The sequence below is a fragment of the Mercurialis annua genome, linkage group LG3 (genome assembly GCF_937616625.2).
Source record: "Mercurialis annua linkage group LG3, ddMerAnnu1.2, whole genome shotgun sequence".
Classification (NCBI taxonomy): Eukaryota; Viridiplantae; Streptophyta; class Magnoliopsida; order Malpighiales; family Euphorbiaceae; genus Mercurialis; species Mercurialis annua.
In genome coordinates, this window is record NC_065572.1 from 52,092,321 (window position 1) to 52,236,499 (window position 144,179).

General features: G+C 36.7%; 10 protein-coding genes, 2 long non-coding RNA genes and 1 pseudogene across 13 annotated transcripts; 2 read left to right on the forward strand and 11 right to left on the reverse strand.

Annotated features, from left to right (window-relative positions):
* Window positions 1–349: 349 nt before the first annotated feature.
* On the reverse strand, window positions 350–1,249 carry LOC126672614 (E3 ubiquitin-protein ligase SINA-like 10). The gene is made up of 3 exons (XM_050366567.1): window positions 1,190–1,249; window positions 924–1,082; window positions 350–829 (listed from the first exon to the last, which is right to left on the reverse strand). Exons 1-3 carry the CDS (start codon window positions 1,247–1,249, stop codon window positions 350–352), a joined length of 699 nt encoding a protein of 232 aa, XP_050222524.1.
* Window positions 1,250–3,944: 2,695 nt separating this feature from the next.
* Window positions 3,945–5,282, reverse strand: LOC126672615 (uncharacterized). Its single transcript, XM_050366568.1, has 4 exons — window positions 4,601–5,282; window positions 4,398–4,543; window positions 4,320–4,334; window positions 3,945–4,235 (listed from the first exon to the last, which is right to left on the reverse strand). Exons 1-4 carry the CDS (start codon window positions 5,280–5,282, stop codon window positions 3,945–3,947), a joined length of 1,134 nt encoding a protein of 377 aa, XP_050222525.1.
* A 7,270-nt stretch (window positions 5,283–12,552) lies between these two features.
* Window positions 12,553–14,095, reverse strand: LOC126672830 (uncharacterized). Its single transcript, XM_050366782.2, has 2 exons — window positions 13,402–14,095; window positions 12,553–13,103 (listed from the first exon to the last, which is right to left on the reverse strand). Exons 1-2 carry the CDS (start codon window positions 13,565–13,567, stop codon window positions 12,553–12,555), a joined length of 717 nt encoding a protein of 238 aa, XP_050222739.1. The 5' UTR covers window positions 13,568–14,095.
* Window positions 14,096–14,116: 21 nt separating this feature from the next.
* LOC126672829 (probable apyrase 6) lies at window positions 14,117–24,535 on the forward strand. Its single transcript, XM_050366781.2, has 8 exons — window positions 14,117–14,806; window positions 14,931–15,043; window positions 15,535–15,639; window positions 17,375–17,429; window positions 19,878–20,036; window positions 22,536–22,633; window positions 23,381–23,577; window positions 24,135–24,535. The coding sequence occupies exons 1-8, from the start codon at window positions 14,242–14,244 to the stop codon at window positions 24,403–24,405; spliced, it is 1,563 nt and encodes a 520-aa protein (XP_050222738.1). The 5' UTR covers window positions 14,117–14,241; the 3' UTR covers window positions 24,406–24,535.
* Window positions 24,536–24,704: 169 nt separating this feature from the next.
* LOC126672828 (geranylgeranyl diphosphate reductase, chloroplastic-like) lies at window positions 24,705–26,464 on the reverse strand. The gene has a single exon (XM_050366780.2). The coding sequence runs from the start codon at window positions 26,353–26,355 to the stop codon at window positions 24,985–24,987; it is 1,371 nt and encodes a 456-aa protein (XP_050222737.1). The 5' UTR covers window positions 26,356–26,464; the 3' UTR covers window positions 24,705–24,984.
* A 17,182-nt stretch (window positions 26,465–43,646) lies between these two features.
* Window positions 43,647–44,322, reverse strand: LOC126672616 (LOB domain-containing protein 24-like). Its single transcript, XM_050366569.1, has 2 exons — window positions 44,170–44,322; window positions 43,647–43,850 (listed from the first exon to the last, which is right to left on the reverse strand). Exons 1-2 carry the CDS (start codon window positions 44,320–44,322, stop codon window positions 43,647–43,649), a joined length of 357 nt encoding a protein of 118 aa, XP_050222526.1.
* An 813-nt stretch (window positions 44,323–45,135) lies between these two features.
* LOC126671809 (protein KOKOPELLI) lies at window positions 45,136–46,944 on the reverse strand. The gene is given in 3 exon segments (XM_056104945.1): window positions 45,136–46,331; window positions 46,334–46,481; window positions 46,574–46,944. Coding segments are annotated over 3 exon segments (1,314 nt in total). The 5' UTR covers window positions 46,655–46,944; the 3' UTR covers window positions 45,136–45,246.
* A 1,333-nt stretch (window positions 46,945–48,277) lies between these two features.
* LOC126673668 (GDSL esterase/lipase At1g71250-like) lies at window positions 48,278–50,541 on the reverse strand. The gene is made up of 3 exons (XM_050367896.2): window positions 50,079–50,541; window positions 48,924–49,550; window positions 48,278–48,725 (listed from the first exon to the last, which is right to left on the reverse strand). Exons 1-3 carry the CDS (start codon window positions 50,317–50,319, stop codon window positions 48,493–48,495), a joined length of 1,101 nt encoding a protein of 366 aa, XP_050223853.1. The 5' UTR covers window positions 50,320–50,541; the 3' UTR covers window positions 48,278–48,492.
* A 131-nt stretch (window positions 50,542–50,672) lies between these two features.
* On the reverse strand, window positions 50,673–52,961 carry LOC126673667 (F-box/WD-40 repeat-containing protein At5g21040). Its single transcript, XM_050367895.2, has one exon. The coding sequence runs from the start codon at window positions 52,458–52,460 to the stop codon at window positions 50,877–50,879; it is 1,584 nt and encodes a 527-aa protein (XP_050223852.1). The 5' UTR covers window positions 52,461–52,961; the 3' UTR covers window positions 50,673–50,876.
* A 29,302-nt stretch (window positions 52,962–82,263) lies between these two features.
* On the reverse strand, window positions 82,264–83,414 carry LOC126674587 (uncharacterized). The gene is made up of 2 exons (XR_007639572.1): window positions 83,329–83,414; window positions 82,264–82,496 (listed from the first exon to the last, which is right to left on the reverse strand). It is a non-coding gene; the product is annotated as an uncharacterized LOC126674587 (long non-coding RNA).
* A 5,886-nt stretch (window positions 83,415–89,300) lies between these two features.
* LOC126674586 (uncharacterized) lies at window positions 89,301–90,492 on the reverse strand. Its single transcript, XR_007639571.2, has 2 exons — window positions 90,407–90,492; window positions 89,301–89,574 (listed from the first exon to the last, which is right to left on the reverse strand). It is a non-coding gene; the product is annotated as an uncharacterized LOC126674586 (long non-coding RNA).
* A 4,412-nt stretch (window positions 90,493–94,904) lies between these two features.
* LOC126674460 ((+)-neomenthol dehydrogenase-like) lies at window positions 94,905–97,141 on the reverse strand. Of its 2 annotated transcripts, XM_050368906.2 has the most exons (6): window positions 97,060–97,141; window positions 96,909–96,947; window positions 96,592–96,835; window positions 96,320–96,397; window positions 96,040–96,225; window positions 94,905–95,516 (listed from the first exon to the last, which is right to left on the reverse strand). In XM_050368906.2, exons 2-6 carry the CDS (start codon window positions 96,938–96,940, stop codon window positions 95,139–95,141), a joined length of 918 nt encoding a protein of 305 aa, XP_050224863.1. In that variant the 5' UTR covers window positions 96,941–96,947; window positions 97,060–97,141; the 3' UTR covers window positions 94,905–95,138. The 2 variants fall into 2 exon arrangements, with proteins under 2 accessions (XP_050224863.1, XP_050224862.1); XM_050368905.2 differs by lacking the exon at window positions 97,060–97,141 and having other exon boundaries at window positions 96,909–97,052.
* A 775-nt stretch (window positions 97,142–97,916) lies between these two features.
* LOC126672617 (uncharacterized protein At4g17910-like) lies at window positions 97,917–105,707 on the forward strand (annotated as a pseudogene).
* Window positions 105,708–144,179: the final 38,472 nt, after the last annotated feature.

Consider the following 144,179-nt stretch of genomic DNA (forward strand, 5'->3'; position numbering starts at 1 on the left):
AATTTCATTTCATTAAATATTCAAACATTTCAGAACATTTAGAAAAAAAATACATAAACAAGCAGGAACCCTGAACAAGAACACAAATCTCCCACTTGACCAAAAATACATAAACAAGTGATCCTCTTAAGACAAAATACATAAACAAGAATGGATAAACAAGTCATCCTCTTAAGCAAGCTCCGGTGCGCGATAAACACAAAACTCCATCTTGATCATACCGTCATCGAAAAATTTGTGGTCACTATCAAGAAGGAACCCTGAAAAAGAACGATAGTAATTGCTGGTGCCTTAAATATTCTGGGTAGCACTGTGAAACTTGTGACTTGAGTTGACATTCACTTTAATTTCATAGGGGCAGCATCCAGCTGCTAACGGTCCAAGACAACACATTGTCAGAATATTTCCCATAAGAACACGTTGTGTTGTTCAGAACAAACACAATGTCTGTGTTTTCCTCTTGGAGAATAAAGAAATTATCATTCAGCCAGACAGAAACAAGGAATTTACGACCAAAAACAAACGGCTTCACAAAATCTTTATGCATCACTTTACAGTGAGCATAAATCATTTCAGAGGTTCCATTGACATTGTAAACTTCAATGGGGCATGAACACTCTATAAAAGAACAGAACTTTTCGTGGTTGATCTTATCGGGGTACCTAACAGTTTCTGGGCATCCATAATTCTTGAACGAGCAACAAACTCTCAAAGACTCAGCAACATCTTCCAGAATCCGGTTCCTCATTCTCCTGATAGGCAGGGTGCAAGAATGGCACTTTTGAGTCTTCTTCGAGCATGCGTTGCATGTTGCATGCCCATTTTCACACTAAATATAATTATAGAAACAATACAATTACTAAACAATACAATTACAGAAATAAATAAGAGTAAATGGTAAAGAGAAACAAATGGGTACAAACCTGAATAATTGGAGTTGTAAAGGGTTCACAGCATATTGGGCAATCCAAAAGTTCCATATTAAGTGAAGACACAACAATATTATCGGACATCTTCTGGTTACTCTGAGAATAAGAACAATTTGTGTACTCTGAAATGCTTGAATCAGTTGCTGTGGTAGCCTATTTAAATAAGTTAGCATCATGACTCTTCAATTTCTTTAGATGCCCTTTGTGGATGTAATTAATTAGTGGTTGTAGTTAACGAAGAGGCTGCATTGGAACAATACAACTGATGGAACAGGTGTAATGAAAGGTTTCTTGAAAAACCCATTTCTAATCTTTGCCATTAAGTTTTCATTTTTTTTGCGGTTTATTTTTCTGTCAAGTCTAATATAGCCCTTGACATTTCAACCAATTATGAAAGACAGTACCTGAACTTATATTTTATAATCAAGTAAACCCCTTTTTCATTGAACAAGGGTTTAACGACAGTACTGTAATTTAAAATTTTGAATCACACACAGTTTTCATAGAAAGCAAGTTTAATGAGTTTAACATAATACAAAAAATTATTGGAACGCAGTTAACTAACAACACTGTACAAACACAAGCCATTGTCACTTAACAAAAAATGCATCAATTTTTCTTGAAGCAAGCAACGGCTAAACTGCAACCGGCAACTGCAAAAGCCACAAAAAAACCAAGCTTCATGATCTTGTTTTTCCTCTCCATGTCTGAGCACTTAACTTCCATCAGCTTGACGTGTTCCTTCAGAGTCTCTATCTCCATAAGTTGCAGACCACTTTCCTGCATCATAATCACATTTTCTCCGTGGTACATCTCATGAGACTTCTTCAATCCCTCGAAGGCCTCATTAAGTTCCTGCAGTTCGTCAGTTTTAGCTACCACATGAGTATGGACATTAACTAGTTCCAGTAGAGCGACATTGCGTTCTTCAGTCATGGTATTAAGCTCACTTTTCAACTTCCTGACCACCGTTATCTGATAGGCCATGTCGTTATCGACTCAGGCAAAAAAATCGCATTGATTCTGTATAGTGTAGGTCAAACGACAGTTAGATGGCAATAACGGAAGATTAAGTTTAAATAAAATACGTACATTTCTCTTAGAGCAGCCGTAAAATCTAAAATACTTACATTTCTCTTAGAACAACCGTAAAATCTCCGTCCTGGATTTCGTTCAGTAGAGGAAATCTGCAGACGGCATGGAATTCCACAATCGCACACAACTTGTTTAGCTTCTCCTTCCATTGTCATTGTGTCTTGGAACTGGAGATCTATGGGAAGGCTGGTAAGAAAAAAGAGAATGATACGAGGGTTTTCAGAAAGGGGTTGAGTGTTGAGTTGAATTATGTGTTACACCTTCATTTATGTAGGGTTCAGATTTGCTTTTTGTTGTCAGGTGTGACAGATGTCCCTTTTTAAATTAATAACGAACCTTTAGTGTTTTAATTATGAAGGTTGAGTACCTTAAGTGATCTTGATTTAAGAGATTGAGGTACGAAGGTGATCTTTCAGTAAAAGGTTGAGTACCATATTTGTTCTTATAATAAAAGACTGAGGACCGTGGCTGATCTTTAAGAGAAAGGATAAGGACCTTAGGTGGTGATATAAAAAGCTGACCTTATGGTTGCTAAAAAAAAGACAAACATTAACTGTTTAATACATCCATTCATCAATTCAAATACATCCATTCCAATACATCCATTAAAATTCTAATCACAATGTAAAACCTACCTGCACACCCTAACAAAATACTACCTATGTGCACCAAAATAATTAACAAAATAATTAGCACTATACCATGTTCCAGAACTACGTGTTTTTGGATCTCTTCCTCAAGATGTTCATGTATCTAAAGGGAACATCTTTAGCTCTTCTCTTTCCTTTTCATTTTTCAGTTTGCGTTGGGATAGGTTGGGACGGAGCTCCATCTTCAACAGTGCTCCGTTGGCTGTTGAAGGCATGCTCTTCTGCATCACCTGGGTGGTTCTGGTTGTTCTGGTCTGGTTGGCCTTGGTCAGCAACCGGAGGTTCCACCTGAACTGCTTGATCCACAAATGGAAAGGTGTCACGTCTACTCGGTGACCTATGAACGACTTGACTTGTACCCTGCCATGGAAAGACACAGACCAAATAAAAATTTAATGGAATAATAAACCAAAAAACTAAAAACAACAAAACCACACATTCACTAACATCCATCATCCAGCGGAGGGTGACTGGAGCGTCATGAAGCACATGTTCTCTTTCAGCAGACTGACCACCAGGCTCTCTTTCAGCTGGCTGACCACCAGGCTCTCTTTCAGCAGACGGACCACCAACTTCATGAGTTGACTGACCCCCACTTCTCTTTAGGCAACCCCTCTTATTGTGTCCAAATTTGCCACATAAACTGCAAGTCATTCTCATATTTCCCTTCCTTGGCAACTTTGCCCTACTTGCAGCGGCTTCCTTGGCTTTTTCAACCCTTTGTTTCTCTAGTTCCTCCGCCTCCTTTTTTCTAGCCGTTGGTATTCTGCCCCTCTTCTTCTTATGTACTGGGGATGGTGGGAGTATGATGTTGAATGGCTCAGGGTCTGTTTCCCACATGTCTGGCCCATTCGTAGGGTTGATTACATAGCTGTATACCTTCTGATACGTAGCTATACTGTAACAGTCATCCACAAACTCTTTAGGCCGTTGATTATTTCCATATATGCATGGTGTAGCATGCGAACATGGGATTCCACTAAGCTGCCACCTTCGACATGTGCATGTTCTGTTAGCCAAATCAACCACGAACTGGCCCCCTGGGCCCTCTACCTGCCACTGAGGGCTACCACCAGGATCTACGGTGAACTTCCAACCATAATCAATGATTTTGGCCAACTTCTTTCTGATCTTTGGACACAGCTCACCCTCTATATTTCTCCCAAACTTCTGCTTGTCATTTATCCTCTTCATAAGCTGAGTCCTTATCATTTCGAACATTATCAGCACTTGCTTCTCTCTTGCAGCAAGTATGTACTTGTTGAATGCTTCAGGCAGGTTTGTTTAGGAGGACATCATATTTGACTTCCTCCTTGAACAGCGCTCTACACCAGTGTTTCATGTCCCTCTCTTTGATCCATTGGAAGCCAGCGTCATGTTTGTCTTCCAGAGCTTTCATTTCTCTATCCATGGCTGCTTTATATGTTGATGTTCCAATGTTCCAGATGAAGGGCTTCATGTGTTGCGTGTGAAACGTGCTCCTGAAATTGGCCCACAAATACCTCCAGCAAAATCGATGCTCTGAATATAGGAACAGCTTCTTCACAGCATTCACCAAACCCTGCACAAACGCACGAAATATAATCACCCATAGAATCTATAACACACCCTATAGTTTGTAAATTATTCACCAAAGGACCCTGACCTTAATGTAAAAAAGCTAATACAGCACATTAACATTGATCACTAAAATCAACTAAGATTGTTCACCCATGGAATGTACCTTTTGTTTATCGGACATGAAAACAGTGGCATTCGTAAGGTGCAGATCAACTTGAAGTAGCTCAATAAACCACATCCAGGTGTCTGTGTTCTCCGTTTTAACCCAGGCATATGCGAAGGGGTACATACAGTCGTTTGGATCAATCCCTGTTGCAGAAAGAAGTTGACCCCCGTATTTACCCTTCAATCAGCACCCATCCAGACAGACAATCTGTCTCATCCCATTCACGAAGGCCTGCTTCAACCCATCAAAGCATACATACATTCCCTGGAACTTCCCCCTTGCTTCTTTAAACTCCACCGTGCTGCCTGGGTTGGTTCTCAAAACCTCCCTCTTGTAATCATACAGCTTCGCATATTGCCGGTCCTCATCACCCTCCAATTTGTCCAATGCTGCCCTTCTTTCTCTTCTTGCTTGCTGAATGCTTATTGATTGTTTTAGCTCCGTCTGAATCTTCTTCACAAACACTTCAGACTTATATTCAGGATCGTTTCTAAATTCTTCTAAGTACTTGTCGGCGAGGAATGCACTAGTCAGGTGGAAGTTTTTACTCACTTTAGGACATGAATGGCACAGATCAAGGGTCTTCACTCGGAATGTGTTGTCATCGGGATCTTTGAGGTGCAGCTTTGAGGCAAACACATAAAACGTACATTTGGTCTTTGAGTAGCACTTTGCCCTCACTCTTGTTATCTTATTAACAGGAAAGTGTAGTTGGTACATGTGGTGTATCCCCCACTCACGGCAGGCCTTCTTAAACTGCTCCCTGTCATTGAACAACATCCCAACAGAGAAAGTTGGACCCTCCTGGTCGTGGTCTTCATCAAACACATTAAAATTCTCCCCCCCCATCTTCTTCTGAATCTGAAATAGATCTATTGCCATCAGACTCTATGTACTCCGAATCACCACCTACAGTGTCCTAGTGAATGGTTCTGTCAACACCACCAGACTCAAATTGGATTTTACCTTTATGTCTCCCACCAGCCCTGTTCTGCGAAGCACCAACATCCTCTTCATTCTCTCCATTCTCTTCATTCTCTTCATTCTCTTCAGGCAACTGACTAGTTGACCTCAACTCGGTAGTCAAATCTTCATCACCATCCAAGATGTCATAATCAGGATCCACAATGTACTCATCTAGATCATCATCTCAATCTTCAACCCATTCCTGTGAATCATGATGCTGTTCTTCAGTGGGCATCGGTGGCTGGTCTTCACTTCGCCTTTGCGGCAGTTCCCTGTTCTGGTCCTCAAATAAACCCTCAAATGGGGGATGATGTTGGGTCTGGAAGAAATTGTCAAATTCCACATCTTGAGTTTGTTGAGTAGGACCCTTATCATGCAACCCCTCTCCCTCAGCCATGTGCGGCCCATCGTCAGCCCCCAAATCCTGAGCTTCCTCATGTGGCCCCTGAATTTGAACTTTTTCCTCTTGTGGCCCATGCTGTTGGCCATGATATTCCTCGTGGGGTACATTTGGTTGGACATCTTCACTAGCCCCAACCCCAGCCCCAACCCCATTCACTTGGCAATCTTCAGCAGCCCCATCCCCAGTCCCAGCCACAGCCCCAACCTCAGCCCCATTCACTTGGCAATCTTCAGCAGCCCCATCCCCCTTATCATGGCAATCTTCATCAGCCAACTGAACGCTTACCTCTTCATTTAACCCCTCACCAGCAACCTCATCATTCCCAGTATCAGTTTGGCCCAAATAATCTGCCCCTTCATTTCCCTGAGCCTCCATATCTCCCTGGACCGTAGAAGCCCCTTCACTTATGTAATACCCCGTAAGTTCAGGTGCCGTTTAGTACAACGTGTCCGGTAGAGAAGGACCGGAGTTACAGAACTAAGTATATTGGATATTAAAGAAAAGGATAATATGGAGTAGGACGTAATTGTTTATGGATTGGAATAAGAAAATAAGGAAAAATATCAAGAAAAGTCACAAACTAGAGTTCAGGGACTGAAGTGGTAATTTAACCAGTTAAGTCCGAAAATAGAATTATTTCGCCAAGATCCGCGAAATGTTTTATAGTATTGGTGGTAAAAGTTTCAGGTCAATCGGAGACCTTTTAAAATTTGGACGCGGATTCATTTTGGGCTAAATTGTCAATTTTGAAGAATTCAAGGACCAAAGTGCAAATTAGCCAATTTAGCCTCGAGAATAGAAATTGGAAGATTATCGACGGAAATAAGTATTTTTGGAGTAGTATTATTTATTGGGATATAAATAATACGTAGATAATCGAGTTAAATGAATAAATAACCGTTTAGTTAAAATTGAAAGTTTAAAAGAGAAATGGTTTAAGTTAAAGAAATGAAGGATTAAAAGAGTACATTAACCAAGATATATATAAGAATTCCTTAAGCATAAGGAAATGAGGAAAGGATCAGAAGGAATGATCCAGAGAAGAGAGAAAATGACGATCACCGTCGTTTCGCCGCCGTTTCGCCGTTTCTCGCCCAAATCGCGAGTTCTTTATATCGATTCGTTCAGAATTCGATTCTCTATCATCGCTAAGTTTCAAATCAAGGTAAGTTTGGCGTTTTTATTATGAGAATTGATAAATAAGGGTTAATTCGTTTTAACGAATTAAACGAATCGTAATCGCGTTTCTATTGGCGTTTTTGATGATATTTGAGATGGTTATTAATGGAAATCGTGCTAGAATCGACTTTGGACGTTTAAGCACATCGGAATTGGCCCGGGGAATGAACCCCGGGGCTGCACATCGGCAGTCGTTTGCTGCACGAACGTGCAGTACACGTTCGTGTAGCATACTGCACGAACGTGCAGCACACGTTCGTGTAGCAGACTGCACGAACGTGTAGCACACGTTCGTGTAGTACACTACACAAACGTGGAGCACACGAACGTGCAGCGTACTGCACGCTGCACGAACGTGCAGTACACTGCTGCACGAACGTGCAGTCCCTCGTTAGTAGGAATCGATGATTTTGGCTTCCAGAGCCCTGACGCGACGCGGAAACTTGATTACAGACAGTTTCAAGTCGCATAATCAATCACGATTCGATTGAATATCAAAACATAAACTAGGACGTTTAAAAGAGAAGTGTGAATGAGAGATTATCAAAGTTAAGAATCGTATTAGAGATACGATTGTGTTAACCTAAGTTTATAACTTAGGAGTTTGAATACTAAGCCCACGTTTATGGATTAAACGTATAGGTAACTCGATTAAGTAGCTGACGTACCGACAAGCTACCAAGCCATTTAGCTGGAGAGGGCACGTGATTGGACAACGCATGGAGCTTACGCTTGCGGGATTATAATAATGCAGTTTTGGATAGCGATCGCAGTGAGTTAAACTTTACTTTGAGTATTATTACGCAATAGATAGTTTTTATATTATAAATATAATATTAAACTACATCGCATGCTATAGTATTTTATCGATAGAAATGAATTTGTGCATCGTATTATCGAATATATATAGATTGTGAAAACTAGTATATGATCCGGGGGAAACAAGCTACCTATTGGGTGTCAATAGGCTGTGTGATCACCAGCGTCCGGGTAAGTCATAGATAGAGATTTCATGGGTCGTATATCATACTTGTTTGTGCATGCGATACAGAGCCTATCTGGTTGAACTATCCCGGGGCCTGTATCTGCGAGTCGGCTGGTTGAACTATCCCGGACTCATATCGATCGATCGTTAGATGTTGTGATAATGTTCATTATGCATACTAAGGTATTAGGGTTTCGATCGGATCAAATGCTTGAAGTATAATATGTTTGTATATATGTGTTTTGTTTTAAATGCGATGCTATTTTCTATAATACCTTAGTAATGTGTTTTATCACTCAGTATTTCCCCAAATACTGACCCCTCACATTGATGTTTTTCAGGTGTTAGAGTCGGATCAGACAGACCGTCTTTGGTGTGCTGGGTACAAGTCCCCTTGGTGCTGCAGTAGTATACGTGTGACGAGTCTTAGCCTAGTATAGTTAGGTCTTATAGGTTGTGTACGTGTATAATGTTTGTTTGATGTGACATCTTTTGGTTGTCAGTTTTTGTATTGATCGATAGATGGGCTAGTACGTACCAGTTACGGAAGTGAAATGCCCACTATGATTGTATCGATGATGTGTTTATATATGATGTTATGTTATGATTGTAAACGTGTCTTTCTTATTATATGTCTATAGGATAGTTGTGTTTGCGTTTCCGCGAAAAAGTTAAAGTGGTTTTAGGCTTGCTACGGGTTTCGGAGCTACCACTCCCATTCCCTAGCGCCGGTCTCGGCTCAATAATTTGGGTCGTGACAAGTTGGTATCAGAGCAGTTGGTCCAGTTACCTCTGCTAATATATGATTTGAGTGCAGTTAGTCCATGATACCATTGCGAGTCTGTGATTGATGTTTGTTTGTTCCTAGGTATTAGGTCATTAGACTAAGCTAGGAACTACTGCAGCTATAGAATTGAGCCATGTCTGATCCAAGTCGTTTGTATTATTTGTTTTAAGATCGAGCTGATTGATTGTGAATTTTTGATTGATTGAGAATTCTTGTTTGTTTCACTATGATAAGTATGATCGATGGATTGTGAAATTCTTGTTTGTTTCTTTGCGAAATACGTATATGACGTATAGATGGTATCGGAATCGAATTATCGAAATGTCGAGATGTGCATGAAGAAGAAGTATGAAGTTACAGAAGTGGAAGAACCTACCGTGTACAGAGTTTAAAGGTCTAGAGAACTTACAAAACTCGAAGTTTAAAACTTTTTGAAAGTTGTTTGTGTAAACGATTTTGAAAACATAGTTGTGCCTAGACCCGCGATAGTCATCGATAAGTGCCACGACATTGATAGAAGTGCATCACTACATATATCTGTACATACATCAATAGGACATGCATCATATGCATTATGTTCGGACGAAAAGGTGAGATGTGGCAACTCTTTGGGGATGAGAGACGTCATCACCCTAGTGCACAATTTTGTTAAAATGAAAATGAAATTTGATTTAAAGTTCAAGATGAATCGTTTTATCGAAAGAGTTTTGAAAGAGTTTTGTTTTCATGTAAGTATACCTAGACCAGAACTCTGTAACGGAAGTGAAGTGCTCGCGAGCAAGCTGCGGTCAAGACCAAGAGGCGAATGAATACGTATAGTTGCGAAAACATAGACGTTATGCTTCTAGGATATGAACTTAGTTTCGAAACAACGCGCTAGAATATAGCTAAGACCGTGAATACGCTGGACAGTGATATGTATCCGATTAGTGGTAAGTTAGAAAGTAAGTATCTCTTTGACGGGATGTCAAAGATCTTAGATGACGATATAAGAGAAGAAGTGGATATGAAAGATGAAGTTTATATACGAGAAGTGAATAATAGATGTGCGTGAATAGCGGAATGAAAATGATTGGACGGTGAACTAGGACGTTCATACTGTATGATATAAGTATGAAAATGGGATAGTCGAGTATAGAAATCAACTTATAGTTATGCTTTGAAGATAGAAGATTACCCTTATGATAAGATGATGTGAATATTGCGTGATATTAGAAAATCGTCAATGATGGAATGACGATATGATTATACATTTTGGAGCTAAAGATGTTAACGATTTAAGATAAATTAAAAGGTAATATGAAAATTCGAGGACGAATTTTTATAAGGAGGGAAGAATGTAATACCCCGTAAGTTCAGGTGCCGTTTAGTACAACGTGTCCGGTAGAGAAGGACCGGAGTTACAGAACTAAGTATATTGGATATTAAAGAAAAGGATAATATGGAGTAGGACGTAATTGTTTATGGATTGGAATAAGAAAATAAGGAAAAATATCAAGAAAAGTCACAAACTAGAGTTCAGGGACTGAAGTGGTAATTTAACCAGTTAAGTCCGAAAATAGAATTATTTCGCCAAGGTCCGCGAAATGTTTTATAGTATTGGTGGTAAAAGTTTCAGGTCAATCGGAGACCTTTTAAAATTTGGACGCGAATTCATTTTGGGCTAAATTGTCAATTTTGAAGAATTCAAGGACCAAAGTGCAAATTAGCCAATTTAGCCTCGAGAATAGAAATTGGAAGATTATCGACGGAAATAAGTATTTTTGGAGTAGTATTATTTATTGGGATATAAATAATACGTAGATAATCGAGTTAAATGAATAAATAACCGTTTAGTTAAAATTGAAAGTTTAAAAGAGAAATGGTTTAAGTTAAAGAAATGAAGGATTAAAAGAGTACATTAACCAAGATATATATAAGAATTCCTTAAGCATAAGGAAATGAGGAAAGGATCAGAAGGAATGATCCAGAGAAGAGAGAAAATGACGATCACCGTCGTTTCGCCGTCGTTTCGCCGTTTCTCGCCCAAATCGCGAGTTCTTTATATCGATTCGTTCAGAATTCGATTCTCTATAATCGCTAAGTTTCAAATCAAGGTAAGTTTGACGTTTTTATTATGAGAATTGATAAATAAGGGTTAATTCGTTTTAACGAATTAAACGAATCGTAATCGCGTTTCTATTGGCGTTTTTGATGATATTTGAGATGGTTATTAATGGAAATCGTGCTAGAATCGACTTTGGACGTTTAAGCACGTCGGAATTGGCCCGGGGAATGAACCCCGGGGCTGCACATCGGCAGTCGTTTGCTGCACGAACGTGCAGTACACGTTCGTGTAGCATACTGCACGAACGTGCAGCACACGTTCGTGTAGCATACTGCACGAACGTGCAGCACACGTTCGTGTAGTACACTACACGAACGTGGAGCACACGAACGTGCAGCGTACTGCACGACACGAACGTGCAGTACACTGCTGCACGAACGTGCAGTCCCTCGTTAGTAGGAATCGATGATTTTGGCTTCCAGAGCCCTGACGCGACGCGGAAACTTGATTACAGACAGTTTCAAGTCGCATAATCAATCACGATTCGATTGAATATCAAAACATAAACTAGGACGTTTAAAAGAGAAGTGTGAATGAGAGATTATCAAAGTTAAGAATCGTATTAGAGATACGATTGTGTTAACCTAAGTTTATAACTTAGGAGTTTGAATACTAAGCCCACGTTTATGGATTAAACGTATAGGTAACTCGATTAAGTAGCTGACGTACCGACAAGCTACCAAGCCATTTAGCTGGAGAGGGCACGTGATTGGACAACGCATGGAGCTTACGCTTGCGGGATTATAATAATGCAGTTTTGGATAGCGATCGCAGTGAGTTAAACTTTACTTTGAGTATTATTACGCAATAGATAGTTTTTATATTATAAATATAATATTAAACTACATCGCATGCTATAGTATTTTATCGATAGAAATGAATTTGTGCATCGTATTATCGAATATATATAGATTGTGAAAACTAGTATATGATCCGGGGGAAACAAGCTACCTATTGGGTGTCAATAGGCTGTGTGATCACCAGCGTCCGGGTAAGTCATAGATAGAGATTTCATGGGTCGTATATCATACTTGTTTGTGCATGCGATACAGAGCCTATCTGGTTGAACTATCCCGGGGCCTGTATCTGCGAGTCGGCTGGTTGAACTATCCCGGACTCATATCGATCGATCGTTAGATGTTGTGATAATGTTCATTATGCATACTAAGGTATTAGGGTTTCGATCGGATCAAATGCTTGAAGTATAATATGTTTGTATATATGTGTTTTGTTTTAAATGCGATGTTATTTTCTATAATACCTTAGTAATGTGTTTTCTCACTCAGTATTTCCCCAAATACTGACCCCTCACATTGATGTTTTTCAGGTGTTAGAGTCGGATCAGACAGACCGTCTTTGGTGTGCTGGGTACAAGTCCCCTTGGTGCTGCAGTAGTATACGTGTGACGAGTCTTAGCCTAGTATAGTTAGGTCTTATAGGTTGTGTACGTGTATAATGTTTGTTTGATGTGACATCTTTTGGTTGTCAGTTTTTGTATTGATCGATAGATGGGCTAGTACGTACCAGTTACGGAAGTGAAATGCCCACTATGATTGTATCGATGATGTGTTTATATATGATGTTATGTTATGATTGTAAACGTGTCTTTCTTATTATATGTCTATAGGATAGTTGTGTTTGCGTTTCCGCGAAAAAGTTAGAGTGGTTTTAGGCTTGCTACGGGTTTCGGAGCTACCACTCCCATTCCCTAGCGCCGGTCTCGGCTCAATAATTTGGGTCGTGACAACTTACATATGGAATCAACCATGACCCCCCACTTTCTGAAGGACCTTCACCAACATCCTTGGTAGCCAATGGTTTACTCCCAACAGTCTTGGTAGCCAATGGTTTACTCCTTACTTTTTTCACGGGAGTGGGATACACATAAGCTAAATCGTTGGGGTTCGGTATCTCCTCAATTACAACATGTGGGGGCGACGGGGGCGGAGGGACTAAAGACTCAATGTCTTTAATTGTCAGTTTTCTAACATAGACATCCACTTCTCCATCCCTCTTCCCAGCCCTTGCCATTTCCATGACATCGTCTTCGTGATTTATCGGTCTCATCCAATCATGAAATTCCTTGTCTTTTTCATTCCAATAATAATCAACTAATCCGTTAACTTTTTCTCTTTTCACCCATTTATCTAATTTCCTCATAGACATATCAGACACAGAATAAATGCCGGTGAACACTTCCCCATCATGGTAACCCCATTCCCCCAATTCCTCATTAATGTGAAGGTTGATTTGAAAAAATTCTAAACCTGGTGACACTGCAAACAGATAAATATTTAAACACACCATCAACCATCAAGAAACGCAAAAAGGATAGTAAATGCCAACCAACAGAAATGTGAAAACAAAAAACAAGTCGTACAAAGATTAAACAAATCAAACCAACTAGTGGTCCTACAGCAGTAAACAAACATAAAGCAACTTGTAGTCCTATGTCCAAAAGCAGTAAACAAATCAAAGCATAGAATAACAAACATTTACAGAAATCAAAGTACTATGTGGTCCTACAAAAATAAAATCCACAAAAAAAAAAAAACAGGGTAGAAATTGACATACCTTCCACTACATCGTCACTATCGCTCTCATCCATTAAACCCCATCCAGGAGTTTCAGGTGGTCCCGTTCGTTCTCTTTCCTTTGATTTTCCTTTTCCTTTCTTTCTCATTTCTGTAATTCCTTCACTATAAAAACCTGTGACAGAGAGAGCATAAATACACCACATTAATCAAACCCTAAACCACATGAACCAGACAACAAGAGTAAAAATAAATTTTTCTCACTCTAAATTTCTGTTTTGTTCCTTCGTTATTTTTTCTTCTTCACAATGCAAGAACACGGAAAGAACGGAAGACGAACAGGCAATCGAAGAAACAATGGTGGTGTGAAAAGGAGAGTTGGAAAAGAAAGAGAGGGAAGGAAGTGTATGTCAGAACGAAGATGAAAGAGAGAGAAAAGATACCGAGCGGTTACTTTTTTTTTGATTTTAAAATTTAAAAAGTCAACCTGCAACTCTGAGGGAGGAACTGCTGATTCTGACAGAGGAGAGGTCACGTGGGTCGATAGATGGCGAGAAAAAGGCATGCAAACGATTTAATCGTTGGCGGCGTCGCGATTTTAGGTTTTTTTTCTTTCTAGAAGGGCCGTGAGTGGCGCCGCCATTAAGGTCAGGGGGTTTAGGGAAGCTTTTGAAAGGTCAGGGGTTTAGGGAATCTTAGTGCAAAGGTCGAGGACCGTCCATGATTAGGTATAGTTTTAAACATTTAGGCGTCAACGAATGAAAAAGCACAAACACGCTTAACGGGACGACAAAGTGAAGAAGAAGAAGAAGAAGTGAGTGAGTTGTTCCTTGTTCCTTGTTCTTTGTTCTTAGTGATTAGATCCAAATGTGAAAAAGTGATGGTTCAGTCGAGAACTTACTTCCCACCGCATCGTACACAGCTGCATCCTCGAATGCACATAAACTCCCTCTCTTTGCAAACCTCAAATAAATGTAATACTAAATGCCTAATCCTCCTCATTGCTTTTCTAACCATACCCTTCCTCTTCTACCTCTTCTCCACCGCTCAAAAGATCCACCACTCCCCCAAATTCTCCCACCCCAAATCCCAATTCTTCTCCATCGTCATTGATTCCGCTCGTTCCGCCTCCCGTATTCGGGTTTACCAGCTTTTGTCCGAAGGCCTTCTGCCTTTTGGGAATGGACAAATGCCTCTCGCTGTCGGCTCTTTCAAGGTTAGGCGGGGATTGGCGGAGGATCCTGAAAATGCAGGCGGTTTGATTAGTGGTTTGCTTGAGTTTGCCAAAGGCCGAGTGCCTAAAAAAGAGTGGGCCGATAGCAAGGTGCAGCTTTTGGCTAGCGGCGAGGAAGTGGAGAAATTGGAGATGGTGTTGGAGTCGTGTAGAGGAGTACTCAGACACTCTGGCTTTGCTTTTAAGGATGATTGGGCTACCATTATTCAAGGTCTTTTACTTTTTCTTTTCTTTAAATGTATTACACACAATATTATTCCTGTATGGTTGTATCATTGCTTGGCTTTAGAATAAGGTTGATGATTTAGAATGCCTGTTTTCTAATCATATTACAGACAAAGAAAAGGGTGTCTATGCATGGGTAGCGGTAAACTATGCTCTTGGAACCCTCGGAGACGATCCTCAGAAAACAACTGGGATAGTTGAACTTGGAGCCACTTCTTTGCAGGTCCTTTTCAGTTTTAAATATATAATTAAAATTTAGAAATAGTGTTTTTCTTTTTAAGTTTTTAAATTTGATGCTTCTCATTTTGTTTTCCTCTCCTTGTAGCTTAATTTATTGTTAATCATTTTCAGGCAACTGGCAAACACTTCCTTGAAATTTGTATGCTTAGATTTCATATGCTTCTCCCATGACACTTGAGTTTGTGGACATGCCAGCCTTCCCCAAGGGGCAGGGATTCTTCCTATTCTACTTGAACATTGCTATTGTAAATTTGATTTTGCACATAATAATCGATTTTCTAGACTATAAAATCCAGTCTTTGCCTCATCATAGCTGTTTGCCCAAATTGAAAATGTCACATTGTTACTTCCATAGCATTTGCATAAAATGGTAATGATGAGTCAGTGTGGTGCATCATACCTATATGTGTTTTCTGTTTCTTTTGGATATCTGCTAGGCTAAATTGGAATTTGAATCGTGTTACTAACATGCAGGCTACATTTGCTTCAAAAAGAGCAAAAAGGCATTCCTTACATGTGATCAAATTGGCTGGAGTTACCTATAATCTTCAGACACAAAGCTTTCCAAAATTCAGCCAGGTGTGCCCCAAATATATTCTTTTGCTACTTGCTGTGCAAAATATAGACTTCTCATCTTTCTTTTATGTTTCTGATCAATATTTGAATTTTTTCCAAAACCATTTTGCATTTGTGCTGCCTAAAACAGTTAATTTAATTATCTTAAGTGAAATGGTAGCACAACTGCCATCAGGCAGTGAAACTTAGATTATTTAGTGGAGACTTTCAGCAAAACCTACAGTTCTTTTGCATGTTGGTGTCCTTTTAATTCATATTTTCTTGCACTTGCAAAGGTCACTTTTGATGGTGACCATCAATATTAGGCGAACCTGTAGGCAAGGAGGTGTCTGACCTATTTTTTTTTCATAATTCCTCTTCCTTGAGTATTTGTCTTAGGGGTGGGCAAAAAAACCGGTCAAACCGATTAACCGAACCGAAACCGGAAAACCGAACCGGAAAATATGGTTAACCGGTTCAACGGTTTAGGTTTAGGTTTTGATTTTTAGTTTTCATGGTTAATGGTTTAGGTTTAGGTTTTGGATTTCTAAAAACCGTGGTTAACCGGTTAACCGGTTTATATATATATATATTCATATATTTTTAATAATTAATAAGATATATTTTATGATCTATAAAATAATATTGATTTTATAATATACACAATAAAATCTAAATATAAAAATATATTGACATATATTTTATTTAGGAATATTTATATATTTTAGGAGATTTTATATATGAAAATATTGTAAAAGAAATTTGTTTTCCTTATTAAAATATTTACTTAACAAAAATAGGAATATTTAAATTTATAAATAGTAGAAAGTGGACGTGAAGAACACTACAAACAATTCAAAAAATACAAACATAGCTTTAATATTACTCGTAAATTATTTGTAAATAATAATAGTTTTAAATATTTGCATTGATTTAACTATTTATAAGATAGTTTAGATTTATATTTTTTTAATATAATTTGAATTTCTATAGTTTTTTTTTTGTTTGCTAAAAAATCAAATAGAATTAAAAATATATCTTTTTTTGTCTTTAATTTTTCTAATGGTTATATGGTTAAAAACCGCAAAACCGAAAAACCGAACCGTTTTTTATGGTTAACCAATTTACCGGTTAACCGTTTAAAATTTTAGGTTTAGGTTTTTAATTTTAAAAACCGTATTACAATGGACCGGTTTACAAATTACCCTCATGGACCGGTTAACCGGTCCATGCCCACCCCTAATTTGTCTAGCTCAGTCGAATCTTGGGAGGCAGAGAATGCTCTGCTGACTCATTTCGTGTTACTCTGCAGTTATTCATCATCACATGGAATGAAAGTTGCGAAATGGAGACCACAGTAGAAAATTATTTAAACTGATTCAAGTCATTAGGTTATTCTGCAATTTCAATAGTTCAGAATCGAATCTCGTACTATATTTACTGCGTTTATTTTCCACGAATATACTGCAGAATTATGTCCTTTTTATTCTCTATAATTTGACTACTTGAAAATTTGGGCCAGTATGGATTTAACTGAAATCATTTTATATATACAACTGTCAAAATGTACATCATAGGTTAGTTATTTTACAATTAAGGTTATTTATGCTAGGTATATATTATGTTCCTCTTTCTGGTTACATAATGCTGTTTGTGCTCGGCAACAACCATAGGCATGTTGTGTTTTTCCGAAAGATGGAAAGTATCAATAGTTTTGTGGAAGGTCCTTAACCAAAATATGACTTTTTGTTTCATGCAGGATGCAGCGTGGGACACTCTGAATGAGCTTCACAATTCTAGACAGTTGATATCCTGTAAGTTATATGTGAAGTTATTCTCTTGCAATACTATTGGATGGAGGTCCAGTTTGTGGGCTCCAATTCGACCATGCACTAGCACTGTTAAATATTCTCTCAGTCTCCGTCCCGTAAAGATAGAAAAAAGTTGTGCTTTCACAAGAATTAAAAAGTTAGTTATAATTCATTTGTGATAAAATTTCTAAATTATTCTTTTATTTTTTTAAATAAATCAATATAGATCAATGATTTACAAAAACCAAAGCCACTACATAAATATTATCCAATAAAATTTATATATTCACACATTGGAACTATAATTCAATAAACATTGATATGATAAAATCTAATATTTTACTAATTTTATATTTAACTTACACTACGTTTTCTATATTTATGGGGCAAAAAAAGTAGCTACTTTTTCTTTCTTTACGTGACGGAAGGAGTAACTTTTAACTATTCATATTTCGTAGCATAGTTTTTTCTCGTTTGAGTTCCCTTTGGTTATTATTTCTAAATTTGTCAATTTGATATCCAATGATAATAATTGTTGATTTCCATCTTTGGCTCTTTGCTTTACTATGTTTCAGAGAAAATTTTATAGCTAAAATATCAAATGACTTGAACACTATTTACTTTAGTTTTAATTACCTTTCACTAGAACTCAGGACTAATAATAGCAAAAGATCTGAGAGTTGAGTAATTGTGATCTCCTGAATTAATTGTATCTTTCTTCTTCGATACCAGCATTAGGAGGCCTTCCTGTTAACTAACATGTAGGATATGTTACTTTGCTTTTTTAATGTACTTAAATAGTTAAATTAGTGTAGAATGAGAAGAATGGTAAAGGAAGTTGATAGTAAGTTTATTGTATATATGGTGTTAGGTATTGGGCAGGCATTTATTTAGAATTCTTCTCTCATATGTACATCAAATATGCCATATCACCTAAGTAGATTCAGGATAGTCAGATGTGAATCAGTCTGCTTTAATAGCAAACAGGTCTAGTTGAAAGCTAACAAGCACTTCAACAGCAAAATATGTCCTTGTACATTCTATTTGCACATTCTCGGTTAATTTGACTTGTAAATGTTTGTCATGTATGGTGTGTTAGATTGGAGAGTACTTCAAGTTCGTCTCACTAGTAGTGATGGAAAATTGTGAAGTTTCCTCTTTGCTTGTACATGTCAATGCATAATAATTGTATTAACATATCAGTTTTTTCTAATAATGACCATGTGACTTTTTTTTATGTTCATATAATAATAAATTGGCAGTTTAATTTGTACTTCACTTAAGTAAAACTGAAAAGGCTACAAAAATTAAAAAGAAGTCAAACAAACAGGGAATGAGAGTCCTTGCTGCGACGGGGATGGTAAATTTAGGCAAAATGCGTATTTAGGTCCCTGCACCATCACATTTTTTTGAATTGGATTCCTCCACTACAATTTGTATACAGCTAGTCCTTAGACTCCTTACACTTCTAATCTGTAGACATTAGGTCCCTCTGTCCAAAGTGTCAAGTTCAATAAAAATAAAAGTGCAGGGACCCAATTCAAAAAAGTTAATGTGAAAAAACAAACGAAAAATTCATCCTAGTTGCACTAACGCTGCGTGGAGTACACACTTTATTTTCGTGACCAGGGACCTAATGTTTACCAGATTAAAAGTGTGGGGACTCAATCAAGATGAGTAAAAGTGGAGGGACCTAATTCAAAAAAGTGTGATATTGCAGGATTCAAATATGTGTTTTGCCTAAATTTTGGGGTACTACTTCGAGTTCATCCTCTAATAGTATATGATGCAGGGTGTTGGAGTGATATGTGGTTCCTCACGAGGATCCTGCCCTTGAACAGGGAACAGGGTGCAGAATGCTTGGAATATTTCTACCACATAGATGTGGACAAAAATGGGAAAGTTGACCTCATTAGTAGTGGTGGAATTTGAGGAAGTTCCTGTTTTGCTTATGTATAACAATTCATAATAATTGTATTAATATATGGTCATTCTTTTCTATATATAACTATTTTATCCTTTTATGTTTAAATAACAATACATTGGTATTTTTTATATGTACTTCATAGTAAGTCAAACAAACAGGGAATGGGTAATCTTTCCATGTTAGGCTGGTTGGTATGGGACAATGATCCCATTAATGCTGGGATGAGGATGGTTAATGGGTCTCTGTACCTGCCCTGCTCAACTGTTGTTCCAGTTGGGACATTAGTAATTCCTCAAGTACAGTTATTATCCAAGTTAAACATGTGAAAACCAAATATTCCAAAGGTGACTTATGAGAAAAGCTACTAGTACACTGGTATAGGAAGTTTAAGCTTTTTATGCTTGTTTGTTTTTTAACTTATTGTCATGAAAGAGAGGACATTATACTAGCTGCATCATTTCATTAATAAACAAATGTTGTGGCTCTAAAAGATTTTAATTGGAAATGTTAAAATGATTTTGCAGTGTCTAATAATAGGGTGGTATCAACTAGTAATCCTTGCATTCCCAAAGGATATGAGATAGCATCCAGTAAAAGTGAAGCAAAACTTCTCTTATCTGATTCAGCTGGCAACTTTACTGCATGCAGACTTGAAGTTTTGGCATCGTTGAATAATCAACAAGGTAGCATCTTGTTTTCCTTATGCTTGATTGCTTTAGCTCTTGTATATTAAATCCTATACCATTATTGTTTCTCTTGATCTTTATGATGACTCCCTAAAAGTCCTCAAATCATTGTATTAAATGAGCACTTATATTTGAAATATGCAATTGAAAATAGTAATAGCTAATTGTAAACATGCACTAGGATATTTGTATATCATTCTTCTTTCACATACACAGTGAGATGAGCACTCTAGTGCTGTCGAGAAAGCATACATGCAAAAAGATGTGTAAGAAACATCCCCCAGTTTCACTCTTTTGCTTTTTCTTTTTCTGCACTAGAGGGATCACATGGCCCTAATAATTTCACTTGATGTCTTCATGATGGCTGCATTGGCAAATAACAGCTATTAAGTCTTGCATTTCTCAATCACAATTCACAAAGTAGAATGTGCTTGGGCTTATATGTAGATTTGCTAGTGAATGACTCTTAAGAAGGATATTTTTTAGGCTTCTTGAAATCATTGACATATTTTAGAATTCTGTAATCTGTTACTAATTACTATCTATTGTATTTTTTTAAGTTTTTCAGATTATTTTAGCTGATGGTGTAGATTTATGCAGTTTGCAATTTTTCTGTGGGTTTGCGTTATCTTATTATTAAGACCAGCCCATGGTAGAATCCAAAATTTTGCATATCTGGTATAATACTTTTGTTGTATATATTTAGTTTTTTACTTGCCACAAGAACTTTACTTGAAACAAGTCAAAGTACTTCAGTAATTTGTGATGACACTCACTGAAGAGCCATGAGTTACCTCAGAAGAAAGCATATAGAGGTTGATTAATTTAATGTGAAATTCAATTGTTATCGCTTCTAAATTGTCTTAGGATGTTCTTTAAAAGAGCAGATGTCGAGCAGAGTGTTGATGCCTGAAGCCTTATCTTTGCAGAAAAACGAGCTTACCTGTGATGGATCTGGAAGTGGCAGAAGATTCTTAGCTAGGAAACTTTATCCATCTTGGTTGAGGATCATTAAGCTAATGAATCGTTTTTGACCTTTTTGAGATTTTTGCGAAGAAAGTTGGATCGTGGACATTATCCCCATCTTAAATCTTGCAATTAACAGAAAGTGAATAAAAGAGTGGTAGATTTGGTGTGGAAGACTGTGCTTTGAAAGGACACAGCTTTCCCTTCATACAAAATAGAGGAAACTAGTCCAGACTCCAGATTTGGACAGTAGCTATCCCTGCCTTGCTTGCAACAACCAAATTATAACTTCAATGCCATCTCATTTTCAATTTGCCAGTCCGCACCTTCTCGCAACCCTATATGAGGAGGGTAATGGCGATCGCGGAAAATATCAGCATGGCGATTCTGTTTTACAATCATCATTTTCACTTATATGGATTCAAACAAGCTAGTAAGTTGGTGACAGACTTGTGTTCATCTAGAGAGGCAGGATGTGTATGAGCAAGAAAAGAAAAATGGAAATTCTGATGTTGGAAAGGGGTCTGATTGGTTTAGTGCATCTATCCTGATACCAGCATTTTATAAGCCAATGCTTTTCTCACATCCAAGGGTTTAGCTGTGTCTATGAATTCTGAAAGCTGGCTATGATAGCTGAGTGGCACTTTTATAGGAAGGTAGGTAGTACGTTTAGGCTACTTCTTGAACATCATTTAGTTTCATAGTTATAAAGATGAATAGCACCCTAACAATATGAGTTAGCATAAAAAATACCTTTCCAGTATGTAGGATTATGAAATCTCAAGTCCATCCTTAGAGACGCACTGTTACTTCCTGTGCCAAGAATTTTTTTACAAATAAGTCTTGTGGTCAAAGTAGGGATTTGAATACATGGACTGGTCAATATTTAAATAGATATCTCTAAGCTACTAGAGATACCAACTAGGTGGCATACTAAGGCTTCTATGATGGAAAATATGAAGTTAGACTAGAGAGCTGCTTAGCTGATTATTTCCATCTTGTCCTGATGTTGGATGATTATCATGAATTTCACCTCTTTTCTGATGGATCTTTTTATGAACCTCCTTTTTTTTATTTTATGTCAATATATCACTTCTATGATTTTATTTTTGTGTACGTCAATTGACATCTGCTTACATTGTATAGTTTATGGTGCATAATAGTTTCTTACATGCTTAGGCATCTTCCACAAATATTAGATATCTGAAATGTTGATCTGGGATGATTATAATTATACCTAAGTGGTGATTTTGGTATACTATGCTGATGTTTCTTGGGGCTTATGCAAGTTTAATTAAAAAACATTTCTTAAAGTGTGTCCCTTTCTATCCTTTTCTCAAGAGATGGCACATCTACACCTCATCGTTGTTGTACTTCAATACGTGTCTTCTGTTATCCCCTCCCCATGTTTTCTACGTCTCCCCTTTGGTATTGTACTTGGAAATGCTCCACATTGATAACTCACTAATTTTTGATATCGCAAGAATGTATTTATAGATAATTCATTGTATTATTTTGTCTATTTTGCAGAGAAATGCTTGCGTCGTCCATGTAGCATTGTCCCATCTTTCTTCTTGGAGCTACAAGGCAATCCTATTCTTCAAGAGAGCTTGTTCTATACTTCTGAGGTTTGTATATAATGATGTGAGTTTTGATTTAAGTTGCATATTAGGACACGTAGTTGAAAACTTATAGTCCATTTTATCTATCGGCACACATTTGTAGCATGAAATTTCTTCCTTTACTCCTTCAGATGCATGTTATTTTGTTGCTCAATATCGATGGTGGAATCCTGAAATAAACAGGATGGTTGAGGGAGAACCTTAAAAAAAGTTGATGCTTATAGGTTACTGAAATAAAGGATCAGTAAATTTGGTATGTTGATGCATTGGTCTGTACATTACTTTCAGAAATTCTTTGGCTTAATTATGATTCCTTAGAGAAGTAGAATTTGAAACGAAGGTTGCCAAAATTGGACCATCTAGATCTGGAATTTGGCTTTGTTATGATGTAAGATTTAGACATTAAGCAATCACATCTTTATGGCAAGTTCACTTGTATGGTATCAAGTCTTGTTTGAATTTATGGATCATGTGATTTGCATGCATGTGAATGACGTTATGTTATTTCAAAAGCACACAGTTAAATATGGACTACAGGTCAAGAACTCATATACAGTTACAAATTTTGATAATCCTATCTTGAATCTTTCAATCTAAACAACTGTCTAATTCACAGCACTAGATTTTGAATCATGTTCCTAAAAAGTATTTTGCCGTTCAAGTTTAATGTATTTATTCTATTGATTCTTGACTCTTATTTAGTTATTCTAGATGTTTCCGGTGCTTTTCTCTTGTTGATTAAACCTTTTACAGTTTTTTGGCCTCGTTCCTAGGAGTACTCTGTTCGAGTTGGAAGCAGCTGGGAAACATTTTTGCGAAGGTGATTGGGAAGAATTAAAAAGTCAACATCATGGTATCGATGATTTGGACTTGATAAAATACTGTTTCTCTTCGGCTTACACGGTGGCACTGTTGCATGACAAACTTGGGATTCCAATGAGTGATAACAGGTATTTAGTTGTCTCTTTTGAATAAAGCAGTGATTTTCCTTATTAGCTGTTGGACATTTCAACTATATTTGTTACCTTAAATGCTTTGCCATCATACGAGAAAGTTCTTTAAATAGGGGTCAAAGGATATTTCCAACAAAAAAAAAGGATATTTTGGATACTTTAATAATTTGGGATAAAAAAGAGTAGGCTAATAAACGAAGTCACCGAGGAAAGAGCAAGCTTTTTAATTTGCAAGTGGATTTTTTCTCGGTTGATATACGGAATTAGTTAGTACGCATCCATTTTGTTGAAGATGTATAGACATGGATGAGCATCATTTGGGTAAAATTGAATCGAGTTGAACGGCATATTTCAGATAATTAAGTATTTTTTGGTTCAGTTAGAAAATTCTGCTATCACGGTTTAAGTAATTAACAAATTATATGTACATTGTGAACCCCTAAAGCACAATAGGCTTGACCATTTGCCAGTTGTGAAGCTGAAAGTGAAGGCCTTAAACGAGTAAAAGTTTTGGTAGTTTATGTGGTAAGTAGAAAGATTATTTTGTTGTGCAGAATTGGTTTTGCGAATCATTCAGGAAGCTATCCGGTGGACTGGACCGTCGGAGCTTTCATTGTGCAATCAATGTTAGAGCCGTCTGATATGGAAATTGAGGACACGGAAGAAATAGTTGGAAATGAGTTGGTGACCTATTTCTCATTGTTTGCTTTTCTTTTAATAGCTTTACTGGCTGTGTTATTTGTAGTGCAATTGCGAAAACCACAGTTAAAAACAATATATGATCTACAAAAGGGGCACTATATTGTCACTAGAGTGCCCAGGTGATTTTTTGTTTTTTTACCCATCTGACAACATTTTGTAAATTCTATTGTATCTTTATGGATTTAAGCCACAAAGAGTAGTTTTTTAGGAAACTTTTAGATTCATTCAATTTACCAAGTATTTTCTGTCTTAAGTGCCATTTTACCTCTTGCAAGTAATGTGTAATTAATTAATTTTTTTAGTTTAATCCAATTAAAAGAAATTGAACTGCATTTCCAGTTTTTTGTAACTCGTTTGACATTGTCAATTCTCATTAGCACCCAAATTTGTATTGCCAGACTTTTTATTTTTGCAAAATGGAATTTAAAAAAGTTCTAAACTACCAATTTGCACTACAAATATACTCTTCTCCTTCATAATCCAACACCAATTTGTGATCAAATGCCAAACCCTAGAAATAGAGTTTTTAAATTGCAGAACCCTTTCCGAAAAGGAAACTCCAAAACATAAAACTTGAAAAATTTTCGTGTAACATATTAGGTGTCTAAACCTTCCGAAAAGGAAACTCCGAAAACATAAAACTCGAAGAATTTTCGTGTAACATATCCTTGCATAGATGCCAGAAATCACCCCATTAGGTCTCTAAACCTTGAGAGACTCCATCTCCCTACCCATAATTCTGCATCTAACCAAACTCCCAATAGTATTGAAACCCATCTTCACATCTTCCCACCTATCCCCATTTGCCAATTTCTTATACAAATAGCTATCAAATGTCATTCTCTGCACATACTCATCTCCGCATAGCTCAACCAACGCCTCTCTACCCGCATTGCTCCCATAGAACACTTTCTGCAACAAATCCAAAAACCTGAATGTATTTATATACTTCTTATCCCATTCCCTCAAATACTCCCTCTTTATATCTTCCTCGCTCACCATCTTCTCCCCTCCTTCGGACGCCTTCACTATCGCCTCTCCGCACATCCTCCCCGACTTGGCCGCAAAATATATCCCTTCCCCGGAGCATTTTGTGACGTACCCTGCAGCATCTCCCACCAAGGCCACCCGCCCCCTTACCCGGACGGGCCGGGGGTGTTCGGGTATGGGGTGGGCCTCCACTTTAATGACTTTGCCACCATTGATCTTAGCTCCAACCCTCTCTCTTATGCCTCTTTGAAACATCTTGATGTCCTGTTTTGCACATACAGTACCCGTGCCTACTGCAACATGGTCGCATTTGGGGAATACCCAGGCGTAAAAATCGGGCGACACGTCGTCCCCCACGTACATTTCTGCAAGGTCTTTGTAGTACTCCATTTTATCATCGGGCAGTTTGATTCTCTCCTGGAAAGCAATAGCACAGCTGTAGCTGCCCGCATCTATGGACTTGGCCACACGGCTGTTAGCTCCGTCGGCTCCGATGATTACATCCACTGCTAATTGTCGTTTGATGTTGTTGTTGATTACATGATGTATCACGTACGGTTGTGTCGGCTTCGACGGGATTTCGATATGGTTGACGAGAGCAGGGACCAGAGTAGCACCTCGAGACTGCGCGCGTGATCGCAGAAAGGAATCGAGTACTTCGCGGCGTAGCATGGGGATGGATTCGTGAGGCTTTAAGGTCTTGGCACCGAAATCAACGGTGAGATTAGAAGGAGAAATGATCTTCATGCGGGTGACTTGGCGGTCGATGAGGTGGAGAGGGATGTTGAATTCATCCATCATGCACAGAGGAATGGCTCCGCCGCAAGGTTTGGCTGTGGAAGTGCTGCGTTCGAAGAGGAATGTTTCGATCCCGCCCGAGGCTAGGGCTTCTGCGGCGGAGGAACCAGCTGGACCGCCTCCTATGACAGCAGCGCGGAGCTTTCTGCCTGAGAGAGAGTATGCAGTTACTGAAAGAGTTGGAGGTTTAGAGAAGCTTAATTTGGAATGGGGTGTACTGAAAGACGGTGAGAGGAAGGTGGAGTGAAGTTGAGCATAGTGGGTCTGGATTTGTGGCATTGCCATGGTTAGGGTTTTGGGCGACGATGAAGATGAAGATGAAGATGAAGATGAAGTTGAGATGATGGCTTTGGGTTTTGTGCAACTGAGCAGTGCTCTTGTTGCTTTACTACTGGTTATGTCTCGTATAAATAATTTTTCAATTACTATTTTAAAATTTTAACATTAACTAAAATTAAAATATATTAAATTGAATTTAAAATACAGATTTTTTCAATTAAATAATTACAAGGTGTTTAACTTTTTAGTTAGTGTTTAATGACGTTTTCTCCGTTAACGATGTGGATGTCAGAGATGCTTTCCCTTGGACAAAAGATAAAACAAGCTGCAAAATTATAGTATGTTTTTTTATTTATTTATTTAAAAAAGTTATTGCACGCAATTATTGCAGCATATCATTCGTATAACAAATTAATGATGCGTTAATCATATAGAAAAATCAATGACAAAAAAATTCAATAATTAACAGATTTTCTATCGTAAATGCTCATTGTCTTGTTGTAAATATAACATGGTATAACCAATGCATGAGATAAACACTCATCTATTTAATATAGAATAAAATTTTTCTACAACGAAATTCTTACAACCATTAACATAGCATTTGTTGATTGGCCTCGTTTAATATACTAAATATATTTATAAATGATTTTAATTTATATATTTTGTTGGAAGTTATATTTTAATTATTTAGAGTAATTTTTTTTATTTTTTCAAATAATACTCCTAAAACTATAATTCTTATAATAAATTATTTTTAGTTAACTAATTTAATAATTTATGTTAATTTCATTTATAATTTCATTCCAACTATCATTTTATTATATGCAACACTACCGTTTAAAAAAACTATAGAAAAAGATTATAAATTGGAAATGAATAATCATACTACTGTTCAGTTTGCAATTTTAGAAGTCATAAATTGTGTGGACATGTTTTATGTAAAATATAGGAACTAAAAATGTAACTTTATAGATATATTAAATGTATTAAAAGAGGCTGATCAATAAGTGTCATGTCAAGGGTTGTAGGAGTTTTCTACAATCAAGGTTGTAGGAAAATTTTATTCTTTAGTATATTTCATAATTAATTGAAGAAAATAATATGAGATGTAATTACTAAGAATAATGCTATATAGCCCAACACTTTTAACCAACTTTTTACCGTCTAACATGTCAATTAAAGAGTGGATTGACTAAATTCTGTTATTTGAAATATACATTTTTGGATGGGAATTGGACGAATGAAACCTTACCACGTAAGTTGGGTTAAAAAGGTGGGTTATAAATGTAATACCCCAAAATATTTAATTAGCTAATTGGACCACGTGTCCAGTTTTGATTCGCCAGAGTGGTAATATCAGAAGAATTTCTGAAAAGATAAAGTTAATAAGTTTCAAGTAGGTCGGGTTTGGAAAGGATTATATGCGAGGAATTTAATAATATATTTCAATTCTAAAGACAGAACTGGAATTGAAAAGAAAAATGTCAAGAAAAGCCCAAAATAAAGTGCAGGGAACAAAGTGGTAATTTAGCCACTTTGTGTCGAAAATGGAAATTTGTAGGATTTGACGGGAAGTGTTAATATCGAGTTTCGTGTTATTTATCGGATATAAATAATACGTAAAAGTAATAATTTAAGAGTTTATCGATTTAGTTATGGACTAAATCGTATGAAAGAAAAGTTTAAAAGATAAATGATAACAAACAAAAAGAACAAGGATCAAAGTGGCATTTTAGCCAATATATATATAAAGGAAAGGATATGAATCAGAGAGGAAGCAGAAGGATCGAGAGAAGTGAAGAAAAATATCGACGATACCGTCGTTTCGCCGCCGTTCGACGTCCGATTCGAGCGATTTTCGCGGCGATTTCTTCGGAATTGAAAGGTCTATCATCTCCGGGCATCAAATTGAGGTGAGAGGTCGAGAATTATGGTTGAAATTTGAGTTTAGTGGTCTGTTTTAATGAAATAGCGTATTGATAGTGAATTTGACGTTTTTGATGTTATTATGGCGTTTTTGAAGAAACCGAGATGCGGGTTTTATATAGTTGAATGTATAGCACGTCGGGATGGTTGAAAAACCCCGGAAAACGACTTTCCGGGGGGCTGTCACGAGTGTGCGTTCGCACACATTGAGTGTGCGTTCGCACACTCCCTGAGTTTTAGGGTGTGCGTGCGCACACTCATTGTGTGCGTTCGCACACTACCCAAAACTTGGCAGATTCAAAATCCCAACGGTCAGTTTATAGATTTGCCTCTTAGGAACGCGTCTGTCAAATTTCATGTCGATCCAACGGTTCAATTGGGAGAGATCGTCATTTTACTAAACAGTGTCAGTGTGCAGGCAGCACCTGCGCATTGTCCTGAAAACTCCTTGAAACTTCATTGAAATGAAACTAAACCCTAAAACTTAAAAGTATTATACGTATAGGAATACGAGATTCACGTCTAATCATTAAACATTAATTATTTATCAGACGTATCAGCGAGCAGAGAGGTCAGTAGACGTGGGATAGCAAGGGCGTATCATTTCATCGACCATATTTGTGATTGGATTGCGGTCACTGTGAGTTGCACTTTACTTTCGTGTATTATATATTAAAGTTATTTTATATAGATATATATACTGTTTACACGCATCACATTATATATAATTGATTGAAATGTTATATGCTTTATTAATTTTTATATACGAGAACTAGTATGCGATCCGAAGAAACTAGCTACCTATTGGGTGTCAATAGGCTGTGTGATCACCAGTATCGAGTCAGTCTAGTATATTTGCATTTGAGAAATGACTTGACACGGCTGGGAGCTGTTGATGATTATAAAATTTATGTGGCTGGGCCACCAGCGAGTTAAACTCGCGATTGATATTTACGATTGGGTTTTTGATACGAGTGAGTACTCGGCTACGGTGTAGTCTGGAGTCCCCGTATCTAGTGGCTGGGCCACCAGCGAGTTAGACTCGCGATTGATATTTACGATTGGGTTGAATGATAATGATTATTCGAGAAATGTGTCGCATGGTAGGATATTAGTTTCGTACAGATCAAATACCTGTTTATATGTTTTATATTATTGTTTTATTGAGATGCGATGCTATGTTTTTATAATAATACCGTTAGTAAATGCAAACTCACTCAGTATTTTCCCAAATACTGACCCCTCACCTTTGATGTCTTTCAGGTGCTTAGTTTGTGGACCTAGCTAGAGGCCGATTTTGAAGTCTAGAAGTCAGCTGTGTATGTATAGTTTCTGACTTCTGTGAATGCTGCAGTAGTGGTCCCGTGTTGACAGAGTCGTAGTCTAGACAGCAGTACATTTTGATTGTACATAATACTTGCTGTCTTGTTTATATGTTTGATAGGCTACGTGTTTTATGTTTCATTCACGACACCAGATGCCGGTGATATGTTGGATACACTAACTGATGGATATAGTACCGCGAGGCCAGTTCGTACAGGGTACGGTAACTAGAGCCCGCGAGGTTTTGAACAGTTAGTGTAAATATTGGTTTATGTGTTATATATGTATACTGGCTTCCGTTGTTTACTGTTGTTTGTTTATTATTTGCGAAAAATTAATAGTGATTTAAGGCTTGCTACGGGTTCCGGAGCTACCACTCCCGTTCCCTAGCGCCGGTTGCGGCTCAATATTTTGGGTCGTGACAATGTTGGTATTAGAGCAGTTGGTCCAGTTACCACTGCAAGTTTGTTTCAGTGTTTGTTTGAGAGCAGTTGGTCTAGTTACCACTGCCAGTTGTGTCTGAATGTCTGTTTGACTTTGAATACTCTGTCAGTAAGTAAATCTAGGAACTACTGCAGCAGAGAGTTGGACCTTAGTTGTCTGCATTCATTTGATCTGTGCATTAGTAGTATATGGCATAACGCGCACGAACCAGGACTATTAAGCTAGCAAGTGACTAGTATCTCTTTATACGGATGACTAAGGCAACTAAGTATTTGTTGCTTATGCTAAGAGATAGAAAATGGTTAAATGTTTGCAAATATGAGCGGCTAAGGCAACTAAGTGTTTATTACTTGTGCAAGGGGTATTCAGTGATTACGTATTTGCGAATTACATACAGATTGATTGAATGTTAAATGTTTATAGCACATTATAAGTTGATATTGAAGTTAAGCGAGGAAAAAGAGGGCTCAGATGGTCGCTGGCGTTTGTAACTGTTTCTTTTTAGCATGTCTGGGCAAAACGGAGCTTAGTCACATGCAGCAGAGGAACGGGAGGAAGCCCCTCCTATCTGTCAAAATGGATTTCACAACGAAGTAGGCGGACCATCTGAAGTCCACCAGAATGGATTCCACATAGATATTGAGAGATCATCTGAGATACATCAGAATGGTTTCATGTCAGTATCAGAAATTGGTAGTTCTTCTAGGGTTAGAGGTAGAACTCACTTGCTTGAAATGGAGTAAAGTGAAGAAAGTGAGGAAGATCCCGAGGAAGATCCAGAGGAGGATCTAGAGGAAGAATCAGAAGAAGTTCCTCAAGAGGAGGACTTTGAAAAAGAAGAGTTATCAGATGAGTCAGACGTCGAGGAGTATCAGAGTGAACATTTCTAGTCCAATGTGCGGAGATACCGCAATTTGAGAGAGGATACAGAGATAGCTAAAGGTCAAGGGCATGTGGTTTTGAATCAGGTTAGGAGGCAAATGCACTCCTTTTCTAAAGGAATACTACCAGTGGGACTGTATTCCTCTGACTTTCTGCGCATGGACAAAAGAGTTCCAGACCGTAATGAAGATAATAGGACGATTAACCGTAGATACGTTAGGGGTTTGGGACTCGAGTTTGATGAGCTATATAAGTATGTTCACGAGCACTTTGGGACGCTCACTATGATGGCCCGTAAGATCGAGGCTGACCGCGAGTGGGATGGCAATCCTGTTCGACCCTACTTTTTCAGACGTGCGTTCTATCCAGATTATACTAGTCGATCCTCTGGTATTAAGACTAACCCCCAGGCCGTGCATAGAGGTGGAGGCAACTCCAGTAGAAGAGTTAAGGGTCGACACACTGAAATAGTTATTAGGAAACCTAGCGTTCCACATCAGGCACCCTTAGGTATAAATGATTAATATGCTTTGAGTATTTGTGTTTATATGTTGCATTGTTGTGTATATGTTTACTGCATGCATGGTAGAGCATAACGAGTAGAATGTACCTATAGGATAATACCTCAGATAGGTAGGGCCTATAGGAAGCGATATTGACAAACACGTGCTTAAAAAAAATGAATATATAAACATAATTTACAAAAACAATAATATAATAAACGATAAATAATACATTTATCGCGAACGTAATTCCTGTATTACGTTCTAGAAGTTATGAAGAAAGAGATGGGTTACCAACAGGAAATCGATGTGAAACATCGGTACCTGCGTTCGTATAGGACATGGTACAGAGTGTTAAAGAAGTGGTTGTGGTGATTACAGCAGTAGAAAATGTTGAATTAAATTAAGTTATCGGAGATATAGAGAAAGAATTAATGTGATAGGAGAATAGTCAGGAAAATGACAGAAGGTGACAGCAATACAAAAATTTGAAATATACTCAATAAGTATAAAGAAAGCCGTTGAAAGTCGCAGAGTGTACAATCTAGAGTAAACTTACAATTTTATGAAAATTTTGAAAGTTTTTATGATTTTTCAAGGTACAATTGTGCTCAGACATAACATATGATATTGCATAATCACGATAGGAATGCATAAGAAAATGATTTTTCAAAATATAGATCATGCATCATATCTTTATAATAATACAGAAAAAATGCGATTTTGAGCAACTCTTTGGTGATGAGAGGTGTCATCGCTCTGAGCTACAATTGTACTAATGATTTCAAACGATTTATGAAAAGTGATTTAAAAGAGCTGGCCAGCCAAAGGATGTTTTAAAATCGTTTTTCTCAGTAAGTACACTCAGATGCAAAAACTCTGCGACGAATAATAAAAGATTCCTAATAAATAAGAATAAGACTTGTAAAGTAGACCTCAATAACCAAATAAAGCCATGTTAACAATTAATTGTAATAAAGCTAGTAAAGCTAAAGGAGAATGTGAATAAGGAGTTATCGCCGGAGTATATACGCAGTTAAGCTGCGATACGTTGGCAATATCTAAGGATACATTATTTATCCTTATGACAGAATAAAGGATGAAATGACAGAGAGTCATATTAAACGAAAGAAATACAACGAAAACGCAAGAATGAAGGATATAATGATTATCCTTATGTTGAGATAAGTAACATAGCGATCGAGAGACATATCGAAAGAAAGAAATTGAAAGTACTAGAATGAGGAGACGATTATATAAACGATGAACATCAAGTGATATTTAAAGGACATATAACTTTATCAATATCAGTATTTGAAGATGCAGAAGTGGAAAAAGAAGGGATACAGATGATAAAGAAGATAATCCAGTAAGATGTGAAGGTTTGAAGTTAGATAAATCACGATATAAATGATGCTATTTGACTGATATTAAGTGAAATTACTAATATCAGCATTAAAAGCTATAGATTTCGTTAATAGAAAGGAGAAAGGTTAAGCTATAAGATTCTAATATAAGGAAAAAGGTACATGTATAGGTATACATGTCAGTAAATATAAGAATGGTGGATAATATGAAAGAAAGTATAATGAAGGAATTCATACACCCTCAAGATTTAGTAAGATGAATAGAGAAGTGGAAAGTTCTAGAAATACGTCAAAAGGATTATTAGAGTAGAACAGCAATAATGGAGCTATTATAAACGAAGGAAAGACATATCGAATACAGTAAGTAAAGGATAAGATGATACTTCATTGTTATTGGACAGAAAAGAGTGAACTGTATCTAAGAAGCCACAATATCATAAGAACGAGAGGTGGTATTAGTATAAAGAGATCAAGGTATTTAAGACAATTAGAACCATGTTATAAGTGCTAAAGAAGCATAAGGAGTGTAGGACAAAAAAAAATTGAAACTATTCCCTAATTTTGGAAGTTGCAAAGTCAAGTATGATCTAAATTCTAAGAGTGATCGAGAACACTTCAAAAAGAAGATGAGAGCCAGAGTAAAGACAAACTAAGAAATGATCGTAGTCAGTGCCAAGAGGATACCTTGAAAAGTGAGAACAATGTTGTGAAGCTATTCGAGAGTAAGAAGAAGAAGTGTAAGATACAAGAGAAAGTTGTTTATACAGTAAGGAGGAATAACGATAAAGAAAGTAAATAAGTTATTAAGGATCTACTGAATCTGTTAAAGATTAAAGGTAAAGATGAAGTTAAGTGAAGGCTAACTAACGTTAAGGATTCTTGAAATAGTTAAATGTTAAAGAAACATATAAGATTCTTACGAGATCATAAAAAAAAAGGAACGGTAACGCAAAGGTAAGACAGCTTTGACTGGAAAGTCAATAAAAGACTCGAGACGTACCTCAAAAAGGGTAATGAGAGGGAAGTGAAAAGAATAAGAATACGAATAGTATTGGTAACAAAGGCAACTGTACAAGCCATACGATTAAAAGTAACGTGAAATGAAAGGTTTAAGACAATAGTAAAGGATGAAGGATCACGACCAACAGAACGACGTGAAGTTCACGATAGATTAAAGGAGCAAAGGAAAGTGATAATTACAGACGATAGTAAAGATCATAACTGCAGGTTATGATTACGAGAGAAAATATTCATAGGAATACGCATAAAGTAAATACGTCATTAAGATGAGATTGACACGTCGTGACCATTCACGTATAAAGGAGACGAGTAGCAACCCTATGGCTACTAAGAATGAAATGATGAAACGAGAAAACATTAGACTATGATTAGTGACAACTAGGTGGCAATGATGTAAGGACTATGACATCAAGAATACGTCCAAGGACCATTCTATCTCGGAAAAGATAACAGATAAGACGAAGGTACCAGTAAAAGAATTCTCAACGATGTAACAGTAAGCAACTATTAAGAGTTGAATAGACAATCGATTAGCAATAAGTATGAAGTTATAGCTGTGCATGGAAAACTAAGAGTTAAGTAAAAGGAAAAGCTGTGATCAAAACGTATTAATGGACGTCAAGGAAACTGTAAGGATAAGTTAAGATCCCAACAAGATTTATGAAAATTCGAGGACGAATTTTTATAAGGGGGGAAGAATGTAATACCCCAAAATATTTAATTAGCTAATTGGACCACGTGTCCAGTTTTGATTCGCCAGAGTGGTAATATCAGAAGAATTTCTGAAAAGATAAAGTTAATAAGTTTCAAGTAGGTCGGGTTTGGAAAGGATTATATGTGAGGAATTTAATAATATATTTCAATTCTAAAGAGAGAATTGGAATTGAAAAGAAAAATGTCAAGAAAAGCCCAAAATAAAGTGCAGGGACCAAAGTGGTAATTTAGCCACTTTGTGTCGAAAATGGAAATTTGTAGGATTTGACGGGAAGTGTTAATATCGAGTTTCGTGTTATTTATCGGATATAAATAATACGTAAAAGTAATAATTTAAGAGTTTATCGATTTAGTTATGGACTAAATCGTATGAAAGAAAAGTTTAAAAGATAAATGATAACAAACAAAAAGAACAAGGATCAAAGTGGCATTTTAGCCAATATATATATAAAGGAAAGGATATGAATCAGAGAGGAAGCAGAAGGATCGAGAGAAGTGAAGAAAAATATCGACGATACCGTCGTTTCGCCGCCGTTCGACGTCCGATTCGAGCGATTTTCGCGGCGATTTCTTCGGAATTGAAAGGTCTATCATCTCCGGGCATCAAATTGAGGTGAGAGGTCGAGAATTATGGTTGAAATTTGAGTTTAGTGGGCTGTTTTAATGAAATAGCGTATTGATAGTGAATTTGACGTTTTTGATGTTATTATGGCGTTTTTGAAGAAACCGAGATGCGGGTTTTATATAGTTGAATGTATAGCACGTCGGGATGGTTGAAAAACCCCGGAAAATGACTTTCCGGAGGGCTGTCACGAGTGTGCATTCGCACACATTGAGTGTGCGTTCGCACACTCCCTGAGTTTTAGGGTGTGCGTTCGCACACTACCCAAAACTTGGCAGATTCAAAATCCCAACGGTCAGTTTATAGATTTGCCTCTTAGGAACGCGTCTGTCAAATTTCATGTCGATCCAACGGTTCAATTGGGAGAGATCGTCATTTTACTAAACAGTGTCAGTGTGCAGGCAGCACCTGCGCATTGTCCTGAAAACTCCTTGAAACTTCATTGAAATGAAACTAAACCCTAAAACTTAAAAGTATTATACGTATAGGAATACGAGATTCACGTCTAATCATTAAACATTAATTATTTATCAGACGTGTCAGCGAGCAGAGAGGTCAGTAGACGTGGGATAGCAAGGGCATATCATTTCATCGACCATATTTGTGATTGGATTGCGGTCACTGTGAGTTGCGCTTTATTTTCGTGTATTATATATTAAAGTTATTTTATATAGATATATATACTGTTTACACGCATCGCATTATATATAATTGATTGAAATGTTATATGCTTTATTAATTTTTATATACGAGAACTAGTATGCGATCCGAAGAAACTAGCTACCTATTGGGTGTCAATAGGCTGTGTGATCACCAGTATCGAGTCAGTCTAGTATATTTGCATTTGAGAAATGACTTGACACGGCTGGGAGCTATTGGTGATTATAAAATTTATGTGGCTGGGCCACCAGCGAGTTAAAGTCGCGCTTGATATTTACGATTGGGTTTTTGATACGAGTGAGTACTCGGCTACGGTGTAGTCTGGAGTCCCCGTATCTAGTGGCTGGGCCACCAGCGAGTTAGACTCGCGATTGATATTTACGATTGGGTTGAATGATAATGATTATTCGAGAAATGTGTCGCATGGTAGGATATTAGTTTCGTACAGATCAAATACCTGTTTATATGTTTTATATTATTGTTTTATTGAGATGCGATGCTATGTTTTTATAATAATACCGTTAGTAAATGCAAACTCACTGAGTATTTTCCCAAATACTGACCCCTCACCTTTGATGTCTTTCAGGTGCTTAGTTTGTGGACCTAGCTAGAGGCCGATTTTGAAGTCCAGAAGTCAGCTGTGTATGTATAGTTTCTGACTTCTGTGAACGCTGCAGTAGTGGTCCCGCATTGACAGAGTCGTAGTCTAGACAACAGTATATTTTGATTGTACATAATACTTGCTGTCTTGTTTATATGTTTGATAGGCTACGTGTTTTATGTTTCATTCACGGCACCGGATGCCGGTGATATGTTGGATACACTAACTGATGGATATAGTACCGCGAGGCCAGTTCGTACAGGGTACGGTAACTAGAGCCCGCAAAGTTTTGAACAGTTAGTGTAAATATTGGTTTATGTGTTATATATGTATATTGGCTTCCGTTGTTTACTGTTGTTTGTTTATTATTTGCAAAAATTTAATAGTGATTTAAGGCTTGCTACGGGTTCCGGAGCTACCACTCCCGTTCCCTAGCGCCGGTTGCGGCTCAATATTTTGGGTCGTGACAATAAAGCACTTTTTAATTATTAAAATTAGAGAAATACTCATTCTGATCCATAATATTTGTCGCATTTGGAAAATTATTTTAATCCATAATATTTATCATTTTATAATATCAAAAAGGCCAAATGACTAAAAAAAGCCAAACCTTTTATGAAAATTTCATATAAGTCCAAAACTTTCAATTTTATCCAATTTGTCCTGAAACGTATGATTTCGTTTCAATTATGTCAAACTACACAATTTTATTTATGTGGCGCTAATGTGTGACATATGCCACATCAGCGTCACGTAGGCGCCACATGAGCAAAATTACGTAGTTGGACATTGTTGAAACGAAATCATGCGTTTCAAGATAAATTGGATAAAATTCAAAGGTTTGCACTTTTGTGAAAATTTCTTCAAAGGTTTGGTATTTTTTAATTATTTGTCCTATCAAAAAAGATATTAGTTGTTATTTTTTTGGATTGAGATTCCCTCATGTTCAAATGAGCATGATGGGTCATGTTCACTAATTTATACCATTCATTATAAAATGAATGGTGTAGATTGATTTAGCTAAATTTGGACATTTTTAATCTACACCATTCATAACAAATTGAATGGTGTAGATTTAATGAACATGACCCCTCATGTTCAAATGAACATGAGGGAATCCCAATCCTATATTTTTATGTTTACCCCCTGTGAGCGGAGCGGGGTTCAGAGGCCGCTTGCCCAAGGCTTATGGCTGACTTCTCGATCTGAAAATGGTTTGAAAAATGGAGTCGCCACCTAGTTAAACTAAGAAATGCCTTTTAACCGACTAGATAGCCTTACTCGCCTCCGGTAAGACTATCGTGCATCGGACCAAAAACTAGGGTTTGTGGACCTCCCCGAGACTCTTGCGTTTGGCTTATCGGTTACCAGTTTTATTTACTGGACATATTCGCTTTTATCTCATATCAACAATATATGCAGTTCATAGGATATAAAAGCTTGAAATAAATAGGATGAAAGCGTGTAAACAGTTTGACCCGCATATGACTCGATCTGAACTGGCATTTTAGGCAAGTAGCATGTACTTCTAAACATACATCTAATCTTAGAGGTTTCTGCGAATAGCATAAGTCTAGCTGGTCTGAATATTTTACATTCACAAAACCTAAACCGGATGTATAAGTGTGATTGATTGATTTTATTAAGTGAGTCTTGAAAAAACTTATAAAACTGTTACTACGTTTTCGTATTAGTCCTACGATGTCTAAGCGATGAGCTGTAATTGCATTAATGGGCCACTTTTTAGGTGATTAGTCCTTTAACCGGTTATTATTTGATTTGGAATGCTTTTGGAAAGCGATAAACAATGCTGGCATGCTCAGGGGCAATTTGGTACACATATAAGGTTAGAAATTCTTTTCAACCTAGTTGACTTTGAGTGCCTGGCGCTCGCGCGGGTTTTGACCATTGGTCTGGTCAGAATGGGCTCTAGGTCAGATCACGAGAGTTGTGCGTCTCGTCGATCCGGTTCTACTAGTTTGATTTGGAGTCGATTCCGAGTTCAGGTTAGCCCAAAATCGGCTCTGGAATTCGCTGGTTTGCTGGGCCTCGGGCTCGTGGGCCCGGTTTATACACTATGTTATATATTTGAACTTCTAGGTCCGTTTTATATCGGGTCTTACCTATTACAATACATAATATGATTTTGCGCTAAATGATCTATGTCTGGGTTCAAATTGGGCTTGATTTGGAGTCCGGATGAGCCCGGAAACACGTTTTGAAGTTCGGATCACGTCTGGCAGGATATGGTAACGAATATGGAGAGATGAGGAGCGACGAACACGGAGCCAGCTTAAGCTGCCGGCGCCGACAGGATAAGGTGGCGGCGCCACTTTGTTATGGCGGCGACGCCGATTACTGCGGCGGCGGCGGGGGATTTTTGGACAGCAGTTTCAGAATTTTGTTTTGCTTCGTTCTCACTCGTTTCAAGTCCGTTTTTCATGCAAAAGTATTTAAAACCGCATAAAATCAAACAAGGAATCCAAATATGGCATAATCAGAGTGTTTAAAGCTCATTTAAATAAAATTATTTTTTTGGGCAACAACTTCGAATTTCGAATTTTCATGGCAAACAAGCTTAAAATTGCACCTAGCATGCATCCTAAGAGCTACAATTTACTGGGTTTCCGGATTTAAACACGTTAAACACATTAAATCAGTCATTAACATGTTTTTCATTGATTTCATGGCAATTTAACAATCAATTATTAAGCTAAATATGACAATTTGATGGCTAAAATCAATACTTAAGCTAACATACACCCTATAATACACAATTACAGTAAATATGATATTCATGGCATGGAAAATCAAAGGATCGTTTACTGGCGAAGTGGATGCGGAATCTAGCTTCGAGTCTGTGCAGGCTTGCGTTCTTGGAGAATCAAAGTGATCTTAGGTGTTTTCAGGACTAGAATCAAGCACAATTTGTGTGTGGTGTGTGTGCAAATATTCGGCCTTGGGTGTTCAAATTTTTGGTTTATGATTTTACCTTTCTGGTCCGACCCTTAACTTAGCTGACTAACAGTAGTATTTATAGGAGAATGGTATGACCTAGGGTTTCCTAGAATCTTCTAAAATATTCTAGGGTGAAAGTGTGTGAAGTGATAGGTCTTAAAGAATTATGATTAGCTAGAAACACTATTAAATCAATGAAATTTGAATTTAGACTTGCTAGCTAGGTAAAAGAGTGTTAAAAGTGTATTTTGGTGCCCGAAAGTGTTAAAAAGATTCCTTCGCCCCTATAGGTTTGATTATGCTCAATTTCAGTCTGTTAAACTTGCAAATTCGCCCATAAACTTCTAAGATATGGCAATTAGTCCAATTTCTAGACTTTTATTATAATTTCTTTGGATTTTTATGGGTTATTTACGTCTAATTACGTTTTGATCCTCCAAGTTTGCAATTGTGCACAGACTACGCCTGCTTAGATTCCAGCAAGCAAATCGAAAGCTCGTCATCCGGATAAATTTCTCTAGAAATCATCATGGGACGCTTCAGTTCCTTATCACTTTTTACCTGTCCGAACAATAGGTGTCTACACCCTATTAATTTATTGCAGATCTTAAATGTTCTTTAATTACACGGTTCGTGATGATATGAGGCAACATTTAATAAATTTAGTCGATGTCTAAGAAGTTGAACAATTTTTGAAATACCTATGACTGCCGGTAATGGCTGGAATTTCAAAAAAATAAAATTATTTTTGGTACGTTAAAAGAACAAATAGGAAATAAAATTGAGGTGCGAAAGAATAAATTTTATTCAATTCTCCTCACTTTCAATTATGTTAACTAGCCTCTCCGTTAATTTCGGCACTTACCTTTAAAATATTTGGTACCTCACTTTCAATTTCGTTAACGATTTGCCCCCGGACTTAAATTTTCTTAAATGATTTGGTACCTTATTTTCAAACCATTTGGTACCTCACTTTTAATTTCGTTAACGATTTAGTACTCCAAATTAATAAAATGGCCTAACAATTAATAAATAAAACTAAAAGATCATTAAGTAAGATTTTTAAATAAAAGGTGTCAAACATATATATGGGAGTCTCGTAGTAAATTGCTCATTAAATAATGCATAACTTTCTTGTCTTATTCATTTGAAATAAATACATATAGAAAAAAAATTCTGAAGATAGGTATTGCAAGCTTCCTTTTATTGTGGTAAATTACATTATATTGGATTATTAAATTCAAGAGCCTCACAATAATTTGTATTTCTATTATGTCCTTTTTGTGACAATTGATGCTTGATTTTATAAGTTTGTGAAAAAACAATCACTATATCTATCAGAACCCGAAGCTTGAAGCTTTAGATTGAATATGTAAGACTTTACTCCATATATTTTGGAAATTTAAAGATAAAAGTGTTAGGTTTTCTAGGTTCATAACGCAGCGGAATTTCAAAAATTTATCTAAAAACCCAAACCAAGATCCATGTAATTCGAATTAACAGAATAAGTACTTACTTGTATGTCAAATTCAACAGCAATGTAGGAAGGAAGGAGGTGGTTCACTTTGGCGATACCTGGCCTCGGATCAGAAACGCCTCCAAAAAAACGTGTCCTCTACGAGTATCCACACGAACAGACCTTAGCCAAAACTAGTGCTTGTGTGCTAGCACTATTGCTTCACAAGCAATTTCAAATTTTAGTGATTTAGTGAATAATGAATTTTTGTGATTCTAAAAACAATTGCTTAATGTGTATTTATATTGATAAACAACACTAGGGTTTGAGACAAATTCGAATTTCAATCTCATTGCAATTCTACCAGTTTATGTTTATCAAAAACTCCTTTTTGATAATTATCCATATATATTAATTACTATATTTATTATCTTCCAAAAATAATAAATTAAGGAAAACACTTATCCTTAAATTTCGAATTAATATATATTTATTAATATATATATATATTACGAATTATATATACATATATAATTAATCACTTAATCACATTGGGCTTGTACAACCCATAACTGTTTTGGGCCTGTTCTTAGTGTGCGACCCTGTAGGTTCATATAATGCTGGCAGTAGGCTCGAAATTCCTATTTCAGCCCACAAGTCATAAGTGGCCTCTATCAAGACATTATGACTACCCAAGTTATACGAATATCGATAATCCGATTTAACCATTTACAATAATATTTTAATCCCTTTGTCACTCGATATCCAGATTGAATATAAGGCATAGTCCTGTTATCCTTATAATATTCAATCATTAGTTTCTTGACTCTAAGTAGACTAAAAATGATAACTCCTTATCAATTAGCATGGCCATGCATTTCCTTCAGTCTATCTTCTTCAAGGGGCCCATAGATATCTTACTCAAATAAATGAGGGACAAATTCCTTCTTAGTCACTCACATTTCTCACATAGTTACTTTCATATCCAATGACAATCTATTCCATTATCCTATTAAAGATAATGTAAGACTGTATCAAAATATGAAATAGCTACGTAGAAATCCATGATGATTTCAAGGTTAAAGAATTATACTAATAGAACTGTAATGAGAATTATTTATGACAGTGATCTATGTAGTATTCTCATAGTGGGTCATCCAGTGCCTTATTTCTCAAATAGCACCTATGATTTGACTTAATATCTCATATACATGATTAGTAAAACATAATCATCAGTCAACATCATATATACTAGTCTCAATGTTCTATTAAGACTAGGGATAGATGGTATATAATTCTTTTATTAAACCTAAGGGTTCTACTGTCAAGTCACATACTTGATGACCTTAGAAAAAATTAACCATTCAAGTATTTTAATCATTAATATAAAATGATAAAAACTGCCAATCAATAAATAACAAAATGATAAAGTCAAAACATGGTCAAAAATGATTGACCTAGTGCATATCACTAACAAAAAGTAATGCAGATATTAAACACTATGGTAAACATATATGTTGTTTACTGAAAGAATACTATATTTTATTTTGTTATAAAAAGATCATTCATCTTTATAATTTATTATAACGGAAAATCACTCGTATAAAACTCATTGTTTTCACATTAAAACACAACGTTTTTGTTTATATGACGTAGATGGATTACAAAAAAAACCTTTTTAAAAAAAAAAAAAAATTATCTTAGCATGATAAATCCAGTACTAAGAAGCACAAAAACTTCAATGAAGTTGCGTGTCCTGTTTCGGAAACTAGAAACTCTCAGAAACTCTCGAAAACTCATAAGAAAACGTTTCGGGCCGTTTCTGTAAATTAAAAAAATATATAGTTATAACAAACCTAAATAATTCTCAACAAATATTTTTTATTAACTAACTACCCACAATTTTTATTATTTACTTTATCTATAAGAAAACTTATCTTGTTATTTTTGTTGTGTTGAATTATGTTTGATTTGTTTTCTTAAATGTATAAATAAAATTTAATATATACGACATTTTATAATTCCTAATATTATAAATATATCGCTATATTTTTATTATTTACACGTTTTTTCCACGTTTTGTGTCCTTTATTTTAAAAATTTGTCGTTTCCCGTGGCCGTTTCGTGTCGTTTCCGTTTCCATCCATCTCCGTGCTACCTAGATCCAGTATTCTTTTTATAACAAAATTTAATTGAACCGACCACAATAACCTCTCATTGTAATAAAAGGTATAATATCCTTTTTGCAATAAAATGAAATACAATAATTTTTCGGTAACAACACGTAAATTGAGTGATCTAAATTGTTTAATATTAAATAAGAGCAAATTATTCTAAGACTCCTCAATTATACCATAATTAACAGTTTAATACTCCTTATTTGAAAATCCTACTTGTTGGTCTCTCACTTTCAATTATGTTATATAACTATTAGCCCCTACCATTAATTTCGGCACTTACTTTCAAACGATTTGGTATCTCACTTTCAATTTTGTTAAAGATCTGGTACCTGATTTTATTTTTCTTAAATGATTCGGTACCTCACTTTCATTTTCGTTAACAATTTGGTACTCCAAATTAATAAAAGGGTCTAATAGTTAACGAAATTAAAATTAAGTGATCATTAAATAAGATTTTCAAACAAGGGATATTTTTTTTTAACAGAAAACAAGAGATATCAAACTGTTCATTATAATATATGTAGGGGCTTCATAGAAAATTGCTCTTTTAATAATGCATAACTTTCTTATCTTATTCATTTGAAACGACTACATATAGAAAAACAATTCTGAAGACAGGTATTGTAAGCTTCCTTTGATTAGATTTGAAATTGTTGATGAGCAAGAGAAGCATAAATTGCAATTTCAGCTCTAGTTTTAGCCAACTCATTTTCTGCATTATATATTTGTTGATATAATTGGGAGATTACTCCCACACAACCATACACTGGGTCTTCAATTCTGCACTGCGCTTCATGATACATAGAATCTGCTGCTGAATCTCGTAGATAAGCGGGGACTTGCTTCATCAGCAAAAGAAAATACCAAATCATATCAGAAAATCTGCAAATATACATCTATATAATCTTAAAGATGCAAACGTAAAACAGTAAAGCGATATTATTACTTTTAAAGTTTCTAAAACGAAAACGAAATACCAAAATGCATAACTCAATGAAGTTTTTGTGCAACATACGTACGTTGTAAATGATTTTATTCAAAAAAACTTGAGATGCATTTTAAATAGTATTTTTGAATTAAATTAAGTGAAGACAATACTATGTATTAAAATATTTATGATTTTGGTTACAAGATATGATACGTTATTAATGTATAGTTTACCTGAAGTAGTTTTGCAACATTGCTAGCACCATAGATTTTATGAACATAAGTAAATCTTTGTGGGTCATTCGATGGAAAGTAAAGAGAAAATATGCAATCTGAAGCACATCCTCTCCTCAAATATTTGCAAGCTGCGCAACGACCACTTATCATTCTCCAAAATCTTTAAACAAAATCTAACTATAAACATAGATATTTTAGTCTTGGTTCTTGAGAGTGAGATTTTCAGTATCTATAGAATATAATAAGATGTAAATTTGTAGCTTGGGATCTTCTATAACGGCTATAATTTTCAAGATGGAAAGGTCTTTGGGAATGGAATGAGAATCCATATTTAGGAGATATATAATTAAGGATAGTGGTAGAATTTTAGATTTCACCTAATTAAAAATCATTTGAAACAATAAAATCAAACTAATTCACAAGCTTGTAAATAAGTTTATTCATAGGAGGAATTCTAATTGAAAATTATTTCCAACTCTTCCAACTAAATTTGTGGTTTCAAATTTCAGGAATTTAAAATGTATGTTGTGTGCATCATTTAAATTGAATAAACAAATAATGGTGAAACTGTAACGTAAGCAAATATTGCTAGATAGATGTCGGGTTAAATATTTTATAGGTCATCGAACTATATTGTTTTTACAACAAAATCGTTACCGAATTATAAAAAATTACAAAATAGTTTCCGAACTATAGTATTTCTACAAAATAGATACCGAATTAGAAAAAGTTATAAAATGGTTACCGAACTGTAGTTTTTTTAGAAAAATGTTATCTTCCTCCTATACATATTTTTCTTGTTCACGTCATCAATAACTTATTTATAAAAAAATACTCCAGTAACCGTTTTGTAACTTTATATAGTTCAGTAACCATTTTATTAAAAAATTATAGTTCGATATCCATTTTGTAATTTTTTATAATTTGTTAACCATTTAATAAAAACACTATAATTTGGTGACCTAAAAAATATTTAACCCGACAGTGCTTTCAATTTAATAAAAGAAGAAGAGCGCCTTACAAATGACCTCTCTCTCTAGTGCGCCTTACAAATGACCTCTCTCTCTAGTGAGGTCATTTGTTAGGTTGAAGGTGGAGTCTAACCCGGCCTTTATTGGGCAGTCTAACTCCACCATTATGCTTTAACAATTTCCACCAATGTTGGTTTTGGCCTCTAATCCCCATATTCTTCTTCTTCTTTTTCTGTTTCTGCTTAGCATGCTTCATCAATCCTTTCACCATCGCCTGAAACTGACCCCCCTCTTTCACTTTCACCTTCTCCACTGCTTTTTTCTCATACCCCTTCTCTTTCTGCTTCACTTTTATCTTCTTCCACATTGATCCTCTGTTATGGTGATGATGGTGGTGATGGTGGTGGTGAAATATTACTCTCAACCTGTTCTTCAACCTTGTCAATTTCCCCCCTGCTTTCTCAGGACTTGATGATCTGACAACTTTTTTAGCCTTCCTGACAGGACTTGCTGATGAGGTATAAGAAGAATGACTGCTCCTGCTCTCGTAGCTGCTACTTTCGGGTGAAACGTCGGTTCTGCTGCTTTCGGATTCTGTATCTGCCCGACTGTACGAAGAGGTAGAACTCGACGTACAAGTCTGCTTTGTTTTCTGCTTCTGCTGTCTCTTGCTCTGATCATAATCCACCAGCATTGGCTTCATTAGCATATTCTTCACACAATCGTCATGAAAACTACTGTCTTGGCTGTGCTGCTGCTTCATTTCCACAGTGTGGCTGGAGGAAGGATGTTTTGCCACATTATCCTTACTCGGAGGGATCCGCAACCCATGAACATAGTGATGCGACAAACATTCACTCTGGGGATATCGGAACCCTAATTCAACTGCCCGCGAAACGTTACCATTACTACTCCAAATTCTTTTGCTAGTCTCACCAGTTAATTGATTTACAGAAGAAGAAATGTGCAAAGATTCCAAGAGTTGAATTGAATGAGACACTTGTTTAGCAAATTCAGTATTTGTGGGTCCTGAGTGCTGCCTGAAACCGGTCTGCTGACATACTCTGCAGCGTTTATTTCTCTGCGCGACTCTAGATTGCGATTGCAGAGGTGAAGGCGATGGGCTTAAAGGCTTGGATGGTATAGGAGGCTTCAACGACAATGCGTCTCGTGTTGCAGCTACCATCTGTGATCAATCAAAACACATAAAACAGAACTTACAAATGTGTATAATGCTTCAAATACAATACAGAATTGAAGAAACAAAAAAGCAGAAACCATGTTGTCTCTTGCAGAATCTAACAAATTCCTGAAAAAAAGTCTTGTGCGCTCATCCATCTGTTCATAAAACAATGAAAAACAAATTACAAAAACATTATATGATATGTTAGAATAACTAAATAAAGAATTGAAGGGGCGGTTATGGTTACATCTAGACAAGTTTGTTGGAGAAGGATATACAATTTTCTCAACGAATCCACATCGCTTTTCGCTTCTTCTTCCGCTTCCATTTTCAGTTACTTGCAAACTTCTTCGCAGTTCACAATCAAAATTTAGTTTTCAGAAAAGAAGTAAACCGTATCGGTAAGCAACAAAAACACTGTAAGATAATTTTTTTGACAGAGCTTTGATGAGGGAAATTTCAACTAAAATATAGAACAAAAGTTTCGAGGACACAGATGAAATTTCAAGCAAAATACACTTTCTTTTTTATTTTTTACATATTTTTATGAATGTGACAGTTACTGTTTACGACATATTTTTCTTGGGAGGTTTTCAGTTTTGGGATTCCTTGAGATTTTTCGATAACTACCTGCTTGGTAATTTTAGTAGGGGTGGGCATGGACCGGTTAACCGGTCCATGAGGGTAATTTGTAAACCGGTCCATTGTAATACGGTTTTTAAAATTAAAAACCTAAACCTAAAATTTTAAACGGTTAACCGGTAAATTGGTTAACCATAAAAAACGGTTCGGTTTTTCGGTTTTGCGGTTTTTAACCATATAACCATTAGAAAAATTAAAGACAAAAAAAGATATATTTTTAATTCTATTTGATTTTTTAGCAAACAAAAAAAAAACTATAGAAATTCAAATTATATTAAAAAAATATAAATCTAAACTATCTTATAAATAGTTAAATCAATGCAAATATTTAAAACTATTATTATTTACAAATAATTTACGAGTAATATTAAAGCTATGTTTGTATTTTTTGAATTGTTTGTAGTGTTCTTCACGTCCACTTTCTACTATTTATAAATTTAAATATTCCTATTTTTGTTAAGTAAATATTTTAATAAGGAAAACAAATTTCTTTTACAATATTTTCATATATAAAATCTCCTAAAATATATAAATATTCCTAAATAAAATATATGTCAATATATTTTTATATTTAGATTTTATTGTGTATATTATAAAATCAATATTATTTTATAGATCATAAAATATATCTTATTAATTATTAAAAATATATGAATATATATATATAAACCGGTTAACCGGTTAACCACGGTTTTTAGAAATCCAAAACCTAAACCTAAACCATTAACCATGAAAACTAAAAATCAAAACCTAAACCTAAACCGTTGAACCGGTTAACCATATTTTCCGGTTCGGTTTTCCGGTTTCGGTTCGGTTAATCGGTTTGACCGGTTTTTTTGCCCACCCCTAAATTTTAGTAAAAACTATATCATTCATATCTGAATTTTGCTAAATCTATTCTTTTAGTGCCTTAACTTTTACGATAGTTAAACTTTCACGGATTAATAAATTCAAATCAAGCAAAAATTGCATTTTATCTATATGGATTTGGCTCAGAAAAATCGAACCAAATTATTAATTTGATTTACACCTAACTAAAATTTATTTTAATTTAAAAAATTGAATATTATGTAAATAATTAAAAAAAATCATTTTAATTTTAGTTTGACTTTTATTACTGACTAATCGAACTGAACTGCAGTGAACCAAATCAAATCATATTCACCCAATAAAATACACTTAAACAAGTTTTTTCTTTCGGCGGTAGAAAACTTCATATGAAGAATTTAATTTTAGTTTAATTTAACCAAATGAAGGAATGATAGAATTGTAATTCCAAATCGATCTATCTTGAGATTTCCAATAAAACAAAGGAAATGATAGAATTATTTTTCATTCTCTAAGATAAAAAAATTGAAGCACAAGATCATTTCTCCAGCTCCTATTCACAAGGTTAATTAAAATTGATGCAATTGTTGACAAAACTTGAAATGGCTATACAAATGGAGACATCATCACAAATGTGTAGTAATCAACAAAGAATTCTAAAATTTGATCAAGCGTGCTGCCTTGGCTTGATGACACTCATAGAAGAGTATATACCAGATCTTGGACTGGCATAGGATGACAAATTCCTGATAACATATGACCAGACCAAGCTGCATCCGCAAGCATAGAGTTCACTCTTTCTGATGGATTGTAGAAATCCCACCACACATATCTCGAAGGCTCACTGCAACCCAACTCTGTAGAAAGGCAACCAACGATTGCATTGTGCAGACCAAGTCCACAGCATGCACTCTCGGCATCTCTAAAACCTACATCATACATTATTCAACACATTATTTACAAGAATAAGTTGTAAACATAGAATTTCGGAGCTTCAAAAACGTTTCTAGAAATGAAACATAGAGAACGTAAATTTTCGTACAACATAGATTACGGCACCTACTGATTTTTCATATAACTTAGTTCGAAGCTACTGAAAAATAAAAATAGAAGAAGAGATTCCATACCAAAGTGTAATGGTTTGGCTACGATCTTCATAATTCCTCGGTATACGTCACAGAAAACGATCTGAGCATCGGGATACTCTGAGTTGAGTTCAATAATGTGCTCATGTAGCATGACGTTATATTGCAAAACCAGATTGTTTACCTCTCGGACACAACGGCTGCCATGAACAGCAGTTACATTACGCCACTCTGAGACACTGCGTGGTGTGCATCCCAGAGGCAATATCCCCATGCAAATAATCTTCCTAACATTTGCATCAAAGAGGCTCCTAATAGCATAAACCATCTGATTGACCAGAATTCGAGCAAATTGTTTGCCAGTGTACTTGAGCATTATGCCCGAAGAATTTCCAAGGAAATGGTCGATATAGTCGTCTTTTCCAAATGAGAGGTAAAACATAGAGGATCTGATAAAATGGTTGGCAGTTTCCTCACTTAACTGAAGCTGCAACAACTGCAAAGTCTCGAATACTTCGCGTAGTTGTTGGTTAAGAGACTGATGGCTCTGACTATCAGATTTCATGATTGTCGAATGTGCTGAACCATAGTTCAACCCGCGTTTTATCCCTTCAACAGATCCATTCTGACCGAAAAACAGCGAGGTACTTAATAATCCCATCTTCTGAGCTGCAGTAGCCATAGAAAACCTTATTAGTAACGGCTAAGAATGCCAGTCGAATCTAACTCTTTATGAACACACAACACAATTACATGCCATACTTAGTTCATGCAAATTGTGACTAGCAGATGCCAAAGATTCTGACTGAGAAATTTGTGAGTTGGGTAAAATGCTAATTATTCACGTGATGATTTGGTCCTCTCTCGAGATGATTAATTCGCACCTCTCAAGTCAAGAACACTAACATTTGCTGTAATACTACAAACTAAGGAGAGTTGTGCAGTGCAGGGAAAACAAGAACAAGAACAAGAACATACTTTTATAATGTAAATCCACAAAATAAATGACCAAATGAAGTGACAAAAACCCAAATTGGTGATGAAATTTACAGTTTTCTCAGAATTCTTGAAAAGAAAATCAAGAAATTGGAATAAAAGAGAAGGGATTTCATAAATTATAAGTAAAATAAAGAAAACACACATAAAGATTGAAGAAGCAAGAAAGATAATGATGTAAAAATGTAATTTAGAGAGTACCGAGAAGATAAGGAAGCAGAGTAGAATCAGAGCCATTGCAAGGAACCAATGAAAGATTCCTGTGAAGAAAAGGGTAGAAGGGATTGTTGTGTCCACAATCAACAGAAGAATCGCCCATTATAAACATTGCTGAAACATTTCCATTTGATTCCTTCACTCTCATATACTGCGCATTTGATACACTACTACTGCTACTGCTCATCATCAAGATACCAACAAAACTCAAGAAGAGGACGACCATTTTTCTTTATTCTAAATTCAGGGGTTTGCTTTGCTTTGGTTTGATCTGCTTTCGTTTCTTGAATTCCCGCTCTTTTCTTTTAACCGCCCTAAACAAACGACACGTGCAACCAACTGACTGTATACACAATATGATGGTTTATTGTCAAAACTCTTCCTTCTATTTCTCTCTCTTTTCCTATTTGCTATATAAACTTTCAACTTTTTGTTAATATGTTCAACATAAATACTAACCAAACTTCTTTTAATTTAAATTACCAAATTTATATTCCATACACTGCTTCTAAGTTGTAATAAACAAATTCAATTTGAAATGTGAGCTGTGGGTGCAACCCAGAATTATAAATAGTTCGATTGCCAGTTAAAATCTGTGCATATGATTAAAGATACTGCTACTGTACCAAATCAGCGCATCTTCAAAACTAGTATAAAATGAAACTCGGAATGCTATGGAAAATATGAGGCTAAATAATGAAATCCGTAGCCTTGCATATTGTGTAATTCTGCAACAGAAATTGACTCATGTTATTGCACCTAAAACCATATATAAATCTGTTGCTAAGCCTTCAGCTTGCTACTGATTCCACGTTTACACTGCCAAACGCTACTCCTATCACCACGCAAAGAGTTCTTCTTGGCCGCAACAGAGCAGTGATCAATTTGGCCACCTTTGCTCATCTCTGTTTGGATCTTGCGTCTCCTCATTCGGTTCTCCAGTCGCAATCCTCTTAGAGCACGAGCCCTCTTTTCAATTTCTAGAGCTCGTGAAAAGTTCCACATCCTCACCACACCTTCCTCTCCTCCACATATGATCCGGTCAGCTCCAATGCCTACTGAAAAAAGATTGGGGCCAAATCCATGAAGCATCCGCTGCGGCGCCTCCACACTGTCACATCTAACCCTCGACTTCTTTCCTAAAGAGCGTCTGCTTGCCTTCAGAAGCTTTCGAACATCTATAAGCGACAATTTCCCATCACTAGAAGCTGAAACAAGCCAAGGAAACTCAAAAGCAAGAGAATAAACTGGGCCAGAGTGTGGAATCCATGTTGCAACCTTGAAAACATTAGCCATCTTGCTGTGACCAATGATCTCAAACATATGAATAGCACCATCCTCTCCTCCAGTAAAGAGAAATTTTCCTGTGTGGCTTCGCGCCAACGAATAAGTGTTGCCAACATGAGCACCATTAATAACTGCAAGCAATGTCCCGGTGTGAGTGTCCCAAACATACACATCCGACCCAGACGCGCTAGCAGCTGTAGTATCATGTGGAGCCAGGCTCCATACCCAATCACTATGCCTCAAAACCTTTAAGCATTTCAGGGAAGAACGATCCCATATGCGAACAGTCATGTCCCATGAACCGCTATAAATCCTCAGAATATCTAAAGCAAGGGAAGTTATAGGTCCCTCGTGTTCCCAAAGTCGGAATTCCATGTTTGGCTCCTTAAGGTCGAACAAGCATTGGAGACCTTCGACTGCTCTCCAGCCTTGGATGAATCCATCAGTACCACCGGCAACCAAAAGCTTTGTATCCGCTGCAACTGCTCGAATAGTGCATCCAAGAGGTTTTGATGATGCAATTGATAAGCCATCTTCCATGTCCCACATTCGCACAACTGAATCATATCCAGAAGTAAATATGAGCTTAGCAGAAGCCAAAAGGAAAACAGTTCGTACTGCTTCAGTATGACCATACAAAACATCAATACTGTAACGTCCCAACAAAGTCTTACTCCTAAACTCTCTCTCCACAAACAGCTCCTTCCATGACTTGTCATCGTCGGAGATCCCTACGCCCAATGGTGCCTGCGCCAAAGGGAGTCCCCATCTCTCACAATAAACCTCCTTCCAAACCCGGTTTTCAGATGCAAGCCGATTAAAAACAGTTGAGACACACGAAACTATTCCAAGCTCCTTAGGGTCAAGACAATTCAGGATTTCAGATATCAATGCCGGAGGAAGATCACTGAAGGACCCGCAAAAATTGGGGAAAACCTCATTACTAACTAAAATTCCCTCCTTCAAACAATAACCTAAGTTGGGATTGCAAATTTCTAAACCTTTAGCTTTCAAATTAGAGTTCTCCTTCAAACTGGAATTTTTTAAAATATCAATGTTTGTTTGGCATTCAAATTCCATAAAAGAATAACCTTCCACCTAATAATAAGCAATAAAGAAGGCGAATAATTGAATCCCCGGATGCAAAAAACCTAAATAACCAAAATCCAGAAGCAATTTCAATCCAAAATTTGAAAATTTGAAAAAAGGACAGGAACACGAAACAAACCCTAGAAATCGAATATCTATGAGAAAATGAAGAATGTAAAACAAATTTAAAAAATCAGAAGCACTTAATAGAATCAAATATCAAATCAAATTATATAATAGAGAAACCTAGAGATAACGTACCCTCTACAGATTCAAAACACACGATCCGAGAGAACTGAATAAAGCAGAAATTAGAAAATGATTTTAAAGGAGAGATCATAAGCAAATCAAAATTTCAAGTTTATGGTGGAGACTCATGTGGACAGCTTAGCAACGTTTCTGGCCGTCAAGATTAAGGGTGTAGAGGTCATAGGTTAGTATGAGCCGTTGGATTACTTTGGTATTGTAGAGGAGATGGATGGGGTATTGCTCGGTTCGGTCGCTCTGTATAGCCAACAGGCATAACCAGGGATTAAAAACCAGACTGGACCGGCCGGTGAAACGGAAACCGGTCCGCTGTCCGGTCCTACCCACTATTAAACCAAAAATCTGGTCGAATTGAATTATGGGACGATGACAAAAGTATCTAAAATTTTAAAAGAGTAAAGGATCAAAAACCTCCCTGAACTTGGCACGAAATATCAAATAAGCCCAACCTCGTAAAAGTGTATCGAATCACCCCACAACTATGCAAAAACGTATCAAATACCCTCTTCCCCACTCTCACCCTAGAGAGTGAACACACTCTCCAGTTTTAAATGGATTTAGGTGGTTTTAAATGGTTAAAAGTTTAAAATAGTCCTTAATTTTTATTTTATTCACAAAATTAACATTTAACTTTTTTTATTTTTTTTATTTCAAATGTTTGAACACCAAATTAATTTTTAATTAAAAAAACAAGGACCATTATTAACTTTAACCATTTTATACCATTAAACCCTAAAATCATTTAAAAACTAAAAACTAAAACCTAATTTATTTTATCCCGCCGCCAATACATTCTCCCCTTCAACATATCCCGTCGGCGTCAACACATTCTTCCCCTTCTTCATATCCCGTCGGCATCCTTCACCAGAAACAGCCGTCGGTCATCCTTCAGCAGCAACCGTCGGTCGTTCTTCAGCAGAAACAGCAGCCGTCCTCCAGCAGCAGCAACAACCGGTTCATCCCAACAACTCTCTTCCCATTTTTTCTGGTGACGGAAGTTTGGTGCAGTGGTGGCAGAAGATTGATGCAGCGGTGGCGGAATATTGACGCGGGAGTGATGGAAATTTAAACTACAACAATTTCTCTATGCATTAGCAGCCGGTCCATCCCAACAATTGCCTTCTCATTTTTCCCGTTTGTTGTCGCCGGAGTTGGAAAAGTTGCTGCCACTGTGAATTTTAATTTTTTTGTTGGATTTATTTAAATCTTAGTTTTTTGTTCTTGAATTTGTTTAAATTTTAGTTTGTTAAAAAAAAAAATTGATGTCAAATGAAGAACTGAAGAATCAATTCCGGTGGTGGTCTGTTCTTTGGGGGGTGGGGGAAATGATTAGTGTTTGTTAGTTTTTCTTAGTATTTTCAGAGTTTAATTAGGGTTCATTTTGAATAATTACAATTGATTATGAGAGTAATTAGATTTATTTAGAAAAAATGGTAGAAAAAGCCCCAATTTTATATTAATTAGATTTAAAATTAAATTTGATTATTTAGTGTTTTGATTAAGGTTAATTAAAGTTAATTAGGGTTAATTTTTTAAAATAGGTTATTCCACTCTCTTTTTTAGTCAAAAGGGTGAAACCGATCCGGTTTTTCCAAATTGTGGGGTAATTTGATCCGGTTTTGCGAGATTGGACTTATTTGATCCTTCGTGCCAAGTTCAGGGGGGGTTTTTGAACCTTCACTCAATTTTAAAAATATTTACAAAAATAACTGTAAATTTTTTTTATTTACAAAAATACGACTGATTTAAAATTAATTACAAAAGTACCAAAAATAAAAATTAATTATAAAAGTACGATTTGTATAATTATGGTATAATTTTGGAATATTAAAACTATAAATCAGATAATTTAAAAATAATATTTGGTTTATTATTGGTATAATTTCAGTATATTTTCGGTATATCGATTATAATTTTTTTTTATTTTCCAGTTGATAACATATATATTGTTTTTTATATGTATTTTTCACTATAATTGGTAATGAACTAGAGAATTTGTATATTGTTGGTATAATTTTAGTATATTGTTAGGTTAATATTTAGTATGCGATGTGCTGTAATGTTGATGTAATAATAAAATTTCAGTATATTTTGATGTGTACACTCTTGGTATACTGTTGGTATAATTTTGATATATTATTAATTTAATTTTTAGTATACGATTTGATGTAATTTTGGTAAATTTTTATTTAATATTAATAAAATCTCAGTATGTATAATGTTGGTATAATGTTGGTATAATGTTGTTATAATGTTGATATAATGTTAGTTTATTAATATACTGACATTATACCCACAGTATACACCGTATGTTTGATATTATTTTTTATTTTTTACACTTTTGTAAATATTATTAAGATTTTTGTAAATGAAAAAAGTCAACATGTAGTTTTGTAATTATTTTCATTTTTTTGGTAAATGGTGTAATTTCCTCTTGAATTAAACCGACGGTTAAACAAGGAATTAATTATAGGCTTAAATGCACCAAAAATCACCAACTTTCGCGTGTTTTTGGTATTTAACATAATCTTTTAATTTTGGCATATTTAACATGAACTTTTCAATTTTTTGCAATTAAGACCACGTGTGTTTTCCTTTGAAAAATAGTGTTATTTTACATCCAAAACGGCGCCGTTTTACATCCAAAACAGTGTTGATGTCTTTAATTGCAAATTTTTGAAAGTTCATGTACTTTTTTGCCAAAATTAAAAGATTACATTAAATATTAAAAACTTGCAAAAGTTGGTGATTTTTTGTGCATTTAAGCGTTGATTATATTGAATCGATAATTAAACCAGTTGAATCGATTTTGACCATAAACCATATATAAAATTTATTATTTTTTTAACTTTTATATACATAATTGATGGAAAAGAATTCCAGCATATATATAGTGAAACCGAGTCGTACATGATCCACTCTTTTGAGTGAATCCTAAGACTCGTCCAAGGAAAAAGCTCAATAAAAACAATACTCGAGTCTATGGGACCTCGCCTAGGCAAAAACGGGATTCGCCTAAATCTCCAGCAAAGACCGGATCCCAAAGGATTTGGTAAAGATCCGGAATCAAACTCAAAGTATGTCGCCAGAGACCTAATTACATGGAAATGCAATAATATCTAGAAGACCAAATATGCAGAATCACTTTTCTATTTAGCGATAAACTCCCATCTGAGAAGATAAGTCTATTCAGGTAGACATTCCTGAATATGACTCTCTTTGAATAAGGAATCTCTTTCATATTCAAACACAAGCTTTTAAATAGGAATCACTTTTCTATTTGGATTCTATAAGGTATTCCCTCACTACTATTTTAAGCAAGCGGGGTCTGGGGGCCGCTCGCCCAAGGCTTATGGCTGACTTCTCGATCTGAAAATGGTTTGAAAAATGGAGTCATCACCTAGTTCAACTAGGAAATGCCTTTTAACCGATTAGGTAATCTTACTCGCTTATGGGTAAGATTACCGTGTATCAGACCAAAGACTAGGGTTCGTGGACCTCCCCGAGACTCTTGTGCTTGGCTTATCTGCTGCTGGCTTTATTTACTGGACATATTCGTTTTATTCTCATCTCAACATATATGCATTTCAAGGGATATGAAAGCTGTAAATAAACATGTATAAAAGCAGTAAACACGTTTGAGTGAATGGCTGGAATTCCATTAATTAGCTAATTTTATATGATTAGTCCTTTAACCGGTTAATATTTGTTTTGGTATGCTTTTGGAAAGCGGAAAACATTGCAAACGGGCCCATGTACAATTGGTATACATGCAAGGTTAGAGATACTTTTAAACCTCGTTGACTTTTTGAGTGTCTGGCACCCGCACGGGTTTTGACCATCGTTCTGGTCAGAATTGGCTCTCGGTCAGATTACGAGAGTTGTGCGTCTCGTCGATCTGGTTCTACTGGTTTGATCTGAAGTCGATTCCAAGTTCGGATTAGTCCGGAATCGGCTCTATAAGTTGCTGGTTTGCTCAGCCTTGGGCTCGTGGGCCCGGTTTAAACACTGTGTTACATTACTGGACTTATGAGTCCATTTTACATCGGGTCTGGCCCGTTACATTACAGAATATTAGTATATATTAAATCATCTACGTCGGGGTTCAAACTGGGCCTGATTGAGAGTCCGGATGAGTCCGGAAACGCGTTTGGGAGTTTGGATTGGGTATAGAAGGATCTGAAAGTGATTCTGGGAAAGCTGACGAACGACGAATACGGCGCCGGTGTAACTGCCGTTGCCAGAAGGATAGAGTGGCGGCGCCGCCCCTTTGTTCTGGCAGCGCAGCTGGTTACATGGGCGGCGGCGGCGGCAAGATGGCACGTTCATAGCCCATTTTGTTTTGCTTCGTTCTCACTCGTTTCAACTCCGTTTCTCATGCAAAAGTATTCAAAAGCATATAAAATCGAATAAGAAATTCAAATATGGGATTTATAAAGCGATTAAAGCTGCTTTAAATAAAAAAGAATTAGTGGGCAACAACTTCAAAAATTACTTTTTCATTGCAAATAAACTCAAAATCACATCTAACATGCATCATATGAGCTCTATTTAACTGAATTCACATTAAATCAGTCATTAACATTGAAATACTATATGGGTTATAAGGCGAACCGGTTTTTGAGTTGTGAATCGGAAATTTAAATTCTTTAAAACGGAAAAGAGAATTTAAAAGACAAAAGAGATTTAGAGTGGTTCGAATCAAAAAACGATCCTACTCCTCTACTCAATCTAAGATTGAGATTTTAGAATCCACTAAATAGGATTGTGCTATACAGATAAGCACCAACTTTACAAAGAGATTTCTTAGAGAAAATCTCAAACTCACAATTGATTTTTCAAGGATAATCAAGAACCTACAAGGGTTGATTTTTTCCAAAGCTTAACTCTAACTCACAATGATTAGAAGTTTCCAAGATTACTCCAAAACTATAGCAAAACTAAGTGATTTGAAAATGTGTGTTTGTTGTTTCAAGTTGTGTAAATCATTAACCTTGAAACATTGCAAATGAGTTTATATTTATACCCAAAGCAATCGTTACAAAAGCTAAAACAAACAAAATAACTTTTGCAGAAATCAGCACAGTCGCGCCCGCGATATTTTTTTGAAGACAAATTCTTCAAACGGCTAGTGCCACGTGTCAACACATCATTAGGGGTTCATAAAAATATATCCGTCGAATCTTCAACGGTCTGATTTGTCGCGCCCGTGATGTGTTCATCGCGCCCGTGATACCTCCAACGGTCGACTAGGGTTTCATAGATATGAATGTCGCGCCCGTGATGCATAGTGTTGCGCCCGTGATGCATGAATCGCGCCCATGATGAGAAAGGTGTAGCGCCCGCGATATGCTATTCGACAGCTTAAGATGGAAAAACTCGAATCTTGCTAGAAAGCTCCGAATCGACTTTTGATTGCTCCTATGAGGTCCTATACACTAATAAACAAGATTAGAACCCTCATAGTTGATTGTCAAAGTCAAAACAAAGGAGTTTGAAAGGACAATAGTCCAACAATCTCCCCCTTTTTGAGTTTGACAATCAACATACTAAAAAGACTAAGTAAAGTAAAAGTCAAATTGATTTTGGCTCCCCCTCACTTTATGCACAAAAGATATAAGCAATTTGTGATGCATAAGTAAGAAATATTTGAAAATACTTAGCAATTTGAGCATAGAAACTTCTCCCCCTTTGTCAAGCACAAAAAAAATCAAAGTATGTTTAAAACATGGACAAAGGAGCTAATTGAAAGAGTTTTGAAAACAAATTTTAGTTTCTCATTCAATTGAGGCGCGAGGCACTAATTTGATATGCATATCAAGCCTAAAACTCTATTGATTGAACTAATTTTATTTAAATGATAAAATATAGGCAATAATTCATCAATTGAATTACACCAAGGCAAGTCCAATCATTAAAAAAGTTTTAAAGCATATCAAAACTTTTTGGAGAATAAGATTTGAAAAATTGATTCTCCCCCTCAAAACAACAATTTTGGAAAACATGCATAGAGATTGATACAAATTTTACCTATGTTGCCATTTTCCAAAAGCTTCCATTAATCATCCACCTCATAATTTGAGATTGGTTTAGTGGACATCAATTGTACCTACAAAGCAAATCACTTAGGTACCCAAACAACTTTGGGTCCTTAAAAGTTAATGCTTGAATAGTTCAAAGGGATTAACCTTAATTGAACTTTTCTCACATAGCAATGAACATTAGTGTGACCATATTTCATACAATAAAAACATTGAGTTCTATGGTTCACATTTGATTGCATTTGAGGTGACTTGGCTCTAGAGGTCTCATAAGAACAAGCACAAGCATGGGAACAAGATTTAACATTAGAAAATGCATGAACATGAGAACTTTTTCTAGTCTTCTTGTTCCATTTGTGACTATATTGAGAAGCATAGCCATGTCTAAAGGGTTTTGTACCCTTGTTGCTCTTAGCCTTTTGAGCCAAGAATGACTTAGGCCTAGGAGCTTGAGCATGCACCTTCTTTGCCTCAATTGGTTTGACCAATTTAGGAGGAACTTCTATAGATGAAGTTTGAGGCAAAGTGGACTTCATAAATTTAGTCCCATTGGAACTAGAAGCATTTTGATTATAACCAAGTCCAAATTTTATGGTTGGACATCTTTGAGATACAAGAATTGTATCCAAAGTTGCCTTTCCTTTTTAAAATCTTGAAATTGCATCTTTTAATTCAAGAATTTCATTTTTTAGTTGATCATTTTCCTTAAGCAAGTTATCAACATTTAAACCTTGTTTAGGGATAGATTCTAATGATGACTTGAGAGCTTCATTAGACAATTTAAGCTCATGAAATCCTTTTGTTAAAACAAGCATTTCATCTTTAGTTTTTGAAGCTTCATTTTTGAAAAATAACATCTTGGCTTTATAATCACCACATTTAATTACTAGTTCATCAAGCATGCTATTAATCTCATCATCATCATCATGAGCATCATCATCAATAATATCATCAACAATATCATTTTTAACATTAAGGCATGCATCATGTGATTCAACACCAATACCATCCCAAGATATAAAAGATTGGGGGTTTACCTCTAGTGTTGGTTCCTCCTCAAAGGACATGAGGCACAAGTTGGCATTATGGTGGCTTTCACATTCGGATTGAGAATCATTGTCCCAAGAATCCTTGGATCTCTTCCTCGAAGAGGAGGATCTTCCATGATTGCCATTTCCCTTTATCTTTAGCTCCTTCACTCTCTTTGCGAGTCTCAAGAGTTCTTCCTCATTGGTCTCCTTCTTGTTCTCTTCTAAAGGAGCACTTGTTGAAGCCTTGAGACCCATATTCTTCTTCCTTGCCATTTCGGCTTCAATGAGCTTGATGTAGGACATCTCATGGCGAAGAAGCTTCCCAATCAATTCATCCGTCCTCAAGGTGGACAAGTCATGAGTTTCAATGATGGCGGTGGTCTTAGGTTGCCATAGAAGAATAGGAAGGGATCTTAAGATTTTACCATTGATTTCATTTAGCTTGAAGAATTTCCCAAGTTGCTCAAGACTATGAACAATCTTAAAAAGCCTTGAGGTCATAGAGGAAACATCTTCATTAGGCAAGCCTTTGAAGCCTTCATATTATCCAAGAAGCAACTCAAGCTTCTTACCCTTGACTTGTTGAGTACCTTCATAGTAGCTCTCTAGAGTCTCCCACATTTGCTTAGCACAATTTAAGTGTTGCATTCTACCTTGTTCATCTCTAGAGATTGAGGAGAGGAGAGTAGTGATGGCTTTTCTATTCATGCCATTTTCCTTCTCTTGCTCTTTAGACCATTCTACTCTCTTCAAAAGGACTCCATTCTTGTCACATGGAGGTGTCCATCCCCTTAGGAAAACACTCCATAGATCAACCCCTTGCATATCAAGATAATTTTCCATCATATATTTCCAAACTTTGTAATTTGACCCACCAAGAAAAGGTTTAAGAATGATAAAGAAAATTTCGATTGCCATTTTTAGATCGAAAACTCTAGCAATTAAGCGAAAAGAAGAGCACCTTGCTCTGATACCAATTGAAATACTATATGGGTTTGTAATACCCCAAAATAATTTAAGGTAATTACGTCGTGCCACGTGTTGAGATTTCCGATGAATTAAATTAAGGAGAATTTAATTTAATTATATCGGGAATTTAGAATAAATTTTAATAAGTTAGTTAGCGGGATTTGAGGATTTAACTTCAGAAAATTAATATAAAATAAATTATAAATCCCGTAACAGATTTTATTTTACCAAAGTCCGCGAAATAATTTATAGTATTTATGGTAAAAGTTTCGAGTCGATCGGAGATCGTTTAAAATTTGGACGCGAATAGGTTTTGGACTAAATTGAAACTTTTGAAAAGTTTCAAGGACCAAAGTGCAAATTAGCCGGATTATATATATAACTTAAGCATGAGGAATTCTCCAGAACCATCACTCTTAGTTTCATCTTCTCTCTTTTCTTATTCTCGCCGTTTCGATTACGGTTCGTCGCGCGGTTTCCGTTTCTCGTCCGTTTCCGACGTTCAATAACTCAAAACGATCATATTTCAGTGGTGTATCACGGTAAGCTTGACGTTTTATCGTTTAAACGAATATATTTTGAGTTATATTGATTCAAACTTTTAGGCCACGAAACGATTTTATCGTTTTAACGATTTTAGAATCGTATTTGGATGTTTTGATGTTAGAATAGGCATTTAGGATGTGTTTGGAGCGTTTTAACGCTATAAGTAGGTCAGAAACCCCGGAAAACGGTTCCGGGGGATCGTGCACGTATGGTGCACCTACACATGGTGCACGACCGTGCACCAAAGTGCACGATCGTGCACCCCCATGCACGAACGTGCACCCCGATCTTCGTACCTCGATTGAATTAGTTGAATACCTGTGTTGGTATGCGTGTTGAATTGGAAATCGAATAGTAATTGATCGATTAACGTGAATAGTTAACCTAATGAGGTTAAACGAGAATTGAATTAGAAAAGATATGATCCGTAAACGAGTTAGATACCGTTTATCAGAATATACGTGAGAAGCACAACGATTAATGAAAGTATAAAGTATCGTGTCTCGAGTCTAGAGTCAATCTTCGAATAGGATTCTAATACCAGTCAAATGTTTTAAAATTTGCTTTAGATCCGGCGAGGCAAGAAGCAGCTGGACCAGTAGTTCGGGAAGCTTGACGTTTCTAAGCCCCGACGTATTTTTGGATAAGCGTTTTCAGTGAGTTTATATGATTTGCTTTTAAAGTATTTATTTAAGCAATTATTTTATATTGCTTTATGTTTGAATTGCATGTTTTATATGCGAAATTTTTATATGAATTGCGCATACGCTTGATTTGAAACCAGTATTGATCCGATGGAACGTGCTACCTATTGAGCGGCAATAGGACTGCGTGATCACCAGTTTTGATTTGATACAGCTGTGGGTTGATTATGATTTTGAAATTCAAGATTTGGTGTATGATTTCGATACGAGTGAGCACTCAGTTACGGTGTAACCTGGAGTCCCCGTATCTAGTGGGTTGGACCCACCAGTGAGTTGGACTCACAACTTGATATTAATGATTGGGTTGCATGATAGATGATTAGTATGTTTGAGGATTAGGGTTTCAATCGGATCTCGTACTTGGCTGCATACGATTGAATATCGTTTTATTTGAATACTTATTAGTAAATGTATGAACTCACTCAGTATATTCCCATATACTGACCCCTCACAGACTTTCTTTCAGGTTAAAGACACTTCGAAGCAACGAACTTCTATCCTACTTCCAGAAGTCGGTATTTTTGAAAGTATGTAAAGAAACAGTACTTTACTCCTAGAGCTGCAGTAGATAAATGTTTTGCAAGTCAGCTTGTAATGTATAGTTTTCTGTAAATATAACTTTAATGTTTTAAAGTTTTAAATGTCTTACGCTTGCTGCGTTATTTATAATTGGGATTGCCAGAGGATATGTATGCCTGCCATGTGTTTCAGTATGACACATGTTTATGTCTGTCATGCATGACGTTTATGATTTGCGAAAAAATTATTTTACGTTTATAGGATTGCTACGGGTTTTGGAGCAACCACTCCCATTCCCTAGCGCCGGTCTCGGCCCATGAGATTGAGTCGTGACAATGTTGGTATCAGAGCATGGTCCAGTTACCATTGCTTATTTCGATCAAATGATATGTGATTAAGAATATTAGGAATTCTACTGCAGCACATAGGATTCGAGTTTTTTCTTTGTTACGTATTCATTTGATTTTTAAAACTTTCAGCCTTCCCTCTAGGATGTGAGTCTGTCTTATGTGTGTGTTCGCATGTGATGAGATGCGCGTTTAATACGATTTGCGTTTGCGATGATATGCGATTATGTGGCTAAGTAACGCTGTTTGTCTTGGTCAGGATGTCTGACCAACGACAAGAAGAAGAGCAAGCTGCCGCTGCAGCACGAAACGTTATAGAAGGGGCGAATGACGTCCATCCAGAAGCTCAAGATGAGTCTTCTGTTCATGGAGGAGGTGGTGGCCAAGAGGCCCAGGCGCAGGCACCTGGAGTGCAAGCGCAAGCCTAGCAACCTAATGTTGTGGGTTTCGATCTGAATCTGTTCCTTACGGGAATTGCGGCTATGCAAGCCAATCAGGCTGAGGTGCAAAATATGCATCGTGAACAACTACAGCAGCAACATCTACGCAATGTTGCTTTCACTGACCGAGATATCGTCTTGGCTTATATGTGCCTTAAGCCAACTAAGTTTGACGGCTCAGGTGATACGCTAGACTTTTTAGAAGAAGTAGAACGTAATGCTCGACGTCTGCAAGCTAACGAGAGACAGACCATCATTGTGGTGGAAATGTCAATGAAAGGACCTGCGAAAGGTCGGTTTCAGCAGCACATTCAGCCAACCATGGACACTATGACCTGGGCTGAATTCGTGAATTGTTTTAGAGAGTTTTTCTTACCGTATGCGGTGACGGAGAGTTATCGTAATCAATGGCTGACCCTAAGTAGAGGTAATAGGTCTGTGCAAGAGTTTGTGACAGAGTTTACCAGAGTGAGTAGATTTGCACATGACCTGACTACAGACCCAGTCAGAGTGAACTCGAGGTTTGTGGAGGGTCTAGGAGCTGAATTTGTAAGTCTGACGTCTGATATCAGAAGAACCCTTGTGCAACAGATCAACAGCGCTAGGCAGAGCGCACCTACCCAATTGTATGTTAGAAGTCATTCTCGACCCAAATCACGTCAGTAGAGAAATAAGAGAGCTCGATATGGAACTAGAGTCAGTACTTCAGACACCGGATTTTGTGCCAGATCTATGAGTGATATGGGGGGCGGAGTTCCTTTATGTCTGAACTGTAATAGGAGGCACTGCGGCGCGTGCTACATTTCTACTGGAGCATGTTTCAACTGTGGTCAATGGGGTCATTTTTCTATAGATTGTCCGAGGCAGATGCCTCAGGGCTCGATGACTACTATGATGCAGCCTTCTTATCAGCAGCAGAGAACTGCGCAGCAGGCAGTATCAGGGTACGATCAGACTGGAAGTACCTTCACTGGCCAGAGAGGCCGAGGTTATGGAAATAGAGGAGGAAGAAATGGCGGAGGTCGCGGTACTGGTCAGACTTCACAGGCTGGCGGGAGTCAGGCCAGGGTCTTTGCACTGAATCCTCAGGAGGCTCAGGCTTCTAATGCGGTGGTGCAAGGTACCTTTCCTATCGCTTCTCAAGACGCATTAATTTTATTTGATCTGGGTGCTACGCATTTGTTTGTTTCGCCTAGCTTCGCTAGTAAGTTAGGAAACCAGCGTATCTTAGGAACCCTCTGTCCGTAGCTACCCCAGTCGGCGAGAGTGTAGAAGTTAGTATCGTTTATCCGTCTTGTCCTGTGAGAGTTCAAGGACGAGATTTGTTAGTTGACTTGATTTTACTCGAGGTATTATCTTTTGACGTCATACTAGGAATGCATTGGCTAGCTCAGCACTACGCCAATGTGGATTGCCGGAAGAAGACGGTAACGTTCAACACACCTGAAATTGAACCAGTCTCAATTCAGGGTGATAAGACAGAATCTCCTGCGAGTATTATTTCAGCTATTAAAGCTTGTCGCATGTTGAAGAAGGGATGTCAAGGATTCTTAGCGATAGTACGAGACGTGGAGAAGAAAAGTGCAAATATAAGTGACGTGCCAGTTGTATCAGAGTATCTAGACGTTTTTCCAGAGGAGTTACCTGGATTACCCCTAGATCGTGAGATTGAAATTTGTATCGAATTGGCTCCTGGTACAAAGCCGATATCAATACCACCTTATCGTATGGCACTAGCAGAGCTCAATGAACTTAAGGATCAGTTAGAGGAATTGTTTGATCGCGGTTTCATCAGACCGAGTGTATCCCCATGGGGCACACCAGTGTTGTTTGTGAAAAAGAAAGATGGATCGCTTCGACTTTGTATCGACTATCGACTATCGACAGCTGAACAAGGTAACGATCAAGAATAAATATCCATTACCTAGAATTGACGATCTATTCGATCAGTTACAAGGAGTGAAGTATTTCTCCAAGATCGACCTGAGATCAGGCTATCATCGGCTAAAGATTCGCGATGATGATATTCATAAGACTGCTTTTCGAACTCGATACGGTCATTACAAGTTTCTCGTTATGTTGTTCGGATTGACGAACGCGCCAGCAGCCTTCATGGACTTGATGAATAGGATATTTAAACCGTGCTTAGATCAATTCGTGATCGTGTTTATCGACGATATTTTGATCTATTCGCGTACGGAAGAAGAACATGAACATCATCTGCGGATAGTATTACAGACGTTAAGAGAGCATCAGCTTTATGCCAAATTCTCTAAATGTGAATTTTGGTTAATGGAAGTGGCGTTCTTAGGGCATGTAGTTTCACAAAGCGGTATCAAGGTTGACCCGAAGAAGATCGAAGCTGTGAGAGAATGGAAACGACCTGAATCGGTTACAGAAGTTCGAAGTTTCCTCGACTTGGCAGGATACTACAGACGATTTGTACAAGATTTCTCGAAGATCGCTGTACCTTTGAAAAAGTTAACCCAGAAGAACGCGAAATTCAACTGGACGGACCAGTTGTCACGACCCAAGTTATTGAGCCGCAACCAGCGCTAGGGAACGGGAGTGGTAGCTCCGGAACCCGTAGCAAGCCTTAAATCACTAATAATTTTTCGTAAATAATAAACAAATAACAGTAAACAACGGAAGCAAATATACATATATAACATATAACCAAATATTTACATTAACTGTTTGAACCTCGCGGGCTCTAGTTACCGTACCCTGTACGAACTGGCCTCGCGGTACTCTATACATCAGTTAATGTCTCAAAACATCTCACCGGCATCTGGGGCCGTGGATCACATATAAAACACGTAGCCTACAAAAACATATAAACAAGACAGCAAGTAATATGTACACTCAAAATGTACTGCTGTCTAGGCTACGACTCTGTCACACGGGACCACTACTGCAGCATTCACAGAAGTCAGAAACTATACATACACAGCTGACTTATGGACTTCAAAATTGGCCTCTAGCTAGGTCCACATACTAAGTACCTGAAAACATTAAAGGTGAGGGGTCAATATTTGGGAATACTGAGTGAGTTTGCATTTACTAACGGTATTATTATAGAAACATAGCATCGCATTCCAAGAAAACAATAATATAAAACATATAAACAGGTAATTGATCCGTATGAAACTAATATCCTAGCATGTAACATAACTTTCAATAATCAAATCATACTAATCCAGATAGTCCGATCCGGGAGTGCTCACACTCTACCCGTCGATCGCGACCTATCTCCTAATCCCAAAGTGTGAGTCCAACTCACTAGATACGGGGACTCCAGGCTACACCGTAGCCTAGTGCTCACTCGTATCGAATTCATTATCCAACTTTGAAATTCATATTCAAATCATGTCATACATATCAAATCATTTCTCAATGCAAACACACTAGACCGACTCGATACTGGTGATCACACAGCCTATTGACACCCAATAGGTATCTAGTTTCTTCGGATCGCATACTAGTTCTCGTATATAAACTTGATAGAAACATATAACTTTTAATCAAATAATATAACAGCGATGCGTTCAAACTATATATATATCTATATAAAATAACTTTAATATATAATACACGAAAGTAAAGTGCAACTCACTGTGACCGCTATCCAAGTAATGATGTGGTCGATCTGATAGTACGCTCTCGCTAGTCTGCGTCTACTGACCCCACTACTCGCTGACATGTCTGATAAATTGTTTAATAGTTAGACGTGAAACTCGTACTTTTACACATATAATACTTCTAAGTTTTAGGGTTTAGTTTCATTTTTATACTTATTGACGTATTCGATAACTTTAGTCGTATCAGCGACTTAGCGAATACCACTTCTCATTCTAGAGAATCAAATAACGTACTTAGCGTTTTCCCTTATTGTTAACTATCTAAAATGTCGAGCTTAGCTCGAGACTTTTGATTCTCAAAGTCTGAAATCCGTCCTTTAGAGTCAAATTACTCAAAACGTCGAATTTCTAAATAGAATATACGTCATACACACGTGGATACGAGTCGGGGTGCACGGGCGTGCCCTTCGGTGGGTGCACGATCGTGCAACCAAGTGCACGTTCGTGCACCTCACTGGTGCACGGTTGTGCACCTCTGGTTCACGTTCGTGCACCATGAAGGGTGCACGTTCGTGCACTTCAGGTGCACGTTCGTGCGCCTTGCTGGGTGCACGTTTGTGCCCTTCTAGTGCACGTTCGTGCACCACGTGCACAGCCCCGGAAATCAAATTTTCCAGGGTTTTGCCACAATCACGACATGCTACACACCTTTCTACTCAAAACCCGTTTCTCCGTTTTCATCTAAACGTCCAAATAACTCCAAAAACGTCAAATTTCAATCCAATAACAATCTAAACCCAAAACAACCTATATAAATTGAATTTCAATCAAAATTCTCAAAGGTTTACCTTAAAACAAAGCTTAGGATCGATAGAGGACAAGATTCTGAAGAGATTGCCGTGAGAATCGCTCGAATCAGACGTCGAACGAAGAAACGGCGGCGAAACGATCGAGAACGATGAAATGAAGCTTCTGGACTCCCTTTCCTTCTCGCTGATTCTTTCATTCATAATGAAGGTTATATATATTATGGTTAAAATCCCACTTAAGTCATCATTCTCTTCATTTGTTACAAATTTTCCTTTAAACTTTTCTTTCGTACGATTTAGTCCATAGCTAAATCGTTAACTTCTTTGCTTATGACATATACGTATTATTTGTCTCCGATAAATAATACAAAACTTGATATTAATACTTTCTCGTCAAAAACCTAAAATTTCCGCTTATGACATAAAGTGGCTAAATTACCACTTTGGTCCCTGTACTTTATTTTGAACTTTTCTTGACATTTTTCTTATCAATTCCAATTGTCTTTAGAATTAAAATGTATTATTAAATTCTTCGCATATAATCCTTTCCAAAACCGATCTAATAAAACTTATTTATCGGAAAACTTTCCGATTTTACCACTCTGACAAGTCCAAACTGGACACGTGGTCCAATTAGAAAATTAAATATTTTGGGGTATTACACCAGTGTGAGCTCAGTTTTCTGAAACTGAAAGAGTGTCTGACGACGGCACCAGTCTTAGCATTACCAAAAGGAGCAGAAGGATTCACAGTATACTGTGACGCATCAAGAGTTGGATTAGGATATGTTCTAATGCAACATGGTCGAGTAATCGCGTACGCCTCGCGACAGCTTAAGAAGCACGAAACAAATTACCCGACGGATGATCTGGAGTTAGCGGCGGTGATTTTTGCGCTGAAGATCTGGAGACATTATTTATACGGCGCCACGTGTGAGATCTTTACAGGTCATAAAAGCTTGAAGTACATTTTTGATCAACGAGAGTTAAACCACAGACAAAGGAGATGGATGGAGCTACTAAAAGACTATGATTGTACTATACAATACCATCCAGGCAAGGCCAACGTCGTGGCAGATGCCTTAAGCAGGAAATCGGTAGGAAGTCTCGCGCATGTTACAACGGCATGGCGGAGACCATTAATTAACAAAATTCATACGATGTTTAGCCAAGGAGTGGAGTTCGAGATTTCATCACTCGGAAACCTAATGGCCCAGCTAACAATACGATCAACATTGTTAGACCGAATTAAAGAGTTACAAGCGGATGACCCTCAATTAAAGCATTTAATTGAAGAAGTGCAACAAGGAAAGAGTCAAGATTTCAGTATCGTCAACGGGATATTGAAATATGGTAATCAAATATGCGTACCAGACGTGGAAGACTTGAGACAGAAGATCATGGAAGAGACACATGGGACAATTTATAGTGTTCATCCAGGTTCCACGAAGATGTACCACGACATCAAGACAACGTATTGGTGGAGCGGAATGATGAAAGACATTGCGGATTTTGTGGCTAAATGCCCGACTTGTTAGCAAGTTAAATTGGAGCATCAACGGCCATATGGATTTCTCTAGCCATTACCCATTCCAGAGTGGAAATGGGAGCAAATTACGATTGATTTCGTAGTTGGACTACCTAAGACGCAGAAAGGTTTTGATTCCATCTGGATAATCGTGGATCGTTTGACGAAGTCAGCGCACTTCATACCTATAAAGACGACATTTTATGCAGCAAAATTGGCAGAGATATACATAGATAAGATCGTGAGCCTACACGGAGTCCCCGTGTCAATCATTTCAGATAGAGGTTCCGTATTTACCTCTCATTTCTGGAAAATCTTACAAGATGCACTAGGAACGCGATTGAATTTTAGTACTGCGTTTCATCCTCAGACGGACGACCAGTTTGAGTGGACAATTCAAATGTTAGAAGACATGCTTCGACTTTGCGTACTAGATTTTGGAGGCAGTTTGGATATGTATCTACCTCTAGTCGAATTCGCCTACAACAGCAATTATCACTCGAGCATCGAGATGGCTCCATACGAAGCGTTATACGGGCGTAAATGTCGATCCCCTATCTGTTGGGATGAAGTCGGCGAACGGAAGCTCACTGGAGCAGAGATCATTCAGATTATGTTTGAGAAAGTACCGTTGATAAAGCAACGGCTAACTACTGCTTCCAATCGACAGAAGAGTTACGCGGACCCTAAGAGAAAAGATATCAAATTTTAGATCGGAGATTATGTATTCTTTAAAGTATCACCGATGAAGGGAGTGATTCGTTTCGGAAAGAAGGGCAAGTTAGCTCCGAGATATGTCGGACCATACCAGATCGTAGAGCGCATAGGCTCAGTTGCCTACAAGCTAGACTTGCCACCAGAGATGTCGCAAGTTCACCCTGTCTTCCATATTTCCATGCTTCGAAAATATGTACCAGACCCCTCTCAAATAATTCAACCGCAAATAGTGGACGTAAGCGAAGAGTTAACCTACGAGGAACGGCCGGTGAAGATTGTCGACACACAGATACGACAATTGCGAACAAAGAGAATTCTGATGGTAAAGGTTCTTTGGAGGAGTCAGTCCATAGAAGAGTGCATGTGGGAGACAGAAGAAGATATGAGGCAGAAGTACCCATATCTTTTTACTCAAGGTACGTGGTTAAATTTTAAATTCGAGGACGAATTTATTTTAAGGGGGGAGGGTGAATGTAATACCCCAAAATAATTTAAGGTAATTACGTCGTGCCACGTGTTGAGATTTCCGATGAATTAAATTAAGGAGAATTTAATTTAATTATATCGGGAATTTAGAATAAATTTTAATAAGTTAGTTAGCGGGATTTGAGGATTTAACTTCAGAAAATTAATATAAAATAAATTATAAATCCCGTAACAGATTTATTTCGCCAAAGTCCGTGAAATAATTTATAGTATTTATGGTAAAAGTTTCGAGTCGATCGGAGATCGTTTAAAATTTGGACGCGAATAGGTTTTGGACTAAATTGAAACTTTTGAAAAATTTCAAGGACCAAAGTGCAAATTAGCCGGATTATATATAACTTAAGCATGAGGAATTCTCCAGAACCATCACTCTCAGTTTCATCTTCTCTCTTTTCTTATTCTTGCCGTTTCGATTACGGTTCGTCGCGCGGTTTCCGTTTCTCGTCCGTTTCCGACGTTCAATAACTCAAAACGATCGTATTTCACTGGCGTATCACGGTAAGCTTGATGTTTTATCGTTTAAACGAATATATTTTGAGTTATATCGATTCAAATTTTAGGCCACGAAACGATTTTATCGTATTCACGATTTTAGAATCGTATTTGGATGTTTTGATGTTAGAATAGGCATTTAGGATGCGTTTGGAGCGTTTTAACGCTAGAAGTAGGGCGTAAACCCCGGAAAACGGTTCCGGGGAATCGTATCGTGCACGTATGGTGCACGAACGTGCACCATCAATGGTGCACGAACGTGCATCAATGGTGCACGAACGTGCACCTACACATGGTGCACGACCGTGCACCAAAGTGCATGATCGTGCACCCCCATGCACGAACGTGCACCCTGATCCTCGCACCCCGATCTTCGTACCTCGATTGAATTAGTTGAATACCCGTGTTGGTACGCGTGTTGAATTGGAAATCGAATAGTAATTGATCGATTAACGCGAATAGTTAACCTAATGAGGTTAAACGAGAATTGAATTAGAAAAGATATGATCCGTAAATGAGTTAGATTCCATTTATCGGAATATACGTGAGAAGCACGACGATTAATGAAAGTATAAAGTATCGTGTCTCGAGTCTAGAGTCAATCTTAGAATAGGATTCTAATACCAGTCAAATGTTTTAAAATTTTCTTTAGATCCGGCGAGGCAAGAAGCAGCTGGACCAGTAGTTTGGGAAGCTTGGCGTTTCTAAGCCCCGACGTATTTTTGGATAAGCGTTTTCAGTGAGTTTATACGATTTGCTTTTAAAGTAATTATTCAAGCAATTATTTTATATTGCTTTATGTTTGAATTGCATGTTTTATATGCGAAATTTTTATATAAATTGCGCATACGCTTGATTTGAAACCAATATTGATCCGATGGAACGTGCTACCTATTGAGCGGCAATAGGACTGCGTGATCACCAGTTTTGATTTGATACAGCTGTGAGTTGATTATGATTTTGAAATTTAAGATTTAGTGTATGATTTCGATACGAGTGAGCACTCGGTTACGGTGTAACCTGGAGTCCCCGTATCTAGTGGGTTGGACTCACAACTTGATATTAATGATTGGGTTGCATGATAGATGATTAGTATGTTTGAGGATTATGGTTTCAATCGGATCTCGTACTTGGCTGCATACGATTAAATATCGTTTTATGTTTTATTTGAATACTTATTAGTAAATGTATGAACTCACTCAGTATATTTCCCATATACTGACCCCTCACAGACTTTCTTTCAGGTTAAAGACGCTTTGAAGCAACAGACTTCTATCCTACTTCTAAAAGTCTGTATTTTTAAAAGTATGTAAAGAAACAGTACTTTACTCCTAGAGCTGCAGTAGATAAATGTTTTGCAAGTCAGCTTGTAATGTATAGTTTTCTAAAAATATAACTTTAATGTTTTAAAGTTTTAAATGTCTTACGCTTGCTGCGTTGTTTATAATTGGGATTGCCAGAGGATATGTATGCCTGGCATGTGTTTCAGTATGACACATGTTTATGTCTCTCATGCATGACGTTTATGATTTGCAAAAAAATTATTTTACGTTTTTAGGCTTGCTACGGGTTTTGAAGCAACCACTCCCATTCCCTAGCGCCGGTCTCGGCACATGAGATTAGGCCGTGACAGGGTTATAAGGCAAACCGGTTTTTGAGTTGTGAATCGGAAATTTAAATTCTTTAAAGCAGAAAAGAGAATTTAAAAGACAAAAGAGATTTAGAGTGGTTCGGATCACAAAACGATCCTACTCCACTACTCAATCTAAGATTGAGATTTTAGAATCCACTAAATGGGATTGTGCTTTATAGATAAGCATCAAATTTACAAAGAGATTTCTTAGAGATAATCTCAAACTCACAATTGATTTTTCAAGGATAATCAAGAACCTACAAGGGTTGAGTTTTTCCAAAGCTTAACTCTAACTCACAATGATTAGGAGTTTCCAAGATTACTCCAAAACTACAGCAAAACTAAGTGAATTGAAAAATGTGTGTTTGTTGTTTCAAGGTGTGTAAATCATTAACCTTGAAACATTACAAATGGGTTTATATTTATACCCAAAGCAATCCTTACAAAAGCTAAAACAAACAAAACTTTTGCAGTAATCAGCTCGGTCGCGCCCGTGATACCTCCATCGCGCCCGTGATATTTGTTCGAAGACAAACTCTTCAAACGGCTAGTGCCACGTGTCAACACATCATTAGGGGTTCATAAATATATCCGTTGAATCTTCAACGGTCTAATTTGCCGTGCCCGTGATGTGTTCATCGCGCCCGTGATACCTCTAACGGTCGACTAGGGTTTCATAAATATGAATGTCGCGCCCGTGATGCATAGTGTTGCGCCCGTGATGCATGAATCACGCCCATGATGAGAAAGGTGTAGCGCCCGCGATATGCTATTGGACAGCTTAAGATGGAAAAACTCGATTCTCGCTAGAAAGCTCCGAATCGACTTCCAATTGCTCATATGAGGTCCTATACATTAATAAACAAGATTAGAACCCTCATAGTTGATTGTCAAAGTCAAAACAAAGGAGTTTGAAGGGACAATAGTCCAACAAACATGTTTATTCATGATTTCATGGAAATTTAGCAATTTGATAATTAAGCTTAACATGGCAATTTTATGGCTAAAACTGGCAAGTAATACTAACATACATCCTAAATCACATAATTACAGCAATTACAACATTTATGGCATACAATCTAATGGCAAATCAAAGGGATAAATTAAAAGGATCCTCAGAATTACCAGTCTGAGTCCTTGGCTCGTTTGCTGGCGAAGTGGATGCGGAATCCAGCTTTGAATCTGATGCGGATGCTGTGTTTTTGGAGAATTAACACGTGTTTTAGTGTTTTTAGGACCGAAAGTTTGTGTATGTGTGTCTGTGTGGTGAAAAATTTGGCAAGCTACTCTTGGGGAGGGGATCGGATTTTCTGTCTATTTTTCTACGGTTTGTGTGCCACCTCCAGCCAGGCTGGCTTAATGCTGTATTTATAGGGGAATGGACGACCTAGGGTTAGCTTAGAGTCTTCTAGGGTTTAAACTGCTAAGAGATATACCATAAAGTATTAGGATTAACTTTAAACTCTATTTAATTATTATTTTTCCTTTTAATTTGCGGATTTGGACTTGCTAGCTAATTAAAAAGGTGTAAAAGTCTATTTTGGTGCCTAAAAGTGTTTAAAAAGGCTACTAAGCCTCTATAGGTTTGGTCATGGTCAATTTCGGTCCGTAAAACTTGCAAATTGGCCCATAAACTTCTAAAGACCTTGCAATTAGTCCAATTTATAGACTGAGACTACAATATCTTTGGATTTTATATGCTATTTATGCCTAATTGCGTTTTAATCCTCCAAGTTTGCAGCTGTGCACAGTTATGCCTGCTTGGATTCCAGCAAACAAATCTGTAGCTCGTCACCCGTACAAATTTCTTTGGAAATCATCCAATTCAGTCCCTTATCACTTTTTACTTGTCCGGAAAATATGTCTCTATAGTTTGTCCCCTCTTTAACGAGAATAGACGAAGTAGGTCAATTTTTATTAAACAAGAGACAAGGATATTGCCCACCATCGGAGGCACTCGCTCGCCCGGTGGTATGGTAATGCCCTAGCCTGAGTATTACTCATCGTGGCGCATGATTCTGACTTCATGCCCTCTGGTTCTGGTCTACTCCACATCTGGCTGGGAGTAAGTCTTCTCAACTGCCATTGAGCCTGGGCTGCCTGAGTATGTGCCCCGTGGAATGGAGCTATAAACTCTCAGCCGGCCTAAGAGTGATATGATGGCTCGGACCCCGGTAATTATCCTGTCCAGACCTTCTTAGGTTTGTAGAAGGGCCATCACCCTCTTGGTCGTCCCAAGGGTCACCCTGTTGAATAAGTGACTGGATTCCGTTAATTATTTCACAATTAACGAATGCTGGTGTCTTTCTACTAGACTTTGGCCTCTTTCTACCATTTTCAGTGTCTTTCTACCGATCTTTGGTGTCTTTCTACCGTATGTTGGTGTCTTTCTACCAGGCTTTGGCTTATTTCTGCCATTTATGGCGTTTTTATCATATTCCGGTGTCTCTCTACCGTATTTTGGCATCTTTATGCCATATGTGGAGCCTGACTTTGTTGGTTGTTTGAATCCCGTTTCATGGGCCACTTTATAATCCTCTAGGCTTTACTCTAGTCTTCTAGGGCTTGCCTTGAAGGCTCTAGGGCTCGTTCTGATCCTCTGGGGCTTGTCTTGAAGGCTCTAGGGCTCGTTCTGATCCTATGGGACTTGTCTTGAAGGCTCTGGGGCTCGTTCTGATCCTCCAGAGCTTGTCTTAAAGGCTCTGGGGCTTGTTCTGATCCTCTGGGGCTTGTCTTGAAGGCTCTCGGACTCGTTCTGATCTTCTGGGCTTGTCTTGAAGGCTCTAGGGCTTGTTCTGATCCTCTGGAGCTTGTCTTGAAGGCTCTAGGACTTGTTCTGATCCTCTGGGGCTTGTCTTAAAGGCTCCGAGGCTTGTTCTGATCCTCTAGGGATTGCCTTGAAGGCTTTGGGTCTTGTTGTATTTTTGTATGTCTATTCTCTGGGGCGTCTGTATTTTTGGCTGTCCATTTTCTGGGATGTCTGTATTTTTGTCTGTCTGTCGGAAGATTCAGTGTTTCATCTGTCCATCATATGATTCTGTGTTCTGTTTGTCCGTTAGAGGATTTTATGTTATGTATTTCCGTCGGCGGATTATGTGTTGTCTGCCCGTAGGAGGATTCTGTGTTCTGTTTCCTTACTTTATGTCATTGGAGGCGCTTTTCTAGCATATCCTTTAAGGATGTACTTTTTTGTCTATTAGTGGCTTGTGCCTTTTAAGAGAGTCATCCCCTCATTTTGTTCATTTTTATTTCTCTCTCCTTCTTTTGCATTCTCTGAATTTTGTCAATTTATTCTTCCTTTAGTTTTGACTATGGCACTATCCTGAGATTTTATGGAGCCGTGTATTGATCCTAACCGGCAGGATGACCAGCATGCTGCTTTACTGGAGGTGGGCGAGGAGTCCCACTTTTGTTGCGCTAGGAGGGGCATTTGTGCGCCAAGACTCATTGAGAGGTGCATTTTTGCTTTTTTTAGCTTGTCAATAGACATTTTATTGTCTGTATGTTTAAAATATGTCCGAAATTTATTCATAACTCAGTCGAAAGTGGGACCGGGCCCCCAAAAATTGTTTCAAAGAGGGAATAGAAGTGGCGGCGGCGCCAAGGCATAATGGCGCCGCTGCCACTATGTTCTGGCGGTGCCGCCAGAATAAGCTGGCAGCACCGCCAGTGACACTTGCGCCGTGATGGTGGCGCTAGTGCCCTTGTTGCACGCGACCTCTGGTGCATTTTTCAACTTTTACGGTTTGATTTTTGACGATTTTGACTCCGTTTTTTGGTCTTCCTGTGATTTCAAGAGAGACACGTGTACTTCTGGGAACTTTGTGGACACATGTATTTGGTACGATGCTTTGTGTGCTATTGTTCATTCTCGGGTAGATGCTACGGGTTTCGGCCGTCTTGTTAGTGGTCCGGTTACTGCGATAAGGATCTGTGACAGCGTTTCTCTGCGTGCGCTGATGGAGCGGTGGATGGATACTAGCCATACTTTCCACTTGCCGGTTGGGGAGCTGATAGTGACTTCTTTAGATTTCTCGCTGATCACGGGGATGACTTTCGGAGGTCCGCCTGTGCCTTTTGATGGCGGTTTGGGGTTTTACACTCAGAGAGATACGTACATCTTCGAGATGCTAGGTTTCGTGCCCGAGATGAAGGGTCGCAGTCTTCTTCATGCTGAGCTGTACGAGCGTTACAGGGAGTGCGTTCCCCGAACTAGTGACGAGGTTGATATGATCGCCCGAGCTTTCATCTGTTATCTGCTAGGGTCTACTTTGTTATATAGTTCAGGTGTGACTTTGCCACTTTACGTGCTGCCGGACTTAGAGGATTTGGACGAGGTCAAGTTTTACGACTAGGGGTCTGCTGCTTTGGCCTATCTTTACACCAGCATGGACCGAGTGGTTCGTGGGGGATCCCATCATTCTGGGATGTAGCTTGCTGTACATGTGAGTTCTTTTGTCGCTTTTTTTGACTTCGTTATCTTATCCGTTTTTTCTTCTGTTGCAGATCTGAGCCATCCAAATGAGCCTTATAACTGGTTTTATTGTCCTTCCAGGGTTAGGATACCCTATGTTGAGGTTCTAGGACTTTTCACGTACTCTGACGCAGAGTTAGGGACCTGAGTGCAGAGGCCGGCTGAACGAGCTGGCGTGGGTAGACGTGAGTACTTAGCTCTATTCTTGAATTACTGTGAGTCTGGATTGCGGTATTGACCCGTGTTTTACTGGTTGCAGGTCGATACTACTTTGAACACTCCACCCGGAGCTCGTTGGCCTCGGTAGGTACAGGGTGCTGTGGAGAGATCGCACATGCATTATTTGATGCATGGCCCGAGTTGTAGGTCCTGGTTTCTAGGAGAGTGTGTTCTTCATTGGTAGTGTGGCCCACGTACTCGTATGGTCCCGGTTGGACCTCCTTTGTCGATGCTGCGTGGCAGGGACGTGGCATCGCCTACTCTTCGACCAGATCTGAGGGGTTACTCGGCTACCAGTTTGGTATTTGTCCCTAAGTTGAGCTATCTAGACGACTTTGCGAGAGATCGTCTACTGGGGAGGCTTCCACTTGATTGAGTGCATGTCATTCAAGTTCAACATGCGGCTGTAGGGCCACAGGTATATGTTATCTTTCTGGTTTTCTTTTTCAGGATTTCTTCATCTCCTTGAGTTCTTTTCTGATGTTCTCTCAAGGAGGTGCTAGACGTGGAACTCGCTCTGTCCGTGCTAGGGCAGACATTGCTGGTCTCCTAGTCGAGTCCCAGTTGGTAGCGAGCTGGTGCTGGTGACATGGTCTCTGGTTATTTGAGTCTGATGTCGGAGAGATATGCGTGCGTGTGCCTGTGCAGAATTCTGTTCCCTTGTGCTACATGACTCATTCCTTTGCGCCTGCCGACTGTACTCACGTGAATGGTTTCTTCCTTCTGTGCTTTTATTTTGAGGGCCTGTTTGCCCTTTTGGACTGAGCGTCCCCTCTCAAGTTTTCAGGTGCCGGTTTGTGACGTAGTTCAGTTGGCTGATGCTACTTACTACTGGCGTGATCGCTTGTGCAATGTCTCTGCACAAATGAGGGTAAAAATAATATGCAATATTTCTATCCTATATGTATGCATGTATGCAATCTTATAGCTCTGACTGCTCTCTGGTTTCTTCTATAGTTGCGCATTGACAAACTAGAGGAGCATGTGCGTTTGACAGAGCCGGGTCCTGCGGACAGTGACATCCCTCCTAGGTTCCCTGGCGGTGGAGGTGGACTTCGTGCCGGTGATCGTAGGCGGAGCGCCCGTGGTAGTCGAGGATCTGACGTCCGAGGAGGTCGTAAAGACTTTGCCTCGTCTTCTGGTGGTAAGAAGACTGGGCGCTACTCTGGTGACACGCCCTCTGGGAGCCGTTATGAAGACTCAGAGACCCTAGAGCAGGATTTAGACTCTGATGATTAGGCTTGTATTGTATGTAGGTCGCATTTTGAACGCTTGCTTTTATTGATGACTGTATGTTGCAACAATATTTTGTACATCTAGCGTTCTGGACGTCTTGTTTTTATAGCGTGGTTTATGTTGTCTGCTATATTTATTTTAGCTCTTTTGTCCTTTCTACTTCTGTATTCTGGCTGGTGGAGATCTGATGCCCCTAGTTCTTTGACTGTTGGAGACCTGATGCCCCCGGTTATCTGACTGGTGGAGACTTGATGCCCCCGGTTCCCTGACTGGTGGAGACCTGATGCCCCCGGTTCTCTGACTGGTGGAGGCCTGATGCCTCTGGTTCTGTGGATGTTAGAGATCTAATGTCCCCGGTTCTCTGGCTATTGGAGACCTGGTGCCCCCTATTCTCTGGCTGGTGGAGACCCGATGTCCCCGGTTCTCTGGTTGGTGGAGACCTGATGCCCCCAGTTCTTCTGCTGGTGGAGACCTGAAGTCCCCGGTTCTCTAGCTGGTGGAGACCTGATGCCCCCGATTCTCTGAATGGTGGAGATCTGATGCCCCCGGTTCTTCTGCTGGTGGAGACTTGATGCCCCCTATTCTCTGGCTGTAGGAGACTTGATGCCCCCGGTTCTAATCGTTGTGATGTCGGCGCCTTTCTTGATTTTGTGGTAGGTGGAAGCTTGGCGTTTCTAAGAGGATGGGGACATTAAGCTCCCAATTTCTGGGCGATATAAGGCTAGCGCCTGTGGTTTATGGGTAATGTGGACCTTAAATCCCCAGTCTTCTGGGCAGATGGGGACCTTAAATCCCTAAATCTCTGCGTGAGGAATTCGTCTGTTTCTATTATCCGGTTGAGGAAGTATTCTGCTTCTCTGTTTGAGGACTTTATTGTCCCATGCTATCTAGATTTCTGTCTCTGGGTAGCGGAGGCCTGTTGCCTTTTCCATAAATCTTTTGGAGGTAGAGGCTTGCCGCCTATTGTGACGGTTGTGATGGCCCCTGTTGGCCGGATTTTGTGTCCGGGTATTGTAGGCGTGGTGCCTATTCTGCGTATTTCTTGAGAGCGTGGGCTTGGCGCCTGTTGATTCTTGTGGTTATGGCATTGATTTCTAAGGTAGAGGCCTGGCGGCTGTTGTTTTTTGTGTTTATGTAGCCCAATTTTGCGAAAATTGGCCCTATTTTCCATTTTCCTTGTGGAGTAAGCTCTTCTGCTTGCGTTGTACTCTATGTTGCCTCCTCATCGGAGCGTTCAGTTTTTTCGTCTGGGAAACTGGATGATTTGATGAATAGTCTAGTCATTGACTGGGTTCGCTCTGGGCGGAGCTATCTGTTCTAGGGTAATATGTTTGTTTCTATGACAGTTAGTGCGTATTTCAACATTTTTCTTGGAGCAACTTTGAATGCATGAGGAAATTTTGATTTTCTTTGAAAAGTTTTTGAAATTTTTTATGCCATTGTCTCAAAGACTAAAAAAAGAGTGGATGGTATGTATATGAAATGTATTAGGGTTATATACTTTACATTTGACATTCTTTTAATTAGTTTGGTAATGTGTATCGTACATATTTTATAAATGCATTTTTATATTCTAAAACAAGCCAACTGACGAAGAATGTATTTTTTCTTCTAATAATCATTGTTACAAACTGTGCAGGTTTTGGTGCTCCAACAATTTTTTTTGCAAGAATTTTAAACTACTTTTTTTATTTCGAAGAATGTAGTTGAGTTGGTTTTGAGACAAATCTGTGTTGATTTTGAGATGTGTTTGAAATATTTTTGAGATGCATATAACTTGTTTATGAGATATATCTGAATTATTTTTGATATTTGATTTCTTATGTAAATTTAATGAAGGCATTATATAATTATTTGTTCAGTTTATTATGTATATACATATTGGAAGAATAAATGATACATTGTATATACAACAATGATACATTGTATAAGTTTGGACTACTTTCTTTATTTCGAAGAATGTAGCTGAGCTAGTTCTGAGACGTATCTCCACTGTTTTTGATATATTTTTAAAATGTACATGATTTGTTTATGAGATATATCTGAATTATTTCTGAGATTTAATTTGTTATGTAAATTAGAAAAATGTAAATATAAACATTTTTGATATAAACTCGTATGTGTAAGATTAACTTCAACTGATGATAAATTTAATGAAGGCATTATATAGTTATTTGTTTAGTTTATTGTGTATATACATATTGGATTCAAATGATATATCGTATATATACATTGATACATCGTATATATATTTTTTTATCCTTTTTAATTATTTTAGCGAAATAAATTTTATAGATACACCATAAATTATAATTTTTAAAATCATATGCTCTTATTAACAACATTTTGCTTGATTTGTCTTAAAATTTTAGTTATCTCTAACTAAAACTTAACTTAGTTAAGTTTTTATGTATATGTAATTATGTCACATATTAGATATATCAATAATACATTATATATACAACATTGATACATCGCTGATACATCATAGATGGCTTATAATCACCTATATATGGCACTCCAACTTAGACACTCCGCTAATCAAAACCCCTGAACTAAATTTTGGCCCGCTAAACCCCTAAACTTCACTTAATTATTACATATGGCACTTTTGGTATAATTTGACCAAAATACCCTTCAAATATGTAAGAATAACAAATAAACCAATACCAACCCAATCTAACCAAACTTAAAATCACCCTTCCAACCAAATCAAACATAACCCAATCAAATCAAACATAATTTAACCAAACCTAAATTTATTTAAAAATTAATTAAAGATTTATTTTTTAATTTTAAAAAATTAATAAATAATTATTTTTTAATATTAAAAAATTAAATAAAAATTAATTCTGCTATTTGCAAATCCACCAACCCAAAAAAATTATTTCATTTTGGCCTAATTACTTAAAAAACCCACACCTTGAATATTTTTTTCATTTATACCCTGACCTTATAAAAAAGTCATTTATACTCAATTTTAGGTTTTTAGATTTTATCTCTACCCAATATAAAAATATAATTGACAATTTAATAAGTTAAAGGATGAAAAAATTTAAAAAAAATTAAATAAAAGGTTATATCATACGTCTAATTAGTATATAAACACAACTTAAAGGATTATTTTAAACTTTTTTTCAAGTGAAAAGAGGCAATTTTAGTATTTTTGGATAGATTTGAAACCTAAAAACCCAAAATTGGGTACAAATGACTTTTATATAAGGTCAGAGTATAAACGAAAAAAAAATTAAAGGTGGGGATTTTTTAAGTAATTAAGCCTTAATTTTTTAATATTAAAAATTTTTTTTTTTGGCGATGGGCAGTAGTGGCCGGAGAAACTGGCGGCGGCGGGTGACGGTTTCCAGTTGAGTGTTTTGATTTAATTGGGTGGATTGGTGATTTAGGTATGATTTGATTAAATGAATGAGTTATGTTTGATTTGATTGAATGGGTGACTTTAGATTTGGTTATATGGAGTTAGTTTGATTTTTCTTATTGATTTTAGGGGTATTTTGTGTACTTTTAAGAAAATAATAGGCTTGGGCGATTTTTTGGGACGGTTTTGGGGCAAAAGTGCCATAGGTGATCATTAAGTGAAGTTTAGGGGGTTTAGCGGTCCAAAAATTAGTTCAGGGGTCTTGGTTAGCGGAGTGTCATACCTCGCCTTACTTAGCACGAGATTGACGGTTATTTAAAATAAATTTATCTCCAAATCAACATTTTAAAACATGTTCTATAAATAATTAAGCACAAATATATAAAAACCTTTTATACAACATTTTAATTAAACCACTGTATGAAAACTAAGTATTGTTACAAACTTTTATACATATAATTCAAAATATATATTTAGGTACAAATAAGTTTATTCTAAACAAAAACATCAAGGCATCTCAAAAATCGGAGATGTGGCCAACCTCTATGTCTCAAGCCCAAACTCTAAGCCCAACTCCCTTTCTAGTCAACTGTACTGTAGATTGCCTTGCTAACTGAAAAGGTTTTAAAACAACTAAAATGAGCGAAAACTCAGTGAATAGACATAACAAGCATAAAACATTTATATACTTAAAGTAAGTATATCATATAATAACGAAAAATAGAAAACAGTTCAATACAACACAAAATACTTGTAATGTTCATCACAAAAACATTTACAAATATAAACGATATCAAAACAATTTCACTTCAAATATGAAATGTAGTTCGTATCAATCATCAATTATAAGATTGATACATTACCCTGTAACAATAATATAAACCATAAACCTGTAATCAGGAACACAACACTGATCTACAGTCTAACCAACATATCTAGGAACACTTGATGGCTAACCCCTCTCCATCATTAGCACGGCTCAGCCCTTCTCCCTTCACTGACCATCAATCAAGTGGCCTGTGTCAAATGTGCATAGACACTCACAATCTCTCACATGTGCATATAACTAACTCAGCACATAACCAGGTGCATATCACAACTCAGCACCTCACAAATATATTGTTACAGAGTAGGCATATCACATAAAAGAAATCTCAAGTTATTTCATCAAAACTCAATAAGATTCAATAACAAAACCATTTCAAATTATCATTCAAAACTTAACCATAATCCATTCCACATATTGATGAAATCAACACACCTTTCACTTATAAACAACATTGCATAATGTACCATTTGAAACGTTCAAAGAAACACTTTATCGAACACCTTTCGTGCATTTCAAAACAACCACATATAACTATTTAAAACACAATAAACCTTGACACTTTGAATATCAAAATAGCATATTGATTTTAGTAGCAAGGGCTAGTATATCTACTCACCACACAACAACCAAACTAGTCCAAAATATCGTCAAAAGCTGCCCTACTTCCTAGTTGCACCGTCATTACCAAAACGAGCACCTAAATGAGTAATGTAAATCACAAAACTCAATCACAATCACATATATAAACTTATACATATATCTAATACTGATTTAACCTAAATGCAGCACCTACAAATGGATTTCTATATGATTTATGCATGATTATGAACTTGGTAACAAATCTACCTTAGTAGGCAGAACATTAAGCGTCTATTCAAACATGTCTTTTGAATAGTATGGACATAATTCTAACAAACCCTTCGGTGAACCTTTAGCCCCTTGCGTCTAGAATCCAAATCAAAAAGAATTTCATGATTTCAATATATAAGCAATGAGTTATTCCAGTTTTAGTGAGGTGAGGTCAAACTGTTTTCACAGTTGAAACAGTAAAATGTCGTGGTCATTTTTGATATCAAAACGAAAGAATCAGATCAAACTCAAAGAACAAAGGTTGTAGTAGACACTCCATAGTTTCTGTGGAATCACGAATTACTCGATTTGGAGTTATAGAACTCGAGTTATGTTCATAATACGAAAGATGAAATTGCTGTAACAAAACAGAACATGGCACAAAGTGCTATACTTCAACACAAAGACATAAATGGTTAAAGAAACTTACCAATTCGAGTTTCCGCTCTTCCTAAAGCCTTAGAATATGAAGAATCAAGGTTTAGGTTCTAAAATTAAGCTAGGGATTGAAGGAAATTCGAAATTCTTCCTTAGATATTAGGTTTGATAAGAATGAATTAATAAGAGGTGGTTTTTAACTTATATATAAAAGCTTAATATATTTAAAGCAATAAGAAATGATTCATGATTTATTACTTCATCCATCAAAAGGTATCTTTAAGTCCTTTAATAATATCATAAGTTCAAGTTAAACCTCAAAGTTCCAATACATTTCAACTATCGAAATCAACTTACTTTACCGACGAGCTTTTATTTCAATTGAGTCATAATAATTTTCAAACCAATGAATAGACATTCTAAATAGACTCTAGCATTATAATGCATGATAATGAATGTTTAATGAATGCATAATCTAACATTAGAGTACGGGTGTGACAATTTTCCCCACCTTAGTCAATTTCGTCCTCGAAATTAAGCTAGAATAGATGAGGGTATCGACTTCTCATATCCTCCTCTCGTTCCCAAGCTGCTTCCTCACTTCCGTGATGTTTCCACAATACTTTTACTAGAGGAATAACCTTATTTCTTAACTCTTTATCTTCCTTTGCTAAAATAGTAACTGGTTCTTCTTCATATGACAAATCATCTTTTAGCTCTATAGGTTGAACTTGTAAGACGTGACTAGGATCACTCCTGTATATCCGTAACATTGAAACATGAAAGACGTTATGAATCTGTGATAACTCTGGAGGTAAGGCTAACCTATAAGCTACTGGACCAATCTTTTCAATTACTTCATATGGACCAATGAACCTTGGACTTAGTTTCCCTCGCTTGCCAAATCTTAATATCCCTTTCCATGGCGAGATCTTGAGAAACACTTTATCACCCACACTATACTCAATCGACTTCCTCTTCAAATCAGCATAGCTCTTTTGTCTATCTTGGGATTCCTTGAGGCGATCTCTGATAAATTGTACTTTTTCTGTAGTGATTTGAACAATTTCTGGGCCTATTAACTGTTTTTCCCCAATTTTATCCCAACACACTGGTGTTCTGCATCTTCTACCGTATAATGCTTCATAAGGAGCCATTCCCAAACTTGAATGATAACTATTGTTGTATGCAAATTCCATGTGTGGCACATATTTATCCCAACTACCCTGAAATTCAATCATGCATGCACGTAACATATCCTCTAAAGTTTGAATAGTCCGTTCTGATTGCCCATCTGCTTGAGGATGAAAAGTTGTACTGAACTTCAGTTTAGTACCCAAAGCTAATTGTAAGCTTTTCCAAAACCTCGATGTAAATCTCGGATCCCTATCAGACACAATAGAATATGGAACACCATGCAGTCTAACTATCTCCCTAGTGTAAATCTCAGCAAGTTTATCAAGAGGATAGTTTACCTTTATAGGAAGAAAATATGCTGATTTTGTTAGTCTATCAACAATAATCCATATCGAATCATGTCCCTGTTGAGTTCTAGGTAACCCAACAACAAAATCCATAGTCACATGTTCCCATTTCCATCCAGGAATAGAAAGTGGTTGTAGCAAACCCGCTGGATGCTGGTGCTCTGCTTTAACTTGCTGGCATATTAAACATTTAGACACAAATTCTGCAATTTCTTTCTTCATTCCCGACCACCAGTAGTTTTCCTTCAAAGTACGATACATTTTTGTACTCCCCGGATGCATAGCATAGGCTGAATTGTGTGCTTCCTCCATTATTTCTCTTTTCAATATATCAATATTAGGAACACATAATCTACCCTTGTATAGTAGAGTGCCATCATCAGAAACTTTGAAATCATTTTTGTTATCTTGTTGAACTTCACCCTTTATTTTCACTAATTTGTCATCTTCATTCCGAGCATCCCTAATTCTTTCAATCAAAATAGGACGAACCTTCAAAGTAGCTAATAAAGCTCCATTTTCACTTTCACTTAATTCTACGTTAAGTCTTCTCAGTTCAAGCAATAATGGAATCTTTACCGTGTGTATATAAAACAGATTACCTGAAGATTTCCTACTAAGGGCATCAGCTACTACATTAGCTTTTTAAGGGTGATACTTTATAGTAAGATCATAATCTTTCAGAAGTTCTATCCATCTTCTTTGTCTCAGATTCAGTTCTTTCTGACTCAGTATGTACTTCAAACTTTTATGATCAGTGTAGATAAGACATTTCTCGCCATATAGGTAATGTCTCCATATCTTCAAAGCAAATATCACTGCTGCAAGTTCTAAATCATGTGTAGGATAATTCAATTCATGTGGTCTTAGCTGCCTTGAAGCATAAGCAATTACCTTTCCCTGCTGCATTAATACACAACCCAACCCATTCTTGGAAGCATCACTGTATATAACATACCCCAAATCTGTCACTGGAAGTGTCAAAACTGAAGCTGAAGTTAAACAATCTTTCAAAGCATCAAAGCTTTTCTGACATTGTTGACTCCACACAAACTTCACATCTTTTCGTAGTAACTTTGTTAATGGTGAGGCAATAATAGAAAAGTCTTTTACAAACCGTCTGTAATAACCAGCCAAACCTAGAAAACTGCGTACCTCATGTACATTACTTGGAGAATTCCAGTTAATGATAGCTTCCACCTTTTTAGGATCAACATAAATTCCCTCTGCTAAGATAACATGGCCAAGAAATACAACTTTTTCTAACCAGAACTCACACTTGCTAAACTTGGCGTACAACTGTTTTTCTCTTAAAGTCTGCAAAACAAGTCTTAAGTGTTCTGCATGCTCCTCCTCAGATCAAGAATACACTAAGATATCATCGATGAATACAATCACAAAGCTATCTAAATAAGGCTTGAAAACTTTGTTCATCAAATCCATGAAAGTAGCTGGAGCATTAGTTAACCCGAATGGCATAACAAGGAATTCATAATGACCATATCGAGTCCTAAATGCAGTCTTAGGAATATCTGGATTCTTGATCTTCAATTGATGATAACCAGATCTCAAGTCAATTTTGGAGAATACTCTAGCTCCTTGTAGTTAATCAAATAAGTCATCTATTCGAGGCAATGGATACTTGTTGCGAATTGTAACCTTGCTTAGTTGTCTGTAATCAATACACAATCTCATAGTTCCATCTTTCTTTTTCACAAATAACACTGGAGCTCCCCAAGGTGAAAAACTAGGTCTAATGTAACCTTTATCAAGCAATTCTTGCAACTGCACCTTTAGTTCTTTCAACTCAGCTGGAGCCATTCTATACGGAGCTTGAGAAATAGGGTTAGTGCCTAATTGCAAATCAACACTAAATTCAATCTCTCTATCTGGTGGTAAGCCTGGTAAATCGTCAGGAAATACATCAGCAAATTCATTCACAACAGGAATATTTTCAAGTTTTTTCCCCTTCTTTTTTTGTATCTATAACATATGCCAAGTATGCTTCACAACCCTTCTTCAACATTCTTCTAGCAGTTAAAGATGATACCATTCCATAGTGTTCTGAACTTTTCTCACCTTTGAATACAACTTCACCATGTTCTAGTAATTAAAAATGCACCCTCTTTCTATAACAGTCAACAACTGCTTTGTATTTGGATAAAACATCCATACCAAGTATAACATCAAACATCTGAAGTGCTAAAGGAACTAAATCTACCTCAAACTTATGATCCTCAATCTGTATCTCACAATCTTTATAAACATGTTGACAAACTACTGACTGACCCACTGGCAAATCTACAACTAAAGCATGGTTCAGCACACTCTTGTCTCGAGGTATGCATGATATGAATGATGACACAATGAAAGAATGTGTTGCACCAGGGTCAATTAAAACATAAGCATCCCTACCAAAGATAGTTAACCTACCAGAAATAACATCTGGAGAAGCCGCTGCCTCTTGTTGAGTCAAAGAAAATACTCTAGGTTGTACAGCAGGTCTAGTATTCTGAGTACCTTGCATAGGTTGTGTTGAAGTTAAGGCTCCACCTTCCTTATTCGCATTAAAGCCAGAACCTCGACCTGAACCTCTATCAAAGCCTGACGTTCGACCACCTCTATTTGCAGTACCTTAAAAACCTCTGCCACGACCTGAGCTAAATTGTGCCATACTAGGACAATCCCTCCTAATATGTCCCATGCCACCACATTCAAAGCAAGTTAAGATCTCTTCTTGCTAGCCACACTGCCAACACTAGATGCTGGTTGTCTCGCTGAGAAATTGCTATCATGTGACTGAGATTTCTGTGAACCAGACCAAGACCAGGGTATTCTGTTACCTCTAGATCCTCCAGTATCTAATTTTCTGTGTTGAAATGAGCTAGTTCCCTTGTTAAATCCCCCTTGTTTTCCAGTCCAAACAGAAGCTTTTTGTTTACTCTCTTGTTCAAGCTCTTCTCTCAGCTTTTCTTTTTCTATCGCCTTCTCTACCCAGCCTCTAAACTGTGTTCCCTCATACAATGATAGCTCATTCTTCAAAACAGTTTGCAGCCCCTCTTTAAATCTGTAACATTTTTGAGCTTCTGTAGGAAAGATTTCTGAAGCAAACTTGTAAAGTTCTTCAAATTTATCGATGTATTCCCGTACTGTCATTGAACCCTGCTTTAGAGCAATAAACTCATTCTGCCTTTCTGCATTGTATGCTTCAGTTAAATACTCCCTGCGAAACTCGGTCTTGAATATCTCCCAGGTCAACTGATCTCCTAATAGCAATCTGATCCTAGCAAACCATGCATCTGGTGTATCATGTAGCAAGCCATAAACATTACGGACCTTCTGCACATTTGTCAACTCTAAAGTATTAAATGACTTATCTGTAGATCTAAGCCATCTATCTGCTTCTTTGGAATCAGTGGAGCCATGAAAATCAAATGCTCCACACTTTTTAGCATGTTCAATGATATCCCCAGGTTTATTCTTGTGTCTTGAGCTTGTAGAGTAGCAATGATAGTTTGTGCTAAGATAGCAGGATCTACTTGTAGGATAGGTACAACTGGGGGTACAGGAGGTACTAGTTGATTAACTACATGAGCCCTAGCCTCGGACTCTAGTTCATGATCAGTACTACCCCTAGACTCTGCCTCATCCTCTACATTCCTACCCTGTTTGCCAACATTCTCACGTTGAGAAACCCTATCTCCATGACCTTGAGCTTCCATGGTCCTATAATCAAAACTAAATAAAATAAAATATCAAAAACCAAAGTGAAGAGTCTATAGGACCATCAAACCGAAGCTCTGATACCAAAATTGTCATACCTCGCCTTACTTAGCACGAGATTTCCGGTTATTTAAAATAAATTTATCTCCAAATCAACATTTTAAAACATGTTCTATAAATAATTAAGCACAAATATATAAAAACCTTTTATACAACATTTTAATTAAACCACTGTATGAAAGCTAAGTATTGTTACAAACTTTTATACATATAATTCAAAATATATATTTAGGTACAAATAAGTTTATTCTAAACAAAAACATCAAGGCATCTCAAAACTCGAAAATGTGGCCAACCTCTATGTCTCAAGCCCAAACTCTAAGCCCAACTCCCTTTCTAGTCAACTGTACTGTAGATTGCCTTGCTAACTGAAAAGGTTTTAAAACAACTAAAGTGAGAGAAAACTCAGTGAATAGACATAATAAGCATAAAATATTTATATACTTAAAGTAAGTATATCATATAATAACGAATAATAGAAAACAATTCAATACAACACAAAATACTTGTAATGTTCATCACGAAAGCATTTACAAATATAAACGATATCAAAACAATTTCACTTCAAATATGAAATGTAGTTCGTATCAATCATCAATTATAAGATTGATATATTACCCTATAACAATAATATAAACCATAAACCTGTAATCAGGAACACAACACTGATCTACAGTCTAACCAACATATCTAGGAACACTTGATGGCTAACCCTTCTCCATCATTAGCACGGCTCAGCCCTTCTCCCTTCACTGACCATCAATCAAGTGGCCTGTGTCAAATGCGCATAGACACTCATAATCTCTCACATGTGCATATAACTAACTCAGCACATAACCAGGTGCATATCACAACTCAGCACCTCACAAATATATTGTTACAGAGTAGGCATATCACATAAAAGAAATCTCAAGTTATTTCATCAAAACTCAATAAAATTCAATAACAAAACTATTTCAAATTATCATTCAAAACTTAACCATAATCCAGTCCACATATTGATGAAATCAACACACCTTTCACTTATAAACAACATTGCATAATGTACCATTTGAAACGTTCAAAGAAACACTTTATCGAACACCTTTCATGCATTTCAAAACAACCACATATAACTATTTAAAACACAATAAACCTTGACACTTTGAATATCAAAATAGCATATTGACTTCAGTAGCAAGGGCTAGTATATCTACTCACCACACAACAACCAAACTAGTCCAAAATATCGTCAAAAGCTGCCTTACTTCCTAGTTGCACCGTCATTACCAAAACGAGCACCTAAATGAGTAATGTAAATCACAAAACTCAATCACAATAACATATATAAACTTATACATATATCTAATACTGATTTAACCTAAATGCAGCACCTACAAATGGATTTCTCTATGATTTATGCATGATTATGAACTTGGTAACAAATCTGCCTTAGTAGGCAGAACATTAAGCCTCTATTCAAACATGTCCTGTGAATAGTATGGACATAATTATAACAAACCCTTCGGTGAACCTTTAGCCCCTTGCGTCTAGAATCTAAATCAAAAAGAATTTCATGATATCAATATATAAGAAATGAGTTATTCCAGTTTTAGTGAGGTGAGGTCAAACTGTTTTCACAGTTGAAGCAATAAAATGTCGTGGTCATTTTTGATATCAAAACGAAAGAATCAGATCAAACTCAAAGAACAAAAGTTGTAGTATACACTCCAAAGTTTCTGTGGAATCACGAATTACTAAATTTGGAGTTATAAAACTCGAGTTATGTTCATAATACGAAAGATGAAATTGCTGTAATAAAACAGAACATGGCACAAAGTGCTATACTTCAACACAAAGACATAAATGGTTAAAGAAACTTACCAATTCGAGTTTCCGCTCTTCCTAATGCCTTAGAACATGAAAAATCAAGGTTTAGGTTCTGAAATTAAGCTAGGGATTGAAGGAAATTCGAAATTCTTCCTTAGATATTAGGTTTGATTAGAATGAATTAATAAGAGGTGGTTTTTAACTTATATATAAAAACTTAATATATTTAAAGCAATAAGAAATGATTCATGATTTATTACTTCATCCATCAAAAGGTATCTTTAAGTCCTTTAATAATATCATAAGTTCAAGTTAAACCTCAAAGTTCCAATACATTTCAACTATCGAAATCAATTTACTTTACCGACGAGCTTTTATTTCAATTGAGTCATTATAATTTTCAAACCAATGAATTGACATTCTAAATAGACTCTAACATTATAATGCATGATAATGAATGTTTAATGAATGCATAATCTAACATTAGAGTACGGGTGTGACACGGAGTGTCTAAGTTGGAGTGCCATAAGTGATTATAAGCCCATCATAGATACACCAGTTATTATAACTTCTAGAATCAGTCTCCAACTCAAAATAATTATTTTCAACGAATAAATTTTGAAGATACTAATACATTGTAGATACAAAGCCGATACATTATTTTCGATGAATAAAAATAATTCAAATATTCCTATTTAACCCATTATGACAAAACCACATTTTAAACTAATCCACGTTTTTGAGTTCTTGGAGACATGAAACAGATTCATCCAATAACAAAAATTAAGTATATTTACCTAATTAGTGAAATTGGTTGATTAACTAACCAAATAAAATAATAAAAACTGAAATTGAGTTTCAAATATGTTTTGATACAATAATGACACATAAAAGATTCATAAAATGATACCTGTTTAATTAATTTTGACACGCTGACACGCGTTGACGCGTGAGTGACGTGCTTTTTTTGACGTGTTAGACGCGTTATTAACGCGTTTTAACGCGTTTTTACAGCTGTTTCACAAGTTTTTCTCACCTTTTTTAATTTAAGTGTGCCATCTGTCTATTATTTAGTGGTTGGTTAGAAAATATAATTTTTTTCCTTATTTTGTCATGAATATAAAGAATTTGTTTTTTTTGGCTATTTGATTTATTTTTAAATATATTTTTTTTCTCGATATTTTTACTGATTTTATGAAGTTTTTTGAAAGAAAAAAAAGGTTAAGGATTAAATTTAATTTAATTTTTAGTAATAAAACTCTTTGATTAAGTCAACTAATATACTTAATGGATAGAAGAGAGAAATGACAAATTTAATCAAACGTGAGAGGTAAACAATTAACCCTTTAAACTCATAAAGGTAGTAGTATTTCAAAGCTAAAATCATGGGGTAAATTATCCATTCACTCATTAAGCCATTCTCTTCACTCTACATTGCTAAGTGCCAAAGACTACTAGCTAAACTTATGGGGTAATGAGATAATAGTTGACACTAATAAACATCTTTCTCCTCACTCTAAATTGCAAGAACTTTATACAAGAAAGGTATTATTTGAATCTTACAACCACTTCAAAATATACTTTCAAATCTCAGTACTTCTTTTTATCATTGGAAAACAATTAAACCCACAATGTAGCAGAGTGCTACAATCAAAGAAGATTGATGGACAGCTTAATCCATTTGTGTGTCCTTCACTTTACTCTTTTTGCACATAAAGTTTCTGCACTAAAATATCCCATCATTAAATCCATGCATTTTCACTTCCATCGTCCAGAGGTCACTCCTGTTAACTTTTTGTTAGCGTGTGTAATACACGCGCCGTTAATGAAAGTAGAATTCATTTTTATAGTTTGATATATACAAATAAGGCCATGCATTTTTAATTTTAGGTCCCTACACTTTTACTTTATACACATAAGGTCCCTGCATTTTGATTTTATAGAAACGAAGTCTTTGTAATTGTTTTCATAAAAATTAAAATTAAAATTAAAATTTATTTTAATAAGTTTTTAATCAATAATATAAGATGTTGATGCAATTTAATTAATTTTTATAATGTTTAAATTAACAATAAAAATATAATTAAATTAATAAAAATATTATAATTTTTTTTAAATATTTTAACTAAATCATTCTAAAACTTAATATCCTATTTTAAGAAGATTATATTAAAAATAAATATGATTTATATATTAGAGTATATATCATAAATGAGATGCTTACCCGAAACATATTTAATATTAATTTTTGAAAAATTGAAGGCGACTTGAAAAATAATAATTAAATTGCATCAACTTCTGTCTTATATGTCTCCTGTAGAAATTGAAGTAGTCAGCTCTGTCTTATAAGCTTGTATACACACTCAAGTTTGAAGTTGACATATATTAGAATCGACGTCTGTTTATACCTGTAAGTGCGATGTGTTATATTTTTTTTTTAAAATCATCGGTATAAAATAATAAAAAAATATTAAAATTAATTTTATTTCTGTGAGTTAATATTTATTTTTTAAAATAAAAAATCTAATTCACTGTTATTTTTTAACATAATAAAAAAATTAGTTAATTTTATTTTTTTATTTAAAGCTAAATACAATAATTTAAAATTTAATAAAATTATATCAACAATCACTTTATCAAAACAAATATGATTTAAGTATTAAAGCATATATCGCAAATGAAGTCTTTGCTCGAGAAATATTCAAAATTAATTAATTTTTTTTTGAAGGTGACATAAAAAAATTATTAAGAAATTAGAACTTTATTCAAATTTCCGCCTAACATATCTCCTATATAAATGAAAAAAGACAGTTCAGACTTGTAAGGTTATATAACATACTCAACTTCGAAGTTGACATATATCAAGATCGACGTTCGTTTACACCTCTAAGTGCGACGTTGATATATTATTTAAAAAATAAAAAATTATCGATACAGAATATTATTTTAATTATTTAATAAAAAATATTAAAATTAGTTTTCTCGAAATTAATGTTTACTTTTTAAAATAAAAATTGAATTCACTTTTATTTTTTATCATAATGAAAAAAAAATTAATAAATTATATTTTTTATTTAAAGCAAAATAATAATAATTTAAACATTTATTAAGAACAATTTAAATATTCAATAATTAAAAGATGTAAATTTTGACGTTATTATTTAGTTATGTCAAATTCATACCCATTGAAAATTATAAGTTTTAGTATTTTATACTTAACTTTAAATAAAAAAAGGATCTAGAAGCTTCAAACACCGATCATCGTCGTTTCGCCGCCGTTTCTTCGTTCGACGTCCGATTCGAGCGATTCTCGCGGCAATCTCTTCATAATCTTGTCCTCTATCGATTCTAAGCTTTGTTTCAAGGTAAATTTTTGAGAATTGTAATTGAAATTCCATTGATAAAAAAAATTTTAATATTTTATACTTAACTTTAATTTGTTTAGACTAAAAATTAATACATATTTATACACAATTTTTACATTTAAAAGTGTAGGGACCTAAATTTAAAAAAATTGAAAGTGCAGGGGGTCTAAAACTAAAAAAATTGAAAGTGTGTTAACGGCGTTAACACTCGCCTTAACAGAAGGATCTCGGGATAATGACAGTAAAAATGCAGGGATTTAATAATGGGATATTTTAGTGCATGGACTTTATGTGCAAAAAGAGTATAAACACGCAGATGGATTAAGCCATTGATCATTGATGGACACCAACACTCTTGTTACAAAGACAACAATCTCTCATTTGCTTAATCTGCTTTTCAAAGCTAATATTTTTCTGATAGTCAGCCAACTCACAAAACTGTGTCTAGAAATATTAGAAGAATCCTAAATTAGTTTACTTTAGTTGTTTTCCTTTTTGCATCTCTCAAGCCAACAGATCAGGAGTTGAACTAATCCAAATTGGACAAGCTGTAAATTTGATTGTCAAAAATTGCTGAAATAATTTTTCTAAGATTTCTATCCAAGCTGAGGGGTGAATTGATTCCCTTATATATAAAAATTTAAGTGTCAATGTCAAAATATTGAAAAGAAGTGGTTTCATGAATTTTCACATGACAGTTTGTGATTTTCTAGTTCAGCAGATGAAATGTTGAACAAAAGTTTACGAAAGTAGTAGGTTCAGAAATCAGCTACTTCAGTTTGAGCGAAATAGCAGCCAGTAGGGCCGCCATCCGGTAAAACAGCACACTTGACGGGGCCCTTAGCTCCTTCTTCGACAGTGAGGGGTCCGGTGTGCCAATTGAGATCTGTGTTGACATAGCCAGGATGAACACAGTTTATGAGCATATTTGGGTGCCTCCTGGCAAGAACTCTAGTGTAGGCATTAAGGATGGCCTTGGAGATGCTATATGCTGGCAACATTAGTGACCATCCACCATCTTCAATTTTATCCTCTCTCAAATCGTTAAAGAATCTCTCCGCTATTCCGTCCAGTTTCTCTTCTGTCAGATTCTCTATGTCGTTAAGTTCATTTCTTAGTTCTTCACTTCGAATTCTCTGCAGAACAAAGATATGCTCGTTTCAGAACACTTGATGATAACACCAACAACATCAATCCAAACAGATTCTAAAACTGTACAAGTAAATTATTTACAATGTTAATTCAGTTTTTACTTAAAATGTATTTGTATAAAAAGATTGATTGACTTCTTATAAAGTGATAATATTCTCTTCATAATAATTGATATGTTATCACTATGCATATCTTACACGGATACTTGTCGAGTCCTATGTTTCAACATCTTGTTTCCGTTTTCAGAATCGCTCCTGAAACTCCTAAACTTTATATTGATAATCTATTTTCGAGAAAACTAGTTTTTCCCATTTTTGTTTTAATGTTTCCGTTTATATGCAACATAGTGTTATGGTGTAACAATGCGAAATGACACTTGAAATCATTCTATTCAATGGCTTGTAATGATGATGATGAGCTGCAACTAAACTAGACGATGAAACCAATTGCTAGTTTCAAGATAATAACTATTTTAATGAGAAAGAATGGATATTAAAGTGCACTTACTCGTAGCTCGCTCCTCAGAGAAGACACATTAACTATCCTGGCTCCTGAAGTGGAAAGCTGTAAAAGCGGGAGCAGGGCTTCCGTTAATCTTCTTACACCGAAGTAATTTGTGTTCAAGCATTCTTCAGCTTTCTCGTACGTAGTATTAATCACTTCTTGTATCATATTGATCGCCTTTCCTGAAAGCTGTATCAGCAAGTATGGTTTCAGTACTTCCAATTCCAATTTGTTTTATCAAGTAACAAATTCAAAAATGATTTCATGGAGCTTACACACTTACCCAAGTTTCAGTTTCTATATTTAACGCCCTTAGGCGATCCTCATCCACCACAACTCCAGAGGCTCCCGCATTGTTTACCTATCAAAAACATACGAATCAAACAGAGACTAAAACTGCACAAATATACAACATCTTTTGAGCGAAAGGCCCGAAAATCACAAAGAAGGCTGCATTCAATAGATAACTTCCCTTGATAAACTTTAGACTAATGTTCATATCAGCAAACAACTTAAGTACAAATGCATAGTAAACAAACAAAAAGGCAGATATACCAGGATATCGAGCCTTCCGAATGTGTCGCTGACGAAAGCAGCGAGGGAGTGAATACTAAGAGGATCCAAAACATCAAGCTGATGAAAAACAACACTAGTTAAACCCATTTGATGCAGCATAGAGGTAGCAGCCATTCCTCTGTTGTGATTTCTAGCAGTAAGCACCACAGTGACTCCTAGAGAAGCAAGCTGCCTCACAGTCTCCAGCCCAATGCCCTTGTTTGCTCCAGTAACCACTGCATACCTATCCAAATAATCATAATAACCCCTCAACAAATTGTTTTATAGCTAAAACTCAGATAGAATCTGTTGCTTACTTATGTGTTGATGGGTTTTGATTGGATTCCATCTTCTCTTTTCTTCTTTTTTGATCGGCAGTAGCAATATGTTAGAATGCTACTTACTTTTCTCTTCTCTTCTAATTACTATCAACATTTTTTCTTTTCTCTTTAAATATTTTTCTTATCATTTTCACCAACTATAATCTTTCTATACGATTCCCCCAAATAATTAAGTGCACAAACAGAAGTACAAATTATAGCCTATTTTTATGTTTAATTATAGTTATTTGTTTTTGGCCAAATGTTGTAAAAAGGCCAAACCTTTCTCAAAAGTTTCACAAAAGTCCTCACCTTTCAATTTTGTCGATTTTGGCCAAAAATTGATTATTTGGTTTTACAAAAGTCCTGACCTTTCAATTTTGTCGATTTTGGCCAAAAATGGATTATTTGGTTTCACAAAAGTCCTGACCTTTCGATATTTGACATGCCACATAGGCGTCACATAGGCTCCACATAGGCAAATTGAAATCAAATTGAGAGTTGGCCACAATTGAAACCAAATAATTTGTTTTTGGCCAAAATCGACAAAATTGAAAGGTCAGGACTTTTGTGAAACTTTTATGAAAGGTTTGGCCTTTTTAATTTGGCCTTTGTTTTTTAAATATGTCATTCATATTGTTTTATAATTCAATTTTTTATCATAAAATTTTAAAAATAAAGTAATATGAAGGGTAATTTTTTCCACTCAAATTTGAGCAATTGGCTACAACTGAAACTAAAAATGAAATATAGGCTAAAATTGAAGATTTGGAGAGTTTGGGCTATAAACAAAATTATTTTTAAAAGATTTTTTTTAGACTATTAGGTCTTTAAATTATGATTAAGAGGAAGATATTAGTAAAAAATAAAAAATAGAACAATTAGTATGTTTGAATTGCAGAAGAATATAGAGAGTATTAGAAATTTTGGATTTGTGTTTGAATTGAATTTGTAGAACCAAAAAAGCGATGCGGCTGAAATGGAATCCTCACTCAATCCAAACAAACGCCTCAAAGAAGAGTAATTTCTCTTTTCCCCTCTCTCTCTGTGTGTGGTAGCTTATTCATTTGCAATTTAGAATTTGGATTTATTATTTTCATTATTATTATTTTCTGAGGACTGCCTTCTTATTCTCCTTCAGTGGCTTGGTTTGAGTTATTTGGTTCTAACTCTGATAATATTTTTTGGGTCTTTTTTAAGTTTGTTGCATCACAATCTGTTGGTTAAAATCGGGGCAGTCTAGTTGTGTCTAGCTCTCTAGTTCTGTAGGTTAATCGTGTCTCGCATATGCACTACTGTTTAAGTTTTAACTGGATGATCATTTTATGCTGCTCCTGAATTGTAAATATATTTCTGGCAGGTTCTAGCAGAATGGATATTTTTGTCTGCAATCTTGCTGGTGGCACTCATTTTCTCCATTGCAGCTAAAAGGTAGAACTTGTAAGTCACAAACTTTCTTGTCAGTGCTGCTACTGTTAGTATTTCCTGGGAGTGCTTTTTAATCAGCTACACTTATTGACTGAGTATTAGTTGCACAGGTTTGTAACTTCTACGTGTTATTCTGAAGGTTCACTTTCTCTCAGTACAATAGTTTCCTCGTACAGGGTTCTTGTGGTACTCAGTCTTGCTTCATCTACACACTGCATATTACTTGTATGATATATTTTCTCTGGTGTTCCTTTTGGGTAATATGATTTCTTTTAATGCAGATGGCTGTTACTTGCCTTTGTATCTTGGCTGTTGATTTTAGAGTATATCCTAGAAGATATGCCAAAACTGAGACATATGGTACAAGTTTGGTAAGGATTCTTTAAAATGCTGCGTCCATTCACTTACAATGATTATTGAATTTTAATGAAGTTTCTTTTCCCTTTCTTGTCATGATAATTATTATTTTTCTTTTCAATTCTGCCAAAAAAGATTGTTTTATTAGCTTTGGAAACTTGAGACCTTGTGAAAATTGTATGAAGTGTAGCTTGTAAGCCAACATCGGACAAAAATCTGAGTTCTCTTTTGTAGCTTATCATGTCATTTTGTAATGTAGATAGCAATTAACTGATGACTAATCAATGACTTCCATGCTTACATATTGCAATATTATTTAAATGTTTGGATTAGTTCACAAGCCTTTTCTTAAATAGGGTCTGTTGATTCTGCTTAGTTGACATCTTTTCTAAGTGGCTTAGGGACATAAATTGATGCTGAAAAAGCAGCTATTCCACTAGCTTCTTTCATAATATTTTTATTTATCACTTCTTTATACTTTAGAATTGATATCTTTGGGCTTCTTGGTCTTGTGGTTTCTTTAAGGAAGGCGGCTTTCTTTTATAGTCCCGTATGGGACTCTATGATCCATCAACACTCCTTTAGGGATGACAATAGGGCGGAGATTCCCCGTTCCCCTAGGGACTCCGTCCCGAATAGGCAGGGAATTCCCATTAATTAGCCCCATTTGTACGGGGATGTGGAAAGTTCATTTTCCATATACGAGGATGAAGAAGGGATGGGGAGTGTAGTGCCCATCCATGGAGACCCGGTTTCTATACATGTATATAGATTACTTTTATTTATCATAGTAAAATTTTTAATATGTTAAGCTAGTAAGTATTATAATATATAATTTAATTTAATATTTATTAGTATAAATTTGATTATGAATATACTTACAAATATAACATCGTGCCCATTGTTTTTGAATTTTTAAGATTTAAAACCTTAAGTTTTAATATTTAGAATTTTATTGATATTAAGTAGCTTATAATCTTTCCCAAATATGTCATAAAAATCGTCCTAATTAGGAAGTTCCTTTGTCATTTTTTTAATGTCCTATTTAAAAAGTCTCATTGTACTTTTTTACTTTTTAGTATAATTTATCTTTTTTACCTTTTGTTTATGTGGTGAAGCACATTTACAAGACAATTATTGATATGTATACTTCCAAAGAACAATTAATAGGGTAAAAAAGGAAAACAATAATGTTTTGTGTCTTCTTAATTTGTATGTAAACAATAAAGAGACGTTTTAATGGGACGAAGGGAGTATACAATTATTTATACATTTTATTATTATAAATATTTAAAAGTTAAACAGGTTTAGGGATCTCCATGCCGACGGGGATGGGCATGGGATCTTCATTTTTTTACAATCATTATATTTCAAACTTTACATGTGTATATTCTTTAGAGAAGTAATTATTATATGACAAAAGTATACATTATTTTAATGTATTAGAGAAATATATATTGTATGACAAACTTTACATGTTTATATTATTTTAACGTAGTAGACAGGTATACTTTTATATCTATTTGAGTAATATGTCTGCCGTGTATATGTTTCATTTTTTCAAAAATAACTATACCTGTATTCGTTTAATTCCGTATCTGTATTGCTCCATGTATCGAAGATGGGACTGGATTAAGCTAAACTTACACTTGATCTATTACGTGGATTCCTAAACTATGACAACTCTTTGAGAATTTACTTCTTTAAAACTTTGTTTCTATCAAGGAAGGATTTTTTTGTTCTTCTTCTATCTCAATCTTCATTTCCTTGATTTTCAACTAAATTTGCTTCTAAAACTTATAATTGATGCTTAAATTGTGAAGTAAATATTTCTATTTTCAGCCATGTTGAACCCCTTCTTATTTCCCTTCCCATTCTTAGAACTCTCCTTTGTCAAACAACTGTAGTGTAGTCCTATTTCTGTACTTTGTCAGGGTAGCAGCTGTTCAGAGTTTAGATCTTTGATTTTTCGGGTTACTGCATGCTTAACTGGATGCAACAAAACAATGATGAGTTTATTCTAAATGAGATTTTGGACTGTAATGACTACTTTTGCTGAAAGCAACTTTTGAGTTTAAGCTTTATTGGATGATTTCAGATGGATTGTGGGGTTGGCTCCTTCATTTCTGCGAATTCACTAGTTTCAAGACAAGCACAGGGTCTCTCTTTTGTGTAAGTCCTTTTTTTCTTTATAGCTATGCACATTCTTGTCTTATAGCTATGTGAATATATGATTGTAAACAACTAAACATGTGATTTGATAAAGAAAGTGTAACATCATTTCTACATCCATGTATCTGCACTGTGAGGGAAGAGACTAAGACCACTGAACTATAGAGTTTACTCAAGTTAAGAATATTTTCGACAAAACTGATTAATCTAAACATCTTATGACTGATTTCGATGAGTTACAGAAGAAGAGTTTTATTCTCTTGAACATACTTCAGTTGACCACTTGTAGATTCCTATCAAACGCAAATTCTCAATCATTAACACATTAATAAAACTGATCGCCTGGGATTGGCCGGTCTTGAAGTCGTGCTCCTCCCTGTGCTGGAGGTGACAACTAAATGTCACAAGAAAATGCTGACCCGGGAAACCTTTAAATCTGCTTACTAGGGCTGAGTAGAACTTGAATAGACAAATCTGCTCACTAGGGCAGAGTATAACTTGAACAGATTGGCAATCTGAAATTTTCAGCATGAAAGAAGAAACCCAAATAACCAATTCATCCAAAAGCCTGTTGGGTGAGACTTTAAACATAGTTATAATTTAACACACCCTGCACGCTTCAGGCTCACTTGGGCTTGAAGCGTGAACAAACGGCTTATCTCACCTTGTGCCTCAAATTAATTAACCAAATGGGGGTTGACAAGGATCGAGCTCTAGACCTTTCGCAAGGGGCTGTGATACCATGTAGAAGTATAAAACAAATTTTAGTTTGTTATCTATTCTATTGAACAAAGAAGTATATATACATATGTAACACAATAGATTCCAGAATATTCTGATCTCTAGAATGATCTCTAATTAATATTAACTTCTTTCTACAACCTTCTACTAATTACGTCATATTTTATATTCTATAGTATTCTAGACTATTCTATAACATGTGTCAAATTCAATGACCATTGGGCTAGGTTAATAAATCTTGGTTTGATATGGACATTCTCAATATTTTCTCCAAGGTTTTATTATATGTTCCCAAGGGGATGAAATATTAAAAACTATTATTTCCTTGAGGAGAATCCATGTGGTATGATGTAAGCTAACTCAGATTTCTGGTGCACCAGTTTGTAAGTTTGATGCCTGGGAGTTGGATCTCATAGATATGGTTCTCTAGTCTGTATATTTGAAAAGCATCTCTGTACTATATCTCATTTTTTTTTAATATATCTCAAATTACCATTTGCTGCTGGTGCAATTTCCAACTATCATTTCTGTTTTATTTCTCAGTTTCTTGTTTGAAATGAGCAAAAATTAAGGAGCTATCATCTTTACCATACACACTTTTCATTTCTTTTAATCTTTTGATTCATGAATATTCCTTGTATCATGAATGATGCCTTTTGTTTATTGAGATGTGTTTGAACATGCTCCAAGATTACATTATATGTTGGACATGATTATAGTATGTTAATGGAGATGCTGTTGGGTTCTTATTGTTTATTATGCTATTTTAGGAGCTTGAAGCTTCAATTCAGTCAACTACTCCACTTTTGCTTTTGGGGTTTGGACGACTTCTATCAACTAATACAGTGGATTATCAGGTAGATTCTTATTAAAATATCCTTCCATGCTGATAAAGCAAATTTGATGTCATATTGATATTAGGTCAAAGCTTTCTTTCTCTTTTAAGAGCTTAAATAGAATACGGGGAATTTCTTAATGGTTCTTCCCTAGCTTTATCCTGTATATGCTCAAGTTTCAACCTATTAAGAGTCCAATCGGTTATCTCAATCTGAAACACGCGTATTCTGCAGTCATATTCTTATTGGCTGTCATCACAGATGGGGAATCAATATGCACTCTATAAGTAGTTCAAATCTATCACAAAGAGGTTATAAATGTGCAATAGTTTTGTATCAATTTTTTGCATATTCAAATTTTATAATTCAAGTTGAAGATAACAAACGACCAAAGGTGTTATTCTTAAGTGCAGTCTGCATATCATCAAATGCTATTTTTTATGTAAGTTGTGAGATTTAGTGGTTAAGAAACAGTAATCCTACTGCAAGGTCTCATTTGTAAAATCTTCCTGTCAAATAAAATTAGAAATATGCATGAGCAGCCCTGAACTTGTTAAACCTTGTTTTTCCCGAGATAGTTTTCTTCTCTTTTTGACTGAGAAATTGTTATGTTATGCTAATTTTAAACTGCTTACTAATTCATGTCCTTATGGAAAGTCTATTTCTTTTCCATTTCTTATAGGTTCATACAGGAGAATATGGAGTACATTGGAATTTCTTTTTCACCCTAGCAGCTGTGTCAATTCTTACCTCAATAATTAGAGTTCCTCCACGGTACTCAGGAATTCTTGGTTTAGCAATTCTGGTTGGTATAGTTTCAAAGAATGTATTTCTTTTATACTTGCGAATAAAATATTTCGGTAACCGTTTCTTATTAGTTGATTTGATTTGTCAGGTTATCAATTTTGGCTGGTTAATGGATTGAATGTGTATTTGCTTTCTGATGAAAGGGGAGCAGATATCTTAAGCAAAAATAAGGAGGGAATTTATAGCATACTTGGTAAAGTACAATCAAGAATTATTAACCTCTTAGTGCAGTGTGCTATACCCGAAAAGACTTTACATTCATCTATTTTCCTTATTTATTCTGGTGCACTGCAGTATCTATTGATTTTTGGAAGTAACAATTGGCTGGATTCGCGTGTTTTCATTTCTTATGTATTTTTTCAAACAATCAGTTGTGCATTCACCAAAAATATTTTCTCATGGAAGTATGGTTTTTCCCTTCATAATCCTCAGATTGCGCTTGACTTCATGTTACTGAATTATGATAATGCTAGGAAACTAACTGGGCATCATGAACTCTTGCTAATACTGTGCCTAAGTAACAAACTCATATGCTAATGCACCCAGGTTTCTTGACAAGGGGGAAGGGGTCAACTCCGAATTCCAATTCGATGCATATCTGCTTTGGTTTTAATTTGTTAGATCAAAGGTCTCGGTCATATTATGTGTTATTGATCAAACACTAGTACACTCGAATGACCTTTGGTGTTAGTATAGGTTCAGTAGACATCAATGGCAATGATCTATCAAATGAAGAGAAATTGATCAAGGAAAGAATTTAATGACGTAGGCTTGTTATATACCTCTTTATTCAGTAATTGTTTTCCTCTCAGTCTGTATTTAAAGTTTCTTAATTCACTCACTAACCTTTTTCTTTAAGAAATTGAAGGTGGACTATTTCCATATGCTGTTGGAACTTTTTTCTTGTTTCTATTTCTTATCCAAAATAGTGACCATGGATTATTTCCATATTCTGCCAGGACTTCTTTCTTGTTTGTATTCTTATTCTTAATACTAATAGTGACCATGTCTCATCATTTGCAGGATATTGGAGCATGTACCTTCTTGGTGTTCAGTTTGGTTACTATCTATTTTTCGGGAATCAGTCCTCTCCTAAAATGAAAAGCATTAGGTGGGCAAGGGTCAGAGTCCTGTTTTTTCACTACTATTGTATATTCCTTTTGGTTCCAAGAAACTATATATAGTCAGCATCCTTTCTGACAATTTGATTACCAGAAGTACTAAGGACTATCCGTTTTCGTAAATTGTCTTGCAGGTTGATAACTGTGATTCTGGACAGACATGTGGAAAGTGTTTCCCGAAGGATGGTAGGATATGTTGCTCTAGTTGATTTGTTTGTGAAATTGATTAATTGATTTTTCTAACATGAATGAACAACAAATACTTTTGTACAGTGGAACGTGGCTTACGTTACCCTGGTGCTGGCTCAAAGCTTTCAGGTAATCCCCTAGCCAGTTTTAAGGTTTCATTTCTCCTGCAAATAGTCGAGGAATGTGGAAACTTTTGGAAGGAGGGTTTGGTAAGGCCTGAAGGTGTAAATTCACAGCAGGGTTGGTTTGCTTTTGTTATGTAAGGAAGACCAACTTATTGAAAGATAGTAAAATAACAGAAATAGCAGTATTCTTCTTAGGTTTGAAACTAATATAACTGTTATATTGTACATGTTTAAGAAGTTGGTAAGTGAATCAAATTTGAGTAATTAAGAAATTTGAACTTTCTAGGAAGAACTAGGAAGATCGACGAATACTATATATGTTTGTCTTATTCTTTGAACTGAGGCCATGTTTGGTTCATGGAATGGAATAGACATGGAATAGAATAACAATTCTCAAGGAATAGAATATTGACCTTTTTATTCATTACCTTCGAGAGAATAGGAATTAGTATTGCTTATTTAAATATGAACCAAAGGCAATGAGTAACTATTCCATTTGAAATAACTATTTTATTCCTTATCTATTCCATGAACCAAATATAACTTGAGGTTAAAGAGATCTTGTTGAAAATATTCATATTCACTTTCCTTTTCAGGATTTGGCCATACTAATGTCCTCTGCTTTCATTGCTGGAAGTAGAATGTCATTGCTTGAAGGAGCCGTTAATCGGAATTTACTTGGCACATTTCTTATGGTGATAAATCATTCTCAACTGATTCCGACTCTAACGTGCTTTCGTTATTAATTCCTCTAAATAGAAATAGTCGCATGTTTCATGGTTTTGCAGGCAAACGTGCTTACAGGTCTGGTAAACATGCCTGTGGATACTCTGTTTTCTACAATACCTTCGGCCCTATTTATTTTACTTGTTTATGCTCATGCTTTATCAATTGTTGCCGGATTATTGCAGTTTTACGGTGTTAGGCTAAAATTTTGTACAATTTTGGTAGTCGGTACAAAATTGTCTAAAACTGAAAGTGTGTTGTGGTCAATGTTGTTATAATTATTTTAGACGTTTAGTTGTTTTTGTTGTTACTTATATATATGATGCTCTTTATTGATGCTTGCAATATTTGAGAAAATATTTGGATCACGAAAAATCATTGCACGCAATTCAAACTAAAAAGATGGAGTACAACGATAAATTTAATTAGGGCTAATTTTGTTTAATACTAAATTTTTGTTGGTTTTGTCAGTTATAACTAAATCTTTTAAAATTGCCAGGATTAACCAATCTTGGAATATTGAGAACCTTTTGTAACCATTTTTAAAATTTAACCTTAAGTTATTACATGCAGGATTAGTCTAGATAGCTAGACAATGTTCGGAATATTCAAAAACGGGTTAATCCTGAAGATTTTGAAAGTTTTAGTTATAACTGACAAAATCTGTAAAGTTTCGATATTAAAAGGAAGATTACCCTATTAAATTATATTAATTCTATCAGCTCAGTTTGGTTATTGGTTTAATTTAGTTTTTGTACTTTTCTTGTAACAATATTTTTATGAAAAAAAGCTTGTTTAGCTATGTCATCGTAGTTATGTAGAGGATGAAACTAGAAAGGAATAATTATATATAGATTCGTAATATGTTTACAGGGGTGGAATTAGCTTTTGTAAAATGGGAGGATGTCATCATATAACGTTTTTTAGGCATAATTATTTTAAAACCATTCATATTGAAACTTTTTAAATTTATATTCTGATTTAGGAAAACGTTCATTTGTACCTTAGTTTGGGTTTTTATATTTCACCTTTATCCCGAACAATTATCCCGAACAAAGATACAGACAATGTAATTAATTTAAAGATAAAGTCATTAAAAACAAATAAATAGAAGGGTTACATGATATATTTTTCTATTTTGAAAAAAATACAAAGAGATTTTCTAACTTTAAAAAATGTTCAAATAAATTCTAATCATTAATTAATTTTCTAAAATTTATAATAAATAAAATAAATAATTTTTTTTCCTCCCAGACGGCTTCTAAAGAGCTGCTAATTCTCCTTCCCCGATGAGAAGGAGCTGCCGCTGGTCCTCCGATGAGAAGGAGCGAGATGCTCCTTTTTCGACCGGACTCCGTTTTTAATTTTTGTAAAAAAATAATTTTGAAAACAAATAAACATTTAAATAAAAATTAATTTATTTTTTTAATTTTTTTTGATGAAGAAGGTGTTCTTTTACTATTAACAACATTAATATTTAATTAGAATATAAGTTAAAAATGAAGGATTATTTTAAACTTTTTTTTAAATGAAAAGAGATCAATTTAACTCTTTAAGTAGAGGTGATATATAAAAACCTAAATTAGGGTGCAAATGAACTGTTCCTAGGTCAGGGTAGATGCAAAAAAAATCAACGTGGGTGGTTTTTTTTAAATAATTAGGTCTTTTTTTAAAGGGACGAAAGTATAGAAACCTATTTTCCGGACAAGTAAGAAGTGATAAAGGACTAAAGCGTTCGATGATGATTTTCAGAGAAAATTGTTCGGGTGACGAGCTATCGATTTGTTTACTGCAATCTAAGCAGGCGTAATCAATGTATAGCTGTGAATTTGAAGGATTAAAGTGTAATTAGCCGTAAATAGACTATAAAAATTCAAAGAGATTGTAGTCTAAGTCTGGAAATTGGACTAATTGCAATGTCTTAGAATTTTAATATATATATATATATATATATATATATATATATATATATTTAATCTGTCAAATTCAAAGCTACTACGCACGATTCGAAGCTGGATTCCGCATCCACTTCGCTAGTAAATGAGCCAAGGACTCAAAACAACATTTATGAGGACTATTCTCTGTATCGCTTTTTCCATGATTATTTAAGAATTACTAGATTTCGTGTTAATAGACTGCATGTTTAGGCTGTTTTACTGTAAATTGCTTAAATTATGTTTTGCCATAAACTTCCATGAAATTAGATTAGGAAGCATGTTTTAGGCCCGTCCTAATGTTTTTAATCTGTTAAATTCTAAACACTTTGGAAGCATATTAGAATCGAAGTACCTCTTCTTCATGTTCTTTGCGTGCCTCGTCCTGCTATTAAACTTGCCTTAGAAAATAGCAATTTAGGGTGTATTAATGTATGTTTAATCACTGTTTATCGATTCCAGTATATTCATATGTCTTTCTCTGTGCGTTTGATGTATTTTGAGTGTTTTTGGCAAGAAAAACGAATGAAAAATACAACAAAACTGCTGCCTCTGCACGAACCGGCGCCGGCGGCGGTGTGGACTAGCGCCGCCGCCATGAAAAACTGGCGGCGCTAGCACTACGACCAGCGTCGAGGTCGTGACCTCCGCCTGCTCTCCGAATCGCTTCCCGATCTTACTAGATTCTTCTTGATCTTAAATCTAGGTTTCCTGGCTCGTTTGAGCTCAGAATTAGGCCCTATTTGAGCCTAAATTATGGTTTAATTGTGTACTTTAATATTCTGTTTTGTAATGGGACAGTCCCAATATAATTTGGTCTTCGAGGTCTAAAATTGTAACCCATAATATAAACCGGGCCCATGAGCCTACAATCGCCGAATTTAGCGACTTCCAGACCGGATTTTGGGTTCACCCAAACTCGGAATTGACCCCGGTTCAAACCATCAGAACCGTATCGACGAAACGAATGACTTCCATGTTTTTCCCAAGAACTAATTCTAACCACACCGACGGTCAAAATGCGGTGAGTGTTAGTCACTCAAGTCAACGGGATTTAAAAGTATCTCTTACCTTGTATATATATCCAACTTTCCATGAGAACGTCGATACTGTTTACTGCTTTCAAAAAGCATGCAAATCCAATATTAATAGGCTAAAGAACTAACCACGTTAAATTAGCAAATCAAATCAAATCCAGCAAATCACCTAGACATCTTAGGATTGCATGTAAAATGTAATTAGAGGTTGTATAAGATTTTTAAGAACAACCTAATAAAATCAATCAAACATATACATCCGGTTTTAGGTTTGTGCATGTAAAATACCTAGACCATCCATACTTGTTATTTGTTAGAAAATGCTAGGTTTAGATGTATGCTTAGGAGTAATTACTACTTGACTAGTCTAGACCGAGTCATACGCGCGCCAAACGTGTTTATTGCTTTCATAAGTGTTTCTTTTCTTCAGTATCATATCCTGTGAACTGCAATTGAAATGTCGAGATGATACCGATACAACTAGTAGGTAAAAAGTAGAGGTTAATAAGCAAAGCGCATGAGTCAGATAGGTCCACGAACCCGGTCTTTTGTTTTCGTAAAGCGAGTAAGGTTACCGAGTCGATGTAAAAGGCATTTTCTAGCTGAGCTAGTTGGCGATTCCATATTTTTTTAAAAATATGTCCAGAATAGAGTCCTGCCATATGTCTGGGTGAACGGGAGCCACGAAACCCCCGCTTCCGCTCACAGTGGCGATTCCATTGAGGATGTATAAAAACAATTATTTTCAGAATATAAACATAAAACGCTTTCAGAATTGTTTTCAAAATGGTTGTCATGGACCTAAAACCGCACAGCTTGCGTCTTATCGACCTCTACCTTCACTTACCAGATACGTTGAACTGCTGCATTGCATTAGATGGTTCTCTATAGGGAAAAAACCCTTATCCACCTAGATGCTCAAAGTCGATCTCACGTTTTGGCGTTGCATTCCAAAGTCCAAAGAACGTCTTATGCGGTAGAATCACTCATAGCCCAGTACCTCGGTCGTTTGTGCTCGTGATTGAGGAGACCTATCAAAGGTATATCAGTATGTGGGAGCCTTAAACCAGTTACTACCAAAACCCTTGACTTAACCCACATGCATTCCAGCTTAGACAATACCCTTTAGGAAAATACCCAAAATAATGTGTGTATTTAAGGCAAAGTGCCGATATAAGGATCCCAAGTCGAATTTTCAAAACTAACAAATTTTCAAGTTCTCAAAACCATATTTTCAGAAATATTTTGTTAGGCCAGACATAAAATATAAAACTCGATAAAGTGAAACCCCTTCACTTGATTATAAACTCCGATGTCAGTCCAGTCAAGCATTTGTCCATGAACTTGACTAGCGGTAAGGCTAAATCACTCTAGATTTTAGAAAAACAAAAATGGACCGTCAAGTCCCCTCTATGTTTGCACACCTCCATAAAGGTACAAACAAATTCTTATATTGACTAATGCCGCATGTCTGTTTAGAACTTCTAAAGAGAGCTTGCAGGTATACATCGACTCTTGCATAACGATGCGAGAGTCCAAACTAAAACACCTAGGAATGGAACCTCACCCGTAACACGTTTGTGGGAGAAATATAATTGGAAGTAACAACAAGTCTCTGTGATATCGAACCATTCTATGTGCTAAACTGTTTTGTGCTACATGCTAAACTGTTTTGTGCTATGTGCTATATGTTAAACTGACCCTGCATATCATCACACATATCATCCATCTCATACTAACCCCTTATGGATGCAACAAAATACATGCATCATGTGCTGGCCCATTTGTCACGACCCGATTTCCACCCGAAACTCGAGCCTAACCCGGTGTTAGGGAATGGGAGTGGTTGCTCCGAAACCCTTAGCAAGCCTAAAAACCTTTATAAATTTATCGCGTTTAAAACATAAAAAGGTTTGCAACCTTGTTGCAGAGACACTTTAAAACCTTTTCTAAAAACGCGTTCGTAAACTGTGATTGTATCTCTAGATATCTGGGCGAAATTGTCATTTCACATAACATATTAGCCCTGTTCGAATATAATGCCAATAGTACGAAAACTGGGTCTTAAGACCCTGATTGTATTTCAAGAAACGAGAGCGCAAACATCAATCTCTTATGAGGCACCTTCTCTGTTTCCAATACAATCCTAAAATGCTAAAAACATAAAACCAGTGTATCTCTCAAACAACTAGTCCAAGAATTTTAGAAAACACGCGGCTTTGAAATCATATATCTTATACAGTAATTCAAATAAGAGTTTATTAAAATATTGTGAACTATTGTAAACAGAAAGATAGACTTCCCGGTATCCAACTACTTGTAGCTCTAGAGGTATGGTTGACATTGACTTCCAGAATTTTTATGGAAGTCCGATCTCGTACTTGATAACTTGAAAGGTGAATATTGGGGGGGGAGGGGTCAGAAATATAAATAATTCTGAGTGAGTCTACACATTTACAGTTGAATATTCAAATCACATATATAACGCATTTGTATATATAAAATATTATTAATTACTAATAACTGGATCCAGATGAAACCCTACAAGGCAGACTATTGTGCCGGTCTCAACCTACACAGCATAGGCCTTAGACCGTGAACTGAATTACTGCCGTCTAATCCGGGTGTCTGGACCGTAACTATGAAACTTCCATCACAATGTTACCTGTAACCGTAACCGTTCATCCGTCTCAGACTGTTAAGCCAGGGACGCTAACATTTCCAACACTCAATGACTTAACTGACCTCTGTGTAAGATAGTCTCGTATCTAGCGTACTACTAGTGATCATACAGTCTTATTGACAACAAATAGGAAGTTCGTTCCAATGGATATTTCTTGGTTATGTTATACTAGTGCAATTTTATATTTAAAAACAGTTTAAATATTAACATTCAAATGTGAAAACCCCAAAGTAAACTCACAAAATCGATGTCCCCCAAAAGCGTATGCTCCTGATAGCCCACTAGTCAAACACCCTGGTGTCTTGACTTGGTAGATCGACTACTCGTCGTATCTAGTTTGAATTCAAATGTCAAAACAATATCAAATATCAAATTCCTAATTTCAGTCATATCGTACAAACGATAGACTTTAAAAAAAGGTCGTTCTTAAACGACTATCACAAGACGTATAAAAACATCTCGATATTGAACTTCTCGTTCAATTTTTAATACCATTCTTGGTATAGACTTATAGTCCTTTTAACATTAATCACTTTGATTAATGTAGGATTTTATTAAAATATGACATTGTTTTAAGAAACCGACTATCTTCAAACGTTTAGGTTCTTTTAACCTTTTAAACATTGTAGTTTATGTTTAATGGTCCGTTAAATTTGAACTTTAAAGTTCCATTTAAAACGTTTTTGGACTAACAAAAATACGTTGGACTAATATGGCAAAAGCCCCTCCAAAAAGTCCCCTCCGTCTCATGATAGCCAACCTTTCTTCAAGCCGCGGCAGGTGGATGCACGTTCGTGCAGCCAAGCTGCTGCACGTTCGTGCAGCAAGGGCTGCACATTTGTGCAGTCCTAGCTTGGCCCCTCCGGGTCCTTTCCAACGTGCTTGAATGTTTAAAAACGCTCCAAACAACACAACGACACTCTAAACAATCTAATTCCACAATTTAAACGTCGAATCGATTCGAATACGATCAATTCGATATGATAACCATTTAAAACTAAAATATAATCCAATTTCTAAATAACTGAATTCAATTTAACAATTATTACCTCGAATACGTGCGGACTATCGAAGAAATTGAAGTCAGAATTACGAATCGGATCGCGCCACGACGAAACTATAGGTTTCACACATTGAGAGCCCAAGAAGCTCTCCATTTCCTTTGAAAATGAAGAAAATAAGCTTCCGTGCTCATTTGTAAGGCAAATGGATTGTTATATATATTTAATGGTTAAAGGACACATTAGTTCTATCTCAATCATGTATTTTAATTCTGATTTTAATTAGTGGTTCGTAGTTCAAATAGAGATTAATTCTAAATTTTGTGAAACTTTACCCAAAAATTAAATAAAACATAAAACAAATAAAAATATAATTTTTACTTGCATCCGATTTATATTTTATTTATAATATATTCCTGAAAATTTATTAGGTCCAAATCAGTCCCACTTGACTAAAATTAATACGTCCAAATTTCATAAAAAATTGACAGTAGCTTCGTAAATTTATTTTGAAAATATAAATATCAAAATTATTCACTCGAAACTTATAAATTATTTTATTTTAATTTAAATTAATTAATAATATTTAATAACTTAAAAATAAAAAGTAATTAAATAAAATTTTAAAAATTATTTCTTCTACGCTAACTACCTCATCCATTAATTTTTCCTGTTTTTTGATATATATATATATATATATATATATTACTCACATCCTCTAATTTAATGCCAAAACTTCTGAGTTTCAATATTTTAATTTTGAGATTTTGTCCGAAATATTAAACTGTCCATTTAACAATGTATATTAATTGCTAATATAGTTATTTATACGACGCCAAAGAGTAGTCCCGTTCACATCCGTTTATTAAAATTTAAATTTTAAATGCCTATTATTTCGATACACCTTTTAGGAATACATACAAATTAAATTTACGATTAAATTTAATATACATAGTCCCGGTTCATTAAATCACTTTTCCTGATTTAATTAATAAATTTAAATAGTCAAACTTGACTATTATCTTTGGATAAATGAACTTAATCTTTTACGGATATTTTTCTTAATATCCGTATCTCAAAATATTATTTTAATATTTTGACTGTCCAAATTTGATCCCGTGGCATATTTATTATACTTAACATTACGGGGTGTTACATTTTTCCCTCATAAAAATTCATCCTCGAATTTAAAATCTAGTGCCACTTATCAAAAAATCCCATACCAATTTTTCATACTTTAATTCTTATACTTTACGTATCATAAGCTTTAGTCCAGAAAAAGGTTTTGAACCTTATCCTGACAGTATTCAGGTATGAACCATGTAATGCTCCCGTGAGTCTAACTTGTCGATTGCATCTTAAAGTGACCTCCCGTATGTCACGATTCATCATGAATCAGAAATGTATTCCTTTTTAATGACTTCGGTCATACTTACTCCTTTTCTTTGGATCTAAATCTTTCGTCTTTCAACGAAGTGTAAATCTCGAAACTATTAAGTCGTATGTATTCACATGATTTGTATTTTTGTCAAATGATGTCTCATATCACCTCTCTTCACTTTTCATAACACAGAGGAGATCAACTGCTTTGATCTCATAATGCTTTCTTATAGAATTACTCTACGATGTTTACCTAATTCCACAATCGTTTATACACTTTGAATGTGCATACTCTTATTACTGGGTTTACCCCTTGAAGTCGTTTGTTACTTATAGGAAACAAACGATACTATCTTCTAATCGCTTATCTAATACTTTTTACAAGTTTTAGTCATCCGTAAACTTCATCTTTATCGTTTAGACTCTCATCAACTTGTTATTGTATGCAAAGTCTTGAAAGTGTGTGAAACATATGATTTTTATCATACTGTCAATGTCCACTTATATTGAGTCAAAACTTTCCCGTTACTTAGGTGTTTTGACTACACATCCTTTAACATCTCTTCTCATTTCCATTAGCTCTGGCAATAGTTGCCAAAATCAGAATAATCATTGGCTTTCTAGTTTGACTTACTAGTCATTTGGACATTTTACTACCATCCTTTTCATCTCTTTCTTCTATCGTTCCGTCGATACATTTTCATGACCTCATAGACTATACAATACTGAAATCACAAACTTTTTTTTGTTGATCTACATCCATCACATACTCTAGTTGAGTATTTCTAACTTATACTCTCTTTGAGTTAATGAACTCATATTGGTCTCATAGTTGGTTGAGCCAATAGATTTCTAAGGCTTAAAACCTTTCCAACGCTTGATAATACTTTGAATGGTCGCTAGCACAATAGTGTAGTATGCATGTAATTTCCGCAAACTCCACACTTTCATTGCGCTACTCTGCTTCACAATTCACTAACTGTTCTCTTTACATTTAGGTTGTAGGATTTCTATATGATATTATTCTTATATTGTATCTTATGAATGGTGATAACACTTGCACTACTGTTAATTATCCTTTTTAAATCCCCACATCCTATCTTGCGTTGATTTGCCTAATAAACTTCCGCACTTTCTCAATTGAATTCCATTGCCAATGCAAAAATTATTGCAAAATCTTGTAAGCAATGTTCGCAGTATTCTGCGAGACTCAAGAAATTACTAATTTTGTTAACCATACTAGTTATTCCAAATTATAACCACTTCAACCTTTCTTAGAGTAACTAGTTGTCATCTAAGATAACTCGTGACTCTAAAATGTCACTCACATTTGGAGAAACTAACTTAATTATAACGTTATTTCAAAATTTACAACACTGATCGCACACATTGTGCGTATTCCTACTCTCCTATACTCCAATAGATTGCTATACCATCAATGAGGATCCTGGAATTAATCGAAAAATAGCTTAATTACTTGTTCCTATATATCTCATAAGAACAGTTGAAGTGTTCACTCACTCCGTGTTCACATATCAGAACTAGTAGTACTCATACTACGCTATGCAAATCCACTTATCGAATTGTTGGGTTTTCTAGGTTCATAACGCAGCGGAATTTCAATTTTTTTATCTAAAACCCAATCCAAGATCCATGTAATTCGAATAAACAGATTAACAACATAATTAATACTTACTTGTATGTCGAATTCAAACAACAATGTAGGAAGGAAGGAGGTGGTTCACTTTGGTGATACCCGGCCTCGGATCAGAAACACCTCCAAAAGAATGCGTCCTCTACGAGTATTCACACGAACAAATCTTAGCCAAAACTAGTGCTTGTGTGCTAGCACTATTGCTTCACAAAGAAATTTCGAATTTAGTGATTGTGTCTTGTGTTTATTTCGAAAAACACATAACTCAAAACCTTAGCCTTAAGCGTCAATTTATAGGAAAATAGGACATCTAGGGTTTACTCAAAAACGTGTTTTGCAATCATATACAAACACTATGTTTTTGATAACTCTTTTGAGTTCATGTATATCAAAAACTCTTTTTGATAATTACTTATATATATATATATAATTCGTAATATATATATTTATTAGGATAAGTGTTTTCCTTAAAATATATATAATAATTAATCACTTAATTTTATTGGGCTTGTACAACCATAACTGTTTTGGGCTTGTTCTTAGTGTGCGACCCTGTAGGTTCATATAACGTTGGCAGTAGGCCCGAAATCCCTATTTCAGCCCACAAGTCATAAGTGGCCTCTAACAAGACATTATGACTACCCAAGTTATATGAATATCGATAATCCGATTTAACCATTTACAATAATATTTTAATCCCTTTGTCACTCGATATCCTGATTGAATATAAGGCATAATCCTGTCATCCTTATAACATTCAATCATTAGTTTTCTGATTCCAAGTAGACTGAAAATGATAACTCTTTATCAATTCATTTAGCATGGCCATGCATTTCCTTCAATCTATCTTCTTTAAGGGCTCCATAGATATCTTGCTCAAATAAATGAGGGACAAATTCCTTCTCAGTCACTCACATAGTTACTTTCATATACAATGACAATCTATTGCATTATCTTGTTAAAGATAATGTAAGACTGTATCAAAATATGAAATATCTATATACAAATCCATGATGATTTCAAGGTCAAAGGATTATACTAATAGAACTGTAATGAGAATTACTTATGACAGTGATCTATGTAGTATTCTCATAGTGGGTCATCCAGTGCCTTATTTCTCAAATAGCACCTATGATTTGACTTAATCTCTCATATACATGATTAGTAAAATATAATCATCAGTCAACATCATACTAGTCTCAATGTACTATTAAGACTAGGGATAGATGGAATATAATTCTTTTATAAAATCTAAGGGTTCTACTATCAAGTCACATACTTGATGACCTTAGAAAGAATTAACTATTCAAGTATTTTAATCATAATATAAAATGATAAAAACTGCCAATCAATAAATAACAAAATGATAAAGTCAAAACATGGTCAAACATGATTGACCTAGTGCATATCACTAACACGAATTTGATTTACGCTATCCTCACAATAGGCTATATCTTAACTTCTTTCTCTTCTACATTCTATAGACGTGTGAGACATATTCTTATTATACTTCTCTATCCCCCTTCGTGCAATACTTGTTTGCACCCCTATAGTTGTGTTTACTACTGACATCTTTACTGTCAGTGTACATTATCTCAATCTCAATTGAGCTTCCATTAGTGACTTTACTTACATCATAGTTAGGAAAAGTCAAACTCATTATTTCACGTATCGAAATAAACATTTCCATTAATAAGTGGTTTACCTTACATTCATATGCTTATTCCATTATACATCGTTTCATCCATGGTAACCTTCTATATCAACTCTTATCCTTTTATTATTTGTATGTCCTTTCACGGGTCTACAGTCTTTTTTCTTTTATTATCGTAGAGCTCTTATCCGGCTATGTCTACTCTTAACATATTATTTATCATAGCTTACTCAGAATATTTCATTCATTCAGATAAATAAAATTCTCAGACCTTATATCTTCAGACCTTATATCTTTAATCCGAATACCGCTATGTATCACCTCTTAACTTTATACTTATAGCCTCTTTGCTCGCAGCTAATAGACATAATTAACGCTTTATAGCCACTAGTACATATAATTAACTGACTATCAATTTCTCGCTCCGTGTCCAATACATTTCATATTAAAATAAAACGTCTATTTCACACTTTCCACTTTTACTCGGCCATACTTTACACATTTCTGGCTCGACATTCAAAATACATGTACTCTACATTTATATTCTATCACAAGCCGGCCAAGACTTCACAGTCAAAAGGCCCAGTTATCGGAATTTCACATGTTGAAACCACTGTTTCACAACATTTTTCAATTTCATTTACATATATATGGAGCTTATATGATAATCCTAAGTTAATTAAACTCTACACTTCATAATTTCATCACTTGTACTTTTGGCTTACTGCCAAAATTCACACAAATTTCTCATCGTTACTTTCAAAACAACCATTGTCTACGTCTTCGTTTAACGATCGCAACAGTTAATCTTTAAATAATCGTCTTAGGAATATCATATTCCAAATGCAAACCGATCCAATGGTTCAATCAAAAGTTATTAGGGTTATACTACACCGTGTCAGTTTTCAGACATCATTTGAATCTCACTTCCTCAATACACTATCTTCATTTACTACAACTTGAATCGTGTATCTTCCCCTTATCTTGAGTCATCCTAAACTGAAGTTGTACCAATCACTAGTGAGAAATTGTGTATTTCTAATACGTTAGTAACTGTTCGATGAGTAGGTTCTATCCTCTCCTTTCTTACGCCTAGTGTCTTAGGGTACAATGCCCTGGACATCTTTTTTAAGGATATTTCTATCCTTATCTCATTGTAACGCAAATATATATATCTCTATCTGATATAAGTTGTAGTTCGTTTAACTACAGCTAGCTGTGTACTTCCTAGTCACAACTGTATTCTCCAACTTCTGTTCTTATAAGCTTCCGTTGCCCCCTCGAGAATCGCTTGCTACTTGACCTCGAGTATTTACTTTTGTTATAGAGTCACGGTCTAGGTATAATTACGATAAAACAAATCTTTTTAAAATGGTTCAATCATTTGTTCACACTTTCAAAACAATTTGTTTAAAACTCATATTTTTAAACATCTACATAATTGTGTACCAGGGTGATGACATATCTCATCCATAAAGAGTTTCTATTACAAACCACTTTTCTTTGATATATCAATGTATATGATGCATGTCCCATAAAAATTGTTTTATGTATGAAATGCTCCAAGAAAGGAAGTCCTCCACAGATTCGAAGCTGGATTCCGCATCCACTTTGCCAGTAAACGAGTCAAGGACTCAAAACGGTACTTTTGAGGACCCTATATTATTTCTCTATCATTTTATGCCATGCTAGTTGTGAATCCCTGAGTTATTTTCTAATTAAGCTGCATGTTAGGTTATGATGAGTAGACCATAACATGGGGGCATAAAGGCAGAGGAATGCACCAGCACCGATAGTGCTAAAGCTAGGGCATTACCAAACCACCATGCGACCGAGGAACTCAATGAGCAGTATGCTTGTTACTTGTCTAAACAACGAGTTACTTTTCTTTTTTAACAAGAATTGACATACTTTGTCAATTCTCGTTAAAGAGGGGGCATGTTGTACACACCTATTTTCTGGACAGGTAAAAATTGACAAGGGACTAAAGCGTCCAATGATGAATTCTAGAGAAATCCATCCGGGTGACGAGTTATTGATATGCTTGCTGGAATCTAAGCAAGTGTAATTTGTGCAAATCTGCAAATTTGGAGGATTAAAACGTAATTAGCCGCAAATAGCCTGTAACAATCCAAAGAAATTGTAGTCTAAGTCTAGAAATTGAACTAATTACAACATCTTAAAAGTAGGTGGGCCAATTTGCAAGTTTTACGGACTAAAATTGACCATACCGAAACCCATAGGGTCTTAGTAGCCTTTTTTGACACATTTTTGCACAAAATAAACTTTTAACCCACTTTTGCTTAGCCACCAAGTGTAAATCCGAATTTAATTAAAAAAGTAAGAGGTTTTAACTAATCCTAATACCTAAAAACTTATAACTTAACAATTTCAACCCTAGACAACTCTAAGTAAACCCTAGACCTAATTTCTCCTATAAATAGTACTGTTAGTCAGCCTAGCTAAGGGTCGCTCCAGAAACACAAAAACCCTAGGTTAGAGAAAAACCGGTCCCCCTCTCTATGAAAATCCTAATGGCCGAACACTACACACACGTCACATACAAATACCAGTCGATTCTTGACCAGAAAAACAACTAAATACGCTTCAATTCTCCAAGAAAGCAAGCCTTGCACAGATTCGAAGTTGGATTCCGCATCCACTTCACCAGTAAACGAGACAAGGACTCGGAACGTTACTTCTGAGGACCCTCTATTATTTTTCTATCACTTTATGCAATACTAGTTGTGAATCGTTGAGTTATTTGATAATTGAGATGCATGTTAGGTTATTTTCATTATTTTTGCCATAATCGCTAAATTATGTGTTTTGATGAAATTGCCATGAAAATCGATGAAAAAGCATGTTAATCGCTAGATTAATGTGTTTTAAATGTTTAACTTCAGAAATCCAGACAATAAAATCACTTAGGATGTATGTTTAGGTGATTTTTAGCTTATTTGCCAAAATTTGCTTAACCTACGAATTGCTGCAATTTGTTGATTTTGATGTTATAAATCACCTCCAAATACTCATTACTTGCTGTATTTGTTTTCTTTGTTCTTTTAATGCGTTTTTGACTATTGTCACTTGAAAAACGGACTTAAAAGGAACTGGAACGAGCTGAAAACACTAAAAAACAACTGCTGCCAATTGCTGATGCCCGCAGCGCCTCCGCCCAATGCCGGAAATCATTCTAGCGTCGTGTTTTTCGTCCCTTGATTCGCATAAACCTGCTTCCCAGATCCTCCAAACTCTGATCCAGACTTCCAAACACATTTTCAGGCTCATTCAGGCTCTAAATCAGGCCTAGTTTGAATACAGACGTAGATAAATCCATGTACTTAAATTTTATGCACTGTAATGGGATAGACATAATATAAATTGGGCCCATGAGCCCAGATATGTAACATAAAGTATAAACTGGACCACAAGCCCGAGGCCTGTAAACCCAACAATTTCCAGAGCAGATTCCTGGTTCACCAGAACTCAGAATCAACCGCGGTTCAAACTGACAGAACCGTATCAACGAGACGGAAAACTTTTGTGTTATGACCGACCAGTTCAGACTACAACGACGGTCAAACCCGCGCGAGTGCAAGGCATTTAAAAGTCAACAAGGTTTCAAAGTATTCCTAACCTTGTATGCATATCAACTGAACATGGGCCAGTTTGCAATGTTTATTGCTTTCTAAAAGCACGCCAAATCCAATATTAACAGGCTAAAGGACTAACCCTGTTAAAATTAGAAAATCAAATCAAATCCAGCCATCCACCTATACATCTTAGGACTACCACGAAAAAGTAGTAATGGTTGTATATGGCATTCAAGATGACTTAATAAAATCAATCAAACTTAGACTTCTGGTTTAGGATTTGTACATGTAATCAATCCAGACCAGCCAGACTTATGCTATTTGCTAGAAACCGCCAGGTTTAGATGTATGCATAGGAGTACGTGCTATGTTCTTTTGATGACCAGTCCAGATCGAGTCATATGCGCGTCAAACGTGTTTACTACTTTCGAACTTTTTTTATTTCCAGCTATATATCCTATAGACTGCTATCGAGTGTTGAGATGATAATAAAACGAATATGTCCGGTAAATAAAGCGATTAATTGATAAGCCAAGCACACGAGTCACGGGGAGGTCCACGAACCCGATCTTTTGGTCCGTGCACTATAATCTTACTGGAGGCAAGTAAGGTTATCCAGTTGGTAGAAAAGGCACTTCCTAGTTGAACTAGGTCGCAACTCTATTTTTCAAACCATTTCCAAATCAAGAAGTCAGCCATAAAGACGTTTTCAGAATTATTTTCAAAAACGGTTTCCATGGACCCAAACCACACGACCTGCGCCTTATCAATCACCGACTTTATTTTCCAAACACATTCGCACATGTTGCATTGCATTAGAAGTTTTCTCTTCTCACCCACTCTCTAGTCCCTATCCAACTCCGATACATATAGCCGTTCTCCACGCTCTAGCGTTGCACTCCAACGTTAGAACATCTTATGCAGAGTAGTATCACTCATAGCCCAGTACCTCGGTCGTTTGTACTCATGATTGAGGAGACCTACCAAAGGTATATCAGTCTGTGGGAGCCTTAAACCGGTTACTACCATAACCTATCGACTCAGCCCACAAGCATTCCAACCTAGACACTACCCTCTAGTAAAATACCCAACATAATGTTTATATTCGAGACATACGGTCAATGTAACGATTCACAATCCAAATTTTTAAAAAACTATTATTTCAATTCCAGTCTTAGGTCAGGCCTAACAACATTTTCTAGTTTTCAAAAACTAGATTTTTAAAATATCCTGTTAGGCCAGACCAAAAAGAACAAATCCGATCAAGTGAAACTCCTTGCTTGATCAAACCTCTAATATACAGTCAAGTCAAGAATCTGTCCATGCACTTGACTAGCCTCTAGGCTAAATCAATTCCAAATTTCAAAATGGAACGTCAGGTGCACTCTATGTTTCGCACACCTTCTAAAGGGAACAAATGAAACTTTACATTGACTACTGTTGCTTTTCTGTTTAGAATTGCTAGAGAATGCTTGCAGGTATACGTCGACTCGTACATTGCGATTCGAGGGTCCAAACCAGAATTCCTAAGAACAAACCTTGTCCAGAACACTTGTGTGGGAGAAACAAGATTGGGAGGAACAATTTGTCTCCGTGATATCAACCGTTCTATGTGCTAAACTTGCTACTTGCTACGTGCTATTTGTTAAAAAACTAACCTATGCATATCACGCATATCATGTATCCTGAATGTGAACGACCATATACTAACCCTTTGTGGATGCAGATACTAAAGGAACTCGCTCTACTGATCTCTGGTAAAGACAATCAGAAAGATTCACCAGAACAATTTGCATAGTCAAAATGTCAGAAACAACCAAAGGAGCGTCTCCAGTGACTCAAGCTCAACTCAACTAGATGAAAGAAGAGGTCATGGACCCAGTCAAGAGACATACAAATGAAATGAAGCAACAGTTGAAAGGACATATGAGCTTCCAAAACGGACCAACAACCACCCAGAATAGTGAACTCACATTCACTGTTAGAAAGCAAGCTGAGGTTCCACGAGAATATCAAGAAGGGTATATTTAGCTCTGAACCGAGGTTGTGAATCGACCTTCCAGCGACCGGCAATGGATCACCAGTGTGCTCAGCAAAAGCCAGCGCCAAGTAAAAAATAAGAATGGGAACATAGAAATGGAAGAAAGCTGACGACTCCTCTTTCCATACCTAAAGAGCTTATCTAACAGCGAATGGGCAAAGTTGAGCAGGTTCCGAGTAAGAGCCATCAGATCTATCTTCCACTACAGGGTCAATCTAGAACTTCTACATGTAGCCGCCAACCTTTGGGATCCAAAGGCCCATGTTTTTAGATTCAATGACATTAAAATCTGCCCTCTCTTGGAAGAATTCGAAGCAATCATGGGGAAAACCGGCAATACAGCAGGAACTGTTGCACTACGCATGTTAGATTATGCATCAATACGAGGATTAGTCCCTTGGTGCAATCTCTTTCCTGACAACACGGGCGGAGCGAGAGAATGGAATTATCTACATCTCCTGAATGCCATCATAAGAGTCTGAAATCTAGAACGGACAAGCGAAAGCTGGATAAGAATAATCAACCTATGCCTCTACGCGTAATTCCTACTATGCTCAGCTAACGGACATGCAGACATCAGGATCTCAGGGATCATTAAACAAGTGGAAGAAGGAGCAAATCCCTTTCTTGTGATTCTAGGGTAGACATTGGTCGAACTTGACAATTTCAAAACTACGAGACGCCTTACGGGAAGCCCTATACTGCTATTGATTTGGCTACAAGAGAAGCTACAAATGATCAACCCCTAAAAGACCCATTCTTATACCTACCAAAGGATCTGATGAGCCGCAACATCATCACGCTAAAACCAGATAATTAGAACTCTATGTTCGAAGCAATCACCGAAACAGTCACCTGCTGGAGATGTACCTGGTGGAAGATCAGCCATGTCACTATTGAGATCTACGCCGGATGTGTTCCCCTACTTGCTCTACGTGCTACCTCATGCTATGAATCAACCATATCATGCCCGAAATACGAAAGGAAGCAAGAAATTGTGTAGTTCCCCTCTCCTTTCTCAGATGTACCGCGCTCCGCACTCTTCTTGGAAAGGCTGAAGGCTTGCTGGCAGAGAAGACAGATGGAACAGCTAGTGAACACGAATGAAAATGACATTACCATTGAACTCTACAAGGTTTAGGTCTTCCGGAATGAAAATAACACATCAACGCTGCTGAAAAACAAGAGAACCAGAAAAGTCAGGGAAGTCCAAGATGAGATAGAAAGGCTAGATTACCAGAGGCAAGTCAGCTCAGTTTTTCATAAGTTGGGCGACCCTTGTCAACCTTAGCATCCATGATGCAACAAATCAGACTGAAGTAGTGACCCCTTCCATGTTCGGGGCACTTGGAGACCCGTTCTCCTAAATTATCATGCTATGTAGCTGTAGTTTCTTTTCTGCATTAGAACATTTCGAACAATTTGTTTATTTGATTTTATTTCAAATTCTAGAGTCGATGATAAACTCCAAATTTGCTCATTCATGAAATGGCTTGCCTAATGGGCATGTTATTTTCAATCGTTTTTACATTCATATGCGATAAAATTGAGCCATTTGGTTAATTCATTCAACAATTGGTACAAGAAAGTAAACAAACTTTCAAAGATAATTCTGTGTCAACGAGCCCTACCCTTGATGAAATGTGAGTCGATCTAACCGTCTCAAAAAGGACAGCAGCTTGCTAGTGGGTTCCGGCCCACTCACCTAAAAGATTTGGCCATAATTTTTTTTTTCGAAGGGGAGGCACACGTCAAAATGGACCATCTAGCCCGGATAGGACACGAACAATAAAGTCTACCGCCCGGCTGCCGCCTTCTAGTATCCTATTTTAGAGCGGGACGGTGTAAGTAGTGAGAGGAGCAGTTCACTAGAAGTCCTCCCCTAATCATCGGTTACGATCGAGTAAAACACTCACAGAAATAAATAACCAATTACAAAATCCACAAGGACTAATTGATAACAGGGGTAGACCCCTTGAAATACAAAATATCTCAATTGTACCAGCCGTTGAAGGAATGGATCTTTTACCGCATATGCATATCCGAATTATTGACCAACACATGTTCCTAAAATGGACAAGAAAATGACCATAAATCAAAAAGCGTAACTCTTGAGACAGTGGAATTAAATTTTTTATTTAAACTCTGAAATTCAAAATGTTGTTATGCAATTTTCCAATAGCGCTGTTGATGGTTGAATGTGCATAAAATGTAATAGAAACTACAGATTGGTCCAAAGCCATATTACATGAGCCAAATAGCGAAGCAAGAGCAAGACTCTTTATTGAATCATCTAGTCTCTTACTAGAAAACTGAATGCTTCAATGAGGGGGCAATACCGAGTCTACAACAGACAAGCTCAGGAATGAAAAATGGGCCAATTTTTGCAAATTTGGATGTCCCAAGCAGGCCCATAAGCCTCCACAAGAAGAATACACCTTGAAACCTACAGACTACAAGCTTCTGGAACCTGGAACAAGAGCTATGCCACTACTATCCTAAGACAGAAATCCGGATAACAGGAGGCATAAAAACGCTCGACACAGATTTCAGGCCTTCTGCTAAGCCTAGGCGTTATTCCTCTACCGTCCTACGAAGGACATCCAGATAGCAGGAAGCATCAAGGCCCTCAAGAAGAATTTACAGCCTAAATACAACCAAAAAGACCCAGACATGCAGCACGCCTCTACTACCCGGAGAAGAAAATCCGGATGGCAGTGGACGTCAGAGTTTCCTTAATAGGCTCCGTGTATACATGCCATAGCTATCCTAAGACGGAATCCCAGAATCTCAAGGGGAATATCATCCCAGAATCAGGGGGCATCAAAATCCTCAAAACAAGTTTCAAGCATTCCACTATGGAACATGCAACGTGGCTCTATTATCAGAAGTAGCCAGAAATAAGACGGATTTCCGGCCTCCTACTCCGAAAGTATGCAGAAAAGGCGTCAGACCTTCCTCCAAGAGACAAGACGAGTTGCCGACCTCTTATCTCCAGAAATACACAAAATAGGAAATATACCTCCGCTATGTAGAGATGAAAATCTAGATAGCAGGGAGACATCAAAGGGGGCAGAAGATCACCTCGGGCCGAAAGTAGGGGGCAAAAGATCCCCATCTTCCATAAATTGGAGACTTAAGGTCTCCACCGCTATAGAAGTACATAGAACAGGCACTACGCCACTACTATCCTGAGACGGAAATTCGGATAGCAGGGGGCATTGAAATCCTCGTCACAGATTTTGAGCCTCCTACTCAGCTAAAGGCGCTATGCCTCTATTGTCCTACAAAGAACATCCAGATAGCAGGGGCATCAAAGACCTTAGAACAGGCTCCAAGTCTCTATACTGAATAAGTATTCAAAACAAGTGTCGCACTTCTTATTCCAGAAGTATTTAAGACAAGTGTCGGGCCTCCTACTCCAAAAGTATTCAAGACAAGCGTCAGGCCTTCTACTCTAAAAGTATTCAAGATAAGCATCGAGCCTTCTACTCCATAAGTATTCAAGACAAGCGTCGGGCTTCCTATTCCAGAAGTATTCAAGACAGGCGTCGGGCCTTCCTCCAATAGTATTCGAGACATGCATTGAGCCTCTTCCCCCATAATCAAGACGGGATTATGACCTCATTACTCTAGAAGTATCTAAACACATGTGCAATGCCTCTATTATCCTGACACGGAAATTTGGATAGCAGGGGCAATATGATACCTCCCTATGAAGATCAACAAGACTCTACTACTAAACAGCAGCGGGCATCAATCGTGGGACTAAGGCCTCCCACAACTCAAGCACTTACGGGACTATGAGTTCCCAATTGCAAGATAAGCCTGATTTTGAGTAGAAAACAGAAAAAGGATGGGTAATCCTCGCAAGATAGAAATAAAAATAACGTATCCAGAATACGCAAAAGATGTACAGTCATACAAAAGGCCACTATCAGGGGAACACAACACCCAAAATGTTAAACGAGTGCAGTAGAAAAGGGTAGAACCTACTCATCAGAGTCGCACTCTAGTGATAACGACACAGTGTTGCCATCCTCGTTATCAGAGAACATATCATCATCGCGTCCAACATGCGCCTGAACAAAAGAAGAAGCATGGTCCCGGCATCCACCTCGACCATCGAGCCCACGACCTTCGAGCACATGTACATAAGAATAAGCATGGTCCACGCGTCCACATCGGCCTCCAAGTCCATGACCTCCTCTCCTACAAGGAAATCCAGGAGGAATGCTATCGCTGTCAGCAAGAGCTAGCTCCGCCCTTACAACCTACGACCCTGATCGTCCATGCAGTACTGCAAGAAACTAGAGAGCAGCCAGAGCTAAATTTTTTATACATGCATACATATAGAATAGATCACATTGCATTCTGACATTTTTACCCCCATTTGTGCAAATACGGTACATAGCCGATCCCTCCAGTAATAGGCAGCGTCAGCCAACTCTATGGCCTCAGACAAAGACAACTACAGAACAGGGGGTGAAACACTAAAATAAACAGGCAAGAGTTCCAGTAAGAACAGAAACACAATCATAGTGAACAGACACTGACGTGAGTACAATTAGCAGGCACAAATAAGTGCATCATGTAAGCAACGATGACAAAATCGTGCGTAGGTCCAAACGTACCGTGGTAACAAGAAAATCTCTCCGGCCTTTGTCTCAGAGAACCGAAAACTACACTAGTAGAAGCATCTCACCCACTAGTAGGAACACGACCATGAGACCCAGGAACATCTATCCTAGCACAGATAGTATGGCCCCTACGCTTATCTCCTCCATGAGAAACCAGTTAGACAGAAGTTAGAAGCACATTACTCCAAAAGTAGAAAAGACCAAGAAAGCAGTATATACTTGAGATCTCACAGCTGCACGCTAAGCCCGAACATCAGCAGCGCCCGAAACCTGAAGCATTGGCACGCCAACCGGAGGCTCCGTCAGGGAGCAGATACAAACTCAACCACTGGATAACCTTTGTGGTTCGAACGGAGGGTATGCATCACAACACCCCTGCCATACAGAATCGATAAGGGTGGCTCATCGGGAACCACACGAATAGTGGGTCCAACCAACCAATAGAGCATGCGCTCACCTAAGAACCAAGACCGGTAATTCGGGTTATGCATAAAATAACGCATACTCGATCTCTCAATAGCGCCCTGCAGCCAGCGAGGCCAAGTCTCCCATGGAGGGATCTTCCATGACGAATGGATCTGCAAAATACTCCTACTAAGTATACAAGTAAAATATAGTTTAAACACTAACCAGTTTGTTGTATGTTCACCAATCCAGGCCAGCTCGTTCATCTCATCTGCTCTCCACAAGCAACCCCCAAACCCCGAGTCAGAAAAAGAAATATATCCAAAAACTTCAGCAACGGAAAATATATCTCCGGTAGAAGGCCAAAATCCTGAAAAAATGTTAGACTGAATCACCCAAATCAGAGAACACACAGATAAAAGTGAATAAGGATGTATTCACTTTCCCCTGAGGTATTTATAAGCGCAAGCCTTCCGTGAACAGGCTACTTAGAGACATTTATTTCCTAATGAACCCATGACCAAAATGCTCCATAGTAAATTGAGAACCAGACAACTCCCCGCTAGATCTGGTCATACAAAGTACAAATTCCCGGAGGACCTTCCCCAAAGACAAGAGCCGCCTCAAAATACATGACAAGAGTCGCGTCAACCCTAGAGGATTGGAATTAACCCAGAGGATCACAATTAACCTCGAGGATCAGAATTACCCCAGAGGACAGAAACTAGAGATACTAACACCCCAGAGGATGGAAATAAGAATTACAGACACCCTAGACGATGAAAACCAGATATACAAACACTCCAGAGGATGGAAATTAGAAATACAAACACTCTAGAGGATCGGATCAAAAACTACAGCCGCTCTAGAGGTTCGGATTAAAAATGTTGTTGCCCGAGAGGACATATTAAGAATCACACATAAGAACGATATTGAAACGGCCAAAGGCACCGAGATATGGTAGAAAGACACCACAATATCCGAGACATAACTGAGCCAAACTCTACATGCAAAGAAAGGTATAAAGACACCAAAGAACGGTAGAAAGACACCGAGATGCGGTAGAAAGACACCACAATATCCGAGACATAACAGAGCCAGACTCTACATACAAATTATGGTGTAAAGATACTAAACAAATGTAGAATACACCAAAGAACGGTAGAAAGACACAAAAGTATGGCATAAAGACGCCAAAGCCTGGTAGAAAAACACCATCAATAGTTAATTTTGGAATAATGATGGAATCCAGGCACCTATTTAGTAGGATAGCCCTTGGGATGGCCAAGGGGATGCTGTCCCTTTTGCAAACCTGCGAAGTATCGGACAAGATAATTACCAGGGTCCAAGCCATAAGATAACTCTCGGGATGGCTGAGAGTTTATAGCTCCATTCCATGGGGCACACAACAGGCAGTCCTGGCTCAACAGATGACCTTCAGGACAGCTGAGAAGACCTACTCATGGACAAATGCTAAGTAGACCACAACATGGGAGCATGAAGTCAGAGTCATGCACCAACACTGACAGTTCTCAAGCTAGGGCATTACTAAACCACCAGGTGAATGAGTAACTCCCATGGTGAGTTGTATCCTTATTGCTTGTCGAAACAGCGAGTTACTTTTTTTTTACAAGAATTGACCTACTTTGTCAATTCTCGTTAAAAAGGGGGCAAATTGTAGACACCTGTTTTCTAGACAGGTAAAAGTGATAAGGGACCGAAGCGTCCAATGATAAATTCTAGAGAAATCCGTCCGAGTGACGAGCTATCGATTTTCTTGCTGGAATCTAAGCATGCGTAATTTGTGCATATCTGCAAACTTGGAGGATTAAAACGTAATTAACCACAAATAGCCTATAACAATCCAAAGAAATTGTAGTCTAAGTCTAGAAATTGAACTAATTGCTACATCTTAAAGTTTATGGCCCAATTTGCAAGTTTTACGGACTAAATTTGACCATACCCAAACCCATAGGGTCTTAGTAGCCTTTTTGACACTTTTAAGCACCAAAATAAACTTTTAACCCACTTTCGCTTAGCCACCAAGTGCAGATCCGAATTTAGTAGGTTTTAACTAATCCTAATACCTAAATACTTATCACTTAACAATTTCAACCCAAGAGACCTTTATGTAAACCTTAGACTTTATTTCGCCTATAAATAGTAATGTTAGTCAGCCTAGCTAAGGGTCGGACCAGAAACACAAAAACCCTAGATTAGAGAAAACCGATCCCCCTATCTAAGAAAACCCTAATGGCCGAACAATACACACACATCACTTACAAAATCCAGTCGATTCTAGACCAGAAAAACAACTAAATACGCTTCAATTCTCCAAGAAAGCAAGCTTTGCACAATTCAAAGCTGGATTCCGCATCCACTTCACTAGTAAATGAGCCAAGGACTCAAAACGGCACTTCTGAGGACCCTCTGTTCTATCACTTTATGCAATGCTAGTATTGAATCGTTGAGTTATTTAATAATTAAGATGCATGTTAGGTTATTTTCATTATTTTTTCCATAATCGCAAAATTATGTGTTTTTATGAAATTTCCATGAAAATGGATGAAAAGGTATATTAATAGCTAGATTAATGTGTTTTAAAAGTTTAACTCTAGAGATCTAGACAATAAAACCGCTTAGGATGCATGTTTAGGTGATTTTTAGTTTATTTGCCAAAATTTACTTAACCTATGAATTGCTGTAATTTATTGATTTTGATGTTATTAATCACCTCCGGGTACTTATTACTTGATGTATTTGTATTCTCTGCTCTTTTTATGCGTTTTTGACTATTTTTACATGAAAAACAGACTTAAAACGAGCTGAAAACGCTAAAAAGCAACTACTGCCGCCCGCAGCGCCTTTGCCGCCGCCAAACAAATATGCGGCGCCGCCAGAATAAAGTGGCGGCGCCGCCACCATGGAAATCTGGCGCCGACATTCATACCGGCGCCGTGTTCATCGTCCCCTACTTCCCGGAAACCTGTTTTCCAAATCCTCTAGACTCCGATCCAGACTTTCCAACGCATTTTCGGACTCAGAATCAGGCCCAATTTGAATCTAGACGTAGATAAATCAATGCACTTTAATTTGATGCACTGTAATGGATCTGAACCAATGTAAATAGAGCGCATGAGTTCAGATATGTAACATAAAGTATAAATCAGGCCAATGAGCCCGAGGCCCGCGAACCCATCAATTTAAAGAGCGGATTTTAGGTTCACCAAAACTCACAATTGACCGCGGTTAAAACCAACAGAACCGTATCACGAGACGAACAACGTTTTTGTTTTGATGGAGAAAAATTTGTGATCACACCGAAAGTGAAACCCACGCGAGTGCAAGTTACTCAAAAGTCAATGAAGTTTAAAAGTATTCTTAACCTTGTATGCATATCAACTGAACATGGCCAGTTTGCAATGTTTACTGCTTTACGAAAGCATGAAAATTCCAATATTAATAGCCTAAATGACTAATCACGTTAAAGTTATCAAATTCAGCCAGTCACTTAGACATCTTAGGACTACCACGAAAAAGTAGTAATGGTTGTATAGGGCTTTCAAGACGATTTAATAAAGTCAATTAAACTTAGACTTCCAGTTTAGGCTTTGTGCATTCAATCAATGCAGACTAGCCAGACTTATGTTATTTGCTAGAAACCGCCAGGTTTAGATGTATTCTTAGGAGTACCTGCTACTTTCTTTGCATGACTAGTCCAGATCGAGTCATATGCGCGTCAAACTTGTTTACAACTTTCGAACTTGTTTATTTCCATTAGTATATCCTATGGACTGCTATCGAATGCTGAGATGAGAATAAAACGAATATGTCTGGTAAATAAATCCAGTAATTGATAAGCCAAGCACACGATTCTCGGGGAGGTCCACGAAACCGGTATTTTGGTTCGATGCATGATAATCTTACCGGAGGCGAGTAAGGTTATCCATTTGGTAGAAAATGAATTTCCTAGTTGAACTAGTTGGCGACTCCATTTTTTAAACTATTTCCAAAGTAAGAAGTCATCCATAAGCTTAGGCAAATGGCCCCCGAACCCCGCTCCGCTCACAATAGTGAAGTACTGTAAACAGAAAGACAGACTTCCCGGTATCCAACTACTAGCAGCTTTAGAGGTATGGTTGACATTGACTTCTGGAATTATTATGGAAGTCCGAACTCATACTTGATAACCTAAAAGGTGAATATTGGGGGGGGGGGGGGTTAGAAATATAAATATTTTTGAGTGAGTCTACTTATTTACAGTTGAATATTCAAATTGCATATATAAAGAATTTCGATATATAAAATATTACCAATTACTGGATTTAGATGAAACCCTACAAGTAAGACTATTGTATGGCTATCAACCTACACAATATAGGCCTTAGACCATGAACTGAATCACTGCTGTCAAATCCGGGTGTTTGGACCGTAACCATAAACTGTCATCACAATGTTACATGTGATAGTAACCGTTCAGCCGTCTCAGACTGTTAATTCAGGGTTGCTAGTAGGGGGTGGGCATGGACCGGTTAACTAGTCCACGAGGGCAATTTACAAACCGGTCCATAGTAATACGGTTTTTAAAATTAAAAATCTAAAATTTTAAACGGTTAACCATTAAATAGGTTAACCGTTTAAAACGGTTTGATTTTTTAGTTTTGCGGGTTTTAGATATGTAAACATTAAAAAAATAGATATAAAAAAAGAAATATATGATAAATTTTAAATGTAGTCGAATAATTAAATTTTCATTCTATTTAATTATAATAATATAAATCTTATATATTCTTACTTTAATTAGGTACTTTTTTTAAAAATGAATTTCTTTCAAAATATTGCATATATATATTGTTCTAAAATAAAAATATATTCCTAAATAAAATATTTTTTAAAAATATTTTTGTGTTTAGAATTTTTATTTGTGTAGATTATGAAATGTATTTTATCTGAATCATTAAAAACATATTGTATGTATGTATATTATATATAGTTTATAAACCGGTTAATCGTGGTTTTTAAGACTCTAAAATCTAAACCTAAACCATTAACCATAAAAATTAAAAATCAAAACCTAAACCTAAACTGCTAGACCAGTTAACTACATTTTTCGGTTCCATTTACAGTCTCGGTTCGGTTAATCGGTTTGACCGATTTTTTTGCCCACCCCTAATGAAAAACTTGTTATTTTTCTATTATGTGGAAAATATAATCAAGTTCTCTTGTACTTAGTATTTCATGGATCACCAAACAAATCTCCACAAAAGGAAAGGGAAGCTAAGGGTTGATTCTTTTGTGACCCTTATGGTAAAGAAGGCGGGTGCTTGTGATGAATCGCTTTGACATGTTCAAGATAAGATTATTGTTTGGTATGCAGCTTCTTTGCATTTCACTTTTTCCACCGAAAACATTAGTGTTATAAAAGTGGTAGATAATCATTTTTAATATTTATATGATGAGAATTTGGGAAAAGTGGAAATAAAAAAATTGGCCTGCAAGCGGTAAAGGTGAGTTCGACAACAAAAAGTGGCAATTCATGGGGAAGAAGTCATCCAAAGGGAGATTGACAAAGTTCAAGAACTAGAGTTTGTTCCACCTTAAAAACTGCCTCCACAAATGGACCATGATCAAATGCTTTAATGCGTTATGGACCAAAATGATAGAATTTCGGGGAGGTTGGAGATTTATGATAACCATTTTGAACGGTTCGAAGCGGATGTAGGATACATTTGCTCCAGAATTAATTGGTATTGGGGTGCACTTTCTCCTACTTCTCCTTCGATTGGAAAGAAAGATAACAACAAAGATGATGATCTTGATATTTTCGATGAAGGCGGAAATTAGATACTCTCACTTTGCATTTCATTTACATTTTAATGTTATTTATTCCTTCTCCTAAAAGGTTTATATTTTTAGTAGAAATATTTTGTATTTCAACTTGTTGTGAAATATATGTGTTTGAGTGATTTATTTTTAGTAATGCCTTGTATTTCCCTTCATTTTTTATTTTTATATTAATGAAGTTTGATTTTTATTCCTATTTGCAATGAATCAATGAATTGTGCTTTGTGTCATTTACTTTGTCAATATTAATTTGATATTATTTTCTTATCTATGCTTTAATTCTTTCTGCTTTTAACAAAGTGGGAAAAATATTTGCATTTTGTTTTTAAATTTTCTCTTAAATTGCATATTTTACTGAATGTTTAAGTTTTAATATTTTCTTTACTTTATGCCTTTAAATTATATTTTGATGAGGGGGAGGCGAAGTTCATTTGAACTCCCTTTAACTTGGTCATTCGAGTAAATTGATTGTCAAATTCAAAAAGGGGGAGATTGTTGGACCAAATTCTTTTTGACCCCTAATTTTGATTTTAAAAATCAATTTAAAAGTTCTAATATGTTTATTAGTGTGTAGGAACATATCAAAACCATCGTGGATCGATTCAGAATCTTCTAGCGAGTATTAATATTTCTAGAATTCATAGAATCAATCAGGCTTTCACGCCCGTGACATATGGGAGTCGCATGCGCGACCTTTGAATCATGGGTGTGACAAACTTGATTCTCAGGCGTGACTCCAAACATTGGAAACCTTTCCGAGAAGTTTCAATACCGCATGGGTGACATTTGGGTATCACGGGCATGACACAAGTTACTGTTGGAAGTCCAACTAATACATCTGAGCACTTCTATGGCTTCTTGACACATGGTTGAACTCTATTAGTTGTCTATGACAAAATCAAATGTTGCGGCGCGACACAACATGATTTCGCACAAGATTTGTCATTTTGTTTGATGATATGGAGGAGAGTTGATGAGACTTATAAATACCCTTCAACCACCACATTTATGTGGTTAGACACTCATAAACAACAATTCTCTATCAAGTATTCAATTTTTTCTATCCACTCTCTTTATTGTTCATCAATTTGTATTGATTTGTTACTGTTGGCAATTAATTTTTATTACCATTTTAGTTATGTAGGTTTGTGATTAGTCTTGGAAAATCATCTTTGTGAGTTTTTGTTTAGCTCTAGAAAAACAATATGTATTAGTTTGGCGTTAACCTTAAAACACCCCCTTTAGTGGATTAACAAAATCTCAATCTTTGATTGAGTAGTGGAGTGAAATCGATTTGTGATTCGAACCATCTTAAATTTTCTTATATTTTTTCCCTTAATCGTTAAACTATCTCTTAATCCATAAAAAAAAATTTAATTTCTTAAATTTACCTTATTCACCCCTCTCTAAGGTGCTGTTTGGGATTTAAAAGCTTAATAACCTAATCCACATGTTGACATATTATGTATAATGTTCTTATTTAGTTCTTTTCATATATATATTCTCTTTTATAGTTGTCTTACCATATATTTGTAGGATTATGTATAGTTTTCCTACCACAAATAGGGTTGTATAATTGTATAAATACTCTTACAAAATTAATGGAAATTATTCCGCTTAATCATTTTCTATTTTGTATCGGAGGAAGATTTAAAACTAGCCGCCTAACTTATCTTTCTTTTTCATCGAAACCCTAGCCGCACCATACACTAGGTCTAAAATTGATGGTGAAAAACCACCACCAGCAAAATTTCCACAATCACCATTCAAGATATTCCTTCAACCATTCATTTGAAATTGGATGAATCTAATTATGGTGTCTGGTCTAAAATTTTAGAGATGCATATTGTTGGAAGGAAGAAAAAGGGATACATCAATGTAAAGATCATTCTACCAGCCACCAATAGTCTTGAATATGATGAATGGAAGGCTGAAAATGTGCTAGTTAAGTCATGGCACATTAATTCAATGACTGCTAATATGATGTCATACTTTGCCCAATTTTGGACAGCCAAAGAAGTGTGGGATGCAGTCAAAAGGAGTGACTTGGATGTTTCTAATTCTTATCAAGTCTATGAATTGATGGAAAAAAACTTTTCAATTAAACCAAAATGGAAAATCTCTTACTGAATACTACAATGAGTTGAACTCAATCTTCATGGAACTCGATTACAGAAGGCCAATTTAGATGACCTGCAACGTTGATATCGAAAAGCAAAGAAAGCGTATTGCTGATGATAGGGTGTACATCTTTCTTGCAAGAATCGATCACAGCCTAGACCAGGTCAGTAATAGAGTATTGGCTACTTCTTCTTTGCTGAGTGTAGAAGAAGCTTATTTTATGGTCTGACGTGATGGACAACGAAAAGTTTCTATGGGGGCAAAAATTCAGTTCGAAGGTTATGCTTTAACTGTTCATAAATATACACCTAAAGTAGAATAATCAAATGCGTAAGGCCGTCTCTGCACCTACCGTCTCTGCACCTATCGTCCTGTTGGTGACTTCAGTCATTCCATTAGTCTGAGGATGGATGACCGAAGTGAACCTTAGGTCAATCCCTTTCTCAGTACAGTAATCTCTAAAGTTTTTGTTGTCAAATTGCTTGCCATTATCGGTTATGATGACCCTTGGTATGCCAAAGCGGCAGATAATTCCTCTTCGGAAAAAACTTCGTACTCGGGCTTCTGTTACGGTTGAGATGGCTTCGGCTTCGACCCATTTGGAGAAATGGTCGACGACAATTATCAAGAACTTTCTTTGTCTGCTTGCTGTTGGAAATGGGCTGACAATGTCGATGCCCCATGTGCTGAACGGCCATGCACTGATTATGGCACTTTGCTCGGTTGGTGGTTGATGGTGCATGTTCTGGTGGTATTGACATTTCTCGCACTTTTGCACTAGATCAGATGCTCTCGCGCCAAGGTCGGCCAGTAGTAACCTTGTAGTATTGCTTTTCGGCACAGTGATAAATGAGAGACATGGATTTCACACATGCCTTCGTGCATTCCGCTAAAACATATTTTCCTTCTTCTACTGTGAGGCATCTGGACCATGGGTGTGAAAATGACTTTCGGTATTGCATCCTGTCTCGGTATGATAATTGTTGTGCTCGACGTTTGGTCTTTTTTGCTTCTTTCTTATCCTCTGGTAAACTTCCATTTTCCATGTATGCTATGATATGCTCCATCCATTGGTCTAATGGATTAATCAAGAATGTTACTTCAGGATTTTGGATGCTGCTGAAGTTTTGTATGGACGATGGTATGCCGATTATTATTTCTTTGGCTGCTCCGGCTTTAGCTAGCATGTCTGCTTCCTTATTTTCTTCTCTAGGTATTTGTTCTAGTTCCCATTTTCCGCCTTCTTCAGAAATTTTTGCAACCTGTTCCTTGACTCGGTCGACATATTTTTTCATTTCCGGATCTTTGACTTCGAATAATTTGAGCACTTGGTTAACCACTAATTGCGAGTCGCTCTGAATTTTGATGCGTTCTGCTTTAACAATTGTTCCCATTCTCAACCCTGCTATTGGAGCTTCATATTCTGCCGATTTGTTGGTAGCTGGAAAATTTGGATATTAAACTCTCTGGGTCACTCAAGTCTCAGGAAATCTCAAAAAGGTCACTAAAGTCAATTTTCTTACAAAATGGTCACTGAACTATACATTTTATTACAAAAGGGTTCACCCATATAAAACGACGTAAAAACCTAACATTTTTGCTTATGTGGCAAGCCAAAATTACAAAAAGGAACATAGTTCAGTGACCTTTTTATAATAAAAGGAATAACCCAATGATTTTTTTGTAGTTAACAAAAATATTAGTGTTCTTTTCGTATCAATAGAAATATTTTTGTAATAAAAGGTATAGTTCAGTGACCACTTTGTAAGAAAATTGACTTTAGTGACCTTTTTGAATTTTCCTGAGACTTGAGTGACCCAGGGATTTTAATATCCTGGAAAATTTAGATTGATTGAATGTTGCATTTTTATTGTATGCGGCCCTTTCAATATCATCCCTGCTCCTGACCCGGAATATATTTGATGCATCATCTACTTGCAACACCCAACTGATGATGCTTTCATCTACTTCGGTAGGTTAATTGTGTGTTGTTATTTCGGCCACGAAATCTGCTAGTATTTGAGCTTTCATTGCCGATCTCAGCTCGTACCTGATGTCATATGATCCTATCACGACGGACCAATTGATAAATCTTCCTAATGTTTATGGCCTTCCTAGGGCTTTTTTGAGTGGTTGGTTTGTTCGGACTATTACCGTATGAGCCTGGAAGTATCTCTTAAGTTTTTCTACTGTTAGTACCAGTGCGAGTGCAAATTTCTCAATTTTCTATATCTGAGCTCGGGCCCCTTCAATACTTTGCTTGTATAGTACACTAGTTTTGTTCTCCTTCTTCTTCTTTCACAAGTACCGAGGCTACCGTTTCGTTCGTGACACTCAGGTATGAGTATAGGATTTCTCCTACTTCAGGGCGGCGGAGCAGTGGTGATGAGCTCAGGAAACTTTTGAGGTCGGCATAAGATTTTTGGCATTCTTCGGTCCACTCGAAATTTTTCACGTTTCTCAGCGTTTTGAAGAATGGGAGGCATCTTTTTGCCGAGTTTGACACAAATCCTCCGAGAGCTGTTATCCTTCTGTTAAGTTTTTCAACTTCTTTGGCCGTCTTGGGCGCTCTCATGTCTATGATTGCTTTTGTTTTTTCTGAATTTACTTCAGTGCCTTTTTGTGAGATGAGGTAGCCGAGGAACTTTCCTGCTGGAACTCCAAAAGCGCATTTATTTGGGTTTAACTTGAGCTTGTATTTTGGAGCTTTTCGAATACTTTCTCTAGGTCCCTTGCGTGGTCTTCTACTTTTTTAGATTTCGACAGATCTGGTCCATGAATACAGAATTCATCAACCGCTGGTATGTTGCTCCGACATTTTTTTAGACCAAAGTGCATTTACTTGTAGCAGTATGTGCCGTTGTCGGTCAAAAAACTTGTCTTTTCTTCATCGTCTTTATGCATAGGAATTTGGTGGTACCTTTGAGCCGCATCTATGAACGAATAGACCTCGTAACCGCTTGTCCAGTCGACCAGCTGGTCAATGTTTGGTAGAGGATAATTGTCTTTGGGGCATGCTCGGTTTAAATCTGTGAAGTCTATACACAGTCTCCATTTTCCGTTTGGCTTTCTTATGAGTACTACATTTGCTAACCACTCCGGGTAATACACTTTTCTGATGAAACCGACTGTTAATAATTTGTCCACCTCGGCTCTGATGGCGATTTGCCTATCCCCCACGAAAGCTCTCTTTGTTTCTATTTCACCGGCCTATGTTTCGGATCTACATTGAGTTTGTGTGAACTAATTGTTGGGTCTACTCCTTCCTCTCTCTCCTGGTATATTGACAAATTCTACTTCGTTTCGGATTAGCATGTCGGTTATCTCTTATTTTACTTGCTCGGGTAACTCAGTGCCTATCTTGACCGATTTTGGGGTTACTCCTATTAGATTGAACTTTTCTAGCTTTCCATGTGGTTCGAGCTTGCCCTCATCCGAGTATGATATTTCCATTGTTTCTATAGCTAGGGTTTCTGATACATCATTCATGGAAACCAGGTAGCACTGCTTGGCTATGTCTTGCCTCCCTTTGACTGTTACCACGCCTTCTTCGGTAGGAATTTTCATAAGTAGATATTTGATGCATGTGACAGCTCCGGTATTATATAGCATTGGTCTGCCGAGGATGACATTATAAGCCAGTGGCATATCTACTACGATGAATAATGATTTGAATTTTTTAGTGATGCCGATTAAGCCCCCTTCTAGTGCTCCATTTTCTTTTCCTAACTCGACTGTTAACTCGGTTACTTCTTCTGCTCACCGACGCTCCCCCTAGCCCGACGAGAGGGGTTCTGACAGGTTTGAGGTTCAATATCAAACATCCGATTGCGAGGTAAGCCTCCTTCGTAATGAGGTTTGCCGAGCTTCCTTCGTCCACCAACTGCCTCATTACCCAAAAATTTTCTATTAGACTTGAGATCACCAATGAGTCCTGTTGTGGGAAATCCACGCCTTCGCCGTCGGTGGGCCGAAACTGACCTCAAGTAGAGGTTTAGCTACCGATATGTTCCTCACCATCTTTTTCCTTTTGTGCCTGCCTCGTTTGTATTCCGGATCAGCCATTCCCCCCGCTATTGTGTTAATCCTGATGCATTTTATCTTTTCGGAGGTGGTGCCTCCTCCCTCTTCCCGCCATGCTCGCCCCGGGTGTTACCTCCCAGATTATAACTTTTGCTTTGTGCCACGAAATCTTTCGAACGAAAGACTTGTACTAATCGGTCTATTTCTTTCTTAAGACTCCCACATTCGTCGGTGACGTGTCTGTGACCGTCATAATATTGGAAAAATTTCTTTTTGTCTCCCTCATATTGCAACTTTGGTGGGTAGCGTACTGGTTCATTGTTGTTCTGAATCCACATCAGGATGTGCGATCTCATCATGTTGAGTGGGATGAAGACTTGGTTCTCTATCTTTACTGGCTGATGTGGCTCCATCCGAGGAGGTATGTGATGTCGTGGTTCTCTCGGCCTGAACCTGTCTTGGCTGATCAGCCTTGCCATAAGAGGTTGCACCATTATTCGTGCGGCTTTTCTTCGTTGTTCCTCATCTAGATTGATATAATTCCATGTTTCGTCCATAAATTGGGAGTAAGTTTGCACGGGATTGGTTATCAGGTTTTCTCGGAATGCCATCATTGTGGTTTTATCCTTCATCGTGTCTATCACAGTGTCATCATTCAGGTTTTCTACTTCGACAGCTTCGGCGTTGAATCTACCGTTGAAACTTTTCAAGTTTTCCCCGGGTTTCTGATAGCAAAGTTTGAGATCACTCGGCTTATTTTTGCGTTGTATGCTCGGCCCAAAATGAGTTTGAAAGGCTGTTGCCAGCTCGTCAAAACTTCGGATGGAACCTTCTTTTAGGCTCTGGTACTAAATTGCTGCAGGTCCTTTCAAAGTTATTGGGAACAGTTTGCAACAGCTGCATCGGATAAGCTTTGTACCATCATGACTACCTGGAAACAACTTAAGTGGGTGATCAGATCTGCCGTGCCATTGTAATCGTCCAACTGTGGTGTTTTGTAATTCAAAGGGAAAGGTTCGTCTCAGATCTCGGCCGAAAACGAATTTCCAATGTTCAGGAAACTTGTGCTCTTTGGTTCCCTTCTTTTGAATTTTTCCATCTCGGTTCTCATCCTTTCCGTGATTTCTAGCTCTAGGTTTTTCTTCCTTGCCGAGCCCGCACCTGAGTTGTGCACACTTTCTTCAAGCAGTGTTTTTCAGGAGTTCTGTGACCGGTTTGGTTTATGTGCTCATCTCTTGGGTTTTGCTGTTCTTGCTGGTTTTTCTCTGGAGTAGCTTCCTCGGGTGTTTTTTGTCCTTGGTAAAACTCTCGCGGGTGAGGCGGTGGAGCTGGCACATATAGAAGGGTGGTGATATTGCCTCGAGAGGTGGTGGGAGGTGTCGGCCGAGCATGTCCTTGTTGAACTTGCTCGAGGAAAGCTAACTGCCGGGCATGGAACTCGATATACTCTTGTATTTTTGCCCGGGTGGGATTTTGGTTTTCTATAACCGGTGTTTCCAGAGGTGTGGATGTGGTTACTGAGGTGAATGTGAGGTTGATGGGCGCTACGCCCGGTCTTAGAGAAAAACTTTGGGACGTTTGGTGCGTGGGTGTGAAGTATGAGGTCGGCGGGATGGTTCCTCAGAAAGGCATCCCCCACGGATATTGAGTGGTTACTCCAGATGTGGTGCCTAAGTGTGTACCACCTCCTAAAGTTGTGGCCGGGCAAAACGGGCTATCTCCGGTAGCCCTTCGTGGTGGGGCGGTGGGTCCATCCCCTGCTGCATTGTTGTGAGTATCTGTTTCCTTAGTCAGAGGATCATCTTCTTCTACTCTACTCATCTCTATCGCCCGCCGGTGAGATAGAAAGGGGGAAGCTTTCTTACTTTCTTTCCCACAGACGGCGCCAAATGATAACTTGTGATTTGGGGGTGCGTATCCAATCCGGTGGAGTCTTCAGATGGGTACCTGAAAACCACAACACACCCGTGAGAAGGATGCCGGAAGGGGTGTCCAGCAAACCACTCCGATGGTCAAGTCAATAAGTGTTTTTAGTGAGAGAAAGAATAAGAAGAGAAAGTAGTTAAGATTTAGAGAGAAAATAGTATTAACCCTTTTTTACCTACTTTTTCTTAGTCTTTTATACTATGCCTTTGTTCCTCTTTGTCTGGGCCAACAAACCTACTGTAATTCTGTTTGTCTGTAGTGGTTGTTGGAAATGTCAGTGTACCTTATGTCAGGCTGTCGCCTACTAATCAGAAGGGTTATGTTCGTTAGAACCGAGGTATGTTGTCTCGGCCAGAGGTGTCGTGATCGGTTTAACAGATTCTGTCCGTAAGCGGAGTTTATGCTTTCCTGTGTTGGGTCTTTGTAAGCTTCGTTCATATTGTTGGCAAATAATCGCAAGTGTACGATATCGCTCAAGTAATATAACTTGAAAGACCAAGTATCGATCCCACAGAGACAATGGACTTAATCACTAATTTCAAATATTCTTTAATCGGCTAGCTAGAAAAATCAATAGAGTTTTGTAATTTAATTAAACTAATATAAACTGAAAACAAATAATAAAATAGGGTTTAAAACAATAAGATTAAAAAGTTTAAGGATTGATAATCCCAAATAAATAAGCAAAATTATGGAATAGGATTTCTTAGTGATTTTATCGCGAATCGAGCTATTCTAAAGCACCGAATCCCGCCCTCTCAAGTCTCAAAGATCCGAATAAAATTACAACCTAATTAACTAACCAATTATTAACTCGCTCTCACGATATTAAAACTGAATTAAATAATCAAATTATAATTATTAAGCAAACTCAATGACTACCTAAATTCCAACCCGCTCTCACGGCGTTTTTCTTTAAGTTCTTAATTATCTATGTCTATTTAATTAACAATCTCTCAATTAGTTAATTAAACACAAAATCATGAACTAAGTAGCTAATTTAATCCAAGCAATAAGATTAATAATTAAGACACGAATTAACACTAATCCATCCAATCCAAGTAATTACAAATTTATAAGTTCATATCAACCCTTGAACAAGGGTTTTAGTTACTCATAATAAAACTGAAACAAAACAAGAAGGATGATGAAGAAGAAAGCATAATTAAACAATAAATACCGGAGTTGTCAATTTCGGAGAGAATCGTCTTGATTAAACTTGAAATCTTCAACAATCGTCTTGCAGAAACTAATTATAAACTACTTATAAACTGCTGAGAAACAGAAAACTAAAACGCTAATCTAAGAGAAAATAATTAAAACTAATGTATTCTAAATTATTCTACATTATTCTACATACTAAATTGAGTCTAGTACAAGGTCTTTATATAGTAGGAGAAGTTCCGGAGTCTTCTAATTCGTATTACAAATCAATTTGTAATAGGAATTATAATTGTAATTGGAGGAGGAATTTCAGTCTAACTCAAAGTCTGCTGTACGTGTATTTTCCTTCTTTCCCGTTCGGGAAGCCATAGTTCCGTTCGTGACATGCCCAATTTTCTTCTTTCCCGAACGGAAAAACTCTTTCACGTTCGAAAAAACTTGAATCCGAAAGCTTTGAGATCTGATTCTTTCTTGAGTCCCGAACGGGACAAGGTTTTTTTCGTTCGGGACTCATGCTCACTCTGCATGTTTTCCGTTCGTGAAACCTCTTTTTCGAACGGGAACAACCCCTTTTTTCCTCAATCTCGTTTGTGAACTTCAATTCCTTCGTCCGCAAGCTACGCTTTTTACTCGTACACGCAATCCATCACAATTTTGCCCCAAATAGTCGTATTTCACCTAATTTCCACTGAAACACTAACAAACACTATTAAACGTAAAAACGCCAAATAATGTATAAAAACAATACTACACATGATGAAAACCGAGTAAAATCGACCCTAAATATAGGAGTAAAATACTCCTATCACATATACCTTCTTCGGTTTATATTGGGTTTATTATGTCTGTCCTGGTCTAAGTCGGTCTTATTATGTCTGTCTCGGTTTCTTTTTCCTCTTGTTGAGGTAGGTCCATCAACTGTGTTATCAAGCATGGTTATTAAGAGTGGTACAAACTAAAACAAGCTGAGAGAGAATAAGGAGCCCACTCAAAATAATGTCCAAAGTACCTCAGCGTCTTCTGTGTCGCCTCCTTCAGCATCCCGCATGTCTAGGATGTCACCTCTGGAAGGTAATTCTTGTTTATCTAGTGTTTTTGCCACCTCGAATGACTATGTTATTAATTCAGGGTCCGCTAGTCACATGACTAATAATTCTTGCATCCTTAGCTCTCTATGTCACGACCCAAATTCAAGGGTCGCAACCGCCGCTAGGATATGGGTATGGTTGTACCAAAACCTCGAGCGAGCCTCGCAGATAGATATTCAAACATATAAACCCGCTGAAAAACACTGCTTGGAGGTAACCGAGACTTCAACCTAAGTCTAACAGTTTACAAATATAATTCCATAAATAAAATGCTCGGTTCAAACCCGAGACTTCAGAACATGCCTCATATATGTATGATAGAATCCAAAATATAAATGCGAAAACATAAACAAACACTCAAACCAATCCGACAAACAAAAGTATAGCAATCATAAATGACAACTAGTTCTACTACGGTCTAAGAGTATAAACAGTTGAGTAGCTTTATTTAAATCAAATGAACCTCCGAGGGAAACAAGAAAACGGAGATCGACCAAAACTCTCAAATCATAAACCTGGAAAATTGGAAAAACAACGGGGTTAGATATATTGAGATGAGTTCAAAATGATATTTA

Excerpts from the sequence above, each read along its gene's own strand:
- LOC126672615 (XM_050366568.1), bottom strand. The coding sequence starts at position 5,282 with ATGGCAATAGATCTATTTCAGATTCAGAAGAAGATGGGGGGGGAGAAT. Across the intron at positions 4,544-4,600 it reads TGGGATGAGACAGATTGTCT|GGATTGATCCAAACGACTGT; the intron begins GTCTGGATGGGT and ends TTTCTGCAACAG.
- LOC126673668 (XM_050367896.2), bottom strand. The coding sequence starts at position 50,319 with ATGGTCGTCCTCTTCTTGAGTTTTGTTGGTATCTTGATGATGAGCAGT. Across the intron at positions 49,551-50,078 it reads TCTGCTTCCTTATCTTCTCG|CTCAGAAGATGGGATTATTA; the intron begins GTACTCTCTAAA and ends TGGCTACTGCAG. Across the intron at positions 48,726-48,923 it reads AGCCAAACCATTACACTTTG|GTTTTAGAGATGCCGAGAGT; the intron begins GTATGGAATCTC and ends TGTATGATGTAG.
- LOC126672830 (XM_050366782.2), bottom strand. The coding sequence starts at position 13,567 with ATGTGGTGTATTTATGCTCTCTCTGTCACAGGTTTTTATAGTGAAGGA. Across the intron at positions 13,104-13,401 it reads TAGTGACGATGTAGTGGAAG|TGTCACCAGGTTTAGAATTT; the intron begins GTATGTCAATTT and ends ATCTGTTTGCAG.
- LOC126672614 (XM_050366567.1), bottom strand. The coding sequence starts at position 1,249 with ATGGCAAAGATTAGAAATGGGTTTTTCAAGAAACCTTTCATTACACCT. Across the intron at positions 1,083-1,189 it reads TTACACCTGTTCCATCAGTT|GCTACCACAGCAACTGATTC; the intron begins GTATTGTTCCAA and ends TTATTTAAATAG. Across the intron at positions 830-923 it reads TTACAACTCCAATTATTCAG|TGTGAAAATGGGCATGCAAC; the intron begins GTTTGTACCCAT and ends AATTATATTTAG.
- LOC126673667 (XM_050367895.2), bottom strand. The coding sequence starts at position 52,460 with ATGGAATTTGAATGCCAAACAAACATTGATATTTTAAAAAATTCCAGT.
- LOC126672829 (XM_050366781.2), top strand. The coding sequence starts at position 14,242 with ATGGTTCAGTCGAGAACTTACTTCCCACCGCATCGTACACAGCTGCAT. Across the intron at positions 14,807-14,930 it reads TTGGGCTACCATTATTCAAG|ACAAAGAAAAGGGTGTCTAT; the intron begins GTCTTTTACTTT and ends ATCATATTACAG. Across the intron at positions 15,044-15,534 it reads TTGGAGCCACTTCTTTGCAG|GCTACATTTGCTTCAAAAAG; the intron begins GTCCTTTTCAGT and ends ACTAACATGCAG.
- LOC126672616 (XM_050366569.1), bottom strand. The coding sequence starts at position 44,322 with ATGATAAGTGGTCGTTGCGCAGCTTGCAAATATTTGAGGAGAGGATGT. Across the intron at positions 43,851-44,169 it reads ATGTTGCAAAACTACTTCAG|CAAGTCCCCGCTTATCTACG; the intron begins GTAAACTATACA and ends TTGCTGATGAAG.
- LOC126672828 (XM_050366780.2), bottom strand. The coding sequence starts at position 26,355 with ATGGCAATGCCACAAATCCAGACCCACTATGCTCAACTTCACTCCACC.
- LOC126674460 (XM_050368906.2), bottom strand. The coding sequence starts at position 96,940 with ATGGAATCCAATCAAAACCCATCAACACATAA. Across the intron at positions 96,226-96,319 it reads ATATAGAAACTGAAACTTGG|CTTTCAGGAAAGGCGATCAA; the intron begins GTAAGTGTGTAA and ends TTGCTGATACAG. Across the intron at positions 95,517-96,039 it reads CTCTGAGGAGCGAGCTACGA|AGAATTCGAAGTGAAGAACT; the intron begins GTAAGTGCACTT and ends TTTGTTCTGCAG.